Source organism: Cavia porcellus, unplaced genomic scaffold (assembly GCF_034190915.1).
Source record: "Cavia porcellus strain 051 isolate PalLab524CR breed Dunkin Hartley unplaced genomic scaffold, mCavPor4.1 scaffold_27, whole genome shotgun sequence".
NCBI lineage: Eukaryota > Metazoa > Chordata > Mammalia > Rodentia > Caviidae > Cavia > Cavia porcellus.
Genome location: NW_026947510.1, coordinates 32,302,963 through 32,413,413, shown reverse-complemented (window position 1 = coordinate 32,413,413; position 110,451 = coordinate 32,302,963). Strand labels below are relative to the sequence as shown.

General features: G+C 34.3%; 1 protein-coding gene and 1 long non-coding RNA gene across 2 annotated transcripts; one reads left to right on the top strand and one right to left on the bottom strand.

Annotated features, from left to right (window-relative positions):
* The first annotated feature begins 2,770 nt into the window (after positions 1-2,770).
* Positions 2,771-12,214, top strand: LOC134473536 (uncharacterized). The gene is made up of 3 exons (XR_010043832.1): positions 2,771-2,919; positions 6,312-11,054; positions 11,710-12,214. It is a non-coding gene; the product is annotated as an uncharacterized LOC134473536 (long non-coding RNA).
* A 25,439-nt stretch (positions 12,215-37,653) lies between these two features.
* On the bottom strand, positions 37,654-102,789 carry LOC100728525 (ovostatin). Its single transcript, XM_063238137.1, has 35 exons — positions 102,640-102,789; positions 101,858-102,041; positions 101,533-101,689; positions 87,984-88,036; positions 80,534-80,554; positions 79,745-79,913; positions 79,003-79,087; positions 76,588-76,702; positions 75,511-75,625; positions 74,048-74,157; positions 73,009-73,167; positions 71,923-72,153; positions 68,611-68,671; positions 67,935-68,080; positions 67,453-67,602; positions 66,647-66,817; positions 65,801-65,897; positions 63,091-63,202; positions 61,979-62,207; positions 60,283-60,409; positions 59,805-59,923; positions 58,866-58,917; positions 57,622-57,705; positions 54,712-54,888; positions 54,431-54,512; positions 52,428-52,584; positions 49,854-49,928; positions 49,350-49,515; positions 48,947-49,152; positions 47,310-47,525; positions 45,109-45,233; positions 44,430-44,520; positions 41,231-41,299; positions 40,922-41,024; positions 37,654-39,414 (listed from the first exon to the last, which is right to left on the bottom strand). The coding sequence occupies exons 1-35, from the start codon at positions 102,705-102,707 to the stop codon at positions 39,353-39,355; spliced, it is 4,344 nt and encodes a 1,447-aa protein (XP_063094207.1). The 5' UTR covers positions 102,708-102,789; the 3' UTR covers positions 37,654-39,352.
* Positions 102,790-110,451: the final 7,662 nt, after the last annotated feature.

Genomic DNA, 110,451 nt, shown 5'->3' with positions numbered 1-110,451 from the left:
ATTTTACTATTTTGATCTTGTGTGCTTTATATTCTCAACCAGCCCACAAATAGATGGAGAATAAGGAAGATTTGTGCATTTCTCTAATATCACACACATCTCTTAGCTTAGAGAAATATAAATTGTTCATTTAATTTTCTGGTTTTGAAGAGAATATTTTTTGAAGTAACATGATATATATATATATATGGCTTGGATATTAGTATGCTCTTAGTTTGAGGTTATAGAAAAGCCTTTTGCTTGAGATTTAAAAAAACTATCATTTTTACTGTTAGTTTCATAGGAATAAAACCAGACACTATCTTTCCATCAACAGTCACCATGCTGAGATAGTTTCCTGTGTAACTGCAGTGTCAAAGAATGAAGGAGCTAGGACTTAATGTATGATCGAGAGGTAGGTTCACTCCTTCATGTTTTACCATAAGCCTGTCACCAATGAAGTTTTCCCTCACATTGTTATGTACAAAATTTGTGTTCTTTGGTCATATATGATATTGAAGGGAGAAACCTGAATGTCCATCAGATGGACAGCTTGCCAAACTCAAAGATCTTTAGCCTCATTCCAAAAATCTGAAATCAGAATTTTTAGGAGAGGATTTTGGTAAATATGCATTTTAAACATATTTACAGTTTTTGAGGACTCCACATGTATTACCATCTATACTACTCATTTATTTAGTATGTGCTGCTTTCATAATTTTAGTTAACTAGAATGATTCATGTTTCCCCAAAGAAGCCTAAAAATATGTCAGAGATCAGATACACTCTTTGAATGTATACTTTGGATCACTGGTGATTGACACCTGGGTAACTATTCTGAAATACAATCTGTTTTATAATATTGCTGTCATTAGTTTTATGCAGCAATACCATTTGCTGCTTTAATGTCTCCCAAAAGCTCATGTTTTACAAACTTTGCCTCCAGCTGGTGCTGCTGTTGAGAGGTGCTGAAAAACTCTAGGAAATGTGGTGTAGTAGGCAGAAGTAGTTCACTGGCAGAAATAGACTTCATCTTGTGTATTTTGGTACAGTGATGAAAACAGTGCAAAGTATAAGTAGGAACTGGTGAGACTATTTGAATGGTTCACATTTTTATTTGACAGACTTAATACCAATCTTTAATTTGAAATGCTTTTAAAGTATTACTGAAAATTTGATTAAAAAGACTTAGTGGAAGGGGCTGGGGATTTAGCTCAGCGGCATAAGCGCTTGCCTCGTCATGTATATATCAATTTTCAATTTTGTTCATCTAATATAGTTTCCTAATATACTATTAAATACTGATAGTTTTGTACGATCTTTGATTCAAGAATTAGGTGATTCAACTAGAAAGCTCTACTTGATAGTGTAGACTTCGGATCCATTACAAGTTTTAGGCAGAATCTGAACATTCAACAAAAAATGGAGAGTCCTCTTTCTTTGGAAGAATGTTATACTTCATGGATGTCTGTGGATCACTAGAGACATCAGTTTTTCCTCTTTCTGGGACTTTTTCATTTTGTTTTAGTTATTTAGTGTCTCCAAACTTTTCCTTTAACCAGTGAAAAAAACCACTTCCAATTTAACCAAAGCACAAAAGGGTGACTCTAATGCATCTCCAGAATCTCACCTCTGGACACACACGTGTCTTCCTAGTAACTATTATGGCATATTTTTTAGTCACCTCTGGCAAAGATATCTCCTATAATAAAAGGAAATTGTTGTGTACTTGAAAATTTGTGCAAAATATCTGTGAATCTTGAATGGTCACTAGTGCAGCTTTCCCAGTTCTGGTGGGTAAGACTGGAAGGAAAGAGGGGAAAACTGCTTCTTAAAAGTCAATTTTCCATAGTTAGGATTTCCTTTAAAAGTCTGTGTTAGCCACCATGGAGGCAGAAACATAACTTGTTTTTTCCCAAAAAGTAGCTTTGATTATATCTTTTCAGCATTGTAATGACTAAGACAAAAATGAATGCACATTTATATTACATGGAGTTGAAAATGACAAGGGAGATAAGCAAAGTCTTCTCTTTCACAAATGCCTAAAACACAGTAACTCATATTTCTTTGCTGAGCTTTGTTCAGTTCTTTGGGACTAAGGTAGAGAATACTGCTGGAGGAGGAATCATACAGCATCCTTGCTAACCTCTCAAACATTGTATTAGTTGATTTGGTGGAAGGGCAAAGTGGTAGAGATCCCTTTTTGTGACATTTCTTGAAATGTGGAATGTAAATTGGAATATAATATCTGTTGATCTTAGGAGGTTGTATGGCTCTCACTGGCAAAAATTTAGAGAAAAATACATTGAAATTGATAATATTCTTCATTTATTATGGTTTTTGCTATATATCTTTTCACTCAAAAATATAGACATCCAAAGATATAGACATATTAAATAAAATATATAGTTTTATTTTACCAGATTAGAATAAAATCCATAACTTATGACATAGCCTGATATGTCCAATATAACATATGCAATTCTAGAGAATGAATTAATGTGAGTTGCTCTGATATCACAGTATATGACCCAACTGAAGAATTGCAGATAAAACTGATTGATTTTAGCAGTAGTAAAATACTCATATGTTTGTGGAATCAGTTTTAGTTAAAGGGGATTTTTTTTTTTGTTCTTTGCTGTCACCTTCTTTCACAGGCACTTTATTAAGTGTGTTTAGTGTTCCTCAACTTCTATTTTGGTTTCCTGCCAGGGCAAAAAGCATAAACCAACTAAGCCTTGGAGTGGACATGGCTCCCAGAGGTCACCTTCTTTTCTGTGTTTCAGGCTGACTCCAAGCAGAAGAAGGCATTGCGAACAATAGGGTACTGTAAAGGCAAAAGAGTGGTGGTATTCAATCCGGGTGAACAGAGTACACTCTGAGATGGATCCTGCCAGACAGAAGTCATGAGTGGTATTCAGCCTGCCAGGTGGAAACAAGGTACCTATCATATTTAAATGGAAAAATATTGCTTGACCTCTTAATTTAATAATTAAATTCTAACAAATAAAACAAGGAAACCTGTGTTTTGAGGATTAGTTGTGCTACACAATCCAAGGACAAGCATAAATCTCCCCTAAATGGATTTACCAAAGAGCTCATTGATTTGAAAATGCCTCAGTATTGAGCAAAGGAAACTTGAGACTTGGTTTGATGCCATTCCAAGGAAACAGGTCGGTGGTCATTTTCATGGTAAAGAATGGGACTTTCAGTGGCTAAGAGTGGGTTCTCTGGATGGGCCATGGTAACACTGGCAGAGAAGGTCACTGCATGTACTCCTTCCTGTATATATGACAGTGTGTGAGTGAAACACGTTGATTTGACTTAATTTTGATTAGTGGCTACTCCAAGTTTTAGAACATTCTCTTCTGTTGATCATTTGAAACTCTCCTCAGTACCTGTCTCTGTCAGGCAAAATAATGTCATCGTTCAAAGCATACCATCTCTAGCACTTCAATCTGAAAATTAGCCAGAACAGCAAATAAGCTAAAAAAAACCACCCAGTTCATGTGCCCTGAATAAACAACGCCTAAGTGTAGTGACTTTGGGGCCCAGATCAGGTAAGAATATTAGGGGGTAGGTCATTTGCAAACTGCAGAGGGAGAAAACTAGGCCTCACCAGGAAGCAATTCCTACCTGGGAACCATATTATTTTCATTGTTTTGTTTGCTTGTGTTAAATTTCATGGCATGAGCAGCTATTTAAAAGATAGGAAGACATATTATGGCAGCAACTTTGGATTTGTTATTGGCTTGTTTTGAAATCTTTGATTGCATTCATTGTTTTGTTTTTATTATTTCTATGCTATTCTGTTCTGTTTGATTTTTACTATGTCTGAAGGTATCTTTAGTTATTTTGAAGGTATCTTTAGTTATTTTGAAGAAGGTTTTATGGAAACTATTGTTGATTTTGTAAGTTTTTTTAAAATTTTATTTAAAAGGAAAAGAAAAACACAAAACAAAACAAAGTGGTGTAAGGGTACAAGTAATACAGGACTACAAAATAAAAAAACAGAAATCACCAGTTAATAGATTACGTATTATCATCTTAAAGATAGTTGCTCAAATCACAGTATCAAAGCATACAAAGTGGACATTCAAACAGTGAGACTGCAAACAGTTGTGTTCAATGATCCAACCAAAAACATTAATATGGTCAGCTATTTAACACCCCTAAACACACTTGCTGTTGTATCCTTTAGAGCTCTTTTTTTCCCTCTCTCTTTTACAACAAAATTTACACATTTTGGGTTTTATTACTCCTTAGTTCTTATTACTTTTATGGGGGGGAGAGAATAAAGTCAAATATGGCAAAACAAAGCTGTCATTCAAAACCAAGAATAGACATAGCACATGATGTAAAACAGAGTACAAGGGTATCAACAATGGTTATCAACAATATCTCTTGTTTCCTTAAAAAGAATTGTCTATCTCATTAGATATTATAAAGTTGAACAAAACAGTAGAGAACAAGACCAATAAAACTTAAGCATTGTAAACATTACAGGACTTCCAAAGGAGACAATAGTCAAACCAGAATGGGCATCTTAGTGAATCTTTGCCTTCAAAGTAGTTGCCTATACCCTCAAACTTGATACTATCATACAGAATGGAACAGAATCTAATCAGTCAAAACAAGATCATGGGAGTATTGCAGGACTTCAAAACAAGTTAATAGCAAATCAAAAACAGTTACCATTATATATCCCGCTAATTTTTAAAATTTTCCCCTAATTAAAAAACATAAGAAATAACTAAATAATTTTTTAATGAATAAGGGAGAGATTGAGATAAAACAGGACAACAATATAACAATACAGGTCAAAGCATGACTGTTTCAGCAACCTAGTGCTTCACCACCAAATAACCCGACTTACTAGTAGTTACCATAGTGTCTGTCTTTTTCCTTGAAATATTTGAATAAAACTTCATATACTATAGCTTCAAATATTTCCATATCAAGAAGCCCAGAATAAAGCCTTTCCAATTAATAAGTGAAAACTTTATAAGGCTTCAAGGCCACATAATGGGGAATCATGATTACCACATATTTTTATATATTTGAGTCATTTCTTACATTAGGGAAACTATTCGGTATTCACACATGCGAGATTGATTTATTTCACTTATGCGTATGGTCTCAAGCTGAGCCCATTTATTGATAAATATCTCAATGTGATACTTCTTTATAGCTGAATAATACTCCATTGTATAGAAATACCACAACTTTTTTATCCATTCCTCAGTTGATGGACACTTGGGTTGTTTCCAAGATCTGGCGATTACAAATTGTGCTGCTATAAACATAGGTGCACATATATCACCGTGGTATGATGCTTTCAGTTCTTCTGGGAATATGCCTAGAAGTGGAATAGCTGGAATAAATGGGACTTACAATCCCAGCTTTTTGAGAAATCTCCAGACTGACCTCCACAAAGGCTGCACCAGTCTACACTCCCACAAAGAGTGTAGGAGAGTTCCTTTTTCCCCACAGCCTCTCCAGCATTTGTTGTTGTTGGTTTTCTTGATCCTGGCCATTCTTTCAGGAGTGAGATGGAATGTCTGTGTGGTTTTAATTTGCATTTCTCTAATGACCAATGATGATGAACATTTTTTCATGTATTTATTTGCCATTTGCATTTCTTCATCTGAGAAGTGCGTATTCATCTCAGATGCCCATTTTTGGATTGGATCTTTGAATTTTGGAGGTCTGACTTTTTTTAATTCTTTATATGTTTTAGACAAGAGTCCCTTGTCTGAGAGAGAGTTCACTAAAATCTTTTCCCAGTTTGTGGGTTTTCTTTTCACTATGCTGGAGATTTCTTTTGACATGCAGAAACTTTTTAATAAGAAGTGGTCCCAGTTATTGATTCTGGGAAGTATTTCCTGTGTGGTTTGAGTCCTGTTCATGAATTCTCTACCTACCCCTATGTCTTCAAGTTTTCTACCCAATTTGTCTTCCAATAGATTTTGTCTTTCTGTTTTAATATTCAGATCTTTGATTCATTTATATTTTAATTTAGTACAGGGTGATAGGCATGGGTCTAGTTTTAGTTTTTGGCATATGGAGAGGCAGTTTTTCCCAACACCATTTATTAAGGAGACTGTCATTCTTCCAGTGAACCTGTTTGGCTCCTTTATCAAAGATAAGGTGGTTGAGTGTGTTTGTAGTTGTGGTTGTTTCTTCTAATCTATTCCACTGATCTTTTGCTCTGTTTTGATTCCAATCCCAGGTTGATTTTACTACGGTTGCTTTGTAGTATAACTTCAAGTCAGGGATTGTGTTGCCTCCTGCCTTGTCTTTGTTGCTTAGAACTGTCTTTGCTATTCTAGGTCTCTTCTCGCTCCAGATGCATTTTAGGAGTGATTTCTCTAGATCAATGAGGTATGTTGATGATATTTTTATTGGGATTGCATTGAATCTGTATAACAGTTTTGGGAGAATGGCCATTTTCACAATGTTTGTTCTTCTTATCCATGAGCAAGGGATGTCTTTCTATTTTCTGGATCATCTTCAATTTCTTTTTTCAGTGTATTACAATTTTCCCTGTATAGTTCTTTCACTGCTTTCATAAGAGTAGGTCCTAAATATTTCATTTTTTTGGTTGCTAGTGTGAAGGGTTTGGCTTATCTTATTTCTCTCTGTGTGACTTTGTTGTTAGTGTATAAGAATGCTATTTATTTTGAGTATTGATTTTGTATTCAGCTACATTACTGATTTTATTTATTATATCTAAGAGTCTTTCAATGGAGTTTAGAGAGTCTTCTATGTAGAGTACCATGTCATCTGCAAATAACAATAATGTAACTTCTTCTTTTACGATCTTTACTCCTTTTTTTCTCTCTTGTGTCTAATTCCTATGGCTAGTATTTCGAGTACTACATTAAATAGGATTGAGGATACAGGATATCCTTGTCTTGTGCCTGATTTTAAAGTAAAGGCCTTCAATTTTTAGCCATTAATATGATACTGACTGTTGGTTTGTCATAGATGGCTTTTATTATATTGAGTTTGAGACCATCTATTGCAATTTTCTGTAAAGTTCTTATCGTGAATGAATAGTGGACTTTATCTAAAATTTTTTCTGCATCTATAGAAATGATCATGTGATTCTTACGTTTGGCTTTATTGGTATGGTGGATTACATTTATTGATTTACATATGTTAAACCATCCCTGCATGCCTGGGATGAATCCCACTTGGTCATGGTGTAAAATCTTCTTGATGATTTGCTGCATCCTATTTGCCAATATTTTATTGATGATTTTTGCATCTGTGTTCATTAGGGATATTGGTCTATAGTTCTCTTTTTTAGTTGGGTCTTTCTCAGATTTTGTTAGCAAAGTAATCTTTGCTTCCAGGAATGACTTAGGAAGGACTGCTTCCCTTTCAATTTCATGGAAGAGTTTGAATAATGTCAGCATTAGGACTTCTTTATATTTCTGTAGAATTCTGCAGTGAATCCGTCTGGGTCTGGGCTCTCTTTTGTAGGTAAGTACTTAATTAAATTTTCAATTTAATTAATAGAAATTGGGTTATTCAGCAGTTTTACATCCTCTTGACCTACCTTTGGTACTTCCTAAGTTTCTAGGAATCTGTCTATTTCTTGTGTGTTATCAAACCTTTGAGAGTAGAAGTTTTCAAAATAGCTGTTGACGATCTTCTGTATTTCTATAGAGTCTGAAGTGAGTTCACCTTTTTTCATTTCTTATTGCATAAATTTGAGCTTTTTCACCTTTTTAAAATAAGGTTGACTAGGGGCTTATCAATTTTATTTATTCTTTAAAAAAACCAACTCTTTGATTCATTGACTCTTTGGATTGGATTTTTAGTCTCTATTGCATTGATTTCTGCTCTGATTTTTATAATTTCTTTTCTTCTTTTGGCTTTGGGCTTGACTTGCTCTTCTTTTTCTAGCTGTTGAAGTGTAACATGAGGTTATTTACTTGTGTTCATTCTGTTTTCCTGATGTGGGAACTTAGTGCAATAAATTTTTCTCTGAGGACGGCTTTTATTGTATCCCACAGTTTCCAGTAAGTTGTATCTGTATTTTCATTTTCTTGTAGATATTGTTTAATTTCTTCTTTAATTTCCCCTGTTGACTCACTGATTACTCAAGAGTGTGTTATTCAGTTTCCATGTGTTTGTGGCATTTTTGCAGTATCTTTTATTATTAATTTCTAATTTCATAGCAGTATGATCCGATAACATGCAAAGAATAATTTCAACTCTTTTGTATTTATTTAAATATGTTCTTTGAGATAATATATGGTCTGTTTTAGAGAATGACACTTGTACTGCTGAGAAGAATGTGTATTCTGATGTTGGATGGAATACCCTGTATATGTCTAACAAGTCCATTTGTTCACGTGTGTGATTCTATTTTGTTATTTCTGCACTGATTTTCTGTCTGACTGATTTGTCCCTTCATGCCAATGATGTGTTAAGGCCTCCTGTCACAATTGTGTTACTGATAATTAGATTTTTCATTTCTGTTACTACTTGTTTTATATAACTGGGTGCTCTGGAATTTGGGCATATATATTTAAGATAGTTATCTCTTCCTCTTGAAGTTTTCCCTTAATGAGTATGTAATGATCTTCTTTGTCTCTTCTGATCATTATTGGTTTAAAGTTCACATTGTCTGCAAACATAATGGCTACACCTGCTTTTTTTGGGGTTCCTGTTGTGTGAAGTATTGTTTTCCATCCTTTGATGACTTTCATCTGTGAGTATCCTTCTGGGTTAGATGGGTTTCTTGTAGTCAGCATATGGTTGAATTTTGTTTCTTGATCCATTCTGCCAGTCTGTTTCTTTTAATTGATGCATTGAGACCATTTACATTAATGATTATAACTGTTATATGTTGGTTTATTGTTGACATGTTATTTTTCTGCTGTTGCATCTTTATCTTTCTGTTCTGTTTAAATATCTGCTTTGCTTAGTGGTTTTTTCCTAAGTGTATCTAAACTGTCTTTCAATATTTTTTGCAGGGTTGGCTTGGTGATCATGAAGTTTTTTAGCTGTTCTTTGTCATGGAAGATCTTTTTTCTCTATTGATTTTGAAGGATGGTTTTTCAGGGTACATTAGTCTAGGTTGGAAATCATTTTCCTTTAGGATCTGGAATTCTTCACTCCATGCTCTTCTTGACTTGCTTGTGCTGAGAAGTCTGCTGTGATTCTGATAGGTTTTCCTTTATAAGTGATCTGTCTTTTCTCTCTGACAGCTTTTAATAATCTATTCTTGTGTTGGATTTCTGGGATGGTGATTATTATATGTCTGTGTGTAGTTTTATTTTGTTTATGACTATTTGGAGTTTTATATGCTTCACTGATCCTGATATTGGTTTCCGATCTCATGTTTGGGAAATTTTCAGCTATTCTTCTCTAAATATCCTCTTGACATCCTTTATTTCATCCTCTTCTTTTTCATTAAACCCTGTCAATCTTATGTTGTTATTCTTTGCATCATCTTGCAGTTGTTGAATATTATTTCTTGATTCTTTGTTATTTTTAGAAGATCTTTCCTTTTCCATTCACTAGCTGCAATCTTGTCTTCAAGGTCTAAAATTCTATCTTCACTTTCATTGAGGCAGTTTTACAGCTTTCAGTGGAATCTTTGATTTCCTGTATATCTCTGTGCATCTGCTCTATGTATTCTCTTTGTTCCTAATATTGCTCATCTAGGGATTCTATCTTTTTGTTTTGTTCCTCCAATTTTTTTAATGTGTTTTTTTTAGATATATTCAGCATTTCTTTAATTTCTTTTATCATTTCTTCTTTTACCTGGGATGTTATTTCTAGTTTGAATTCCTTTAAAGCTTCCTGGATTTGCTGGTTTATTTTCGTTGCTATTATGTCTGATATTTGAGGTGTATGGCATATATTTTCTTCTATATATATCGCTCCTAAGGTTTCTTTCGATGGGCTGGAGGTTTGAGATTGTAATTTGGTCTTTCATTTTGTCCTTTTCCTATATTTCTGTGTTTCAAGTGTTTCAAGTGTTATTCTAAGGCTTCCTCAGGGTCTATCGGAAATCCTCTTCTATGCTCTCAGCTCCTGGGACTCTGGCATCCAGTTCCCCCAGGCCGCCTGGCCTCTGGAACTGGTGGCACTTACCTGCTTGCTTAAAACTCCACAGTCCTCCAAGCACACAGGGAGGTGGATGCAGGTGCCCCAGACCCACCTAGCTGTTCCCATGTACCTGGAAGCTGTGAGGGTCTCAAACAAGCTGGGCCCCAGGGAAAGTGGGTGTCCACCTGCTTGCTTAGAACTCCAGTTCAAGAGTTTTAAAGCTGCAAAATGACCTTTGAGAAACATAATTTCTCCCTTGACATGAGTTAAATGCAGGATATTTTGTCTTTGATTTGTTGCTATTTTAAAGTGAGAATTACAGGGACTTTGGATAAGGGTATAGTGCTTCTTTACACGTGGGAGGTCATTGAATAATGTATTTTGGGTAGCAGGAAGTTTATGAAGACCATTTCCAAAGTTTCCCATAATAACCTCAGTCTCCTGGAATTCATGCCTTTAACTGCCTCCTCTCCACCCATGAATATGCATAACCTTTATCACTAACACGATATTGTGGAAATGATAATATATTCACAAGTAATCTAGAAACATAAATAGACTTATTTGAGGGTATATGATTTCCCTTATGTTTTCAGGCATTAATTTTAGAGTAAGCTTATTTATCCCAGTCACCAAAAATGATTTGATTTAGATAGGAGTCATACTTGTGGAAACTTACTAATTCATTCTCTTTTTAAAAGCATGATTATTTCAAAAGCGAGAAATTGTAACAAAATAAACTATTAGAAAGCATCATTCGCTAATTGAGATTTAGATTTGGGTCCATAGAAAAAAGCAATGTGTCATGGGAGGAATAATACTTGCAGGCAGTTTCAGAATTGGATTTCACATATGCCACTTACCTCTGGGTAACCTTACACATGTCTCCTGACTACTCTAAATCCTTGTTTTGTCTTTTGGGATGAGACATTGTTTACTCTCTGACATATTGGGGAATGTGTATGAGACAGATTGAGAAACACTCAAGAACTAGACAACTGGTGAGTATTTTTATTGTTATATTTTAGTGTCAATAGAGGCTTCTTATTCAATGTTCCCTGCATGGCCCTCGCTGTCCCCCAAGGCTGAGGAGAACTCACTGGGACTTCAGAGAGCTCAACCTTGGGTCTTAACTCTTGAGAAAACACCTAGGAAAGAGATAGGCAGGTCAAATGGAAGTTCTATGCTTGATTTTCAAAGAATCATCATACTGTTTTCTATAGCAATTGTGCTAGTTTACATTCCCATCAGTAATGTAGAAGAACTCCATTTCCCCCATAATTCACCGGCATTTGTTGTTTTTGGTGATCTTGATGACAGTTATTCTTACTAAAATAAGATATAATTCAGTGTTGTTTTGATTTGCATTCCTGTAATGGTTAAAGATGAACATTTTTTCATGTACTTTTCAATCATTTATGGTTTTTTTGAGAAGTATCTTGATTTAATTTACTCATTTTTGATTGGGTGATTGGACTTTAAGGGGTCTAATATTTTTGAGTTCTTTATATATTCTAGATATCAGGCCTCAGGCAGAATAGTAGCTGGTCAAATTTTTTCCCATTCTGCAGTTTGCTTCTTTACTCTGTTGATTGTTTCATTTGCTGTGCAGAATCTTTTTCAATTAATATAATCCCCTTTACTGATTCTTTACAGTTATTCTTATGCTACTGGAGTTCGAGAAGTCCTTCCTATGCCTATGTCTTCAAGTACAAAGACTTGTTTTCATGTTTTCTTCTCAGAGATTTATAATTGTAGCCCTTGAATTTATTTTATGTTAGCTTTAATTATATAATGTGAGTCACAGGTCCGACTTAAGTATTTTGAATGTAGATACTAGTTGTACCAAATCTATATACTTGAAGGGAATATTATTTCATCTCCTGAATGTTCTCAGTATCCTTGCCAAAGACCAACTGACAGGCATATTTACTTATGGAATTTTAATTTTTAACTTTATTATTTATTTTAAAAGTTCTATGTGTATGAGGTATAGTGTGATAATTTGATACAAATGTATGATGTCTAATGATCAAATCAGGATGGATTATGAATTTTCATTTCTAGTCCATTAACCTATATATTGATCTGTGCTTATGACACGGTCTTGACTGCTATGATTTTATAGTAAGTTTTTAAATAAAAATGTGCAAGTTTCTAACTTTGTCTTTTTTCTTTTCAATATTATTTTAGATATTCTGAATTCCTATCATGTCCAATGAATTTTAGAATTGTTTTGCCCATTTCTGCAAGACATGTAGGTGAAATTTTGATGAGGACTGCATTCAATCTGTAGATGAATTGGGGGAGTAATGTCATTTTGATAATTTGTTTCCAACTTATGAACATGAAGAATTTTGGGGTTCTCAGTCTGCTTTTTTTCCTGACATCACCCTTGTCTGTGTCATTGGCTTATTATTTTTAAAATCTTATAAAATATTTACTGCTAAATATTTTATTAACATGCAACTTTGAATTTTATTTTTTTCTGGTAAATAATACATTTGGATCTTTCACAATGGTTAGGAAGATTTTGTAGCCAGGTGTAGCAGCATACTCTTATAAACCCAACACTCTGGGAGGTTGAGGCAGGAGTATCTCAAGCTTGAGCCTTTCTTGCGCAAGTTAGAAAGATGCTGTCTCAAAATAATATATAAAAGAGTGGTTGATGTAGCCCACTGTAAAGGCCCTAGATTCAATCCTGCTAACACAAAATGAAAAACAAAAGGGGAGGGGGAATTATTGTATTAGCTTTCTGTTCTTTTTTTTTAAGCTTTCTGTTTTTATCTGAAGTAACTGATACAGGCTTGTTATGAGGGAAACAGATTGATTTGATGCACAGTCTTGGAAGCTCAAGGACATGGAAGCTCAATGGCTCAGTTCTGGATGAGGCGTCATTTTGTGTGTGTGTGTCACATCACAGAGGATGGTATGGAAGAAGTTTGGAATTATGTTTCAACATAAGGAGCCTGAGAGCCGGACGTTTCTAGGCTCAGGCTTTTGTAGCAACTCTGATCTACTAAGGGGTCACATAAGAGCTTCTTTAACCCCTTCCCAAGGGCAGCTACCCTTAACTGACCTAAGAACCTTGACACAATCCCCACTTCTTATGAGTCCCACTTCCTCCAAGTATTGCCACCCTGGAGACCGAACTTTCAGCACATGAAGCTTTGGACATCAATCCATATCCAAACCTTAGCACTTACATTCTGTGGCCATGTGTGCTGACAGCAGTTATTCAACATCGTTCTGGAATGCATTTTTCTGCTTTGTAATGACTTTTCTATCAGTTATTCTTTTATATTAATTTAAAAATATTTCCTTGTCATCTTGATTGACTAGGTATAACCAAATATTATTTTCCAGGCATGAATGTTTTAGTCTATGTATTGAGTAATTTAATTTATGTTGTAACAAACAGGGAAGTGCAGCTATTTCTTTGGAATCCTGATTTTGATTCTTTCGCATTCACATGCAGACATGAAATTGTTTGTTTGAATCTCTAATGTTCACATTAACTCAAGTGGGCAGTGATAATTCTTTTGCCTTCTCAAGATGTGAACTTAAATTGAAAAAATAAATTATATTGATGTATTGAATTACCATATTGTGCCCCATAAATTTATACAAATATGTCAATTAAAAAACAGAGAAACAAAAATAATGAGCTTGATTATTGTTAGGATACACCAATAATATCTCAAAATGATAACGATAACACTAAAACAAACCATAAAATAGGAAAACAAAAGTTGCTATACAGATTCTAATAAATAGGAGGGTGTACCATACATAAATCCCATTGAAGAGGATGTATCATACAAAGCTACTTCATAAGGGTTTCATCATTGTGCTACTGATAGCAAGAAAATATGGACAAGGTGGAAATTAGTGAATCTCCAGAGATTTCTCAAATATTTGCATTACTAACATTTATCTACACAATACTTAATCTACCTATATCTCCTAATTTCATCAGTATCCTCATGTAGCTCTTATATTAATTAAATAAAAATATAATGGAAAATATCCAGTGTAATTTTTGATCAGCTTTGACATTGAATTGATACACAAAGAAGTATGCATTTCAATATGTATCATTTGATTAGCTTGGATAAGAGGAAACATTCATGACACCATGTTATCTTCTTGATAAGAGTTAATCATGTGACCTTAATAGTTATTTAAGGCTCATAAAGAAGCCTACTTAGCTAACTACAGTAATTTTCCCTATGCACCCAGGGAACTAATCCAAACGGAATGAAATTACCATCCCCTTTTTCTTATCAACAATAATATTTGACGGGAAACTATTAAAAATTATCAGAACCTCAAAAATAAGGTTACGACGATGATGGCACAGTCTTTCAATGCTATTTGAGACAAGAAACATTGAGAGATTAGACAAAGGAGAAATAATGGTGGAGCAGTGAGTGCCAGCAATGCAGCTTCTCCAGGTCAAAGTGGCTACAGTCTGGACAACAGCAGTTTGGAGAGAAACTCAAGTGGGTGGACAGCACATGGGAACCAGGAGGGAACGGGCAGAGGAGAAGAAACAGCATTAAGTGCCAGAGGAGAAATAGCTGCTCACAGCTGCTAGCCAAAAACATCCTGGGAAGTGGGCAGTGGCTGTGAAGTAGCAGGTAGCAAGGTAATGAAATCGACAGATTGTCTGCTCAGAGAGAAGGGGAGACCTGACCTGGACAATCTTATGCAGTTGGAGGCAGCAGTGCGAACATGGGTCATTGTTTTCCCTAACACCCTCCCGCCCTGCTCCAGCCTCCTGCTGCATCCATCTGTTGGTGAATTAGAAATGTAGAAATCATGTCCAGTCGGGAGGATTGCCCACACTTGGACAGCTGACTAGGGGAACTCCGCTGAGAGATAAGGGCTGGTATGACCCAGACTCCCACCAGCAGCAGCCAAAAGCCAATTTTAGCCTTAGCTACAAAGGACTGGAAGCTCACAGTAGCAACTTGTTCTCACCACTAACAGACCTCTGTACCCAGATCGGTTCTGGGTGTGGCCTGCTCTTGGTCATCCAGCATGAACAAAGATTCACCTGGCCTGGAGCTTTGCGCCTTAACAAAAAATGGGAGAAAGCCACAAATAGAAAGCAATTGAATTTTTTAAACTGTTCTTTATTTAACTGTATTATTTTCTCAGTTTTTATTCTTATTGACTTTAAAACTTAAAAACAATTTTTCTTTGGTGTTTATTCTTTAAAAAATCAATTAAATTTATTGGTTCCTTTTAAATAAATAATGATCATATTCATCATAGGAAATCTGTACTTGTACACGGTATAACTTGGATTCTTTTTTCCCCATTCCTCAATCCTTCCTTCAAACCCTCTTCCCCTATGTATTTACAAAAACTTTGTTTGCATTTTTCCTTCTTTTTTTTTATCATGTTTTTTTCTTTTCCCTTCGTTGTTTTCAAGGTACCCGTAGAACAATTGTTATAGAATATCAAACAATTATAATAAAAGGAGATGTTCATTAAGGCATATCCTCATTAAATCCACAGATATCTAGCAAAAAACAAAAGAAGAAAAACCTACAGAATTTTAAAGGCCTCTACAGAAAAACAAAATAAAACAAAACAAAAAACATATCTAAGCTTGACCAATTAGAAACACAGTAGACTTCGCAACACAATTCCTAAAGCTCAGAAAAACCTTAAGTATTTCAAGCCCTAAGAGCAAATAACTTTCAACCCCGATTAACTTTCCCAGCAAACTTATTGTTCAAAATGGATGGAGAAAAAAGTATTTCCATGAAAAAGACCAGCTCAGAGGATATAGGAGTGCTAAACCAGTTCTAGAGAAAATACTTGAGAATAGGAACATAGAGTGGGCTACACCTAAACATACAGGTGAAACTAGTGAGGTCAGTAGATAAACAACAAAAAAGTAAAAGTAAGACAAACAATATACCAACAAATAAAGGAGGCAACGATAATGAATAACCAACACAGGTCAGTAAAATCTCTAAATGTTAATGCCTCAACTCTCCAATCCAAAGACACTGATTGGTAGACTGAATCAAAAATTGAACCCATCAATCTGTTGCATTTAAGAAACCAGTCTAACCCAAATGATACTTATAGACTTAAAATCGAAGAGCAGAAAACAATATTTTATGCACCAGATCCTGAAAACAAGCATGAGTAGCAATTCTAATTTTAGATATGGTAAACTTTGAGTTAAAATAGATTGAAAGAGACAAAAAACAAATAAGACATACAATATACTAAAGGAACAATCCAAGAAGAGGTAAGATTGATAAACATACATGCACCTAATACTGGAGCTCTTATCTTCATAGAATAAAAACTTCGAAACTAAAAGATCAAATAAACATTAACACACTCATTCTAGAGGATTTTAAAACCTCACTTTTGCAAAGACATGAGTCAACTAAACAAAAATCTAATAAATAAATTTCAGAGCTGAATTACCCTCTTGAACTATGGATTTAATAGATATATACAAAGCATTCCATCTCCTCTACAACAGAGTAAACATTCTTCTCAGCAGCACATGGTACTTTTGCCAAAATAGATCACATGCTATTACACAAAGCCTGCTTAGGTAAATACAAAATAACTGAAATTACTCTGGACATGCCATTGGAACACTTTGCAATGAAAAGATATATCAATGACAGAAGAAAATTTGGAAAAGACTAAAACACCTGGAAAATTAAAACATATTCCTAAAGAAGAATAACTGTAAGGCTGGGGTTAGAGCTCAGTGGCATAAGTGCCTGCTTGGAAAGTGCAAATCCTGAGTTTGATTTCCAGCATATGTTTAAAAAGAGAATAATTTTGGAATAATTTCAGGAAAATAGATGCACCTGGAAGTGATAATACAGAATGAAATAAATTTGACACATAAATGAACACATAGGGTATCTTTTGAGTGAGGGAAAGTACGAATAAAAAGATTATAAAAGGTGGGTAAAAATAAAGATTATGCCATGAATAGGATTTTAAGAACTCTAATCAGTATAAACATTAGAAGCCATAACCCGTACTTAGCAAATAGTATCAACAGGTATGAAAAAGGTGATTGGGGAGTCAGAGGAAGAAAGGACAGGGGGAACAGGGGGAAGAGAATTAAAAACAAGCAAGCTGTGGTATGTGCATGTAGCCACCCGCTTAGATGGTTGTAAACTGCATGAATTACAAACATGCACTAATAAAATAAAGTAAAATAAAATGAAACAAAAGATTAGCCAAGGGAATGAGGCTAATTTGCCTTGTTTACTACAAAGTTTCCAGATTTATTAAAATAGGCTATTAAGTATAAAACTGCCATAGTTAAAAATACTCACCTATAAGTGTCAGTATGAATTATAAAATATCTTATAGAAAAAATGTTTTTAAATTTGCTCCATTTAACGAAGGCATTCTCTTATATTTTTAATCTTATCCTTTTTAATGCTTGACTTTAAGAAACAATTTAATTTCACATTCAGCCATCGTACTGTAGAGAGAGCTTTATTGGATGCAGGGCCATTCAAGTGTACTGATGACAGAAGTCTTTTATGTGATTAAAAGCTTAATGGAGTTTGAACTCATTTACTGGATGTGGCAAGATTCAACTTGTCAGCCTAATTACATAATACTTCTTGATACAGATTTTCTCAGGCAAAACTTTGTTCAACAATAACTTGAAGAAAGTTCATAATACCTTGTATTTTGTTTTAACATTATCCCCTTACTCCTGATTACTAAATTTTATAATAAATGTATCTGAGGATTTCAATAAAAAATATAAAGATAGCTTTCCTGTTGTGGCTATGTAGTTATCAGCAACTTTTTGTTTTAAAACTCATTAAGAAGAAAGGTCTACAGTGAAGCTTTCACTTTGTATTAAATAAAAATCAAACATCTCTTTGGAGTTGTACCAGAACAGATTAAAATACATGTCATTGCTTTTACCCCACATGCCTTGCAATCCAGAAATATTAATGAATCAGGGTTTTGGTTTTTATTAGGAGAAATCCAATTTAAAATCTGGATCATACAAGAAACCAGAAAATTTTTCTTTGGGAGTTATAACAAAACATTATTTTAAAAAATAAACTGTAAGAATGGAAGGAGGCTAGAAATAAAAGACTGGCTCCCACATCTCATAGATTGTTTTTTGTTGCTTGTTTTAATTGTGTGTGTATGTATTTGTGTGGTGCTGCGGATTGAAACCATGAACTTCTATTTGTTTTAAATATTGAAACAAAATTTTGTTGTTGTTAAACTGTATGGCAAAGCAGAATTTATCTTACTACATGATCTCAAAATATACTCCAAATTGTAGTTATCAAGAAACTGTGCTATTGACATAAAAATAGATAGATTTGAAAACCGGATAAAAAACTACAGAAATGTGTTCAGATATTTATAGCCAACTTATTTTCAACAAAGATGCTAAGAACACAATGGATAAAGGATAGTGCTGGAGCTATCCATATGCAGAAGAATAGAGTTAGATCTCTCTGTACCACATATAAATATCAACTCAAAACGTATTAAAGAGTTGAATGTAAAGCTTAAAACAATGAAGCTATTAAAGGAAACATAGGAAAGGGCTCCCTGACATTGGTGTGTCAAACAATCTTTGGATGATGTTACCACAAACTTAAGCAATATAGCCAGATAAATAGGATCTTGTAAAATTAATAACTTTCCATGCAGAAAAGAAACAATGGATGGAATGAAGAAATTACTTACAGAGTGTGAGAAAATATTTGCAAATTGTGTGTTTTACAAATTAATATCCAAAAATACATAAGAAATTCAAACGTCTGTTGAAAAACAATCTGACTTAAAAGCGGACAAAGGCCTGAATAGTATTTCTTAAAAATAGACACACAAATAGCCAGCGGGCAATATGAAAGAATGCTTAACATCATTATTCATTAGAGAAGTGCTAATGAAGTCACAAGCACTGTTATCAAAAGACAATACAATGGAGTGCCTGCAGAAGCCCCTTCCTTTGTCTGGAGGAGTGAATATTTCTGCAAGCAGGGAGGGATCCCAGGTTCCTGAGGCACCTCGGCCTGCGCCCAGCCGCGCCTAGCCATCGGAGTGCAGAGGAGGAGCTGCGCGGATCCAGAGTGCCTGCAGAAGCCCCTTCCTTTGTCTGGAGGAGTGAATATTTCTGCAAGCAGGGAGGGATCCCAGGTTCCCGAGGCACCTCGGCCTGTGGTGAGTGGCCAGCACAGTCTGCCCAAATCTCAGACTGTTCCGGACCCCTCAGGCTTCTGGGTGCAGTGAAGTGGAGCAGTGGGTTAGACGCCACTACAGCCGCCTCCCCATCCCGGCTACACCTGGAGGTCTGCGGAGCTCACCGGGTGGGCGGGCCTGCACTATTCCCACCCCCCCAGCCCAGCCGCGCCTAGCCATCTGCATGCAGAGGAGGAGCTGGGCGGATCCAGAGTGCCAGCAGAAGGCCCTTCCTTTGTCTGGAGGACTGTGGATATCTCTGCAAGCAAGGAGGGATCACAGGCTCCTGAGGCACTGAGGCCTGTGGTGAGTACCCTAACCCGGCTGCGATTCAAGAGCTGTGGATCTACCAAGGGGCAGGTGGGCGCACAGTGTCCCTGAGGCCCAGCTTGTCTGGAACCCCGGAGTTCTGAACAAGCAGAGGAGGGCCATCGGTTCTGCAGGCCCAATGGCCTGGGGTAGAGTGGTGCCAGAGTCTCAGTAGCTGCAAACATAGAAGCGGATTTTCAACAGATCCTGAGGAGGCTTTCAAATAACACTTGAAACACAGAAATATAGGAAAATGACAAAACGAAAGACCAAATTACAACCTCAAACCTCCAGCCCATCTCAAGAAACCCTAGGAGGAATGTATTTAGAAGAAAATATATCCCATCCTCCTCATATATCAGACACAATAGCTACTGAAGTTGACAAGCAACTCCAGGAAGCTTTAAAGAAATTCAAACTCAAAATAATATCCCAGATAAAAGAAGAAATGATAAAAGAAATGAAAGAGATTCTAAATATATCTAAAGAAAACACAGATAAAAAATTGGAGGAACTAAACAAAAACATAGAATCCCTAGATGAGCAATATAAGAAACCAACAGAATACATAATGCAGATGCACAGAGATATACAGGAAATAAAAAACTCCACTGAAAGTTGTAAAAACCACCTTAATGAAAGTGAAGATAGAATTTCAGACCTTGAAGACAGGATTGCAGCTAGTGAACAGGAAAGGAAAGATCTTTTAAAAATAACAAGGAATCAGGAAACAACAATTCAACAACTGCAAGATGATGCAAAGAAGAATAACATAAGAATGATAGGGATTAATGAAAAAGAAGGAGACAACATAAAGGATATCAAGAGGATATTTAGAGAAGCAATAGCTGAAAACTTCCCAAGCATGAGATCAGAAACTGACATCAGGATCAGTGAAGCATATAGAACTCCAAATAGTTATAACCAAAATAAAACTACACCCAGACATATAATAATCACCATCCCAGAAATCCAACACAAGAATAGATTATTAAAAGCTGTCAGAGAGAAAAGACAGATCACTTATAAAGGAAAACCTATCAGAATCACAGCAGACTTCTCATCACAAAGAATAAAATCAAGAAGAGCATGGAGTGAAGTATTCCAGATCCTAAAGCAAAATGATTTCCAACCTAGACTGATATATCCTGCAAAACTATCATTTAAAATAGATGGTGAAATACAATACTTCCATGACAAAGAACAGCTGAAGAACTTCATGAACACCAAACCAACCCTGCAAAAAATATTGAAAGACAGTTTAGATACACAAAGGAAAAAACCACTAAGCAAAGCAGATAATTAAACAGAACAGAAAGATAAAGATGCAACAGCAGAGACATAAGAATCCTACAATTAACCAACATTTCACAGTAATAACCATTAATGTAAATGGTCTCAATGCACCAACCAAAAGAAACAGACTAGCAGAATGGATCAAGAAACAAAATCCAACCATATGCTGTTTACAGGAAACCCATCTAACCCAGAAGGATACTCACAGACTGAAAGTCAAAGGATGGAAAACAATTCTTCATGCAGCAGGAATCCAAAAAAAGGCAGGAGTAGCCATTCTGTTTGCAGACAACGTGAACTTTAAACCAACAATAACTATAAAGGATAAAGAAGGTCACTACATACTCGTAAGGGGAAAACTCCAAGAGGAAGAGATAACTATCTTAAATATATACGCACCAAACTCCAGAGTGCCCAGTTATATAAAACAATTATTAACAGAAATGAAAACTCAAATTATCAGTAACACAATTGTAACAGGAGACCTTAATACGCCATTGACACCAAGGGACAGATCGACCAGACAGAAAATGAGTAAAGAAATAACAGAACTGAATCATACCTGTGAACAAATGGGTTTGATAGACATATACAGAATGTTCCACCCAACAACATCAGAATAGACATTCTTCTCAGCAGTACATGGATCATTTTCTAAAATAGACCATATATTAGCTCACAGAACATATTTATACAAGTGCAAAAGAGCTGAAATCATCCCTTGCATGTTATCGGATCACAGCGCTCTGAAATTAGAAATTAACGATAAAAGATACTGCAAAAATCCCACAAACACATGGAAACTGAATAACACACTCTTGAGTAATCAGTGGGTCACAGAAGAAATTAAAGAAGAAATCAAACAATACCTAAAAGAAAATGAAAATGCAGATACAACTTACCGGAATCTGTGGGATGCAATGAAAGCCGTCCTGAGAGGGAAATTTATTGCACTGAGTTCCCACATCAGGAAAACAGAACGAATACAAATAAATAACTTGATGCTACACCTCAAACAGCTAGAAAAAGAAGAGCAAGTCAAGCCCAAAGACAAAAGAAGAGAGGAAATTATAAAAATCAGAGCAGAAATCAATGCAATAGAGACTAAGAAAACAATCCAAAGAATCAACAAATCAAAGAGTTGGTTCTTTGAAAGAATAAATAAAATCGATAAGCCCCTAGCCAACCTTATTAAAAAAAGGGAAGAAAAAGCTCAAATTCATGCAATAAGAAATGAAAAAGGAGAAGTCACTACAGACCCAATAGAAATACAGAAGATCATCAACACCTATTTCGAAAACCTCTACTCTCAAAAGTTTGATAACACAGAAGAAATAGACAGATTCTTAGAAGCATATGAAGTGCCAAAGCTAGATCAAGAGGATGTAAAATTGTTGAATAACCCAATCTCGGTTACTGAAATTGAAAATGTAATTAAGTCCTTACCCACCAAGAAGAGCCCAGGCCCAGATGGATTCACTGCAGAATTCTACAAGAAATACAAAGAAGACCTAATGCCGACACTCCTCAAACTATTCAATGAAATTGAAAGGGAAGCAATCCTTCCTAAGTCATTCCTGGAAGCAAATATTACTCTAGTACCAAAACCTGAGAAAGACCCAACTATAAAAGAGAACTATAGACCGATCTCCCTAATGAACACAGATGCAAAAATCCTCAATAAAATATTGGCAAATAGGATCCAGCAAATCATCAAGAAGATTATACACCATGACCAAGTGGGATTCATCCCAGGAATGTAAGGATGGTTCAACATATGCAAATCAATAAATGTAATCCACCATATCAATAAAGCCAAAAATAAGAATCACATGATCATTTCTATAGATGCAGAAAAAGCCTTCGATAAGGTCCAACATTTATTCATGATAAAAACTCTACAGAAAATTGGAATAGATGGTCTTTACCTCAATATAATAAAGGCCATTTATGACAAACCAACAGCCAGCATCATACTAAATAGCCAAAAATTGAAAGCCTTTACTTTAAAATCAGGCACAAGACAAGGATGTCCTTTATCACCACTCCTATTTAATATAGTACTGGAAGTACTAGCCAGAGCAATTAGGCAAGAAAGAGAAATAAAATGGGTTAAGATAGGAAAAGAAGAAGTTAAGTTGTCATTGTTTGCAGATGACATGATACTCTACATAGAAGACCCCCTAAGCTCCATTGAAAGACTCTTAGATACAATAAATAAATTCAGTAATGTGGCTGGATACAAAATCAATACTCAGAAATCAATAGCATTCCTATACACAAACAACAAAATCACAGAGAGGGAAATAATGGAAACTGGACTATTCACATTAGCAAGCAAAAAAATGAAATATTTAGGAATTACTCTTATGAAAGAAGTGAAAGACTTATACAGTGAAAACTATAATACACTGAAAAAGGAAATTGAAGATGATCTCAGAAAATGGAAAGACATCCCTTGCTCATGGATAGGAAGAACAAACATTGTGAAGATGGCCATTCTCCCAAAACTCTTATACAGATTCAATGCAATCCCAATAGAAATACCATCAACATACCTTATAGATCTAGAGAAATCACTCCTAAATTTCATCTGGAACCAGAAGAGACCTAGAATCGCAAAAGCAATTCTAAGCAGCAAAGACAAAGCAGGAGGCATCACAATCCCTGACTTGAAATTATACTACAAAGCAACAGTAGTAAAATCAACATGGTATTGGAATCAAAACAGAGCTGAAGATCAATGGAATAGATTAGAAGATACAACCACAACTAAAACACACTCAACCACCTTATCTTTGATAAAGGAGCCAAGCAGGTTCACTGGAAGAACGACAGTCTCTTTAATAAATGGTGCTGGAAAAACTGGCTCTCCATTTGCTGAAAACTAAAGCTAGACCCATGTCTATCACCATGTACTAAATTAAAATCTAAATGGGTCAAAGATCTGAATATTAAAACAGAAACGCTAAATCTATTGGAAGACAAATTGGGTAGAAACCTTGGAGACATAGGAGTAGGTAGAGAATTCATGAACAGGACTCAAACTGCACAGGAAATACTTCCCAGAATCAATAACTGGGACCACTTCTTATTAAAAAGTTTCTGCATGTCAAAAGAAATCTCCAGCATAGTGAAAAGAAAACCCACAAACTGGGAAAAGATTTTAGTGAACTCTCTCTCAGACAAGGGACTCTTGTCTAAAACATATAAAGAATTAAAAAAACTCAGACCTCCAAAATTCAAAGATCCAATCCAAAAATGGGCATCTGAGATGAATACGCAATTCTCAGATGAAGAAATGCAAATGGCAAATAAATACATGAAAAAATGCTCATCATCATTGGTCATTAGAGAAATGCAAATTAAAACCACACTGAGATACCATCTCACTCCTGAAAGAATGGCCAGGATCAAGAAAACCAACAACAACAAATGCTGGAGAGGCTATGGGGAAAAAGGAACTCTCCTGCACTGTTGGTGGGAGTGTAGACTGGTACAGCCTTTGTGGAGGTCAGTCTGGAGGTTTCTCAAAAAGTTGGGATTGGAAATCCCATTTATTCCAGCTATTCCACTTCTAGGCATATTCCCAGAAGAACTGAAAGCATCATACCACAGTGATATATGTGCACCTATGTTTATAGCAGCACAATTTGTAATCGCCAGATCTTGGAAACAACCCAAGTGTCCATCAACTGAGGAATGGATAAAAAAGTTGAGGTATTTCTATACAATGGAGTATTATTCAGCTATAAAGAAGGATCACATTGAGATATTTATCAATAAATGGGCTCAGCTTGAGACCATACTCATAAGTGAAATAAATCAATCTCGCATGTATGAATACCGAATAGTTTCCCTAATGTAAGTAATGATTCAAATATATAAAAATATGTGATAATCATGATTCCCCATTATGTGGCCTTGAAGCCTTATAAAATTTTTATTTATTAATTAGAAAGGCTTTATTCTGGGCTTCTTGTTATGGAAATATCTGAAGCTATAGTATATGAAGTTTTATCCAAATATTTTTAGGAAAAAGACAGACACTATGGTAACTACTATTCTTTAAAAAAATTATTTAGCTATTTCTTATGTTTATTTTAATTAAGGGAAAAATTTAAAAAATTAGGATATATAATAGTAACTCTTTTCGATCTCCTATTAACTTGTTTTGAAGTCCTGTAATACTCCCACGATCTTGTTTTGACTGATTAGACTCTGTTCCATTCTGTGCGATAGTAGCAAGTCTGAGGGTATAGACAACTAATTTGAAGGCAATAAGATTCACAAAGATGCCCATTCTGGTTTGACTATTGTCTCCTTTGGAAGTCCTGTAATGTTCACAATGCCTAAGTTTTATTGGTCTTGTTCTCTACTGTTTTGTCCAACTTTATAATATCTAATGAGATAGACAATTCCTTTTAAGGAAACAAGAGACAACGTTGATAACCATTGTTAATAACCTTGTACTCTGTTCTACATCATGTGCTATGTCTAGCCTTGGTTTTGACTTACAGCTTTGTTTTGCCATATTTGACTTTATTCTCCCCCCCCCAAAAAAAGTAATAAGAACTAAGGTGTAATAAAATCCAAAATGTGTAAATTTTGTTGTAAAAAAGAGAGGGAGGGAAAAAAAAAGGAGCTCTAACGGATATAACAGCAAGTGTGTTTAGCGGTGTTAAATAGCTGACTATATTAATGTTTTTGGATCATCGAACACAGCTGTTTGCAGTCTCTCTGTTTGAATGTCTACTTTGTATTCTTTGATACTGTGATTTGAGCAACTATTTCCAAGATGATAATATGTAATCTATTAACAGGTGATTTCTTACTGTTATGTTTTTTTTTGTAGTTCTGTATTATGTGTAACCTTACGCTGCTTTGTTTTGTTTTGTGTTTTTCTCTTTTTCCTCTTAAATAAAAAAAAGACAATACAATGTTCATGGAAATATAAATTATTACAACTATTATGAAGAACAATGTAGAAGCTCCTTCAAAAATTAAAATTATAACCAATGGGTAGTTCAGAAATCTCAGTACTGGTATATATGTACAGAAAGGCAATCAGTATGTTGAAAAATATCTGTACTGGCATATTTCTTGCAGCATGATTCAAAACAGCTAAGAAATAAGCACAATCTAAGTACCCAACACCCAATAAATGAACAGAAAAAATGTGATTATACACACACACACACACAAATATATAAGGAGTTGAAATCTTATTTGTGGCAGTATATATGAATTTGGAAGATGCTGTATTATGAGAAATAAGCCAGGCAGAGAAAGATACATGCCACACTACTTCACTTATATGTGGAATCTTTTAGTTGAGTTTACAGTAGTAGTGTAGAATGATGGACCTACAGGTTGACAAGCTGAGGTGCAGCATGGTGAGGCTAGGGGAAGATTGGTCAATGATTATGAAATTACAGACATGGATGGATAGAAGGAGTAAGTTCTACTGTTGTCTTGCACAGCAGAATGACTGTGTTTAACAATATTGTACTATTCATATGCAACTAAATAAGAGAGTTTTTGAATGTTCTTACCACAAAGAAATGATTAAAGTATGAGGGCATGAATGTGTTAAATGCCCTTATTTGAATATTACAGGGTTTACCGGAATTAAAAAGCAGCATGTACCCTATTAGTATGTGCAATTATGTATCAGTTAAAAACAATGAAAAAAATTTAAATTGCAGGGAAAAATATAAAACAAAAGAAATTTATATTTGTTTTCCTTCACTTAATTCTTTGAGTCTGCTTCCTTAATTGTTCTGATTTAAAAAGCAAATAAGAAAGAATTAAGTAAAATGGGCCATGAATCCTAAAAGATACAATTTTTAAATTAACTATTGTCTTAATTGTACATATTTAGGTGCAGTGTGATCATCTGATGCAGGTATTCAATGTATAATGATCAAATCAAGGTAGTCATATAACTTTCACTGGAAGCTATAGTAGTTTCATAGGGATGTTACAACAAAGCTCTATAAACATGGTGCTTAACACTAAAGGAATTTATTCTTATAGTTCTAATGTCTGGGAATCCATGCTCAAAGTAGTGGCCAGGATTACCTTTTAAGATCTCAGCATATATGAATCCCACTCACCTGTCTTATGATAATCAGGCTTTTACTGTAGCTTCTGTAAATTCTGTACTTGAGTATCTTGTTTCATGATTAAGAACAACCCTGCATTTCACTGGTTAGCTGACGAGATAGAAGAACTGAATGAATACCAACATTAATTTAGAGGTAGCTGTATTTTCTTCTTAGAATGTTATCAAACTCTGTAATTTGATGTTTGTCTATATCAAAATCCAGGAGAAAATGGAGCATTTTGTGAACTGCATAATGTACCAAAGAGTACATAAAATAAGCACTTGATAATCTAATATAATAAATTGAACCTTGGCTAATGTTCAGGTCTCATTTGACTTTGTAGCTATTTTATTCCACCTCACCAGTGTATGTGAAAATCACAATTTGTATCCTGGATTGACTTGTTGGAATCTGCAGTACTAGAAGAGTCACAGACAGTCTTGCCTCTTCTTAGTAGATTAGAGCATGATTCGTCTTGCTTTGGTCTCTAGAGTCTTTAGCTGTTCTTCAAGCTGTTGAGCAAAAAGATAATCCAGAAATATGGAGTGAGAAAATTTTATAGTGGAGCAGTATTTATCATCAAAATGGCTTCCTTGCAGAACCCAAGCCACTATTTTGTATTTCTACAGAAATAACAGTAACAATGATAATACTAATTGAACCCTAACTATATATATATATATATATATATATATATATATATATATATATATTCTCTATATCTGTCTATCATATATCTATCAATCATCTATCTATATATCATCTATCTTTGTTTCTTCAAGCAGAATCTCATTATGTAACCCTTTCTGGATATGATCTCCTGCCTCAGCTTCCATAGGGCTGGGTTTACAGATGTGCACCATCACATCTGGCTTTATCTTCTTTATTTATATCACTTAGTTTATCTATATACTGTATCTGTGTAGTGTTTGTTTTTTGAAAACTCATCTTTTTCTACTCCTTTCCTTAGGTATGGTAACATTATATTCCCAACATTAAGATATTTCTGTAAAAGAAGTATTTCTTTATAATAAATAATGTAAGACTTGTTTACATGGGACTTTGAACAATGCTATTTTCCTGTAGAAAAAAAAACTTCAAATTTTCTATATCCTTTAAGAGGTCTGATTAGGATTTAGGATTTATTAAATGTTGATGGAAATCTCAAATTTATTGTAAGTATTTAACCACCTGCAGAGTGAAATGTGCTGTCCATGGTTGCTGGTAATATTCTATCTCAATGATGTCTAAAAAATAAAAATATATCCTTTATCTTTGTGCTCAAAGAATCTCATGATTTCTTTCAAATAATTAACTATTTTTATAGCACATTTTTTTTTGGAATTTGGCAATTCAAATTTCACTCTTGATTCTTTCTTCCCATTTTGCAGTTCTAAGCCCAGTCAGTCTCACCTGGAGGTCCACACATCCCAAGCCAGATGGCTCACTGTTGTGCTGTAGCCCCTGGAATCTCTGGCATCCCAACTTCCTGCAGAAGCAGGCAGTCAGCACTGTTTACTTGGAATTTTTCAGAGAATGTCTTCAGAGATTTGATGGTGACCAAAGCTGCTTCCTCACTTTTGGTGAAAGTCGCCACTTCATATTTAGAGGGACTGGATAACTACTGTGTCCTGAGAAAAAGTGGGTATAAAAATACGAGGAAAGCAAGGAAGCAAAATCACACTGGCTGTAAAACAAACCAACACAAAACTCTTTCAGGATTATCTAGTTATAAACACAGCTTACTAATTCAACTTCACTTCATCTCAAACATAGTTACTAATGGTGATATAGTCTAGGTGCTTTGGGGGAAACAAAAAAGTTTTGCAGTGAAGCAGTTTACAATATACATGGTGATAAGACTCAAATATATGAGATAAGCAGAAATTGCAATGATTTATAAATTTGTGTAAAAGTATTTGTTACAAAAATTCAGTGAAGAGAGAAGAGAATCTCAGTAGAGTAGGAAAAGAAGAGGGAAAAAGGAAATATGTATTCCTGGATAGCTGGGCATGATGGCATAGCCCTACAATCTCAGCACTCTGGAGGCTGAAGTAGGAAGGACACTAATGTGAAACCAGCACGGGAAATTTAGCAAGGCCCTGTCTCAAAACAAAGAAAGCTGGAGTACAGTTCAAAGTTCCCTTGGTTCGATTCTAAATATGAAAAAAAAAAAAAAAAGAGATTATCCTTGAATAATTGAAACTGTTTATACAGACAGAAGGCAAGTGCCTGGGAGCACCAGGAATATTCTAATGAACACTTTGAAATGACATGGAGCCAGTGCTGGAAGAAACAAAGAGATCTTCCTAGATTGCTACCTCCGTGTTTATGGAGAGAGAAAAGATTTTGGTTAAAATGAGATAATTTTAAGCTTTCAGTGAAAACGATTTAATTTCTTAGGAATCTAATATCATGGAAACACTGCTTTGGGAAGACTGACCCCTCTGTACTGCTAGAGGGTCCATGATGGAGAGAAGACATGAGAGACTATAAAGAAATAGAGCAGGGCTGGGGGTATAGCTCAGCAGCTCAGTGCCTGCCTGATAAGCACAAGGTCGTGAGCTCAATTCCCAGTACACAAAGCAAAACAAGAAAACAGAGCAGTAATTCAGATCTAAAAAGGAAGGTTAGAAATTTGTGATGGGGGAATGGGAAATATGTAAGTTAGAAATGCTATCTCAGTGGTTAAACTTCTAGAATATGGTATGTGTCTACCTGTGCATCTCCATATTGATTCCTCTTCCTAGCCTCTCTCCACAGACCTGAGTGGGAGAGAAGAGATGGGTCAGGCTACATAGTGAGATACATGAGGGGCACATTGGATGTCACCCCACTCTTGGCAAAAAGAGTCAGTCCAGGGGCTCATAATAGAATGTCTCAGTTTCTTGGGTGTTCCCATGACATCTCTAGTGGATTCAGTCCTCTCTGAAGAAGAAGAAAAAAATAATCTTTAGCTTGGAGATGGTTTCAAAATCTTATCCATGAATGATGAATGTAATTAGAGTTGACCTAATGAACTGGCACAGATGAAGTGAAACATTAAATCGTCATCACAAGCAAATCCTTGTCAAGAAATTAAATTAAACTTCTAAACCATCACAGACTTGTGTGTATTATATACAAGGGATTATTGAAAACACAGTGCTTATTTTTTAAAAAGTATTACAATTAGAAGACACATTGCCATAAGTCTCAAAATACTTCCGGTACTTTAAATACGTTTATCTTGTGGTTCATACCACTTCTTGAAAGTAGGAAACAATTCTGGAAGTCTTCTTTCAAGAGTGTCTTTTTGAAGTGATAAAAGAGATACAGTGAATGCTGCTGCACAGTGCCATCCAACAGAAAGTTGGTCTTGCAAAAACACAACAGTGTTACCTCGTCCAACTTATTCATTGGATTGGGCACTGTATGACTTTAGCTCTTCTCCAAAGTCAAAAAGACTGCGAAAGGTAAATGTTTTGAATTGATTCAGGGCATCAAGGCAGCCATGATAATGCAATTAAAGACATAAAAAAGGATTCCCACAATGGCTTCAGAAAGTGGCAAGAATGGTGGGAGGATTTTGAGGGGAATTAAAAGCAATGTGTCTTTTGCTGTCATTTTTAAAAAATTGAAATACATATCTTGGTTTTTGATCATACCTTGTATTTGTGTGGCCATAGCAAATGAGGGATATAAAGTCAGCAATGTATAGATTGATAGAATAATCTATTTTACTCAGAATTTAATTGTTGGATGTGTGCCAATTATTTTTATGGTCATTATAGTTGAGGCACCATGAAAGGTGTGAGCTCAGAAGAGGTAGCCTCTCTTCTTTGGACCATTATTGTTAAGAGGTTAGTTTTGCAATAGCAGCTCATGTCTTCTTTTATGATCTTACTGTCTAGTGATTCAAGCAACTCACTTTGTCTTGCATGATTTTCTCCTAGGACAAAGACATAGGTCCATAAAGCTTTGGGACAGACTAGTCTACCCTGAGTGTCTGAAATGGAGTCTCAGGCTGTTTCTAGTCAAAATAGAGCACTGTGAGCAATATGGTACCTTAAAAGAGCTGAAAGGAAATTCTAAAATCGCACACCCAAGCTTGTGAACTGTCCTCACGCTAACTGCAGGTTAAGAATCCCAGTGTGCATTTGCAATAGTAGAGGTAAGACCACAGCCCTATAATTTCCCCAAAGACCTGACCCTTTAGGTTCCAGTGAGAAATACCAAAATAAAATATCAGGAAAACCGCAATTAATTTTCAACAGGGAGTCATGGCTCTGTGATGTCTCATTTGTGAAGGAGGCATTGAGAAGGTGCTTATACATACAGTGACAGGCAGTAACATCTCTAGGAGAGCTATGGTGACAGGATCACCATACAGGTATACAGGGTCATCTCATCACCTACCCTACTTTGTAAGGACCAGAGGCAGAGTCTGAAACACTCCAACATGCATTAGCCGGAGTCTGCTCACTCTCTTCTCCTTCGGTGTGGTCACTAGAAGGTTTATTTTGTTCCATCATGTTATTGATTTCCCTCTTCTTCCACTGTAAAATTGTGAAATCTATTTCAATTCATCTTCTCACTTTTAATAATAGACTAGGGTTTGGGATTTTTATTTAACATTGTTTTCAAGTATCAATTTGTTGCTCGATTCCAGGAGGCTTAGAATTTACCACTCCTTTTGGAGGACTCAACAGAAGTCTCATTCTTTTTAAAATATGACAACCTTCAGGGACCAGAACAGGATTAGAGAAGGGTTACCTTCATTGCACTGTTTGGCAGTGATCCGGAGTGTTGAAAAAATCCATTTTTCTTTTGCTTCCTTGAGAGTCAGTTGAAAGCATCCATTATGTGTGCACTGTCTACAAATGCACACATTTGTGCTTAGCTTGAGAGAAGGACTTGAGTTCAAATGCAGTGAGCCTGTCCAACACTAGAGATACTGAAACACAAAGGCTCTCTCACTTTTGGAGCTCACTTTCCACATAGCCTCCAGACATTCATCTGTGCAACTCAGTGGAGGGAATTGTTGGGGGAACCTCATTGATGGGGAAACAATACTTGACACTTCAGTATTCTCTAGTCAGCAAATATAATGTCTCTTAAAAAAAGAGTAATCTCTCCATTTTATTGGTTTCACTAGAGTTACAATTTTCACTTCTAATAAAAAATTTTTTGGAACCTCCAAATCTCTCCACCATTGAAACTGCATTTCCTGACCGACTTCTTCAGATTTACCTCCACTGATTTCTTTCCAGCCTCCCCTTCTTCTCCCTTTTTAATGTGTAGTATGAAAGTTCTTCTGTCGTTTTATGTTGTCATTTATATTTCCATTTTTGTGGATCTTTATCTTACTACTATCTTTTTGCTACCAGAAAAGGTGAGTTTCTGGGTATTATCTTGATGGGATGAAACATGAATTTTTGTGATTCATGAAAGAGTCCAGAATATCAGAGTAGCTATTTTTAGGATCTTGAAATAACATAGATAAACACAGAAAATATGGAAATAATTATATTACCATGTGTTTCCCTGACTTCCAAAATGTTTCCCAAAGGTGCAGTATGAACCGTCTCTGTGTTTATGATTCAACTTCATTTGATACTCTGAAGAGGAAATTTTGATGGATTTATGAAATAACACATATTAGAGAATTATTTACTATTTAATTAACATTATTGAGGAATCATAGGGCAATATACTAAAATATCTTCAAATTTTCATGAAGCCATTGACTTTTCTTATTGTTGAGTGGGACATTTTATTGAAAATAAAGGCAATGCAATACTCTTAATCAAAGAGGTGTTGATTTGAGTTCACCAGAGGATATTTAGGTGGTAAGTCAGGGTTTTTCTTTTGAGGTAATTTCTTACCCCTGATAAGATAGCTGATGGCTTTGGACTTGATTTTATCTATCAGCTGTTTTGTCTCATTATGATAGTTCAGAACATAGATGTTAGGGACAAGAAACACCATGTTTCTCACTGCTATAGGGCATCTGGAGAAGATTCTGGAAGTTGTGTAAGGCAGAGCCTCATACTATCTTCTGGGAAATGAGTCAGAGGAACACAGAGCTTGTTTATGTTGGGTTAGAAAGATAGATTACTAGATAACTGAGAAGCCATGTTACCTATGAAAGGAAGGACAATAAAGGACAAAAAGCAAACACAAGAAATGAGAAGCAAAGGTGAGAAAAATAGAGGATTTAGGAACGTTCAGAAAGCAGGAGAGAAACTGAATAGTGGATGATGACACTTTTTCAAATGGATCTCATGTCTGAACTATCAGTCAGTTTAAGTTTAGAGCACATCAAAGCACAGTATGCAGCATAACATTTATTCAACCCCTTTCTCACTGAGACATAGTGGGGTCCTTAGTTTAGTGCTCTTTTCTCTCAAACCAGTATTAAGTGTCAGGGATTTCATTACTCATGGTAGGTGGAGCCTCAAGCATTAGAATCATGGAGAGGCCAGTTGTTTCCCCTGAGCTGAGAGACTCACCTCAAACTGAAAATATTGTCTTCCCAGATTTTTCAACACATTTAAAGGAAGTTTTGTGACAGCTTCAGGATATAATGTAAGAAAACAAGCACATGAAAAGGAAGGAGAAATGTGTGGAATGTTCTGTTTTTGTTATGAATATTTTTCTTTACATGATCTTGATTCAGTGTTTCATTTTTGTTGAAATATATATATATGCATATATGTATGTATTCAAGTTTTTCATAAAGCTGTGAATTATCTCTCAATAAAGTTTCTGTTCATCATAATTTGTGCTCTGTTTCTATAGTGCTGATTTCCTACAAGAGGTTGTGACCATCTTTCTGGGTCAGCCTGACTCTCCTCTCTCTGCATCCAGTCATCTCGCTGTTATTCACGAAGATAGGGAACAGTGGATGCTGGAACGAGCATGTGAGAAAATATAGTTTGTTTGACAAGATAGATTGGTAAACCATTTTACTGAAACTTAATTCCTTACCAACCAAACATTATTCTGTTTTTGGGGGGGTTGGTTTAAGAGTTGAAGGTAGAAAGAGTAAAATTCATTTATTCTAAGAAATTGGCCAGATCTGTAGCTCAGTGGTAGAGCACTTGCCTAGCATGGAAGAGGCTCTGAGTTTTACTTATAGCATCCTCTGACAGAAGTAAGGAAACAAAGAAATCAATAAATGATATAAGAAAATTGCCCTGCAGTAGGGAGCCTTCCTAGTGATTATATTATAATATATATTTGATCATATGAGTAATTTATTTAGTGATAAAGACATTGATTATGAAAAAAACTAGAGATTCTGAAGCTTTGTTTTATAAACTTTTGTTCTACAAGCAATCCTCTTCTGGTAATGAAGAGGATTTACTCTCAAGTATTTACTCTCAAGTATTTGGAGATTAAATTAAGACATTTTCAGTTATTATTCAGCTTATTTTGTTGTTCATAATTATTAACTTTTCACTATATAGAATACTTTTAGGAAAAAGTTAATAAACTTTCTGGGTCTCCAGAGGATCCAAGTTTATTAAATATTGAGCAGAGGTTTAATAAGAACTTAATAATTTTCCCTAATTAAGGAGTGCCTCTCTTCTCAAGGATAAATTGAAGTTTGATTTTTTTTTCATTCAACAGGGACAAACATTTTGGGACCCTAAGAGTTAAGAACCAGTGTAAGGATATCACAAATCCTTTTGCCTTCCAAACAGAATACTGAAATAACATTTACTAACATGGGAATTAGAAAGATTTTCTTCCCCATGTAAAGATGGAAAACTTCATGTTAAAGCAACCTGCAGGTATAAGGTAGTAGTATATGGCTCTTTCACAGCAAGACATTCAAAAGTGCCACAGGAGGAGAGACCGTCTCTGCATTTGTACCACCTTTGTCTGATTTCATTAAAAGACAAAAACAGGAAACATAGTTGAATTGAGAAATGAAAACTGCCACCTGAAAGAAAAAAAAACAAATCTTAGGAACTTATCAAAACTTTTATAGTCAGTACCACATTGACGAACTTACAAATTCTTCTTTAAACTTAAATTCTAGAATTGAAATTCATCTAGTTTGAGCCAAACAGTTATCATTTGGGCTATCCTCTCAATGGAGTTATGCTTAACATTCTTTGATACTATATAAAGAATCTTTAGGTGAAGGCAACTAGTAGGATTTAGAATCTCTAGGGAAAAGCTTGTTATCCTGGGATGCTAAATATGACTGTTATATAAATGGACTTCAGGGACTAGAAATTTTATACACTTACATGTAAGTAAATATGAATCTTTATCACTGTAGAGTTCCAAGATTTCATTAGCAGGAGTATATGACCAAAAACTTGATTTAATTACCTGATTTGCATTGTTTGTATGCATTTAATTTGCTTTGTTTTTAAAAGCTAATCACTTTTAAAAAGGGGGGGATTGAGATAAAAGAGGACATAACAACACAACAATACAGGTCAGAACAGAAAAATTTAAGCAACATAGTGTTTCATCACAAGATAAGCCGACTTAATAGTAGTTAGCATAGTGTCTCTTTCCTTGAAATATTTGAGTATAACTTTGTATACTATAGCATCAAACATATCAAGACAGTGCAAAACCATTCAAGATGATGAAAGTATTACAAGGTATTTAGAACCAGGTAGCAGAAAATGAACGATGATTTCTATACTATCTCTTTGCCTATAAAATTTTTTGTTTATACTATCACATATACTAAAATCCAATAAGATACAACATGATAAAATCAATGGAGACAGAAGAACAACATTTTAAAAAAATTATTTATTATTATTATTTTTTAAGGGAAAATTTTTTAAAAATTAGCAGGATATATTATAGTAACCTTTTTGATCTTATTAACTCGATTTGAAGCCCTGTATTGCTCTCATCATCTTGTTTTGACTGATTTTACTCTGTTCTGTTCTGTTTGATAGTATCAAGTTTGAGGGTATATGCAACTACTTTGAAGGCAATAAGATTCATTATGATGCCCATTCTGGTTTGACTATTATCTTCCTTTGAAGTTCAGTAATGTCTCCAACATTTAGGATTTATTGGTTTTGTTTTGTACTATTTTATTCAATTTTATTATACCTGATGATATAGGCAATCCTTTTTAAGGTAGCAAGAGGCATTATGGTAACCATTGTTGATAATCTTGTATTCTGTTTTTACATCATGTGCTATGTCCATCCTTTGTTTTGACTGACTGCTTTATTTTGTCACATTTGGTTCTATTCTTTCCAAAAAAACGTAATAAGAACTTTGGGAGTAATAAAACCCAAAAATGTGTAAATGCTATTGTAAAAAGGTGAGGGAAAGAAAGTGCTCTAAAGGACACAACTGCAAGTGTGTTTAGGTGTGTAAGATAGATGACCATATTACTAAGTTTTTGTTGGATCATTGAACACAACTGTTTGCTGTCTCGCTCTACTTTGTATGCTTAATTTTGTAACTTGATGAACTATTTCTAAGATGACAATATGTGATATATTAATTAGTGATTTGTTACTGTTTATTTTTTGAAAATCTCTATTACTTGTACCCTTTTAGTTTTGTTTTTTTTTTCTTTAAATAAAAAATGAAAACAAAGCTATTCACTTTCATGGAAATCTTTCTGTAGTTTCAGAAACTCTATCCAAGGTAGATCAATATTTACCTCCAGAAAACAGTGAAAAAATAGATCATCAGAACACTGTTATCAAGATCGTTTAATTCTTTTATGGCAAACAAGAATTACTGAGACACCAACAGAGAAACTCTCATTGGAAGATGTCAGTGACTCTCTATTAAAGGCACACTTTAGATAGAGGAAACACTTCCCAAAAACTGTCAGTCCCTTGAACTACCTTCTCACTTGACAGATGTGCTAGCTGTAGAAAATTATACAGAAAACAAAACTACTTAAGAGGATCCTGCCAGTGAGAGGATGAAGCATGGGTTCACTGATGTACTGATTTACTACTTTTGTCATAAGCCCAATGTTGGGTTCAGAGTGACATTATAATGGGGAAAAACCATAGGCTGTTGGACCACAAGACAAAAACTCTGACATTTGAAAATTAAAGAGGGGAAGTTTATTTTGGTTCATGGCTTAAGAGGGTTTAGTATATGGCTGGCAGGCTACAAGGGAGAAATGACATGGTAGAAGGGCATGGTACAACAAGAGGCTCACCCCATGGCAGTCAGGAAGGAGAGAGACAGAGACAGAGAGACAGAGACAGAGACAGAGAGACAGAGACAGAAACAGAAAAGAAAGAGAAGAAAGAAGAGGAAGAGTAGGAGGAGGAAGAGAAGAAGGACAGAGGAGAGGAGAAAGAACTGGGGAAGAGAGCACACCCTTCCAGGTCATGGCCCTGTGACCCATCACTTCCAACAGGGCTCACCTCCTAAAAGCTGTTTGCAAGCTATGAACTCATGAATGAGTAAACTGACTAATGAGTGTAGCACTTACATGATCTTATCACCTTCTAAAATGTGAACATAATGAGACTTTCAGGGGACATCTTAGATCTAAACCTTAATAACCTTGAAATTCATAGAGATAAACAGAGCCTTAGTTTCACTTCTGGGGCTCAAAATTTACTAAAAAAGAAACATCATATTGAGTTACTTATAATGTCCCATGAATCAAAATTTCTCAGAATGATCAAAAATTTCATCACAATCATTTTTTTCAAAAGTTTATTTTCCAGAATCATTCACTGAACATTTTCTAAAGAGAGAATATCTCTCAAATGTGTGCTTTACAGAACACTGTCCCACTGGTAAGATTTTGTGTCTATTTATTCTCTGCTTGTTGCTTTTACCTTCCTTAACATTGACCCATTGATCTCTCTACTGTCTCTACATTTTTGCCTTTTACGGAGTGCCATGTGATTTTCTCCTCTTGATTACAAGAAGAACTGAAAGAAGTTAATATGATTAGAGAGGAAAAATGAAGAACAGTAATTTTGAGGCCTAGACAGACAGTATGTCATGCAAAATTTTGCATAAGTTAAAGCCTCCATGGCTAGTTGAAATGTAGTGGAAAACCACCAAGAGAATCAAGAAAATTAAGAAATTAAAGCTATATTCCTCCCTTAATATAGATTTTGGAGGCAATTGTGACAGGTGTTACTGATGGGTGTAAAAGATAACAGGGAGAAATAAGTGTAATAGGATTTAGAACTGCATTAAGACACGTTGAAGAATGTTGTACCTTTAGTGTACCTTTAGTGTGATTTGGGCAAGCAGTCATGGACTGAAGCTATGGGGAATTTAAGTTCATGAGTGACATTTGAAATTCTGAACTTAGTTAATTTAAGGTATTTGAGAGACAGTACATTAGTTTTCCATTGCTACTGTAACAGCCTCACACTTTGGGCCTGAAAATAACACAAATTTATTCTTTAATCTGAATACTAACATATAACTATAAACTTTTAGACACGTGTTTAAAAATAGTAGATATATATATATATATATATATGCTCAATAGAATTATACCGATGAGTGCTTGATCTAATTAAGAAACATATTTTATATCCAAGGGAATTCTTTAGATGTATTTTCAGAATTGAGCCTCCTAGTGTTAATGGAATATGGGCAGAGAGGGAGAATGGGTTTTCCCATGATGTGTTTATACCAAGAATGAAAATTTAATTTTGAAATTAAAGTTAAGATACACAGATTGTCAGGTTTTACTCAATAATAGTTATTTAAAAATTTGTTTATATTGAAATATTATGAAAGTCTTTCTTTTGTATGGTTTCTAGAAAATTTATTCAAAATGCCTATCAGAATGAAGTTATCAGTGCATTAGATGATTCCACATACAGCAAGACATTTTATTTATTCAGTGATTGATGTGATACGTTGTCTTCTCCTGAAAGCAAAAGGTAAGGTGAGGACTCTAGATCATTCATTTCAGGCAATAAGAATGGGAGATCAGGAGACTGTATAAGAAAATATAAGCTAAGTTAGGGGTTACTGGGCCTTATCCAGGAGAAAATGGGAAGCTGATTTCCAGGGGACATCATGAGAGGTATCTGAATTGTTTCTCAGAGCTCCCTGACAAGAGGCTGGAACACAGGTGCATTTGTCTAGTGGCTCTGGTCTTCATAGGTTGAACTTTGCTCTTGCATCCATTTAATCTGCACTTCCCAAGATGGCTACCGGCATTCCAGGGAGGATGGTCATGTGGACAGCATAGGGCTGGTGGTGGTGTACTGAGGGTGAATGCTGTTTATGAGAGAGCTAGAAGTTCTGAGCATTCTGGGGATTCTGAATCTTTTCTAGGTTGAAACAATGGACAGAATCTCTTAATACATCACACAGTTCCAAAGTGCCATTTTCTTTTTCATCTCATTTCCTTTATCCCAGAACTAGAAGGTTTCAGAGGACACCTGATTGCACGGTGTGGTATATTCTGCAACTGCAAATTCATCTGGAAGAGAGCAATTTGTACAAGAAACAGTCTCACAACAGTGCTGAAGAAGAAAGCTTCTTTATAATCTCTGTTTAGAAATAAGCTCCCTTATCTCTGTGATAAAATAATTTACTCACTTAACAGCCTCCACATCTATTTGTATTCTTATCACATTGCATGCATATGCATGTCACTGTTCTTGAATGTTTTAGGTACATGATGTATGTTAAAACCTGAGATTAGCATTTAATTTTCTAAAGCAGAAAATCTTTATTATTTCAACAGTTGAAGGAACAGTGAAAACAACTCAGTCATTGAGGTTTATGGAAACAAAGTTTTACTTATTGACTGAGCACCCAAAGTTTGTAAAGCATTATTTGTACATAAACACTCCTTGTTTGCTGAACTACTTATCAGTATAGCTATATGAAAATAGTTTTTTTAAAGAAAAGTCTATGAATCATTTATTGGATGTTATAATCTGGCTTGAAATTAACTTGTCATTTTCATATTTTGATTGATAACATTATTAGATCTATATTTTAATCTATTAATATGCATAATTTAATCTACAGAAATGCAAAAGAGGACTGATAAGCTTCAGTTTCAAATCAAAAGACCCAATTTAGAGTTTTTACCTTGCCATTTGTTTTGTGTTATTAGTAAGAATTTCATTTTTCCAAGCAAAGCAATAATACAATAAAAACCTTGTTAAAATCCATGACATTACATGATAAAGTAGCACAAATTCTATAATCTTTCTTACTTGAAAATACCACAGTATTTGGCAACATATGAATAAACAGGTGAGAGCTTATTACATATATAGATACATGTCCAACCTAGTCTGTTGAAGGATGAAAGATCAAAATAAGTAAACTCAGCTGGCAACTAGCCAGCCACTCTCTAAGCAAGAGTATATTGCCTGTGAGACCCTGGAGTGGGTTGTCCTAGGTCACCCAGCCAGTTGATCTATCAGTTGGCCACAGGCATAGAAGTAATTTATGCAGAATAGAGCTGAGCCACTCTGAACCAGGCAACATAAATTAGCAACTTGGCTCACCACCAAATTGCAAAGAGTAATACGTAGATGCTTTATCAGAGTATTTCCACAAATTCTCTAACAACATCTCCTATTTTCTATGAGATAGATATAATTTATGTTCTCTATCTCACACTATTGGGTAAGCAGCATGTCAACATTCATAACCATTAGCTCTGTCTTGCATGAATCTATAATTTATTCAGAAAGAGAGCCTACTTCACATTTATTCTCTAGTAATTTAAACCAACATTTTAGTGAAAAAAATAACAGGGAAAATCTTGACGTTTCTCTTAGAAACAGTAACTCTCAAGATCTATTTGCTGTAAACTCAAGAATTTTGTATTAAATGTTACGAAATGTTACCAAACATGAAAAAAGATTTCAAAAACAGGAATTATAACATTGGTAAAAAATGAAAATTGTCTTGTATCTAATTGAATTTAGAATATATCTGGCATTAAAACTAAGTGAAATTCTTACCAGTTGCATAGTAATCATAGAGCTGAATAGATGCAGGCTTGTTGTTGGATACAAGTGCTTCTTGTTCAATGGAGAATGAAAACTGGATTTTCTTTTGAGTAACCTGGGAATAAATCAATATTATGAATATTAAGTGTATTCCATTGGTTTCTCTCTATGTCAAATATTTGGAATTATTTTAACAATGATCATTCAGTACTACTCTCTTACAAGCAAATATTAGGAAAAAAATAAAGCAAAACAGAAAGAAAACTATATTGTGCTTCAGGCACATACAATATATGAACCGAATGATGACAGTAAACTTACATTTTGTAGATAGAAAAAGACGTGGGTGGCTTTAATTTCCACTCGCTGTACTTTGCCATCGTCTTGAAGCTAAAAATAAGGAGAGAAAGATGTACTGAAAATTTAGGGAGCGAGTGATAACAAATAGTTAGCTAACCAAAAATAAAAATAAAAATATTCCACTTTAATTTGGTGATTTTTTGCATGTTTGCAAATATTTGCAACATTCAACAATGAACAGTAACCTTTAAGATTCTTTTATTTGGCTTTTTTTGAGAAACCTGGCTAAATATTTGTTTCTAATTTTCAATAATTAGGATAATAAAATTCACAATATATTAATATTAAACATTATAATATTAAAATTAAACATTAATTTGTGCATATTTTTGGGGTAACTTGATTTTTTTGTCTATCTATACACTTTAAGAGATTCAATCAAGATAATTAGCAAATCTCACCAACTTTCCATTTTTTTGTGTTGAGGATGTTAAAAACCTTTCAGCAATTTAAAAAATACATTATTAATCAGGTCATTATGTTAATAACATTTATACTTTCAGTTTAGTTAAAATGAACTTTTGGTCACCATTATTCCTCTTTCCTTTGTCCTCCTTCTCTTTGGTAAACACTTTACTACTCTCTGTTCCTAGGAGATCATTTTTTTTTAGACTACACAGAAATGAAATACGGTGATATTTGTCTTTCTGTTTCTGGCTTACTTCACTAAACATAATACCCCAATAAGTTGCATCTGTGCTGTATTCAAATGACAGAATTGCCATCTTTTATAAAGCCTCATGGTATTTCAATGTGCCTATCTACACATTTTCTTTCTCCATTTATCTATGCAGTTTGCCTCTACGTTACAAGCACGGTAGTGCAGTTGTTCTGGGTATTTTTCCACATGTAGATTGCTAGGTCATATAGTAATGCTATTTTTACTTTGTACAGAAACCTCTGTACTATTTTCCAAAATGGCTGTGTACTAATTTACATTCCCACCAGCAGTTGCGGGAGCTTCCTTTTCTCCCCATCTCTGCTCACATTTATTATCCTTCACCTTTTGGATAACATTCTAATAGTGGGGAGGTGATACTTCATTGTAGTTTTAATATGCATTCCTCCAGTGAGTAGAGCTCCTGAGCATTTTTTCAGAAATATGCTGACTGCTTTTCTTTTTATTTTGTCGATTGAGGTGCAGAGAGTTTTTAGCTTGACGCAATTCTATTTATCCAGTTTTGCTTTTATTTCTTGTATGAGAAGTCACTGCCCAGCTTTCCCCTTTTGTTTCCTTCAACATGACTTGAGTCTTTTGTACATTTTGAGATGAATTTTTATTTTTTCATTTTTGGTGTGGTTTTGTAACGTATAATGATTATATATATCTGGGGAATTGTACACATGCATAAACATCCTGATCATTTTTACTTCCTCTTTCTTCGCCATTCATCTCTCCTTCCCAAATTCAAAAACTCTACCTCCCTGTTTCTTAATACTTCTCTTTTATTTTACTTTTAAACTTATATTTTAGTTCCTTACCTAAGAAAAATAATGTAATATTTATCTGCCTGTTCTTTTGTCTTTAATTTCACTTAGCATTATGATCTCAAAAGCCAGGCTTATTACTACACATCACTCAGATTTATCCTTTATGGCTGAAAACAAGGGTCTCATCTCATTTTACAGGATGTGATATCTATTTTTCTCATTACCTTTTTTTTTTCTTTTTTGCTCCAGTAGAAATTGAAGCCAGAGCCTTCATACTGAGCTATATCTCCAGCTCTTTTTATTTGGAGACAGGATCTCAAAAAATCACTAAACAGCCCAGGTTGGGCTCGAATTTGTAATCACCCCACTTCAGCCTCCCAAAGAGCTACAATATCAGGCAAGCGCTGCCATGTCCAGCTTCCAATACCACTTAGTAGAGAGACTGCTTTTTACTTATTATGAGTTCTTCAAATCCTTGTAAAAAATCAATTGATTATAAATACTTCAATGTATTTCTTTTCCACTGGTCAGTGTGTTTGTTTTTATAACAGTATCTTGTTTTTATTACAATTGATTTATAATATATTTTGAAATCAGGGAGTGCTTGTCTCTGGGTTTTTTTTTCTTAAGAATGCTTTAACTCTTCAGGGTTATTTCTTTGAAAATACAGATTTGAAATGCAATCTCTGAAATACAAATTTTAAGATTTTTTTCCCTATTTCTGTTAAGCAAGCCATTGGAACTTTGATAGTGATTACATTGACTCCATAGATTGTTTTGGGCGTATTTTAGCAGTATTATTTTTTCAAGTCCCTGAACATAGGCTATGTTTCCAGTTATTTGTGTTTTCTTCAATTTCTTTCATTAACTTTGTATAGTTTACAGTGTATAGACTTTTTAACTCGTTGGTTAAGTTTATTCTTAAGTATTTTATTGATTGATTGATTGACAGTGCTGTAAGTTGGGAGAGTTTCTAAGTTTTTCAAACTTTTAAAAATTTCTTTCTTCAGTCGGGTGTGGTGGTGCATGCCTGTAATTCTAGCACTCAAAGGCTGAGGCAGAAAGAGCACTGCAAGTTCAAACCAGCTTGGGCTACAAAGTGAGTTCAAAGCCAACTGAACTGCAGAATGAGATCCTGTCTCTATAAGACCAAAAACAACTTTATTCTTTCTTTAGATAATTTGTTGTTAATGTATAAATATATTACTGATTTTTATATGTTGATTTTATAACCTGCAATTTAATTTGCTTACCAGTTCTAATACATTTTTTGGATAGTTTTAAGGATTCTTTATATGCAAGACTATAGCATCAGTATAAAGAAAAATATTACTTATTTTCCTGTATAATGCCTTTTATTTCTTTTTCTTGTCTAATGCGCTGATTGGAACTTTCAGTATTATGTTCATAGAAGTGGTATAAATTGACATCCTTGTCCTTGAGTTTAGAAGGAAAGCTTCCAACTTCCCCACCATTGAGTAGGATGATAGCTATGGGATACTTGCTTTATTTTTTTCCTGATTAACTGTTTTAATGATATAAGAATACAAATAAATTTGAGAACCTTAAATAATATACCACAAGATACAGATGTGAATAAAATTTCCTTCCTTAAGACAGAAAACTGTGTTTTTTATTTTTATACAATTAACAGCCATTATACAAAGCAGAGAGTAACAAATTATGGCTATTCTGAATTTATTTTAATTAAGAACTTTTAAATCTTTACCTTCTGAACTGATGATCTGTCAGGAACATATCCTGAAAGCATCTTCACATCAATGATTGCCATATTGGAAGAGTCACGTTTTCCAGAATAACTTTTTTAAAGAAAAATATAAAATTTACAATTCAGGCAAATGTTAATAACTATTTAAGAAAAAAGTGTCAACAAAAATGTATTTGCATAGAAGAAAGGTTATTGTACCCTATCTTTTATAAGATATATTGTTCAGAGATTGGAATATTCTTATAATAAGCTGAAATTAGTGGTCTACCAAAATGAAGGAATACACATTTCAATCTATTTGGAAGTAGACACAGAAAGTTGAAATTGACTTATTCTTGTTTGGCAATTTTGGGTTTCAAAATTAAGATCCTATAATATGTTGATTTGTAAGTTAGAAAATTTAGAGGAAAACACCTCTTAAAGGGGAATATATAAATTTTTCTTGCAATTTCTTTTGGTCCCTCCTAGTCTATATATTTTGCAGCTGCATTTATTTTTCCATCTAGAATCATCTTACACAATCTAGGCAAATTAAACAAGATGAAATATAACTTTCTCTAGAATTTAAGCCAATCTCTTTCATAAAATGATTGAATTGTGTTTTCAATTGAGGCCTAGACAAAAGGCTATCTGAATTAGAGGCAGAGATGTAGTAAAGTCTAAAAATGAAGGTTATTACCTGGCTGAGACAATAAGGTCAAACTTTGTACGAAACAATCCTCTGCAGATGGCGTTGGCTGTATTCACAGAAAGGGAAAATCCAGATGACTTCTTAGGCAGTAGGATGTTGTACCTCAGAGTTGCCTTAAATAAATATAGAAAATGTTGATTACTACCTAAAATATTACTGTCTTTCTTACCACTCTATTAAAGTTTCAAATTAAACTATAAGTCAATTTTTGCCTCTATATTTCCTCTTTTGCATACCAGTAGCATCTCTTTTTATCAATTTTTAAGCTCAAAATATATGCTTCCTGTTAAGTGATTTAAATGTAATAATTCCTTTTATGTTTCCAGTACCCTGTCAGGTACATACTATTTTTAGCTTACATTTTAGAAAGGACAAAAATAGGGGCTGGGGATTTAGCTCAGTGGCATAAGCGCCTGCCTTGCAAGCAGGCAGTCCTGAGTTCGATCCCTGGTACCGATAAAAAAGAAAAAGACAAAACAAAACAAAACAAAACAAAAAAAAGGACAAAAATAAAGTACAGGGAGATAAAAAATGTCAAAACTTACAGAGTTCATGAATATAGGTTGTCTTTTGGTAAAGAATTGATCTGATATCAGGCTCAAGAAACTCATTTTTTTTAGTATTTGGAACTGAACTCAAAGCCTTCACACTCAAGTACATCTCTAGTCCTCTTTAAAATTAAAATTTATCTATTTATTTATTTATTGTAGTACTAGGGATTGAATACAGGATCTTCACACTGAGCTGCATCCCTAGTCATCTTTATTTTGAGGCACAGTCTCACTAAATCACTAATTTGCCTACACTGAGCTCAAACACTACCATCTACCTGGCTCAGACTCTCCAAGTTCTGGCATTACTTTAAATAATTATGAAATTATTATAATTTTGGAATGACAGTAATTAAGGTAAATGAATACAAGTAGTTTGAACAATGAAATACAAGGAAAATTGGGGTAATATATAGTATGAATTGGAAATAGGCTTGGTTAAAAATTTGATGTGACTTAATAATTGTACTTCTAGAAATATAACTTTAAGATACATCTGTCCTAATATGAGGTAAAGTATGCATAGTATTCAATACAGTTCTACTGTAATAGGGAAAGAAGACAATAACTCAAATGTGTATTCACAAGATTCTAATTAAAGATCATCTAGCATATTTACATAATGCGATAATGTCAATTAAATAAAGGCAAAAGGCTTGAAAGACTTGGAGTAATTTCCATGTGATAGTCCTTAATGAAATGGTTAATTCAGGCAAATGTCCTTATCACATGAATTGAAGGTGGACTGCTTGATCATTTTTTTCACGCCTAAATCTTGTAATCTGAACCATTACTTCTAAGATAATTAAGATATTAACTCTTCCTAATTTTCTACTATTTTGAAATTCTGTATCATTTCTAACCTTTTTATTTTTAAATTTTAAGAAGTGGAAAAAAGGAATTATAGGTGGAAATTGTTGTAGCATTAGATATTTGCACGGTTCCAATGTAATATTTTAAGCTCTTTCAGGTGGAAGGAAGAATAAGAAAGCGTCTTTTGTGAAGAAATATGCCTGCCACTGTCTTAAAACAATGATCAAATGTAGTATCACTAAGGGTTGGGCCTGGAGCTAAATGGTAACTCACTTGCCTAGCAAATGTGAGGCCCTGGATTTGAACCTCAGCATCTAAAAAGAAATTAAAAAAAAAAAAAACTAAAATAAAGCCAAATGAAAATGTAACATCATTGGTAATGATACACCTCTGAATGTAAGAGAATATAGAGCTAACCTTAGCTTACAGAAAACACACAGAAGAGGCAACACATTCAATGACATCAAAAAGAAAACAATCTGAAAAATCCAGACATTCTACAACACAACTTCCTGATACCTCAAAAAGTTTATGTAAAACGAGAAAAACATAAAACTTGGTAGATATACAAAATTAAAGGATATTTACCAAGTACAATAGACAATTGCAAAGCAAGTTTTTAAATGAATCCTGGTTTGGAAAAAAAAAGACAAAGTACACTAGGGATAATTAATTATTTTATATTACAAATCATTATCAGTTTGGGTTAGCTATGACGAAGGCTTTGTAGTTACAAGATGGAGTGTTTTGGAGATGCACAGTGACTACCTTATGATGATGCTAATTTACTTTAAAATGCAAAGGAAAGAAAAAGCCCCAATTTACCTGTACGTATACACAGCCGTTGCCACTCACTTTCACAGTGAACTGTCCTGAAGGTTCTGGCATTAAAATCTCTAGTGGTACCAGGCGATTCTCATCATTTACTAAGAAGGACCTATTAAATGATCTGTCAGAGAAAATCTGCACTGAATTGTGTCTGTTTTTAGAAAATGTGAGTGTTTGGAATAGCGTCAGAGCTTGGAGAGCAACCACGGTGTCCTAAAATGATAATGACAGAAATGATATTAGAGAGAACGTCCTAGGACTCTGAAATCCAAGTTCAATATAAATGTTAGCCATTGAAAGTTAATTTAAAATGCTATCTGTTTTTGGAATTTAAAAATTATTTTGTGAACTATACTTTGTATACTTTATCAAAAATAAATGAAGCTTTTGGGAAAATTTCCGTTTGATTCTTTAATTCAGACGGAAACATTATCAGATAGAATAAAAATATAAGAAGAGCTGAGGACATTTCTAAAAAATGTCTAGGGCTGTGGATATAGCTCAGCAGCACAAGCACCTGCCTGGCAAGTGCAAGGTCCTCAGTTCAATTCTTGATACAAATAAATAAATAAATAAAAATAAAAAAATGTCTACAGAGTCAGGCTTTGTTTTCCCAGATATTTAAAAATACAAGGCCAAACAATCTGTGGAAAAAATAAAAAGCTTAAAAAGACAAGAAAATATTTTAAATTGCATTTTCCACTAAGAGAAGCATTTTAAACAACTGGCTAAATAAATGATGTATATAACACAGATATTCCATTGACCTTTTAAAATATCAGGCTGGGTTTCAGCTTACAATAAATTTATATTCACATACATCATAAATTGATGAATAATTGAAATGTAGTTAATCCAAAAATACAGAAAATGCAGATATGTATTTGTTTATTTTTTTTGTTTAAATGCTAGTCTTAGAGTAGTATTAGAGTGAAAACCTTGAACAGCATTATTAATTGAAGCAAAAATGAAAAGAAAATAGCCTGCTGCACAGCCTCAGGATGATGAGAACTTGGATAGGGTGTTAGGTGTAGCATAGCTACAATCTTTATCCAAAAGTCTTATAAATGATCAAGAAAAAGACTTAGACTCTTAGTAGGAAATGTATGATCTGGTGATTCATCACACGGGAAGTACAAAGGATTTTAAAAAAGAAAAACATAATAAAAAGAAAAAAACCATATTCCATGTAAGTAGACCCCATGAAGATTTATTTACTACTCAGAATGAGTTACTGCTTTTATTGCATCAGATCAAAAGAGAGTATGCAAATGATTTTGAAGCCATATAGTGAAAATTATTCTCATGTTGATCATAATAATTCACTGATGCCACTTTTCTGATAGCCTTTAATTTTTCCTAGAAAATTTAGCAGGTAGATATTTAAATTTCCATTTAATAATTGAATAAAAATAAATTTTTGAATAAATACTTAGAAACTGTTAACAGGTTAAAAGAATCATATTTTCCATAATCTTAAAATATGGCAAATTAATAAATAGCAAGTTTAATAGTGATAACAAATCTACCTGGTTAGATAAACATAATGTGTACATTCAAAGGCCAATAGTGTCAATGCAAAGAAGATCCTCAACGTTTTGGCATTTAGAGATTTAAAAATATATGTAAGTTACCTTGGTGGAGGAGAAACCTCCGCGGGAATTTTGCTGCTTTGCCACCCATTGCACTATCTGCGAACTGTAGGATAGCTCTTCCGAAGTCAGCCCTGGCTTAGAAAGGAAAGCTAGCAGGATGTAACTGTTCGTTTCTATGTTTGCAGAGGAAGCCCAGTGGTTATAGAAAGAGGATGACTCTTTCACTTCCCAGTAGACTGCGCCACCTGGGGGAAAAGTAAAAGGATGTCAGTAGTGCCTTTGTCAAAGCATAAGATACATGTGTGTGGGCAAACAGGTGACACTTGAGGAAGTGTGAAACCGACAATGTGAAACAAACAAATACCAAGCGCTGATAATTGTACCACCACTAGCCATTTTACTTGTTCAACATCTCACTCCAAGAATGGAGGAGGTCACTCACCTACTTTCTTTGCCTTTTTTCTCAGCTCATTGAAGAAGAATTCTCTTTTGTCTTCATTGCCTACTAAAGTGAAAGTGTAGGTCAAGAGAGCCTGGTCATATGTGGTCAAATCTCCCTTGTGAGATGCATCCTCTAGGCATTGAAGACCCTTTTGAACTGCTACAAACTACAAAGGAAAGAAAAGTCATTTGTGCACCTCAATACATATATGAAAACACAAATGAAAGTATGCTAATCACAGGAAAGAATCAGGAATGAATCTTGTCTGTGTTGAAATGTTCAAAGTACTAATGAACACATTTACTTGATTTTTGCATTTTCATCTTTTGATACACAGAACTAAGAACAGTTCCTGCATGGTTGGATTGATTGAGAAAGGTATTGGTTTGACATCACTTTGTGATAGCTATAAATATAAAGTATAGCTCTTGCTATTATATTGATGGCAAAAGATGCTTTGGATTTATAAGAGGCAAGTTAGTGGTATCACCATGGGTTACTTACTGAGACTGGGTGACCTGCTTCAAGCAGGGCATTAACGACGTAAGCAGTGAGAGAGATTTTATTATCTTCTTCTCCCTGAATAAAGCACAGGGGTAACAAGTGAGTTTCACAGAATTCAGAGGAAGGGACATCTTTCTTTAGAAATGCAATGCACTTTGAAAACTCAGATTGGTTATTTCCTTTTTTATTTGGGGGGTGGGTACCAGGGATCAAAACCAAGGGCACACTACTACTGAGCTACAGCCAGCCTCCTTTTTATTTTTGAGATGGGGCTCCAATAAGTTGTTCAGGCTGGACTTGAACTTGTAATTCTCTTTCCTTACCCTTTGGAGGAGCTGGAACTAAAAGTGTGCATCATTATGCTTGAATTCTTTTCACACTTTTTTTGGGGGAGTGTGAAGTTTTTCATATCCTTACAAGCTACTATTCATAAAATGATAAAATAGTGAGTGAAAATGTAAGAAATTTATACAAATAGAAGCATAATGTATATAAATTATTTATAAGACTAAGAAGACATCTGGAATGAAAGGAGGCAATAGAATGTCTGGCAAAATACCCATTCCTCAACCTCACCCTCAGTTTAGACATAATATGAGAAGTGTTATGGAAAATGCATGAATAATAGTATAATAAAATAATACAGCATGAAAAAACCCCAGTATATTCATCAATGGAACAACTAGAATAGAAAGAAATCCTGGTAAGTACAAAAGCAACATAAAAAATTCTCAAAAATCAATAAATACAGACAATATTGATTGATTAACAGAGGTGTTTTAGGTAGTGAACTACTTAGAATATGGAAATAAACCATAGATAAACCACACAAAGGAATAAAATAAATTCTAGCAGGTCAATGATATTAGTTATAAATAAAATCACAGTTACCCTTAAAGTTTAATGGGCTATTACAAAAGGGAAAATGCAAACTGAAATTTAACGTGAAAAATACTTGTTTTCTGAAACAATTAATTAGTAAACAGAAACAGGCAGAGAATGGTCCTTTGTTCTGTGCTCTGTTAAGGCTTATTTCTACAATGTTTCCAGTGTTTCATATGCTTGGAGGGTGACTGGTAATGAGGAAGCTGAACTTATCATCAATGAGGTCAGTACCTGAATGTGCTTCTAGGATTGGGCACTGGTTGGTGGTGGGCCCCGTAGGGCTGTGACCTGGAAGGGTGGACTGATGTGCCAGAGTCCTCTATGATATCTGGTTGCCCTGGATTGAGCACATTTTCCTCGTTATGCCTTTCTTTTTCATTATTTTAGAATTTTAGTGCATGTGTGTTGTATATAACGTTTACATTCCTTGTGGGAAGCTGGTACATGTACACAACATATCTCAATTCCTTTTGCTCATCTCTGTGCCTTCCCTCCTTCCCCACTCTTTCCGCCTCTTGATCCCACTTGGCAAGTCCTTCTACTGTGCTATTTCTGCTTTGGAGTCCTTAACTGAAACCATGAGCCAAAATAAATTTCTCTTTCTCTAAGTATCAGGGGTTGGTATTTTGTTCCAGCAATGGGAAAATGACTAGGACATTTCCTGTATTTCTGAAGAATTTTTTCATATTTGCAGTATTATAAGTCAGATAGATACTCCCTTTGTAGAAGTAATGTAAATTGGCACAACTGTACTAAAGATCAATCTAGTGACATTATTTTAGAATCTTAAAAAATTTCACTTCTAGATATATATTCCAAGTCAATAATAACCTTGAGGCACATATTTATGCACTAAAGGAATGTTTATACAACTCTTGATTGAGTTTCTTCAACATTATTAAAAGTTCAACAAAATATCAACAAATGATGTAAACGATTTATGCTTTATCCATATGATAGACCTGCTGATATATGCTTTATCCATATATAAACCAGTCAATTTTATGCTTTTATTATTGTGATGCCATGGAGGAGTCATTAAATATAATGTTAGGCTTCAAAATAGAAGAATTAAAAACTCAGGAAAGGATAATCTCAATTATGTTCATATAGTATTAGAAAAAAAGACTGAAGGGAAATATTGTCACAACATTAAAGGTGGTTATCTCTGAGTTGTTGACACAGGATAATATTAATTTCTTACATTAAATTTCTGTTCATTTTCAATAAATAAGTACCTCTATAATAGTTATGCAGAAAAATGTTAACTTAGGAAAACTTCAGAAAGACAAATTTATTCATGAACATTTAGCTTGAAGATTTTAACAAATAAAAAATAAACAAATTAGATCCTAATAATGAAATAATATAAATAAAAGAACTTCTCTGAATGATAAGGCATTGAAATATTAGTAATTAGGTTCTCTAATTATTTTTACTTTCACTACTAGTAATTCTGCCATAGCACCCCACCCTAAACACCATAAACACTGTTAGAATCTTCTAGAGTTTAAAATCTGACTGAAGGAAAATTGTTTATTTGTTAAAATATGAATTTTCAAGATAATGATTTATACCAATAGAAATTTTAGTTTAGTAATTTCTATCAATTTCATCAAGGATACACGGGATTCATTAAATGATCTTGACAACAGAAATGAAAACCGACAGGCAGAAATCCTTCAATACCTTCAAAGCATTGTTGAAATTATTGCCAAAATTTGAAAAGCAACCATCTGATTTCTGAATACTTAGAAGCCAAATAAGGGTCTGAGACTGTACTTTGTCATCAATATAAATATAGCGTCGGGCTTGCGCAAACGACTTGTATACAAATGCTGTAAGCCTGAAAAGAACCACATACAAAGCATGTTTATAATCAGCATTGGGAGTCAAATTTTCATTAAAATTAGTGGTTTATTGCAACTGCATTTTTGAACTTCACATCCTGAAAAATTCCTTCCCCAAATTCCAGCCTAATGTATGACTGTAAATTATCCATGTCTTTCAAAAGTGAAGCATTTGGTTACATGTCTCTTCCTCCTCCCCATTCATCATCTGTGTCCCAGATGAAGAGATGCCTCCTCTGTGATGTCCCCATTTTTCTCTTTATAGCATGTAACATTTGGAAAGGCACTAGACATTAAAAACTGTTTTAACTACAAAAATTAACAGCCATGATGAAGCAGATGTGATGTTTTGACATATAATAAGTGACTTGAAAGTGATTTATCCACACACAAGTGATGCGCATGCAGAGTGGCTTTCCTTACAGATAGTACTAGGTCAGGTTCTCCTGTGTGCATGACATTCGTTTCCTGTAGTTCAAGCATTGTTTGACACAGTTTCTGGGCATTGTCACTTTGTTTTATTAGCTCCCACAGCATTATGTGCATCATTCTATTGTACCTTTTGTTACATTGTGTTCTAAAGTGCTTTCTTATCCCTCACTAATATACTACAGACTCCCTGAGATCAAGGATCATTTATTATTTCCAGGCAAAATAACATAATGAGTAAGAGATCAGATTCTGGAAAGATACTAAAATTCTGTCACATGGTTAATAGTGAGTTTGGAAAATTATTTAATAATCTCTGAGTGTATGGGCTGAACGGTGCTTCTTTCATAATACATATGCTAAAGTTTCAACCTCTAGAATGTGACCAGTTTTGGAAATGGGGCCTTAAAGTGAAGTTAAAATGAGGTCATCTCCATAGATTCTAACCCAATGGGATTAGTATTCTTACAAAAAAGGAAATTTGGACACTCAGGAAACAGACCATGTGAAACAGGAAAAAGGTGGCCACCTCCCAGCTGAGAAGAGAGGCCTCACAAGTCAGTCCCGCCAAGGTTTTGATTTCAAATTTCTACATTCCAGAATACATGGAGAGTAAATTTCTGTTGTTTCAGCTACCAAATCTGTGTAGCCCTAGAAAATTAATAGTGTTTCTGCTTCTTCATTTGTAATGTGAATATTATCCTGTTATCTGCTCTACTGGATTGTCAGGAGAACTAATCACATTTGATTACAAAAGAAATAGTAGTTATTATTGTAATGAGAGCATATCAGTTTGTGCCTCAAGGATTTATTGTTCCCGGGACACAGTAGTGAGATAATATATGTTTGAATAATTAATCCTACAAGGAATAAATTTTATAACTTGCTTCTCAAAGTCATCATTTTTTAGGTTTAAAATAACAGCACAACTTATACTTATATTTTGTTTAGGTGTTTTTTTCACTTTTACAGCAAATATCTATCAACTGCCCTATGCATTTTTCTGATTTCATTAGAGCCTGCGTGTCTATACAGTTAATGTCTGTGTGAAATTATGTTAGCAGAAGGAATGTTGAATCTTTGCTGGTGAGTTGGGATGATATTAATGTTTCCACTGGGATAATTTGTTTATACAACAAAATAGTTTCACATCCCTTAACTGGAAATGCTCAGTTACTGTCTTTTGCTTAGTGATTTTCTTATTTAAAACATGCATTTTGTGTTAAGTAAAAGATAAAAATTCTATAAATTCTTGAACCTATATCCTATTAAAAGAATGTGTTGTGTGTGTGTTGGCTTGAATATAAATAATTTGGAGATGGTCTATGCTTTCTATAAAACTCCCAGAAATCTACATTAAAGAATATATTTAGAAATATTTAAGTATTAAAATAAATGATAAAAAATACAGACCATGTATTTTTCTGCTCATCGTTATATCCAAAAGTACTATATGATCCATCATGATTCTTATAAGACATCTGCTTCTGATATCCTAGAATAAGGAAAGAGATACTATCTTTTTTAATCTAAAACTTACTGTTAAGAACAAAAATTCAATTACCTGCATATCTGTGTTTATTATAAAGAAGATAAATGAATGTATACCTGTAGAAAGATATGTTCATGCATTAAGAAGCAAAACAGCTAAGATTCAGATATTAAACTGAGAATATTTTAAATTTATTCTTTACCTGCAGTCAAGTACCCAATAGCTTTGGATTTTATCTCTTCTGTCAGTTGTTGAGTCTGATTCAGATAGTCCAAAATGTAAATATTGGAAGTGAATAAGGCCATATTTTGCTCTGCACAACCAAAAGGCATTTGTAGGAAATTCTGTAAGTTTTGCATGGTAGAACCAAGAATGTCTCCTGCAAAGACAATCAAATTAATTTGAATTTCATACAAACTGAGAAGGTAAACATAAGCTTGTGCTCATGACTTCTGTCGCATGATGTTCAAGAAAACTCTTTTTATATTATTGAGCTCTTTTGTATTTGCTAGATACTCATCATAAAATGTGGAGATACATTATCCAGTGCAGCACAGCCAAGAGCAGAAGGGCTAAATGTTTGTGGGAATCAAAAGTTCTGAGAGCTTTCGTGATGAAGCAGAAACTCCATGCCAAATATCAATCAAAAGGGGCAGAATTTGGATCTAAATGAACATTTGTGAAATGTTTACCATGTATCAGATATCCTGAGCAATTTACCCATACTAAATTCAGTACTAAGGACAACAATATAAATAAATACTACTCCTGTGATCTATAGGAAACTGAGACAAACAGAGATTAAAGATTTTTTCCAACATCATCCAAACGATATGCAGTAGAATCAGGTCCAGGTAATATGGTTTCAGAGATCCTGGACTTCCCTACTTCCTACACATTTTCTTCCAATAACTAACACTTATATAGCCTTATCATTTATCTAGTGGGATATTAGCATCTAAATTTAATTTGCATAATAATCTGTGAAGTATATTACTAGGTTTACAAAAAAGATTAGGAATGAGGCACAAATGTTGAACAATTTATTCACAGCGATACAGCATAAATTAAATCTGGAACTTAAATCTATGTACGCTTTTGGGAGAATCATTTTCTTATCTGCTCTGCTTAGTCACTGCCAAGAACTTGTATAGTTTGAAGATCAAAGTCATCCCAAGTATCTTTTCTGACTAGAAGGGTATAAAGCTATAAATTAGTAAAAGGAAGAAACCAATAACAGTCACAATATGTGGAAACTAAATAAACATTCCTGAGCAACAAATGGGTCAAAGAAGAGATCAAAAGAGAAATAAAAAATATCGTGAGACAGACAATAGTAGAAACAAAGCATCCCAAAATTTACGGGATATAACAAAGCAGTAAAAGTGCTAATCTTATTAAAAGAAAAGTTCAAATAAACTACCTAACATGTCACCAGAAGAAACCAAAACAGAACAAAGACCCCAAATTTAAAAGGAAAGAAATTGTCACAGCAGAAATAAATGACACTAACATTTTCTAAAAATTTCAGTCTTTGAAAATATAACCCAAATTGACAAACTCTTACTTAGAATAAGAAAAAAAGTCAAAAAAGAAATTCAGACATGAAAGAGGAGCCACTGTAGTGGACACCATACAAGTATAAAGAATCATGTGACAGTTCTACCAACTGTAGGCTAACATCTGGAAGAAACGAATAATTTAATATGACAAAATCATGAAAAAATAGAAATATGAACCACAATAAACAGTCAAAAATTTCACAACAAGGAAGAACTGAAGGCCACATTGCTTCACAGTGAATTCAATAAAATGTTTAGGGAATATTTAAAATCAATGCTTCTTAAAGAGTTTTAAAAAGCTAAAGAGGAGGGTAAAGATCGAAATTCACTCTATGAGACTAGTGTCACCCTTGAACCAAAGTCAGACAGTAGTGTATATGATAAAACTAGTCCAATAACCCTGATGAACATCAGTGCAAAAGTCCTCACGAAAGTAAGCAAAAGTGAATTCACTCATACAGTAAGTGAATGGAAATCAAAGTATTTGCAAATTAGATCACAAAAATAAAAATGATTTAGGATGATTTTCATGGATATGATGGTTCATATTTACCATGAATTGGTAAGATATCATTGTGCTTCAAGTGGAAACTCAACTAAGCCCAGGTGTTGCTTGGTTTTGATCTTGGAGGATGCTCTATTTTACTTTTCCTATCACTAGCACTTTTGTGGTGTGTATTTTACCCACCACAACAATACAGAATTTAACCACAATGCTGCACTGAGTACAATCCCTTCCACTGCATTCTTCAGATCTCCAATTTAAATCTTACCCCCGGGAAGTACATAGGTGATGAGGAGAGTGTGGAGACTAAACATGTCAGGATTTGTGAAAAATGATGGAAATAAATCATGGAAGTAAATATTTTTGAAATTGTGAGTGAGTCAGAGAGAGAGAGAGTAGTTTTCTGGTTTTCAAAAATGAGACAATTACAGGTACACACAACTTTAAATTTTTACATATAATTTATGTTTTATGTATTGAAGTGTTCAATAGTTATTTTTTATTACCTAGAAATTTTTCTAGTTGTTTGCACTTTGCTAAGGCTCTAGTGTCTTAGGTCTCGCAAGTTAAACAGTGAGGAGTTTTGCATAGCTTTGGTCATTGGCCTGCAAAGACCATTAAACTTGTGTGGAGTGCTGCTTACTCTTACCGAGTTCTGCAACTCCAATTGAAAGGAGTTTGACATCACTGTTTACTGGTTAAGTATGTGAGATGCCCTAAAAATCACTGGATTATGAGAAAATACCAGAACTTTACCTGGGTGATCATATAAGAGAAACCAGGCAAAAAGTCAATGCCTGCACTAAATTTTATGAAAATGATCTTTAGAAAAGGGAAGGGTCAGAAAGTGAGTGTCTTGGAAGCTCTGACACTTGAGTTGTTCCTATAGTTGGGTGTCTACCTCAGTGAACAAGTTCTGAGGGCAGACATGGAACCCAAAGAAATGACAAACTAACAAGCAGAACCATGGCAGAAATGGACACACCTTTTCCTTTACCTCCAAGCCCATGTCTGACTCCCTCACGTGAGAGTACTGTAGACTTACCAAGAACAGTCCAATAGGCTCTGAGGGAATCTTTCACCAGATTTTCTGGTAAAGTGAGCACTACTGGTTGAGATACCGTGGATTCTAGGAAACAGAAAAATTAATTAATTCACAATTCTAATCTTAAAATGAGAGTTTTGATGTCAGTGATAATTTATCTTTTTGATTACTAAATAACTTAGTTCCTCCTTATTGATTATTCAAAACTGTAAAATAATCATGAAAAAGGTCAAAATAATTTCTTGAAGTATAACTAATCAGATTTAATTAAAAAATTTTTCATGGGAAATTATATTATATCATATGATAAAACCTTAATTTTGGAAAGTACATTACAATTTATTATATACTTTCACACATATTATTTAATTAGATATTTACAAAATAACGTATATGTACAGACCAGGTGTGTTCCCTGGCCCCTTAGAAAAGGAGGTTCAGGCCAAAAAATGGGAGATTTGGAATGTCACACAATTCAAAATAATAAATCACAGAGTCTGAACATAGGTTTTATGAATCCAGAATCAGTGTGCTTCCTACACTGGTGTTAAAGTCCTCCCTTACCAGAGCGTGCTCCTTAATGTGATAAAATACTGGAAAATAAGTGGAGATGTCTGAATTCTCTAATTTCAGGAGTCTTTTATATTTCTAACATTCAAACAAAGAAACAAATAGCTGCCATCATAAAATAATTAGATAATAACAGCATTCTATTTTGTTTTGTATAATTTGTAAGGTAATCTAGGAGTTGCATTTTGGGGAAAAATTTTTAGGCAATGGTTATGAGTCATAGCTCTGGACAAATGGTGAACCACTCAGGATAGGGTAACTCAAAAAAGACTTGCCGTTATTTGGCTCAAAGATGGGGGTGGGAGGAGAAGGTTTACAATTAACGCATATTAAGTAGTGATGATTCTACTTTGGTGGTGGTCTTTTGACAGAATACTTTTAATAATTGTGATTATTTTAATGACCAAATCAAAGCTTGGATAGGAAGAATGTAAGAGTTGGGGTTGAGCTAAACAAAAATCAAGGAGCTAGGATTTCTGAATTGGGGAGTAGAGAAAATGGAAAACCTAAATGTTTACATTTACGTTGGTGTGTAGGATGGTTAGCTTTTATTATTTGTAAGTAACTTAACCTTTTTCAGTAGCCATATTTCTGAGAAGAAAGCATAATGTAATTAAATTTCCAAACAAAGACAACGCTTCCATGTTAGTAAGACTGTACGGTTGTCTACTTACCATTGGTGCAAATAAACAATCCCTGTGTTGTCTCCTTTTTAATACCTTCGGGCTAATTGTTGGGAGAAGAACAGAGGGCAGTTGTAATCAATCTTACATCAAGTAAATTCAGAATTTTTATATTAATAACAATATTTAAATAGAACAAATAATCATCCAAAATTATTATAGATAATGAGTATATGAATTTTAAGGTACAAGATAATGCTGAACAGTGATTTTATGTTCTGTCAGTTAAATATCATTAAAATTGCAAGCAAGGACTAACTAAAAAGTCTAAAGCTTCAAAATCTTATCATTCTATTTCAAGAATGTTATGCACTTTATTTTAAAGGTTCTTTCCATAGTGTGGACTAAATATCTGTCCCTGGCCTAATTTTCTAAATATTTAATCAAAGTAATATATTGTATTTTTTGAATAAGTGGATCACTCCTATTTCTCTGAACCTTGAAAGTGATACTTAATACTTCTTTACAAAGTTTTTGAAGGACAGATTTTTTTCTCCATGTCTTTAATTTTTTAAAATTAATATGTATTAATCATACACAGTAATAGAATTCATGTGTTATTTCTATGTACACATACACCATGCACTACTTAAGTCTGCCATTCCTATCACACTTCTCAATCCCTAATAACTGTTATTCTATTTTCAAGTCTACTTTTTGTAGCTTCTAATAGAAGAGAGAACTTGTGGTACTTGTCTTTTTGTCTCTTGTTTATTTTGCACATAATAATGCCCTCAGTTCTATCCATTTTGTTGCCAGTGAAAGGATTGCATTCTTTATGATTGAATGAAAATCCATTGTATATTTTATGCTGCCTTTTCTCCGTTCATTTTTCTGACAATGGGCAATCAGGTTGACTCTATATTTTAGCTGTTGTGAATAGTGTTGGAATAAATATAAATTTAGATAAATGTTACTTTGAGGTCCTACCTCTACCAACAATGGTTTGATCAATGTATCCTTCCAGCCAATGTCCTGATCAAGGGATGATCCTTTCCCATAGTCACTGTTCTGAAGGGTTTTCGTTGTAATAGTGATGTTGATCACACCTGAAATGGCAAAAATATAAATGGTAAAATTATTAGAATAGAGATTCGAGCATGCGGTGATCATTTTTTACTCAAGTTGAGGTAAACTACTAAAATAATCAAAACACTTTAACGCTGTTAAAGTGTTAAAAATATGAATTCTTAACTTATTGCAGAACTTGATTCCAACTTCCCAACCCTGGACCCAGGTAGATTCATTTTGGGTTGTAAGAGAGAAAAAGCCAGGTAATTGGAATAGGAAAGTAGGTAAGTACTAGTACCAAGAAGTGGGTAAATTGGCTATGGCATGGAAACAGTAGAATAATCTCTTAGACAATGTACAAATGAATGTAAAAACACGCAGTAACCACAAATCTTACCCAGCTTATGTGGGGTAACCAGCCAGCTCAAAGATTTTTTCTCATTGCTCCTTGTATAATCATTTTCCTTATTAGCTGAGAGAAATTTGGCTTCATAAAGATTAGATGCTTTCAGTTCAGTATTAATCTGAGAGAAGGAGAGAAGAAGAGAGAAACAAGAAGAGAGAAGGAAGATTTAAACCTTTGCATGCATAAATGTAGGACACCCACATATTTGAGAAGCTAGAATAAATTTCCTAGCTTTCACATTTTATGCTGTGGGAAGGATGGTTTTCAAATCATGAAGAACTATCAACATCCTTTTAATTAATTATAATAATCTGACCTATTTTGAAAAGTCAGTCAATAGTTTATTGACATAATCAACAATAGATTTCTTTTGAAATTTATAGCAAAATAAGCAAGTATTATGAACAATCTGGGTGGATATATATAATATGTTCTTATAAGCTATAGCTTCCTTTTTCTTATTTATAAATTGAAACCAGCATCATCTACAGTTTATGGTAACTGCGTATGTATAGCAAGTAACATACAAGATGTCTAGAACAGTTCATCCTAACTCATTCACAAATAAAAAACTTTACTAACAAATAAGTAACACAAACTTCCTTGATTATTAAACATGGTGTTATTTTTTCTAAAAATGTATATTTTCTCACTGCTGCACCCTGAAAAGCTCAATAGATTTTCATTTTTTAAATGTTCAGTTTTAGTTTTTCTGGTGCTGGAGATTAAACTATGAGCCTTCTGCATGCAGGTAAATGTTCTAGCACTGAGGTATATCTTGGCCTTATTAAACAGGGTCACTGAAAGTAAAAATACGTTGATTGTGTACATTACTTGTCATGTTGGATATGTCATGCTGCACCTACCATTTATTGATGTTGCATTAACTGGATGTCAAAAGAAGGTTAGTTTTGGGATTATACCGTTGGAAATTTATATAAAGATAAAGCTAGTACATTGTATCAAGGACCATATTTTTAGTATAGATAGTGTTGAAACTTGTTTATATAAAATTATATAGAAAAAACCAAATACAATGCCTATTTATAGTACATTGTACAAGATTCACTGTTATACCATTTAATTCTCATAAGCACTGAACCAAATATATAATGGTAACATTTTACACACTAACAAACTGAGGCTGAGAGAGGGTGGTAAACTAGACAGTGAAAAAACTAATAGGTGAACTCAAACTTAAACTTCTGGGATTTTTATGCTATAAAATTGATAGATATTGCCTAGCTGTCTAAAGTCAACCACTAAGAGGTATACATATTCAGTACATCCTCAGGTAATTCAAAGGAGAAAGGTAAATAATTAAAATATCTGCTTAACATGTAGTACAATTATTTCATCAGTCCTTTTGCTTTAGAAAGTCTTACATATAAAATTCTTGGTTATGTTGGATAACTGAAGGTGAAAAATATCTCTTCATCCAGACATTCCCACTCATTCTCCTCTCACACACCTGGAAAAAGTTAACTTAAATACTAGGGCTTGTCTTAAATTCTTTTATGGTCAGCCAGCCATCAAGATAGAATGATACATATTTCCCAGTTGCACTGAATGGTTCATACAGCCAGCAATATGTTTAAAAAATTAGGGAAGACAAGTTCAACTGAAATTTAAAAATAGTTTACACAGGAAATAAAACGGCAATTTCTAAGAAGATTTGAGTTAGTACCTGGACACTTCTGTTCAGATAGTTGAACACACTGGCTTTCAGAATAAATGATTCTCCTTGAACCACTGAATAGGGTAAGGCGATTTCCACAAAGAAGGGCTGAAAGGCTGTCAGGGTGACAGTCGGGGAGATGCCAAATCCAGTGTTGTCATTCATGCAGAAGCCATTGGCCTTCCACTGTGTAATGGTATCAGGAACAGTAAGACTCAGGTTGGCGACTCCTGTGGCACTACACAAGGAAATTCAGGCTACATTGAAGGCAGATTTTTACCCGTACGATGTATAATTAGAGCATTCTATTGACTTTGCATTCTTTCCTTTGTTCAACACTATTAAACTAAGTGTATTTATTTAAAGCACATTTATTAAACTTTACTGATAGTTTTAGAAATATGAGTCCCATAAATAGTTTTCAAGTTTAAAATGTACACCTTAGCCTCATATTTGAATTTTAACACTTATTTAGAAACTCGTTTTTCTCAACCTCCATTTTTCCTTCCCCATTTTCATGATTTCTTCTTCCTCTATTTCCCTTTTGACATTTTATTTCTTCTCTCTCCTCTTCTCCTTTATATCCATACATATTTGATGAGTATTATACAGCAGAAAATAAAATTTCAGACTGTTTCGTACTGTCCCATTCAAGTTTTTTTTTAACAAAATTAAATTTTAATAAATATAAGTGACAAAAATTAGAACAATTGGGGGAAATTCATATTATTGAAATGGCTGAGTATATAAGTGTCATAGGTGTACATGCTTCACAGTTTTACATGTAACCAATCAGCATGATGCTGTTTTTCATTGAAAGTTTTTATATGCATATGGATAGATAACTAAGTAGATAGATAAATAAATAAAGTTTCGGTTAAAAAAGTAACAGAGTGAGAAATGGAAATAAGAAAGACATAAAAGGAGAATATAAAAGGGAAAAGGAAATGTAGTAGAAACCTATTAAAGACTGCAGAATTTTTTTTACATAGCTTCTTAATTTTCAATATTTGGGGCCCATTTACTTTGAGAGACTGATACATGCTATGAATATTTTCTATCAGGGAAATAGAAAACATAAATGAAAAATAATGACAAAAGCAATAATAATAATGACTCACTCAGTTGTGATAAGATTCCAAACCCAAGTTTCAGGAAATAATTTCCTCACAGTTTCTTGATAAAGTCCAGCAGCACCAACATCTGAACCTGCTAGTAATTTTGAAGATTCAGCTAACAGAGAAAATGTTAGACATGCTGAGTAAAAAGACAATAAATATTTGAAGTATTATACGTGCTAATAAGCCTGATTAGATCATTCATTCTAGAATGTATTCATGTACTGAAACTCTATAAAAATGCAATTACTTTTGCTAATTAAAAAGAAAATAAAAATTAAAATTGATCTGGAGAAAGGGAAAATAATTAGCTATTATATATTCATGAGGTCAAAAAAGTTTCTTATTAAGTGAAGTTAGGTTTTAAGGATAACATTTAATAATAGAAGCAGTTATCATTTACTGAATTATTGATATAAGTCTCAGTAGTACATTTTTTAAAGAGAAAAAATAAAAACAGCAATACAATAGAATTTCAGAACAGGCTAATAAGAGGGTAACAATAATTAATACATTGTGCATTGTTATCTCATACTATTATTCAGAGTACAAGATATAGGCATGAAATATTGCCCAAACAATATTAGCACAAACCTTTGTTTTCAATGAACTAAGAGAAACTATCTGAATAACTATCTTTTTTTGTGTATATGCATATACTTTTTCCTTTTCCCTTCCTTCATTTATCCCATCTATGAATGTCTCAACTTTTCCTTCATTATGGCTGAGTACTACTCTACTGTATAAATAAACTATATATTTAAAAAATCCATTTCTTGGTTTTTGGGCATTTGAGCATTTGGGTTGTTTCCAAGATTCAGCTGTTACAAATTGTGCTTTAGCGTCTTTCAAGAATAATACTGCTCAGGAATTTAGAGTTCTTTCTTGAGATAATGTATTCAGTAGGAGATTTTATGGATGCCTTTAAATGGCAACAGCTGGAGAGTCTTAAGATTTTTATTCTGAAGTTTGGCTGTAAGTCTGGAGACACATCTAGGCTGATTTCACAATTCCAGTCCATTTCATGTGCATGTGTTATTACAGTGGTCTGTTTCTGGTATCAGTCACAAAAGAGTTGTGCAGTTTTAGCACTTATGCATCCATCAAATTGGGTCAGGCTCCTGGGCGGCCCACCACAAGCCAGCAACTAGCTAGAGTTGTCATTTGCTTTCTTTGGAAATACGCCTGTATATATACTTAGTTGCCTTCATTTCTTTTTGCTATTTTTAACTCATATTACATTTAAGCAAACATAAAATAACATGCATGAAGCATACTACAGAAATATTTAAATGTGAGCTATCCATTTTTCCTGGTGAACTGCTCCTTTTATTCACTAGCATTATAATGATTTTGCATACATCTTAGATATGTCCACATACTTGACAAATACAAAATTTTGTTTAATGTGTCTATTTTACATGCATGCAAACAATATTACAGGTACTGTTTCTTTTACACCTTAAAATTTGTTCTTAAAATTTACTTATATTCTTAATGCTGCAAAATGTTCCATAGTATTTATTCACTGCACAATATTTAGTCTGTCTTTTTAATAATGACCACCTGAGTTGTCAGGTGACGACAATGTGCTTGACATCCCATAACACGCATGCCCTCTTACAGACTCTTGTCTTGATGCACTTCAAGTTTAGTTGCTGGGGTAGAAGACAGATGCCTTTCTAGACCACACACAATGGGTGTGCCATATTATGATCTCTCTAATGCCTACGATGTGCCTCTATTTTGTTACTTTTGGATAATTATAATTATTTCATTTTTTGTTCATTTCTTTTTGCTATTAGTAAGTTCATCAGTTTCTTCAGAGTTTTCAGTTTTTATTTGATTTTTGGTGAAGCTAAATATCTCTTCCTGTAGCTTTTACCTATTTGCTTCATTTCATGGCAATATTTTTGCCAATCTTGAAATTCTTCCAGATCATTCAAGTTTCTGATTAAAAGTCACCTCTTCATAGGGATTTTTTTCCCCTGAAAATTCTATTTTAAATAGAGTTCACATAGTCTACATTTACCTTGTTTTATTTTATTTATAGTGGTCCTGAGAGTGATGGTACAACATAATAAAGTAATATGTACCTGTGGCCAGAAGGCCTGATAATAATCCCTTCCCTGTTATTTACTGTCTATTGTACCTTGTATTCTTTATTTCTTTCATTGGTAAATTAGAGATAATAGTTTTATAACCTTTTAAAGCTGTGATGAATAAATTGGTTGACATTTGAAAATTCTCAGGACATTACCAGCACCTAGCAAACATTCAGGAAATATTAACTACCAGAATACTTGTTATTATCTAAAAAGATGCTATTTATATATCGTTGGCACCCCAAATTCGACATCAGCTCCACATACATAAAGATTTGCCTTCCTTATTCTTTTTATTCTTATGGTGACAGTTTCATATGTATCAGAGCTAGGAAAATAACAGAAGGGTAGGGGAAAAAGGGCACCTCAGAGCAAGATTAGGCCAAGTAAAAAGGGGGAAAAATAAAAATACACCCTACAGTGCGAAGAGGGACCATAGCCATTGCCTGCTTTATTCTTATTATGTTTCTAACATTTGATGTGACAGGTACACTGAATGAATTAAAAAACAAGATAAAATAGGGCAACATCCTCCCCTCTTTCTCTAATTGGTTTATATGAGTTATGAGATTATAAATGATCAGCTGCCCTTGACATACAAGACTCACTTGTTGAAATATCTCCATAGATTATCCGACGTTTTGAATTCTGGCACAGCACTGGTTTCCGAAGATGAGAGTTGGTAAAAACCTTTAATCCCATTGCCTTTCAAGATAAAATAGGTTTCAGATTACACAGCAGCAGTGACTAACAGTGTGGACCAGTTCTGTGTAAACTTTTAACTTTGTTCCTATTTTTATGTCCCTATCCAGACCTAAAGGTCACACATGTAGAGGTATTTTATGACCATTTTCTAAAGTCTATGTTTTCAATTTCCTGTGTTTCTTTTACCTAAGGATTTTTAAAAAAAATTTCAGGACTTTTTTTCTGGTTGTTGAAAAACTTTAAACCAGAGAGGAAAAAAAGAACTCCAGCTCGTATCACTCTCTGCTATCTGGTCACTACATTGAATTTGGCATTTTTGCTAGACTATGGATAATACCTCACTTGTAAACACTTCAAAAATGTACACACTTTAATATATTAGAATTTAAATTCAGGGGTAGACATGGGAGTAGAATGTTTGGGCACTTATATACCAGGTAGTATAAAGTGCATACAACACTGTCAGTGAAACAAATTCTCTCAAGTACATAATTAATTCTTTAAAATATTATTATAATTATGCAATATTATTTTATTACTAAGATTATTATAAACTTTATATTAATTTTTCTAACATAATAGTTTCTGAGTTACTAGTTCTCAGATATTAATAGTAATTATAATTTAGTGTTTTGAACAAACATTCTTGGATTACAAACTCACATGATGATAATTTCCTTAATGTTTTAATTTCAACTTGTTAATATATTTTCACACATAGTTACCATTTTAGGAACTAGTTATCTTACCTTCACAAGGTCATAAGCATCATTTCCGAAGTCAGCCCATGTAGGCGTATAATAAATTCCTTTATAAAGGATTTGTTCATTTCCTAGACAAGGCTCTTTACGGCCATCTTCTAAGTCAAGTCCTTTGAAATAATAGCCATATAGTTGCTTGTAATATAGTTGATTATACACCTAAATGATAGAAAGGAATCAAGCTTTTTTTTTGAAGAAAGCAATTTCTTCTTTTTCTCACAAGCAGTATACAAATAGATACATACTGAGAAACAATAGCATCTCAGAGCTGCAAAGACTCTGAAATATTGTTTAACTAGTTAAACAATTGATGGATTAGTTTTGAAACTAGCTGTTACACAAGATAGTGGATTTTAATGTTCAGTATTAAAATTGACATTCTTTGATGACTCTTTTAAAGACATTATTTGCAAAATATATTAAATCTTGCGCCTAAGATTATTTATTTGTCAAAAGAGGGATTGTATTAATTCTATATGTTTAATATGAGATTAAAGTTAAACAATGTATTCGGTATCAGAACATTTAGGAAAGCATTGTTGAGTGGTAAACATTCAGCTAATGTATTTTTAAAGGGGTAAAAATAAAATGTAAAACATTTTTAAAAAGTAGTAATGGTTACTGTTAGCACAAAGGAAGTTGTGCAACCAGTAACTAACTAGAGGTTATTTCTCATGATTTCTAGCCTATTTTTCTTCCCTAAATTCTGGCCAATTTGCTTATTCCTTAGCTTATTTAAGGTCTTCATAGATATCTACAGTTGGCGGTAAATCAAGGTAATGTTCATCACTCACACTCTGCGCAGACAGCTGACCGTAATCCCTCAGCAGCAACACACTTTGATCTAAAGCTAGAAGAGCACAGAGAGAGTTTGAAGCAGCGGAGACTTGCAGACTGACGCTGGATCCCGGGGAACTTCTTTCTTTAGAAAAATTTAAGTTAACCTGAAAATGAAATTAAACAAAGGCGTGAAGAGATTGCAAATCATATGGGAAAATGATCCTTTGGTTTACTCTGAAAAGGCTTCGGTGTGAATAATTGTTTTACTTGCATGCATAACTTAAAATGACAGGAAAGACATCCACAGTGTGTGCAACAATTCTTTTTTTTTTTTTTAGTGATTTAACATGTTGACGTTCCCATTCTAGCTTTCCTTTATTTCCCATTTTGCAACACAGAAAAATAGAAGTGTAAGCCCAACACATTTCTAAATTCTCTTTAGTTTACCAATAAGTTGAACGAGTCTGAAAAACGATTCTTTTTCTTTTTTTCTCACTTTATTTTTGAAGCACTTCTCAATCTGGAATCTGGTGGTGTCTGCGATCATTTCTCCTTCAGGATGCAAGCCATACACCAACATAACTGCAGAGGGCGCCAACGCCATGCTAACCTCTACCGGAACGGAAAATACGCCCTTCATAGCTGTGAAAGAAAAGGCCAAGGAGAGAAAGTGCCTTGGTGAGACTGTTAATTCTCATTTTGCAGAGACCCTCCACTGGGTTCTAGCTACCTCCATCTCCTGCCAGTGAGTCCCCTAAATTTAATAGCTTATCTAAGAAGAGTTCATAACCTGCTCTGTAAATGGTAAAAGAAAGGAAATGTTGGACACTGACCAAGCTTTGAAGTTTTTGTTCAGTTTTATTTCTTCTTGTTTGAAAGCAAAACTATATGTCTTTCTTAAAAAAGAAATGAAGGACAAATGAGTCTGTCTTGTAATAGTGTTATGAATATAATTAGCACTATAAATACTGTTAAGTGACTTTCCTTTTTGATTTGGAATTGTACCTACTATTCATATGCCTTTATATATATTTTTAGGATAGTTTGGGGTTGCAAACAGGCCTAAAATGCACAGGATGTGATTTTTAAAGAAAAGTATTAAAAACATCAAATGTACTTCAATTAAAGCATTGTGGTTACATTAAATCGTGTGCTAAAGTCAGAGGTCTCACCATCAGCCTTGATCTCAATTTTCTGTTGTCCATGAAGAATGATTACACCTTTTGAAATCACCTAGAAAATTAAAGATATTATGATAAAGTTTAGGGAATAGATACAAAACCTCGTTTAACTATAAACTTATGTGGTTTATCTGTTTTCAGTCTGAAAATACAATACAAATCTTTGCCCTTGTGCTCAGGATACTTGTAAATGAGCACATGACCCTAGTAATTATATTAATTTGCTGTTAAGCAAGTTAATGGTCTATATTGCATTTCAACTGTATGTGAAAAACATGCTTTTTATTTATATTTTTAAGCATTGAATACATCTAAATTTATGTACGTTAAAGAAACAAATTTATACAGAAGCCTTCCAGGGAGAGTTCTTGAAGAGTTTTCTGAGAGATGTGTTTAATCTGTAAAGTATAGGAAAGACCTGCTCATCCATCTAGATCCAAAATTTGAAAAAAATTGCTTCTCTCATTTCATCTTTGTCAGCAACTTGTGCAAATGTACTCGAGCATATTTGGATTGTGATCTCCAATGGACAGGCAGGAGACTTGAAATTTATTAAACAAGTTATTATAGTTTGTTGTAGTTTTTAAATTGTAGATTTAAGTTAAAATTTTAGAATATTATTAGAAAAGATACTGAGATTTGGAGAGCTATAAAACTTCCATAAACTCATGCAATCTGAAATTGGTAGAGCAAATAATTTTACTTTAGTGTTTCTTAAATCTCTAAAATTACTTAGCTCTCTGGGAAGCCAACCTTGGATAATTAATTCAGTGAAAGAAAACAAAAAACTAAAAACAGAACCTGTACTACTTGCCAAATATTGTATTTGGTACTAGAATATTACAAAGAGACATAAAGCTCATCATAAATGAGGTTTCCAGGCCCTGTGGGAGGACTTTTAGTCCTTAACTCACTGACTTCTCAAAATAAGACAGCTCTCATCACAGATGAAATAAACAGAAGCACTGATAATCACCCCAGGCCATACAGTTATGCTGACCCTTAAAATCTTAATTCAACTCATTAGGCTTCCACTGTTTACACCACAGTACTGTAATGAACGCCACCTCTGGGATGTGTAACATGCCAGGCAAATGCACACAATAACAGACAACAAAACAGTCCAAAGGTGATGGAGGGTTGCGAATAACAAGGAGACAAGTGACTTCCACAACCACATACAAAAGGATATAAGCACAGAATCTGTTAAGTGGTATAAGGAAAAATAAAGTTCATTATGGAAAACAAGTGTAGAACTACCAGAGATAAAAAAGTTTCATTTCTAATTAGAGAGGGATGATGAGTCAAAATCTACTAGGAAAACAGGGTGCAGCATTGGGAGAGCCACGGGAACAAACTGGAGAAGATTTTAAGAGTCTGCACAACTTGTGAAAGAAGGTCTTTCAAGTCCACAGTAGAGAAAGCTGCAAAGCAGAATGATGAGGAATGAGGTTGGCCAGCCGAGCAGTTCTGCTAGAACAAGCAGAAACACCCAAAGGACACCCAGGGTTTGGAGGCAGCCAACAGCTTTGTTTCACACAGGTGGCCTTGGCCTGGCTGCCTCCCAACAACAAAGAAAGCCAGGCCTCCCAGCTCATGCTCTAGGGTTTTTGTAGGCTTTCACTGGCAGGGAGTACAGAATCAGAACATGGAGATTTTTGATAGAGCAGGACAGGTCCCTGTGACTTTGGGGAGCAGGTAAGTCCAATGGGAAACAGAAACACATAGTGCCCAAGATGCCTGAGTGGATGAAGAACCAGGAAGTGAACTGTGGGCATCAGCAAGTACATGTGAGGAGGCCATATTAAAGGGGGCGGGTTGGAAAAATAAAAATGGAATACAAAGGGCTTTCCTACTTTAGTTCCAGAGCAGGCAGAGAAAAGGTTAGTGTTAATTTATGTTTTTTATATTTAGCAAATTATCAAATATATTTCCATTAGGGGATTAAAATCATCTTGTTTTTGAAAAATATCACTCTAAGTTTCTAGATTTAAGAAGGAAGGAAAGAAAGAGAAGTAAAGAAGGAAAATCGTTTCTTTAATTATGTTAAGCATATGTAACCCTGAGCCATCCTTTAAAACAAAAACCACGGGAGGTAAATGTAAAGGCCTCATCGGAGTGGAGAAACATCAGAAAGTTCCAAGTGGGAAGCAGATCCACTCTCCCCACCACCCTGCGGAATGGCTGGACTCTGGAGTGGGAGAATTAGGAACTTGGATAGCAAGATGAGCAAGGGTGGGGCGATGTGAAAGGAGGAGGCGAAAGCAGATGTTGGCGTGTCTTTAAAAGGACTGAGAAGTTCAGCTTTTCATTCAAGTCTGTTTTATACTCCTCACATACTCGCATGCTCGTATTATTGTTGAAATGCTGCAGAATTTCTGTACTGCTTTGTACAGTCACTCCTCCGGGCCCCTCTGTGGTTTTTAAACTGTAGTGCATCAGAGTCAGCAGGAGAACTTGTTCAGTTTCTGATTCTCTAGGCTGAAGATGGGGCTGGGGAATTTGTAGTTGTCATTATTTCTAAGTGATACTAGCACTCCTAGCCTGGGATCACACTCTGAGAAGTATTATTTCCATACTGTGATGAGAATTAATCTCTTATTCTTCTGGATCAACTTAGTGGCCTTATATGTTTCATATGTCGCACTTATGTCATTATAATTTATGTTTTGTAACCAGTTATAATCAGTTATACACCATTATTATACTTCCTAATACAGTATCAAGGGTATGGAGATCATTCAATAATTGTTTTTGACTGAGTTAAACTGTTTCATTAATTTTATACCATCAACATCCATCTTGATGAAGGACTGTGCATTCATTTAGGTAATGTAAACTAATAATTTATCCTAATAATTGATTATAATGAAAACTGATATTTGTCTTTCACTTGCTAGGAATTCAGCAAAGGGCTTTATGTATGTTATGTCATCTATTATTTTTAACAACTCTATAATGAGACAGAATCTTCCCCAAATTTTTTAGGTTAACTAGAGCTTAATGGATTTCAAAAAGTAACATACAGCAGGTAAATTTCAGAATGATGATTTTGTCTGAGCTATGTACCAATGGAAGTTGGTCATGAGAATGATGAAGTTATTATGGGTTGTGGCAAGGTGGTCCTCCTTGTAATCTTTTTTTTTGTTGTTTTTGATAGAAACTTCAGTTTTATAATTTTCTCTTCTGTACATACTCTGAAGTTTTTTGGTGATATTTCGATATATGCATTTACATCAAATTCAAAGAAACTTGAAAGCCAGGAAACACTTTTGGGTGTGGAAGGATGTTTTCACTTCTTACCACATAATTGAAGCTCACTGTATAGGTTTTATCTTCCAGGTCTTTTGTGTTGACAAGATAGTGCACTGTCACTTGCTTCTGCTGGTTGCATCTCAGCTCTTCTCTCTCTGGGACAATCTTTAGGAAGCTGTTAGTCCTGGAGTAAAATCTGTGTATAAAATACTCTGGTGTAGGGTATTCAGGCAACACCCATCCATGAGCCTTGCAGTTTTTGTTATCCTTGTACGTTGCCTAGACAGAGGATGAAATTTGCAATTATATTTAGAGAAAAGGAAAGAATATATAAAAAAAAATTTGATAAGGTCATCTTATAGTGCTGTTCCCCCTCTGCAGGAAAGTTTCAAGACCATTCTTGTTGAATTCTAACCCAGTTCATCATACCCACTCTCTAGTTATACTTTTGGAAGACTTTTGCATGATTTTGTATTAATAATTCATTTAAATATTAGCTCAATAATATAGTAAATATTTTTCTATACTCTGTACTAAAATTATAATTTTACTGGTATGTATATGAGTATTACTCTCTTGTCAATTGTGAATTCAGAGGCGATTTTATAGTGATAATAAGGGTTTCTGGTGAAACATGAAAAAGATTTTGTGAAATGGAAGAGGGTTATTATTCTAAACATGGTGATTCACCATTAACAATACACAAGTCTGAGGAAATCAGAAATATTTTAGAATCTCTGATACTTAATAGTTCTGGATAGTAGGTTAGTTCAGTATTGAATGTACTCAGAGAAGTTCTTTAAATCATTTTATGGAAGTAGATTACAAGGTTTCTCAAGTGTTTCCATCTATGGAAACGCAATTGTCTTTCTAGCTTCACAGTGAGAATGAAGTGTTGCTGACCTTCAGCTGTTTCTCCTTCATATACTTCAATAAATGTATCCTTTCTACAGAATGTATAACACGGTCCCTTATTCATTTTAATAACTATGTAACTGCCTCACAGCATTCTAGGTTCACAATAACATGCATATTTTCATTTCTGTCCCATACAAAAAATTTAGCACATATTTAAACCTTCACTTGCTAATACCTTTCCTTTGATTTTTCTCTACTTGCCTTGGGACAACTTACTTTCAAGGTGATGTTTGGGTACGTGATCTTAGATGTGTCAAAGGAGAAATGAGCAATGCCGTGTGTATCTGTGGTGTAGTTGCCCACAATTTTGTCTCCTAAGTGCAACTGGATAACTTCATTTGGAATGGGAGAGTCATCAGGACGAAGCAACTTAATCTGCATAAGAGGAAGAAAATAAGTTTCTCAAGTATTTAGTAAATTTAAAAATCCATTTTTGATGGAATCTGCCATGCTCCATTGTGAACGCTTCTCTCTGGCTGAAGGCATTTCCTGAGTAGTTTCAGCTTCTCCTCCTGAGTATGTATCATATATGATGGCTATATTGATGACACTAAATACTATTTGTTCTACCTATAAAGATCTTTGAAAACTTGGTCCATATATACTACATATTTTATAATAAACTACAAAAATCTTTCAAATCAAATGATTTACTACTTCATTTGGCTTCTTTTTTCCTTTTATGTATTTTAGTGAATGACTCGGTTGAGTAACTAATGGTTATTCAGTTACTGAAAACAAACAGCCTGGTAATCCTAGAGGTCTTCTTTTCCTAGAGTTCTTAATCACTGATAAAATATTTTTATCTTTTTAACATAATTGCCTCAAATTTATCATATTCATTTTTGTTATTGCTTTATACGAATTTCTCATAATGTTTTTATCATTATGTAGTTGCCTTCCCACCTTGTCTCTTTAATGTTGTTTCAGTCTTTATATTGACATAGAACCAAATTTTCCAAAACACAAAAATTATTTTGCTTCTTAACATGTCTGTTAAGCCATTGTTATTTGCCAAAATGTGTACCATTGTCTTATCAGTACAAGCAATGCTGGCTGCTTTGGGAGTGGTGGAGGATCCATCTGGAGACATCGACTTCCCAGCCACTGACACAGTCTGTCTCTGTCTTTTTATTTTTCTTTCCGTACTCTTAAGACAGACAATTGGGTCTCTTAGAATAATTTCCTACAGTGCTCAGCACAGAGCTGACATCATGAAGGAACATATAAAGGAATTAATTACTGCTTCTCTTACTTGGCCTGAATAAGGGAGTCCTTGCTTGTAGAATGTATCCATATTCTCAAAATTCATTTTCACCATTGATGTATCTATGAATATGTTCCTGTTTTTTGTCATCTGGACACCTGCAGTAAATTCAGTGTTATTAGGAAAATATTATCAAACAGTAACCAGAATCACAGAACAAAAAAGCCACGAAAGTCCCCCTTTCTGTCAGTTGTTTCTTTTTCCTTAGCAGTTTTGAACACATAGGTACTTCTTCAGATATCTTTTTATAAGGAAAATGATTAAAGATGAAAAACATCAAAATAACTGGTTAGTCTCAACTGCTGTTCACAGATTAGTCAGTTCAGTTATCACTTCAGAATTATTAATTTCCCATTATTTTTAAAGAATTATTCAAAAAATTTGTCTCTGCTTAAAATATGCATTTTGATCTATTCACTATAAGAAAAGTAATCATTAGAAATTAGTATTATTTGTATCATTAGAAATGTAACATTTTAAAGCAAATAATTTGAATTATTAAACATTCCAAAGAAAGATAAATGTAATATTTTAGACTATTTTCAAGTTTTTTAACTTTTACATTGTCATTTATATTAATATAGTTTGGATTATGTATGTAGATAAATATATACACTAATTTGCTACTTGTATATATAAATATATGTAATTTTATAATACATTTTTAACATTGAGTTTCAGACTCTTCTATAATTTTGTTTTTAATGGATGTTATTACGTGAAGTATTCTTTTATTTTTTGCTTTGTTTAATGTGATAAATTTAATTATCCACTAAATGCTTACAAAATACTTTAATTTGCTTTGGATGTCACAACAGATGTAACAAAAACTTTGAATATTGATAAAAGTATATTGCTATTTAATATCTCATGAAGAGAAATTTTGTTGAAATGTCACATGCCTGAGTTAAAGTCTATCTTGATAGAAGACAGTGGTCAGAGTAGAAAAAGTACATTTCAAGAAATAGAACTTGTAATTCTCTACTTAGGGAAGAGAGACAATAGGTCAGAGATAATTAATCATCAGAAATACATTTCTGGTGATGAGATAAAGATATTTCATTAGCTTTCAGGGGCCTGGTAAAATATTCTTCCAAGACTATACTCTATTTCCCTTGTTAAGATTCTGTGTATCCCATGAAATTTTATAAATAATATTTATATTTTCAGTTATATTTATTTGTGGAATGATTAGAGAAAGAGAATATATAAGTATCTAAAACACCCATTGCATACCAATAACTAGTACTCTGACTTCTCATTTAATCACATTGAATTTAATATTTATCTATTCATCAATAGGCATTTAATAAACTTTAAAGAAACACTAAGATTTTGGATTGGAGAAAGTGATATCCTACCCAAGGAATAATTAACATTGTGAAATTGGTCCCTAGGTGACAGTTTGAATGACAGGGTAGCTAGTGGGGTATGTACTTAGAGAGGGTCACCTGTTCCACTTTCTGTGACAAGAGTTTGCACTTCCAGGTAACTATGGTACCCTTCCCGATTGAATTCAAAAGCATCTGTGTTAATCAGCTGGGTCATGCAGCCATCTTTCTCCAGCTGAAATGTTAATAGCAATGAAAGAGAAGTTAAATTTTAAAAAGACTACACAAAACAATAATTTTAGAGAAAATGTATAACCTTTGAGATGCAATGTTAAGGACTGTTTTATCTAAATTTGAATTTTGTAAAATAATCCATTATTTGAATTTTTAAAAATAATTCATTATGCTTCGATAATTTAAAATTTCAATTCACATATTTACCACAAATTTTGAATTTTTCATAAATATTAACTCATAATGCTAAATTTAAAAAGAATCTTCATTGTACATTACCCTATCAGTTCACAGGATAAATACATCAATTTCCAATCACATTTATTCACATGATATGTGCAATTTTGTTAGTTTCAACCATATTTATTTTTCAGATATGTAAAAAGCTTAACATAATATCTAATACTAACTACTCCATAAGTACTAGAAAATAGTACTATTATTAGCTATTATTATAGTAGTTATTGTTATTTTTGCTTATTGTTCAAATATAATTTTACATTTTAAGAACTACAAAACTCATATTTTTTGTTACTCAAAAGTCTTCTCTATAAAGACTGAAGATGCAGCCTCCTGGTAAAGCATTTGCTAACACACGCAGGAGGCCTATGTGTGACACTCCCCTCCCCACAAGCAGTCGAGTCTTCTTTGGAGAAAATAGAACTGTATTTCTGTGTTTGTGTGTGAATAAGTAGTATTATATTATTTACGATGTGGAATGGCAGCTGGCAGTTTATCTATTAGTTTGATTTTAATTGGTGTGATTGTAACTAAAGTATTCCAGGTCTTAGATTGGTATTTTTGTATCTATTTTCTGATTTTGGTTCTCAAACCTTGTAAATAAATATTTTTCAGGAAGTTATTTCTTTTACACGTTTAGAAAAATCCTTTTTATTAGTAGTTAAACTGAAGATCTGAGGTGAATACATTCTTACTTACGATTTTGCAGATAATACTTCTTACCTCAACAGTAAAATTTTTACAGATTGAATTGAAATGTCTACAATCACCATAGAAAGTAGATTCTCTGCACACTCTGAGGAGAACGTTGCCCTCTACAGGTTTGCCATAGGTATATCTAATAGCAGAATATGACAACAGTACAATTAGAAAGATCAGTGTCATTACTAGTCCTTCTAAACTTTTTTGGAAGATTTTTTTTTAAAAAGCTATTATTGTATCAACGCTTAAATAGCCTTATTTTCTGGAGGAAGTTTAAACAATAGTACCTACTAATATAAGCTGAAGGCTCTAAGCCAAGGTAGGTTTTCTTTAAAAAGACTGAAATAAACTATACGCATAATTCATAAATCTAAGTCATTAAGACACAATGTATAATTGCTCCTTGGTCTTTTGGTTACATCATATACAAAATACAATATAAAAAAAAGTAATTAGTAATAAAGGAAAGAAATAGTCATTGACTTGTTTATTAGGGTAATTTTTTTAAGATTTTCTGTTATTTCAAACTATGTGGTAATAAGCTTTTTAAAAATGAATTTTATCTGCGTGGAGTATGAAGATGGGGCATGATTTTTACTTTTAATACATAAATTATATTTATTTGTAATTATATGGAATTACATAAACATATTCATTCTGTTAACAATCCTAATAATAGGTAGAAAAGGCAATGGACAAAATTGCATATAAAATATTGCATATAGTATATTTCACTAAATTGCATATAGTATATGCAATTTCACAAAATTGCATATAGTATATTTCACTAGACTTTGACAATAATTTTTAAATTCTATTTTTCAAATTACTTTTCTCTTCAGTTTCATTCATTTTTTAGCCAGCTGTTCTACACATTTTTACTTTAGCAATCAATATGCTGAATCCTTACGTCTGATTATTTTTGAACCTATGCCAGTAACTCATCAAAATATGCATTTACTTTCAATTTGAATTCTGGATGCTCTTCGACTGTTTTCTCAGGTATAAATTCCTTAAGTGGCTTAATACTTTGATTTCAAATTGTTAGACTCTTCAAAAATTCACAGATTTTTGTTTATGGTTTATGTCTTCTAACTGGCTTGTCTCAGACTGTCTTTGTTTATTTCAAAAAATCACCAGCAAAAATAACACAGGATTTGATCCACAACCAAAACCAACTGGGTAATGTAGAGATATCTGCTCTCCAGGGATTACATTTCTCAAAAGATGCTCCCATCTATGCAAGCAATTTCCTGCCTCTGTAACCCAGGTACAATGAGACTGTTCTGTCCTTTGCCTCCTGCTACTTAGACTCTGGAGGTGAAACCCAAGATAGGGCCTTCAAAATTCAACCGTGCTTCTTCTTCCCTTTCACACCATTAAAAACTTCTAGCCTAAAGCAAACGCCAGAAGAAACTTTCTATATAATTAGAAATGACCAGTGCACTTTAAAAATCTTCATCATCCAAAATGAGAAGAAAAGTGTACATTAGATTTGATCTGTATCCAGGGGAAGAATTCATTGTCACTTCAGGTGTGAGGAGCTAAAGGTTTATGTCAGCGCTCCATTTCCCTTTGCTAGTCACACAGGCTCTGCTTGGGCTGCTTAACTTGGCCAAAGGTAGGAAGAAGACAGCAGGAGCTGCCTGTCTGTTCCTCCTGCTGTCCATCACTGCAGCACCTTGCACTTGCCCAGAAATCTTGTCAGCCCTTGATGTCCTCTTAATTCACCCGAATTATCTGGAGCCAGTTCTAGCTCTTATACAAGTTCTGTGTGATGCATTTTGAGCTATCACTTTCTTCTTTGGTTGTATATTATAAGAAAACTGTATCAAGAATTCAGAGTAAGCATGTGAAATCACCCAATGGGAATATTCTATGTGTATGTTCTGAAACTCAGGAGCTACTTGTTGCATGTATCATGGCTAGTGCAGATGAAGGGCTGGATTGTTAAATTTCTTGTATTTTAATTAGTTGAACTGTAAGTGGCCACCTATGGGCAGTCAGTGACTTTTGCACTAGATGATATAAAAGTGTTCTCTTATGATGTAAGGCAATGTTCAACAGTCAAACTGTTACCTAAAACCATGGTTGATAACATGTATTCTAATGACTACTGATGAACGGTAAGAATTCATAAAATCAGCAATATAAGTTTATAGATTCCTTTTCTCTTGCCTTCTATACAGTTCCATCTTGCTTCTTTTAAACTCTTTATTCTGTGGTAATATAAATCTATGGATACATCTTTTTTAGTTGTTTGTTGAGACATTGTCTCACTCTCTAATTCAGGCTGGCCTTGAACTCTTTATATAACCTAGGTTGGACTTGAACACATGAAAATCTGCCTGCTTCAGCCTCCCAAGTGCTACAATTACATTTGTGTCATCATTCCTGGCTGGATACGTCATCTTACTGTGTATTATTTAAACTTACAAGGCACAGACATTAACTTTGAATTCAGAGTCCACAACTAAGACAGTTTCTGGTGCATCCACAGTCACTTGAAATTTGGGTAGTACTGTTAATAAAAGAGAAGTAGTATCTTATTAATATAAATACATTCATATGAAGCAATTATTTTCCCCTTACAGATCATGCAAATTTGCTAATATTTTCTGTTACATAAAATCAGCATACTAAAATGGAAAGGAAATGGATTTTGGAATTGGACAGAAACATAAAGATTTGACTTCTCAGGTACTGATCATGGAAAGTGTGCTTCAAACTCTTCATTGTAAAATGGGATCAATGATAGCACAACTGGACTTAAAAGGGAATTTTATGGAATAATATCAGTAGAGCACTTCCTCATTAACCAATGTTCCATTCTTTTTACTAAAAGTGCTTTGAACCACAAATATGGCATAAAAACAGTTTGAACACACAACAAGTGAGGAAACTTGTTTATCACTTAAACTTGATTCCAGACATCACAAAAGAAAGACAAAATAGATACATTAGGTTAAAAGAGAATTGTGTGATGATTGTAGACTGTTAACTGGAGTATAAAAGTAAGAATAAATGAAGAATCACAATATAATAGCAGAAGGAAAAGAAAGAGGCAAGGAAAAGACATACATTTACTACTATGTCATTGAGTAAACTGTTTCTTAGAAAATGGATAGTTTCTAAAGTCTTTTTATCTGCAGATAAAATTTTCATAGCCAGGATTTACCATATTCTTCCACTGAGAAGGAGCGATATTCTTTCTTTTCAGGGGTCACCTCCACAATTATTGTGTACCATCCCAGGATGGGCTCTGGAATTAACCGGAAGGAGAGTTGCAGGATACCATTCTTAGATTTCTTATTCACCCACTGTTGTATCTGATTATTATGTGGATCCTGAGGATGAACGAAATATATTTTGTTGCATGCTTGATTTTTCTTTGCTCATCATGAAATTTCAGCAAATAGCTGAAGATTCTAACCTAATGATTCAAAACATGAGTATGTCTTCGGATTCCTATTGGAGAATTAATACTTGGGTTTGTATCATACAGTAGAGATGTTTTTCCCAATCATTTCATATGTTGCTTTCTCATTTCTTAAGAGTGCACTATAAATTTTTTATCCTCAGTTCATAAAATAGTAAAAACACATTCATAGACATTCAATAAGTAAGTTTTAGTGGTTTTTTTTTTTTGTGTGTGTGTGTGGAACCAGGGTTTGAACTCACGACCTTCATTTGCCAAGTAGGTGCTTATGCCTGAGCTAAATCCCCAGCCCCAATAAGTAAATTTTAAATTAAATGAAACCATCCATGCATACTATCAGTATTAGTTGGTGAATGTTAATATAATCAAAGGAGAAAAATACATTTATTTCTTGAGGATGGGTATGTGAACTAAATAATCCTGTAAAAAGTTAAGTAGATCGTCTTTCTCTGTAGACTGTCTTCAGATTTGAGTTTTAGGGCATGCTAAAAACAGAAAAAAAAAAACTTCAAACAGCAGTTATCTTACCGTAAGGGTGATCACTGGATACTGAAATAAAAATAAAATAAAAAGAATGTTAATATATGAATGTAAATGTTAATTGTAAGTCTATTATTGCACAAAGAGACATGTGTTGATAACTTTGAGTAAGTAAACATATTAATTTCTGGCCAAAAGTGTAAATATCTGTTGCCAGTTTTTCTGTCCAGCTCTCACAATTTTCATTTAGTTCTTTTGCATAACATATACTGTCCAGTCTCAGTAATCAAACTTGACCTTCAATCTTGCCCAACAAAGCAAAACATTCTTTAAGATTACTATTAACACCCTCACTGACAAATTCTATGGTCAATCTTCATTCCGACAGCTGCAATATTTTACCCTTGTGACTGGGCTGTTCCTTCATAATACTTCAAACCTTTGATTTCTGGGATATGCATTAATTCATTTTTCTTAGTTTTTTACCATGCCTTATACTCAGCCTTTTCCATAGAATTCAAGTAAGTAGGCAGGCCTTTGCCCTAAGTCTCGTGCTGAGGCTTCTGTCTTTCCTCTCCCTGTCACCTCAATTTGTGCAGCCTCTCAGTTCTGTCATGCACATGATTTGCTTACCATTTCCTAATACACCGTCATAGGACTTTCAAACCGCAAATCAGGATGGAATACATGGTCTAGGAATCTCATGTGAACAGTCTGATAATTTTTAAAATGGTGATCTGGGGTCCTTTGTCCACCCTACAGGTTACTAAGTGCTCCTTTCTATGAGGTGAAATGCCAGCACACTGACAAAATTATATGGCTGCAGGATGCCAATGTGAGTGAGCAGAGGAAGAGTAGTGTCAGAGGCTTTCAGCGAGAACACATTGAAGCCACAAGTACACTGTAGTAGTAGAGAAGGTTCTTGCACCTTTACTTAGACTATTTATTGAAAAGGATATACATGTAGACCAAATCTAATAAGTGGATCATTGGGAGGGGGAAATGGAGGCCGTATGGCTGATCTATATCTCTCCAGCCCCTGGCCCTGCAGGAAGCAGCCATATTGAGAGCATTCCAAAACACAACACAGCAAACAAAAAACAGGAGGATGGAAGGTAAAAGTGTATGAAAACCGAAGACTGAATTCTTGGGTCTAATTCACTATATATCAGCCCCTTTGACCCAGTAACTCTAACCCAAATGATGGGGAATGCTGATTCCTGGTGACACTCACACCTGTGCTCACCAAGGCAAAGAAGCCCCCGCTTGATCAGAGAGGATCATCAGCAAACAAAGACTGAGACTCTTGCATGTACTCCTGCTTGAATGAAATGCTGATTCTTGTGGTCTCTCCACAACAGCCTCTGCTGTCTCCTGCAGATTCCTTGTCAATCCTCACCAAGGGCAAGGAGTGCCCCTCGTACACACTAGGTTGGGAGTGGATATAAGGTCAGGGACTGTGACTTCCAGCAAGAGTGCACTTATATCCCAGGAATCTGAAGTCTCCTGCCTGAGAGTGAATAGAACACCCAATGAATTCCGCCAAAAACTCTTAGAATGAAAAACCAGCTTCCGCAAAGTAGTAGGATACAAAATCAACACAAAAATCAGTAGCATTCTTGTACACCAATAATAAAATCAATAGAGAAATCAGAGAAACAGTATCATGCACAGCAGCATCAAGAAAAATTAAGTATGTAGGAATTAACCTCACCAACGAAGTGAAAGACCTCTACAGAGAAAACTACAGCACTATGAAATAAAGAGGTTGAAGAGGATGTCAGAAAATGGAAAGATGTTCCTTGCTCTTGAATAGAAAAACAAATACTGTTTAAGTAGCCATATACCTAAAACTGTTGTACAATTTCATTGAAATCCCACGAAGATACAGATCTAGAGAAAACAAACCTCAAATTCATAAAGAACCAGAAAAGATCCAGAATAGCAAAAAGCCATCTTGGAAGAGAAGAGCAAAGCAGGAGCCATCATATATCTGATTTTGAATTACACTACAAAGCAACAGTGATAAAAATGGTATGGCCCTGGAACAAAAACAGACATGTAGATCAGTAGAAAAGAAAGGAGGATACAGAAACATTTTCAGACATATTTAGTTATACAATCTTCAATAAAGAGGCAAAAACCATACTTTTGAGTAAAGATAGCCTATTCAACAAATGTTGCTGTGTAAAACAGCTACTTGTAGATGACTGAAGTGTAGTCTATACCTTTCACCATGTATTAATTTAAAACCAAGACACTGAAAACCTAAACGTTAAAACAGAAACATCAAACCTACTGGAAGATAAAATAGGTAAAACACTTGAATTCATAGGTGTGGGCAAGGACTTTCTTAACAGAACTCTAATTGCCCAAGAAATAACAAGCATCAACATACAAGGTTACATTAAATTAAAAACTTCTGGACAGCAAAAGAATCAATTAGTAGAGTGAAGAGACAAACCACAGAATGGAAAAATATTTGCCAGATGTTCATTAGAGGACTAACATCTAGAGTATGTAAAGAAATAAAAACTAGATCTCCCAAAACAAAAGATTCAATCAGGAAATGGGCGAGTGGAAAGGACAGATACTTCTTAGAAGAAAAAGTGCAGATGGCCAACAAACATGAAAAAAGTTTCAACGTTTCTGGTTACTGGAGAAATGAAAATTTAAACAATGTTAATATTTCATCTCTTACCAGAAACAATGGCAATCATCACAAAATAAAAAAAAATAACAAATACTGTTATGAATCTAGTGAAAAGAGAATCCTCCTATATCATTGGTGGGAATGTATACTAGAACAACCATTATAGCACTCAGAATGGGGATTTCTCAAAGAAATATATTAGAACTTCCATTTGACCCAGCTATTCCCCTGGTATCTATCTTGCTAAAAGAGTTAGGGCATCATGTTACAGCAATGCACGTATATTGATATTTACAGCAGCACAATTTATAATAACTAGATCCTAGAAGCAGACTGTGAGCTGACCAACAGATGAACAGGTAAAGCAGATGTGCTACTGATACATAATACACCATATAGTATCTCTCATTTGAGCAAGGTAAAGTATAAAGAGCAAAACAGAAGGGCAACAAGGGAACAGGTCTCTTGCACATGGGGAGGGATCGAGGAAACTGAGGGAGAGAGGAGAGAGCCAGGGGGAGAAGACGTGACAAGATGTAACACAAGGTCAGGTACCAAAGACCTACAATAAAAAAAATTATCATAAATGTGAGCTAAGAATGATAACAACAATAAAATGAAAATAGGGAAAGTGATTTAGAGACAAATGAAGGGAGGTGAGTGGGAAGAGGAAGGAAACTAAAAGAAGAAACAAGATAAAGGCACCTTTTCCTCAAGATGAACGTAAATTTCATGTTGCCAACATCTACTATAAAACAAAATAAAAATACATAGAAAGACTTAAGAACAGGATTCTTACCAAAACCCTTGTGTGAAATTCTTCAAATTAGAAAAATCATACAATTAGTCAAGGCCTTTCTCTGTAGTTATAAATTCATGAAATGGTATGTCCTTGATGAAATATTGACAAGGCATAGAGAGAAGCTCTTATTTTGATTATTTTTTGAGACAGGAATTTGCTATACAGTTCAGGCTGGCCCTGAACTCAACAATTATCTTCCTGCCTCACCTCCCTAGTTCTGGGACTACAGCATGTACCACCACACCCAAATCCTGCTGTATTATTAACCTGAGCATTAAAACAGAGTTTCTCATGGGAGTCCCTCACAGGATGAAAACAAAAGTATTCTCTGTAGGCACCATGACCGGTGGACCATTTGGATTAAATTCTAATTAAAATTGAAGTTAGAATTCGATCCCTTTTATTATCTCTTTGTGATATTTCCAAGATGGCTTTCGTTGTGTTCAACAAGTTGGATTTTTATTGTTTAATTTGTCTAAATTGTACTGAACTTGGGCTGCTTCAAGTGACTAGTATAACATAATTTAGTAAAGTTACTATTATTTTAAGCTGCTTACTTTTTCTGAAACAAGGAATGAAATATAGCTTAATTTGCTCTGGTAACTAATGATTCTGCTTTGAATTTTGCTTAATCAGTCTAAATCTAAGGAAATCATATCTTGATGTGCCTTTCTGTGTTTGGACTCGCTTGAGCCAAGGCCAGCATCTATGAAAAACTGCCCAGTTCTTGTGATATGTTAAAGGAAATATCTGGAATTTCCAATGCAAATGAAACTGTCTGGAAAAAGAAAATGTTTGCATATGTTACAAAGCACTGACTTTAGGGAAGAGAAAGATGCAAACAATAAACAAGTTATAGAAAATGACAGAAAGGAAAGATGTAAGATTTGGGCTGAAGAAATTGCTCATATGTTCTGAGTTTTGGTACATTTGATGAAGAAGAGTCCTGTCACTTCTATATTTTGATTATGTCATCAAATTTGCTATGAATTCTTGATCTCCCAGAAGGCCAGTCTATCCCGAATTATTTAAATAAATAATTGGAGAGTTGTTGAAATAGGGGCAAACTTTAGAACTATTGGCCTAGAAATTGATATCCATATCTTAACTGGGGCCACCACAGAGAATATGATACTAATTTTCATCTCTGCACAAGTGAATGCTGTTTGCTATGTCATAGAACCACCCTCAAAATATTTGCTGCAGTGATATTCTTTTCTGTAACCCATTTGTGACAGTTCATTAATTCTCAATCAGAGTCATTACCATAATCATATTTGGACTTCTTGAAAATCAAAAACAATCAGAAATGGTGGAGGAGCCTAAAAATCAATTATAATTACATTGTAACCTTCTAGATTCAAGAAGCCCTGTGTGTTCCCATGGTCCTTTTGTTCAGAATAATTATTAGACTAGGGGTGTAGTGCAGGGGTAGAGCGTGTACTTCTGTATTGAGTGCTTGCCGCTTTGCTTAGAGAAGATTAATTCTTAAATGAACTCCCACATAGAACCAAAAAGAACAGGAACTGCAAGTTACTTCACAGAGGTAATTTAGGATTTAAATGAGTAAAAGAACTTTTGGCACTCAAATTAGACATCTAAAAGCTAAAGCTGAGCATATAGTCAATAAAATTAGTGTGTGAAGAGGTGTTAAGAGGAAGAGCATTACAGGAGAAGATGCCTTGCGTTTGTAGGATGAGGGTGATTTGAAGGAAGGAAGGAAGGAACTCTGAAAGCTCAGTGAACTTTAATGAAATTGCTCAGTCAGTAGATTGACATGAGAGATCATAATGGGAATTGCTAGTTCTAACATGTTTGCTTCTAAAATACATGAATAATAAGTCAGGTATCCTGCTGCAGACATTGTTGACTCTCCTTAGCCACAGTTCACTGTCTTTTGAGCATTTTCCTATTACCACTTTTTAAAAACTGGATTTCTGCCTCTTGCCTAAATTGTTTTAGATGATCAGCATCATCTAATTGCTACTCCCCTGACTGCAGATCAGCAACAATGAAGGAACTCCTCGACATTTCCCTGAGGAACAGTGATTTTCTATAAGAATCAACAACACTTTTCTTCTTTTAGTAGCTCTGTGTAAATAAGAATTAAAATGTGTTATGTACATGGATCAACTCCCACAATAGATATAATTATTACATACTGCAAACATGCACTGATGAAAATTAAAAGAACAAATTAAGAGGATCTAGATCACCACTTTCCTCACTGTCCTCCTTGTTCTGTACACAGAGTGCTCCATTCTGAGTAACTCTAACTCAAATGCCTTCATGATGGGATGTGAAGCCCCCTTTCTAGCTTTTCACCACATTCCTTGCAATAGACACTTCAGCAAAGCTAAGTCTTTACATTTCAGTTTCTTAAATCCCCTTATTCTCTACCCATGTATTTTTGCTATCATTTTCCTCTCCTCATAGGAATCTCTTCCTTTCCCTAAATTGAGCATCAGATCATCTTTATTTTCTGAGTCTCTTAGTTTCATCTGTCCATGGTAACTGTAGCAGACATGGCCAATGTAACACACTCACGTTGCTTTGACTGGTTCTTGACACCTGGTCTCATTTTCCTGTGTTCTGCCCTAAATAACTTTTATCAGCAAACTTCCTGTGAGGCAGGTCCTAGGGCCTCTTGACAAGTTCCAGGTCAGGAGAGAAGGTTTACTTGTACCTTGAAGGCTAACTGTAAACAAAGCTGCCTAGCATTTGAATATGAAAATCCAGTTTCTTTTCTAAAATTGGAGCAAACTCTGTATTGTAAGTTTTGTTCTGCAGCTCCCGACCCATTGGGGTGACTACTTAACTTGACTCATGTTTGACTTTTTCTTGCATCTGTTCTATTTATTCCCTTTCCCCCTCACTTGCTGGTTCCTTCTGCAGCATTTTCTTAAGAATTCACTTTTTCATATTTTTTTTTTGCCTCTGAATCTCATTCTGGGGAAGTCAACCTGAGACAATGTATCTGTTTTGCATAATGCTTTCATTCAATCTTTATTAGCTCATTTATGTTATTATAAAATATTCACTCTGTATAATAGTTTCTCATTCACTCAATACACAATTATGAGTTTACTATCTTCCATGTTCTGTTCTTTTAGATGTCAAAGACATAGTGATATATCCTACATATATATATATATATATATATATATATATATATATATATGTTTGTTTTGAGGCAGATTCTTGCTGTGTAAGTACATGTTGGCCTCAAACTCATGGAAATGCTCCTGCCTCAGTCTCACTTATGCTGGTTTTATAGACATTTGTCACCACACATGGCTCTGCATGTACTTAAGATTGAACCCCATTTCTGCCTTGAGCCACCTCCCCAATTCCTTGCTTTTTTAATTTTAAAGAGGGTAAAATTAAACACAACAAAATAACAAAACAGAATATAAGAAAGCAATGTAACAGACATAAATTTCAAAGCAAGAAAATCAGAGATCTTCACTATCTATCATATTGTCTCTTGTTTTCTTCCAAATAGTTGTCCATGTCTTCACATACACAGAATTCACATGAAACAACATAGTATAGAACTGATCTGAACAAGATGAGGAAGGCATTTTAGGTCTTCAAGATCAGGAAATAGGGAAGTCAACAATGGCTATCATTGCATCTCTCATTCTCTTCAAAATTTGATATCACTTTTATTTTGCTAATTTATTTTATTTCCCGACTACCTCTCTTCTAACAATCATTTTTAGAGCAGGAAGGGTATCTTTTCTGACTTTCAATCAGTTACTCTAGTACAATGCTTTATAATGGTAGAGGTATGGTAAATTGAAGACTAGTGATTGGAACATACAAGTAATTGGAAAATATGTTTTACTTTCTTGACCACATAGAAAGAAAGAGAAGAAAGAAACAAAATTTTGAGTCTAAGTGAGGAACACAAGGGATTCTAGACTAACAGGAACATAGCCCAGAATTTAGACTAGCCTGTCTCATTTTCACAGGCTAATTGTGTGCTTTAAGTAACAAAGTAGTGCATGAAAATAAATATATGTCCAGCTGTGACTTACCACTTCCTCAACAGGCTTCAAATCATCATCCATAGACACAACTCGAAACAACACTGGAGAAAGAAATAGACATGATGTAAAGATGTATTTTTATCTTTTGTGTCATAACAACTTTCTTACTAACTGTATTAACCTAGACTAGTCAGAAATCAGTTTGTTGCAATTGGTGACAGTAATTGCAGGCATATCTGATATAATCCATAGATGCAGTGGTTACTGTGATTAGGCTGCTGAAAAAATATTCATTGAAAGAACTTCTTGTGATAGTTTTACTTTATTTATACTTTCTCTTCCTATCAATCATCATAAAATGTGTCCAAGGCAACTAATCACTTCTTTAAAGTAGGAACAGCAGGAGATGTGGAGTAGATAAATTGGCTCCTAAAATAATTCATAGAAATTTTGTGTGCATTTCATTTAATGCATCTTTTTTTTTTTTTGCTCAAGCAAATTGACTACTTCCTAATCTTTCACTGTCAGCATCTGCAGTCATCTATATGTTCACTCTCATTATTTTCTAGCTATATCCTTACCTGTGTGTCAGTTCTCAGCCAGGTGGCTTTGGCCTAGTCCACGTAACTGTCAGAAAAATTAATTCCCTTGTAAGGATATTTGCCTGTGTCCCTATTTTTCTCAGAGAATTCTCTCCATGTCATTTGTGCTCTGAGACTCTTTCCCTCTGAGTCTCTCTAGTGATGACTGTGTTTATCCTGCATGACTCAAATAAGTGAAATAAGCAACTTCCTGACATCGTAACTGTCATCAATATTTTCTTTGCATTTTCATTGAAATCAGTTTTGGTTTAGATGTCATGAGCTCCCAAAATATTATGTAAATAGTTGTCCTAATTATATTATACATAGAATTTTACTGGGATAATAGTGTTCTTTTCCACAAGTTAAAGATGTCATGAGTCACTATCACATGCTGTATGTTTTAGTTTTCCTTTAAAAGAGAATAAAAATTCTTAAATTTGTCACAACACCATAACTATTACACTTTAGAGGAAAACAAGCCATTCAATGGTGGTAATACCATCTATGTGCATATGTTACCATTCTTTTATGTGTACTTTTTAGAGTCCTTTAGTGTTCAATTTTGTTGATCTTACTATTCTAGACTATTGATTCTCTTAGCTTCCATTTATTTATTCACACCTTAATTTAAAAACATCTTTATTGATAATCCATTTTCTCATTCTACTTATATGTGTGTGCATGTGCAATGTCAAATAGTAAAAATAAAATAGAAGCATGTTCTCAGAATATTTCAAGAGAGTAATACGGTTGGTTGAGAAATCCTGATCTCAGCAAATCTCATGGTTTTCAAGATATTGTTTGTTAATTATACCCAAGATTCATGTCTCCAACCCTTTCATCCTACATAAGAATTCACCTAAGTTGACAAGTCTAAGTGTTTAAAAACAGCTCACACTTGTGAACTCTTGGTTTGCTCCATCAAGCTTACTTTTGTCCTACTAATTGTCATTTTATTAGTTCATTTTTATCATTACAGGTAATCAAGCCAGAGACAGTGGACTCTTAATCTTTCCCCTTTCTATACCTTAAAAACACTTTACTAACTCTTTTTCCAAAGTAACTTTCCCCATCCTATGCTGTACAAACTCACTTTATTCACATCTCTGCTTAATTATCTTGAAACATTTTTTCCCTCTGGTCCTAATCTACCCACTCCTCTAGTTCTGTCATTTCTCATTTACCCCAATTTATCAACCTCTTTTATTTGACTGCCTACTGGATCTATGCCATTGCGGTTGCCTTGATCTGGTTAATCCTATGATCAGCAGATGGAGGATTAAACTTGATCTTGTTTTTTCTCTGATGAAAATTTCCCATTCCACAAGGCAGTATCTTCATAACTCAGCAACTAACATGTACTTTCTGGAAATTCCTGGCCTGCCCGTGCCTGTAGTCTCCTACCCAGCTGCTCCTGGCTGTGCCACCTAACCCAGCATAGTGTATCTCTGCCCAGCCATTCTGCTGTTTCATCTTAACCTTTCCATAGCTGTGGAAAGGTTTCTATTGCTGTGAAAATTTCAGCCTTTTCTCTTCCATATGAGGGGACAGTTTTCTTTATTACCTTACCACTGAATGTCTGGAAGCCCCTACTTTAATTTGCCAAAACACAAGTGAAATCCGTTTTTTTGAATATTTTGTATTTTTATTAAGTCAATTACTATTTTACTCTGAATGTACTTCCCTATATCTCTACCAGCATAATTTTTGCTACCCACTTTTCTACTATACAACAGCTAACAACACACTTACAGATAGTTTTTTCAGACTTCTTAATCTGTTTCTTGCTTAGGGAGTTTTTACTGCGTATCACCTTTATATTGCTATGGTAGATCAGAGTACCTAGCACATGGCAAGTTTGTTGCTTGAACTGATTTTTTTCAGCCATGTTAAAACTGGAGCATTCCTTTTTTTTTTCTTTTAAGCCACAACATCCTCTGTTGCTTATTTGTAGGGAGATTTTAATGGGTTAAGAATCAATATTTCTTATAATGGTAACTGATATTTTAATTTTATCTTCCATAGTTTAATGTGTAATAACACATGCTTGATAATAAATTAAGAAATATCCCCATACATAAATAAGTTAAAAAATAGATCCTAAAAGTGTGTCTTGTCTGTGTAGTCTCCATGTAGCATCTTCTTAAGTATACTTTACCTGTTTTCAAAATTGATATGTATTAAAACATTTGTTTTACAATTTTGTCAGCCCCAGGATATATTTATTATATTTATAATATTAGATCATGTACAGGAAGGCTTATCAACAGAACTCTCTTTATTATATGATATGTATTCTCAAAATTTTCAATCTAAAATTTAGTTTTTTATGAGTTACTAAATTAAAAAATGGCATGTATTTCTTGGTGCTATTCAAAGGCTTTTTTGCCCACTTAGTTATAAATTAAATAATTGTTTAATATGCAGCCTTTTTGTTTTTAAACTTGCTAAAACTATGACCATTTGGTCAGCTTAAAAATTTAAGGAGATATATTCATTAGCTATCATTATATACACAGCAATTTTCAAAATAAATTTTCTCGTATTCTTTCAAAATCATATATTTATTTTAGATGCTAGGATTATGAGTGATTTCTTTATTTCCAAGATTAATTTTAAACCTATTGTTTATGCTTAACACAGACATCTTTGAGGACAAATGTGCAGTCCACAACTCTCTTGTCTGGACCAGTTTTGCCAACCCCTCATTCCCTCACAAAGGGGATGAATTTGTAACAACCCACTGGCTCTGTGTGTTCTTGTATCCTGGTCGGGGCACCTGGATACTTGATCCAAACTGGGCAAAGTCATGTAATTTAAGAGCACATAACTCACATATGCTTCTAGTAAACTAATTTTCATACTTACACTAAATTATCAAATAGGAAAATAATTTATTTCTTCATAGGACAGTGGTGGTTGTCAGTGTAAAAAATAAATTCATTAGTTTCTTTCCTAGACAATAGGAGCTTTCATATTTTCTGTGGGCTAGAAAATAAATTAAAGTAATTTGTCCTTTCTTCTATTTCAGGAGCTTAAAACATCTTTCAGATTCTTGGTAATCATTTTTCCTCTAGCCCGATAGCTTCATAAATTTATATATGTGCATAAACTTTAAGAAACAAACTTAAAATTAGTTGTAATGTTCAATGGCAATGTTTTATTTTTCGAAGTCTTTTTTCTTGCAGAGTAAATGCTTTAAACAAATATAATAAAGCTTTTACTGGAGAATTTCAGTGAACAAGAAGTTTGTGTTGATTATTTTCAGGTAGAACCTTGCAATCTGAAATCATACTAAATGAAACCTAATTCAGATTTCTTAAGCACTACTACAAGATCATTGCCCACAAGACAGCAAACGAGTTGACAGCCCTAACCTTCTTTCTGCTAAGTTACATTGTACAGCTTTACTTTGCTATCAAGCAAATTTGGGCAAAAGTGCTCATAACACTCAGAAAGAGCCAGTTAAATAAGTATCTAACTTTCAGCCATGCAAGTCATTCTAATTAAAGACTTCTTCAATGGCAGTAAAATACTTTCATGTATGATTTGCTTCCTATAAAGCTAGAAAACACAATGTTAGAAAGTGTATCTAGATAATCTGCAAGTCTTTTCTTGAAAGTTTCAAATGATTTAATTAGAGTAACTTGTCAACAGCTTCTTGTAAAATTTTTAGCCTGCGCTGATGTCATCTAACCTGTCATTTCTCAGAATGTGAGAAAGAAGCGGTGCACAGGTGTGAAGATGGTGTCAATAGGAAGCTGCCACAAAGCAAGTATGTGCTGTGGTTTTAGCATGACATAGTATCACAGCATGTTTTTATAAAGAAGAGGACAAGACAGAAAGAAGAAGAAGGAGAATGATAATGACAAAGGAGGATGAGGAGGAGAGAGCGAGAGGAGGAGAAAGGAGGAAGGGAAGAAGGAGTGGTACTGAGTTAGGTGCAGTGGTGCAATCCTGCAGTCTGAGGCTTCTGGAAATTTCAGGCAGAAGAACTGCTCCTGATTTGGGAAATTTAGCAAGACCCTGTCTCAAAAATAAGAAATAAAAAGATCTGAGCATGCAGCTCAATGTGAAGTCCCTGAGTCGAAAGACGAGTGCATCCATCTCTCTAAATGCACAATGTTAGGTAAAGTATGAATTATTGCAAATTGCATCTCAGACAAAAACTATCAGTTTTCTTAAGAAATGAACATTCCTCAACAATGTGTTCCATCATTAAATTTCTGCACTATATTGTTTCCCTTTGTTCACATAGGCCTTTTACTAGAAAGTGAATGGGATAAGAAAAAGAAAGAAATGTTGTTTTAAATTAAGAATTTATATTTCTGATGCCCTAGGACAGTGGTGAAGGGGAGAGGACCATGAATTCGGGCACCTTTCTTTCTCTCTTGCCCTAGGACACTGTAACGTCATGCTTCTCCATTGTCCTGGTAAGGCAGAGCCTGTGCAAGAAGTGTAAGTTCTTGCTCCTTCCTTCCTCTGTCGCACTGGGAAGGTGGGGCCAGTGAGAGGAGTATGTTTGTGCTCATCCATTGCCCTAGGACAGAGAAACTATTGAGAAAACTGGAAGTTTGTGCTCCCTACTTCATTCATGACCCTAGGATGGGAGAGCTGGTGGGCAGAATGTAGGTTTGTTCTCCTTCCTTCCTCCGTTGGCACTGGGATGGCAATCCCCATGAGAAAAGTGTAAGTTTGTGCTTCTTTCTTTCTTTCTTTCTTTCTCCATTTCCCCATGAAGATGGCGCCAGTGAGAAAAGACATCTGGAAGAAGAGGCACCTCCTAGGAAAGCTTCTACGTCAGTGAAAAGGCTATCTAACATTAGAAATCTAAAAGCATGAACATTAGAAATCTAAAAGTGTGAATACAGAAAACAAAATAAAATATAAAATGGAAAATGACAAGATGAAGAAACAAAATGAAATCCCAAACTCCTAGCCCACCCAGGACAAGTCCAGAACACAAAGAGATAGAAAAATCTAAAGCCAATAAATGAAACTTTCTGAAATGATAGCAGTAGAAAAGAATAAAGTAATGGAAGGAGCCATAGAAGAAATAATCTCTGATGTAAAAGGAAATGACTATTAAAATAAAATACATTAAAGCAGACATAGTTACGCAAACAGAGAAGCTAAGGAAAATGATGGAAATCATGAATGCCAAACATAGACACGTAACGAAATCAATGAAACAGATCCAAACAGTAATGCAGGAAGTTATAAACTCTATTGAAAGTATATGCAGCAGACTGACTGAACATGAGGCTAGGATATCAGATATAGAAGACAGGAAAATGACTAACAACCAGGAAAAGAAAAGTATCTTTTAAAATCATAAGACACCATGAAAAATCAATTCAACAGCTATAGAATGTAGCAAAGTAGAACAATATAAAGTTGCTTGGGATCAGAGAAAAAACAAGAAGCAGCACAAAAACCATTAAAAACATCTTCACAGAAACATTTCTCAAACATGGATAAAGAATTTCACATATAAATAAATGAAGCATATAGAACTCCAAATAGCCATGGTCAAAATAAATCTGCAACAAGGCATATCATAATGAAGATTAAAAAAATTCAGCACAAGGACAAAATATTAAAAGCAGCTAGAGAAAAGACACATATAATCTATTAAGGAAAGCCCCTAAGAATCAGAGCAAACTTCTCAAGGCAATCACTCAAATCAAGAAAGGCTTTGCGTGAAGTATTTCAAACCCTAAAGGAAAACAATCTTCAACCAAGATGGATGCACCTTGCAAAACTGTCTTTCAAAATTGATGGAAAAATAAGATGCTTCTATGACAAAGAACAAGTGAAGAAATTTATGACCACCAAACCAGCTCTACAAAATACTTTGAAAGATATATTAGAAAGAGATAACTAAGGCCACAAACACAGAAACACCAATAGAAAGAAGCCACCAGGTAGAGTAAGCAATTAAACAGAGCAGAAAGATAGGGAACAAAAAACAGGGAAACAACATGAAAAAGAAAAGTCAATGATTATTAGTTACAACTATCAATGTAAATGGTCTCAAGTCACCAATCAAAAGAAATAAGTTGGCAGAGTGGATCAAGAAGCAAGACACTACAATACGCTGCATTCCAGAAGCACATTTAACTTAAGAAATTCATAAACTGAAAGACAAAGGATACCACAGTAAAAACCAAGGATAGCTCTTCTATTTGTAGACAATACAAACTTTAAGCTAAAACTGATTGAAAGAGACAAAGAAGATCACTGTGTATTTGTTAAGGGAAAATTCTAAGAAAAAGTGGTAACAGTCACAAATATTTAAGCAACAAACACAGGTCCATCCAACTTCATAAAACAAATATTAACAGACATGAAAAACCAAATTAACACTAACACAATTGTACCTGAGGATCTTAGTACCCCTCTCTCACAAATGGACAGATCAATTAGGTGAAAAAATCAACACAGAAAGGTTAGATATACCAAGCTTATGAGCAAATGAAGTTGATAGACGTCTACAGCGTGCTCCAACACAAAACATCAGAATACGCATTCTTCTCAGCTGCATGAGGAATATTATTCAAAATATATTAGGTGACAATATACATTTAAGTGAATGTAGAGGAACTGAAATGATCCCACACATAATTTCTGACCATAGTACAATGAAACTGGATATCAGTGACAAAGGAAATCACAGAAGTATGTTAGCACATGGAAATTAAACAATACCCTTCTGAACAACCAATGGGTCACAGAGGAAATTAAAGAGAAAATAAAACCATCTATACAATTAAACAATAATGGTGATCCAGCCTACCAAAACTTATAAGAGGCAATGAAAGCAGTTCTATGAGAGAAATTTATAGTGATGAACTCATATATCAGGCAAACAGAGTCAGCTCAAATCAATAATCTAATGTTTAACTCAAAAAACTTCTAGAAAAAGAACAGTTAAACTCAAAGCTCATATGAGGAGGGAAATTATAAAGAGCGTAAATCAATGCAATAGAGACTAAGAAAACAATACCAAAATGAATCTAAAAGTTGGTTCTTTAAAAGAATAAATAAAATTAACAAGCCATTATCCAATGTCATCAAGAAGAGAGAAAGAAAAATACAGATTCAAGCAATTAGGAATGAAAAGGGTAAAATCACAACGAATCCTAAAGAAATCCAGGGAATTACCAATACCTATTATTCTATATTCCTATAATCCTATATTCTAATAAGATGAAAAACAGAGAAGAAATGGACAGATTCCTAGAGACAACTGAATTGTCAAGAAGATATAAAAATTCTAATAATCTAAGTAATCAGCCAATAAAATTGAAAATGTAATTAAAAATTTACCAACAAAGAAAAGCCCAGGCTCTGAAGGATTCACTGTTGTATTTTACAAGAAATTTAGAGAAGAATTAATGTCACTAATGCTGAAACCTTTAAAGAAATTGAAAGGGAAGCAGTACTTCCAAAATCATCCCTGGAAGCAAGTATTACCCTGATTCCAAAACCGGAGAAGAATCCAATCAAGAAAGAAAGCTAAAGTCAATTTCCCTAATGAACACTGATGCAAAAATTCTTAGTAAGACGCTGGCAAACAAAATGCAGCAAATCTTCAAGATGATTGTACACCACGACCAAGTAGGATTCATCCCAGGGATGCAGGAATGGTTCAACATACACAAATCAATAAATGTAATGCACCACATTAATATTAACAGAATCAAAGACAAAAGTCACATGATCATCTTAATAGATGTAGAAAAAGAATTTGACACAGTTCAATAGTCATTCATAGTAAAAATCCTAAAGAAAATTGGAACAGATGCTATTTTTTTAATCTTATAAAAGCCATCTATGAAAATCCAATAGGTAGTATCATATTAAATGGTCAAACAGTGGAAACTTTAATTCTCCAATTTAAAATAAATTATTTCCCAAGGGAAAATAGCTTGATTGGATTTGTTTTCTCTTTGAGTTGGGTATTTTTACATTCACTGGTTTTCTTTATAAAACTATTTAGATTTTCCCTCTTTGTTAAATTACAGTATATTTTCTAGATTGAAAAGTAGAATATTATAATATTACTAACAGGTTTATGTTACACATAATTCCAAAGGTTTCAAAGAGCCTTGATACAAAATCACTTTATATTCTGGAGAAGTTTATAATAAAGTTTTATTAGTAATAAAAAGTGAAAACTTTTACTGTGAAATCAGGAACAAGACAAAGATGTCCCTTATCACTATTCCTATTCAATGTAGTTCTGGAAACATTAGCCTGAGCAGATTATTAGAGCCAGAGCAATTAGAAAAGAGAAAAAAAAAAGATAAAAAGGAATAAGTTAAATTATTATTTGCAGATGACATGGTACTCTACATAGAAGACTTCAAAAACTCCATTAAAAAACTTGAGGATTGAATATTCAAATTCAGTAGTGCAGTGGGCTATAAAGTCAACACTCAAAAATCAGTAGCATTTCTCTACACAAGCAACAAACACACGGAGAAACGTTAGAGAAAGCACACCCTTCATGATAGCATCTGAATAAATGAAATACTTAGAAATCAATCTAACAAAGGATGAAAAAGATCTGTACAGTGGAAATTACTGTACTCTTAAAACAAGAGATAGAGAATATCAGAAAACGGAAATATATCCTTTACTCTTAGATAGAAAGGACCAACCTTGTGAAAATGACCATACTCCCAAAACTGCTATGTAGATTTAATGAGATTCTAATCAAAATACCAGCCAGCATATCTTACGGATCTAGAGAAAACATTCTTAAAATTCATTTAGAACCAGAAAAGATATAGAATAGCAAAAGCAATTCTGGGCAATAAAGTCAAGTTAGGGGCTTTATAATCCCAGAGCTCACATTGTACTATAAAGCTACTGTGATAAAATCAAGATGGCATTGGAAACAAAAATAAAAACAGAAAAACAGGTCTGAGGATTAGTAAAGAACAGAACAGGAGACACAAATGCAACATCCAACACACTCAGCTACCTTATCTTTGATAAAGGAGTCAAACATTTTCTTTGGAAGAAAGATAGTCTCTCCAGTAAACACAGCCGGAAAAACCGGTTTTCCACATGCCTAAGTCTAAAAGTAGACCCATAGCTATCACCAGGCACTAAAATATACTCAAATAGGAACAAAGATTTGAATACTAAAACAAAAAGAATAAATTTACTGGAGGAGAAAATGGACAGAAATCTCAAAGACATAGGCGTAGGAAGAAACTTCACAAACAAAACCCACACTGCAAGGGAAATCATATCAACAATCAACAAATGGAATTCACTTTATTAAAGGCTTATACATAGCAAAAGAAATAATCAAAGGATTGAAAAGACAACTACTATAATGGGAAAAAATTATAGCCTTTTGTCCCACAGACAAAGGACTTATATCTAGAACACATAAAGAAATGAAAAAAATCAGACTCCCAAATTCAAAGGCCCAGTGCAGAAATGGGCATCTGAGATGAATACACAGTTCTCAGGTAAAGAAACACAAATGAAAAATAAATACATGAAATAATGTTCAACATCATTAGTCATTTGAGAGATGCAAATTAAAACACCACAGACTCCACTTCACCCTAGAAAGAAGGGATAACATCAAAAAATCAACCAATAAGTGCTGGAGGGACTGTAGGGAAATTGGAATTGTAGACTGTTGGTGGGAATGTAGACACTCTTGGTGGGGATTGTAGACTGGTGCAACAACTGTGAAGATCAGTGTGGAGATTCCTGAAAAAACTAGGACTAGTAGTTCTATTTGAACTAGCTATTCTCCTTCTGGGTATCTTCCCAGAAGAATTAAAAACATCATACCAGAGCAATATATGTGCATCCATGTATATAGCAGCACAATTTATAATAGTGAAATCTTTGAGACAAGTCACATGCTTATCAGTTGAGGAATGGATAAAAAAGATGCTGGATTTAAAAAATGCAGTGGGATACTACTCAGTCATAAAAAGAATAAAGTGGAGACTTTTATGGATAAATAGATGCAACTTGAGACCATACTCATAAGTGAAATAAATCAAATCCATATGTGTAAACATCATATTGTCTCACTAGTATGAGAATCTGAATGAATAATAAGATCCAAAGTGTACAACAGATATTATGAATTGGGAAGAAACTGTTTAAAAGAAAAGATAAATTGTGATGAGGGAAAGGAGAAAGGAAGAAAGGGAAAAAGAAAAAAAATATGTATATACAAGCTAGTTAAGATAGTTACATAGCTAGTTTCTCTTAGTTCATGGAAAAGATAGCTTTGTGCTAATATTGTTTCAGCAAGATATCATGCCTATACGTTGTACTCTGAATTACTACTAGGAAAGCAACAATATGCATTGTATCAACTATTATAATTGCCCTACCACTGTTTTGAAACTCAGTTTCACTGTTACGTTTATCTTTTTCTCTTTAAAATTAAATAATAATAAAAAAGAATTTATATTTCTATGCCCTTTGTAGTAAATAGCATCATCCTTCCAACCTCTGTCATCTCAAGGTCTTCTTCAGAAGAATTCTAGGAATTCCTTGGGAATTTGCTTGTGTTTGCCACATATAATCCTCTTCCTGAGCACACAGATACATTCATCATGTTGGTTTAACAATTCCAGACTTGTGAAACCAAGGGATACTTGTGTCTTTTTCTCATGATTCAGTTCTCTGTGGTGCCCCAGTACTGATCTGAACAACCTGTTTGTCACTACCCTGAAGTAAAGGAAAGAGGAAATGATAGAGAGAGTCAAAGAAGGGCATGGAAGTGTCTCTATGGCACAGTTTCTGCTGCTCCATCAAGTATTTCTCACTACCTTTGTTTGGCATTCTTCGAAATAACAGTAGTGCTGATGATTTTCATCATCTAGAGCTCACTCAAACCTGCCTCACTGGTCAAGTTCTTCCCAATGAGTTGGTGCCCAAAGCATCTTCCCTTATATTAGAGCTTTTCAAAGTGTGCCTACTTATGACAATTATTTTTAAAGACAGATTTTAAAGTTACCCTTCCCATAGAGTAATATAAAATTTAACAAGCTTTTCAAGTAGTTTTACCCACTGAAACTTGAGAACCATTGAAATTTCTCTGGTCTTTGTGATAGTGGAGAGAAAAAATTAGACATAAATAGTTATTATGTTGGAAGTGTCTTCATCTATTTAAAAATATATTCAGGTTTATGTTTTATGAATGTACCAGAGAGGCATTTAGGGGTGACGAAGCATGTTCGGGGGACAATAAAATGGTATTACAGTTGGCTGACCATTTTTATCTGTAGCTCCTACATTCTCAGGTTCAGCTAACAGTGAACAAACGTTTTCACAAATGAAAAAATTGAGTCAGTACTGAAGAAATATAGACTTTTTTTGTTATTCCTTGAGCAAGACAGTAAACTAATTGCATAACATTTGCAGAATATTAGGTTTATAAGTAGTATAAAATGATTTAAAGTGTATGGACAATTTGCATAGGTCTTTGCAAACAGTACCATTTCATGCAAGGGACTAGAACATGAACACATTTGGTGTCAGCAGGAGTCCTGAAACCAATCTCCCGTAGATACAGAGGGCAGTTTTATTTTTCCTGATATGCTTTTGGTTTTCAGTGTTGGGAATAGAATTCAGTGCTTCCTGTGTGCTAGCCAGATGCTACTCTTGATTTATACCTTCAGCCCTTTTAAAATACACTTAAGAAAACTAGACTATTTTGAAGAAGATATGTAACTATTAAAATATTTTGTGATTAAGTTAAGAAATGTGTTTCTAAACTGATTGAGAAAAATTTAAGAGAATATTTCATTAAATCAAGAAATATATTTCTAAACTTGCATGAGAATAGTTTAATAACATGATTCATTGAACTTCAAAAATGTATGAATGCAAGAGATTTTTCTAAGATGTATATAAAAATATATATGTCACCATATACTATTTTGCACATAAATTTAAGTCTCAATTTATTAGTGTGGCTATCTTTATATTTCAGATAGTTCTAGGAATATGCAAATAAAGCTAAAGATTGATTGAAAAAATCGGTCATGTCCCATGTCAAAAGAATCATATTTTTTGTTTTGTCCATTTTAGTTTTCAAAAAAAAAGCCTATCTTAATAGTAGGAACATAGAAAGCCATTTGATTTATTTTGTTTAAAACTTTCCTCTTTGTTTTCATGTGCATTCCTGTCCAAACACATGGCACTTCTCATCAGAAGTATTGCAAAGAGCTACTGATGGTGACAGAAACATCCTTTGTACTTAAACAATACACACAGATTACTCAGAACAATCTTCAGACTGTTGTGCTATGACCTAATTCCCAGATCTGTAATGACTCTTCATAAATTACTTAATTGCATGAATGCCCTCTCTGCCCCAGCATGCAGGAATTTTCTTTAATTCTTTTATTCATCACATTTTCCTTCTTTCCGTGTGATTCTCCACCCCAAAAAGTTCACTTCACATTTTAAGATATTATTTTTAATCAATTCTGCCTCTATGCCTTTTCATATTCCATTTACCTCGCACAAGATCTTTCTTTTGACTGTTATAATTTATACTCACTACTCTTTCCAAATGTAGGAGGTGAGAACAGGCATTTCAACTCAATTAAAAATCACATACTGTTTATTCTGTCACTGGAACATTCTCTAGCCATTAGCTATATCTCTTGACATACTATTCACCTACTCTGATGTTGTTTTATATCTAATTTAAAGATTAGCTACTAAATTTGCATAAACTAAAATTTCATGATTCCCCAGGTTAATATCGGTATCATTCAACTATTAAGGAGCTCTTTAAAAATACATTTTTTGAGGCTTTCTACATAGTTCAGGAAATAAAACCTCTAGGATTCATATAATATAGACTTTTACTTTGTATTTTTAAAGCAAGGTTTCCAATATGTTTTAATATAACAAAATACTGTGATTCTAATGTAGTAAGTAGAGGCTACTTAAATATCCAATAAGTGATCTTAGTTGAGAATAAAAACTGTAGGTAGACATACCATCCTGTGCAGGCTTGTAGATGGGTTTATCTGTCTGTACAAAGACCACATTCTCCTTGGGCCTGATGGCCACAGATCTTCTCTCTTCCAAGTGGACAGTTGCTCCTTTAGCAGAGAATGTGATGAAAGCAAGTGGGTCTGATCTGGCTCGAGGAACCTGGGATGTCACAAGATATTTTATGAAACTGATGCTTTCTTAAGAAATCATCAGTCTCATAACATCATACAAATTATCAAAATGGCTCTTTGTTAACAGTCAGTTAAGTGGTTGGCTTTCATGTACCTGCAATATGCCTTTTAACAGTAAGCAGAATAAAATATTTACCTCAAAACTGGTGCATTTGAAGAAATTTTCTCCTGTAACATTCTCTTCAAATATTTTGGTTACGATCTCTCCGTAGTTGAGGAAGACAGTCAAAACAACAGATTCAGTCAGATTGGAAAGCTGGGCACAAGCTGTAGTCAAAGAGCTTTCTTGTAGAACACTGGGGACCAGCAGAACATATTGCCTGCAGAATTTAAGCAAAAACATTAAAACTGAAGTTGTTAAAGACATGATTAGCTTATTATCAACTGTTTTGTTAGTCAAAGAGTTTTAGAATTTAAGAAAAGTGAATTATTTCCTGATGTTAGAAATATATATAAAGACAAATCTTAGGACTTGAATTGCACAAAGCAGAAGATGCTGCCTTATGAAATGAACTTTGTAGCTCCAACATAAAGTATGCCATTTACAAAGAAGCATCTTTATAGAATGCTTTTGCCCCTGAACTAGTTAACATGCACCTTCGATTTCATATTTGCGTACTATTCGTCCGTGTTCATTCTTCAGTAGATGCCGCATGCATTTTTCCGGAACATAAGTACACAGCACTGTTCTAAACTCTTAATCAGCGTCTCTTCTAGGCAGAGATAATGTTGCCATCCAAATTTGAACTATGTTGCACAAATTAAGACATTCTGGATTACATTGTGCAGTGACAATATTTTTAAACTCATTTAAATATTATTTAAAATCACTACAGTAAAAGAGCAATAAGTTTTAAGTTTTAATAGCAAGTTCTATTTTATTCTAGCTGTAGTAATGCAACCTATGAAATCACTTACTCTTTTGGAGACTGAGAAAGAGACAGATGAAAAAGAAAACAAGCAAGAAGTGATTGCATCCACTTCATGGTCCAAATAGATGAGCAAGTCAGCTGATAGACTCTGCTTACAGAATCTATGTGGATAAGTCAGTGTGCAGAGACTCCAGACATTCTTCCTTTCGAGAGAAGCCAACAGTGGAACTATATATCCTTGTGGGTGATTTTGCAACCACTTCCTGAATAATTCATAAAGTGCCACACACATAACCTAATTGGATGTATCCTTTGTATTTTAGTTGCCTCCCAGTCCTCCTGCCTATTATCTGTTCATAGGTGTGTCACTGAGTCATCATCTCATTTACAAAAAATTTTGAGTCAGTACTTCCTGGATTTAATAGATGACATGCATGAGTGAATCTTTCAAGCACAAACTAAACTTCAATAAATTCAATTATTACCAATGAATTAGTGTTTTACTAAGCCATTATTTTGTAGTTTAGAATTAAGTCTGTGTTGAAAATACAGTATACATTTCTGATTGATAGGTAATAGTTTCAAAGAGTTATTATAATGAAATCATTTAAAATAATAGAAAAAGATTGAAAAAATGCAAATATCATGTATATTTTTATTAACTATTGATGTTGTGTTTTCTGTATATTATACATAATTTTACATGCCAAATAATTACTTTTAATTCTAAATCAAGAGGAAATAACTTCTCAGAATTTTAGTATAATGGTAAAAATAACTAATAAAATTTTATTATCAATGTATCTAATGTTATGATTTTGAATATGAAATCTTTTTGTTCCAAAAAATTTATAAATGTAGCAAAATGCCAAATAAATAGCACTTATTAATGTATTTGGCAAGATAAGTTGTCATATTAAAGATACAGTTACCTTGTTACCTTACTGTAGTCGTGGAAATTCACCTTTGGAGGGCTAGGGGTGTGGTTCAGTAGTAAAGTTCTTTCCTTGATACACAAGGCCCAGGGCTCAATTTCTAGCACCACCAAAGCAAAAAAATTAAATTCACCTTTGGAAATATAATGTAAGCTGATACCCAGTGATCCTTGGAAAGTTTCAACAAAATGTTCTTAGTCATTTTTGTCTTTTGTTGCTTCAGTCTCCATTTTTTTGATTAAAATGTAAACATTTCCTCATAAACAGACACCAGGAAAGTAGTGGAACGAACACCTTGTTGTACAAGCTGTAGATGACTTTTGGGGGCTAACCCTCAACTTTTACAGTTAGGGAAAATTCTAAAGATTTATCTGAGGTTAGGTAAGCCTCACCAATGGCTAGATATCTATAATGTAAAACTATCTTGGCAAGGAGGTCTGTTGAAATGTTATTTCCATTTTCTTTTCTTTCCCTTACCAAAATTCTTACAAAGCATTCTGAGTTCATCTTAATTTTGACTAATAAATAATTCTTGGAGAGACAATCTCATGATGGTGATAATTTTCTTAGATGTTAAAAGGAGTCTGCTGTTATGCTGGGCTTTTAATATTAGCCTTTTACTAAAAATGCAGAGAATTTATTTTACAATAACATAAACCAAATCTTTTTTTTTTATTTCTGAAAAGAAAATTACTTATATCGTGTTGTCTTTAAAAACTCTTTTATGGTCCACTGTTACCTATAAGATAAGTTCCAAACTCTTTAGCAAGTTTCTTCTTAAGAAATTTATGTTTTTCAACCACCAGTTCAGACAGTGTTATCGTCTGTGAAAACACTGCACTTTCTAATGCCTTTCATACTCTTTCATCTCTTTCTGTACACCTATGTGTCTAGAATCACTCTGTTACTTCTGTGCAGGAAGAAGTCAAGTGTATGTCTTGTCCTCATTCTTTAGGATGCAGTTAAAAATTTCATAACTTCCAGGATAGAGTCGGATGTGGCTGCGCTGTTTCTATTGCCGTTACCTTATCTCTGTTAGATATCATGCTAGTGCTTACTTTTATATCTGCCACTGCTCTCAGAAACACAGCTTGAGAGTTTTACTTGTCTGTTTTCCAGTGGCTGAAATGTTAACAGATCTTTGAAGTAAGCAGTCTCCACTCCCAGACTTTTTAAGCAAATCCATTTATTGGCATATTCTCTTTCAACCTAGGAGGAGGATAAAACAGTGTTCTGGTTTTTTGATGCAGAAACACAAATTTTTTCTGCTAGATTTTTTCTGTTAATTCTAGATAATTAGAAAGAAAGCAATCAGCATCTGATATTAAGGGTATCGCCAAGTTGTGAAGTGTTTGTTTGTATTTACGTCTTCCTATATTTATATTTAACCCTTTCAAGAAGACACTGTGGCACTGCAGATTTCTTCACCTTGAAAGGTTTTGACTAAATCAGGAGAAAATTGACCCCATTCATTTAGCTAAGACCACGGACTTCATGCTTTTAATCTATGATTTCTTCTTGACATTCTAGATGGTAAAATATCACAATTCTGAGAATTATTTACATTATTCTTTCTGAAAAATTGACATTAACACCTGCTCTATTACTGATTCCTTCCTATGTAGCTATAAAACCCTCTTTAAAGTGTGACTCTTAAGTGGTTACATAGTATTGGAAGAATATAGTCAGGCATATGCTTTACATATAAAACATCTTTATTAATCAAAATGCAGAATAGAAATCATACCCATATTGGGGGGGAATCTGGAGATCAAGTGTTTGTTAAGTCTTATTAGTCAATTATAATTAGGCATTGTAAATCTAACATAACAGGAAAATTACTGTAAAAAGATTTAAAAGTTGATATAAAAACTGAACTTTACTAAGAAGGGGGCCTTAAGAACATTTCTCTAAGATGTATTGAATTTATATTTATGTGTACAAATATGATATATTTGATTTGGTGTACAGAATCATAATTATTATGTAAATATCCCTCTGGAAAATAAATGTTCTTGAGCACTAAGTTTACCACATTGATTGGCCCTATGAACATTCTTTAGATTGCTAGTTAGCACTTTTTTAAAAACTCTTTTTTAAAATCTGAGGGCTCAAGTTCAGAATTATGGTTTGCTTTCTCTTTGTATAGACTTGTAATAATTACTGAATGATTCTCTTAATGTTATTCATACTTGCCTCTTTTTATAACTATTTTACCTGACTGAAAATATGATTTTTTAATTTTTTTTACACATCCTTTTGGATTTCCAGAGTAAATTTTGCATGTTAGACATTACCTAGATAGAGATGGTTGTGGATATATATATATATGTATATATATATATATATATATATATATATATATATATTTCTAATACATCATCTAAATTTGATGAAAGTCATAATTGTTTAAGTATAAAACAGTAAAAACACAGACATATATATATATATATATATATATACACATGAACATAGATATACACAAGTTTTTAGAATCAATCCAACGAATAAGAATGCAATTTGCCTAGAAAATTTACAGTGGCTTTTCTCATTCCTAGACCATTGAATGGGGGAAACTTGTTCTGTGAGGAAAAAACTTACCGTAATCAAGAAAGGGATGATAACATCAATGAAAGTAAGTGTGGCGAAAATAAGGGTGTGGGTTGTGTGCCTGGAAAACTGATCAAATCTGTTTGAAGATGTGGGAAATTATCTTCTTTCTATTCACACAGCATTCCAATATCCATTTCCTTACCCTTAAAGCAGAGATATATTTTAACAAGCTTATAAAAATACTTGCTGAAATGAGGCCAGTTTTTAAGAGTTTCTGCCAAAAAGAGTTTCAAACAAAATCTAAATCAATACTGCTAATTCAAAGATTATTACTCTAGTCAAGAATGCATTTGGGGTGCCTTGTATTGGATCTCTTCTTTTAAGAGCAGCAGTTTTACTTATGAAATAAAAATGAGCTCAGTAACTGTCAAAATACGACATTCTTCCAAGCAGTTCTGTGAATATTTTTATTGCAATAATGCTATTACTGTAATGCATATAGTATACTTTACTTCTACTGGATATTCATATTTTTAAATAAGAAAATATTTTATCCAGACACCTCTGCTTGTAATCCAACACAGGTGTAGTATAGTAAACACTGTATACACTTAAGAAGTAAGTAAATAAAGTCAGTGGGTGGTGCACACCTGTAATCTCAGGACTCCAGAAGATCAATATGAGTTCCAGACCAGCCTGGATGACACTGTGAGGCTTTGTCTCCAAAACAAACAAAACAAAACAAAGCAATAAATGGGTAATATATTCTTATAAGAATATATTATAATAAAGAGTAAATTATGCTCCCAATACTAGTGAAAGTAAATATTTTATTCCAAAGTTTAGTTTGAAATATAGATTCTCTTTTGGCCAACATCCTTCCCACCTTTCTAACTTCCCTTTCTTGAAAGTATGGCTCTTGAGATAGCACTCATTCTTTTTATCATTAAGAAAATACACAACTGGAAAGGGCCCTAACTATTTTGCAAGTTGTGGCTGCCATTACGGCATGATACTCAGTGTTTCTTCTTACCAAGAGGCAAAACAGCTTAAGGGAAATTTGCCAAGAATTTCTCATGAGTCATGCAACACCTGGAAACTTGTCCTTTCCCCTGTAGAACCTGTTCCTGACAAGCCCAGTGTCTGGACTTCAGTGGGCAGGGTGCATGCTCTGAAGGTAACCACTGTGTCTCTTTACCCTGAAGGCCACTTAGTGCCTGAAGACCCACAGATGCTTGAACCCCCGGGACTGTGTCCGGGGTAGCCAGCTCTCAATGTTCTCTCTGGGGTTACCAGTTGTGAACACAATAAAGGCTCTGTAAACTTCTGAGTTTGGCATTAAGCTGTTCTAACAAATTACAAACATTGCCAAAAACTTTTTTCCAGATGGAGTCTTGCTCCCAGCATACAGCTGGGAGTGAATGCTTTGAGTTGGGAGAGGTCTGTAGGGCTGCAGCCAGTCTGCATGAAAAACATCACACTTGTTTTTTTGTAGGTATCAGAAAAGTACAGTTATTCACATCAGCCTTCGAATATTAGCATAGTAAGAATTTGCATGCGTGTGTGGTATTTTCCTTGCAAAACAGTTACAGAAAAGGGGAAAGTCCCTGGAGCTTCGCAATCAGTGCTATGATACTGCTGGTTTTACCACTAACCATATGAGTAACTATGGATAAACTACTTAATTTCCTGGGATTTCTTTTTTGTCTATTAATGTGAACATAATGACTGCAGTACCTAACAAGTTTCTAATTGAAATTAAAGTAGCCTATTTAAAATGTAAAATGAATAGCATCGTAACTAACACATAACAAACATTTGGATAAGTCCCTGTGGGTACTAAACCTCTATCTCTGTCTGTCTCTCTCTGTCCCTTTCTCCTCCCCTCTTCCCTCAAAGCTCTAGTTGTAAAGAGCAGTTATATGAAAAATGGGAAATTCATGTTAGCCAACTCTTTATACTGGCCCTTCTTAAAATTAGTTCTCTGGGAAAGATACCAAAACATGAAAGATGCTGAATGATACTAATATTGAAAAAAGGGGAAAGAATGTAAAGAAGCACCCTGCCATTTGTAAGCTGCAGAACACTGAACTAAAAGAGACTTTAAAAATTAACATCTGACTATTGGGATTGATTCAGCAGCTCACTACATGCCACTGAGTTTTGTAAATTCTTTCGGACTCTGCTTCTTTGCATAATCAGTATGGCTACCATCTGTCTGGTGGGTTCTTCTCTCAACTCAGAAAAAATTACAAGTTAGAGAGTCAAAAAGGAACTGAGAAGAAGTATTTACTGTAGTAGTGTAGAGTTAAAGCAGAAAGCATTTGTTGTGCAGTAAAAGCAAACAGCTTCTGGGTAAATGAGCCTGAAGGACTACCTGAACAGGTCATCAAAGGGACTCTTTGTCTAGTGATTTTTATGAACAAAAAATGACTACAATTCAGCCAACGTGAGATCAACCTATGGAGGTTATAAACAGGAAAGTCTGACTCACAAGTGGGCTTCTAGGAGCTGTAGCAGGTGTACTTTTATTAGCACCATTAACGGAAACATTTAGCAGCACAAAGATATTCTTCAGAGAAATATGAGTATTTTATTTCTGGGCAAGAATATCTTGCCAATCCAGTGAGGACTTCATTTGCTGAGCCTCCAGTGCCCTGGCCTCAGCCCTCCTGCCCTTCACTGAGCCATCCTCCTCCTGTGTGGGTTGGCCTTTCCCTGGCAGCCTGGAGCTCTCTTGACCAGGGCCTTCCCAGGAAGCCTCTTCCCTCAAGGACCAATGTAACTTTGAGGAATCTTCCTTCTCTCCCACAGAACCCTGCTCATCCTTACCATTTTATATTTTACAAAAAAACCCTGAATGTTTAGATGACTGTGGGATATCTCTTGTTAAGTTAGGAAAATGATATCCAAACTACAGAAAATAGAAGAAGTCCTGGTTCATTTTTCCCAAGTGTCTTGCTATCTCCCTGCTTCAAGTAATACTTGCCTTTTGGTTATAATAAAGATTGCTTCCTCCTAACAATACCTGATTCTGGAAGGAAGCTGTTTCAGCTCTCATTTTCCCTTTCTCCTATTTTTTTTTTTTTTTTTTTTTTTTTGGTGTGAGGATCACACTCACGACCTCGCACTTGCCAGGAAGGTGCTTTTGCTGCTGAGATATATCACCCGATCCGTTCTCCTCTCTTTTGTGACCCAGAAGCAACACTGTTGCAGAAGCCATGCCAGCAGTTTCTCCTGTGCAGCTCCTTCGGGTTTATATGCCCACCGCTAGACCAAGGTAGGAGCTGCTGATGCATGCTTTTCCTGCTTCTTTCTTGGCACAGGCACTCATGACCTCAGTTAGGAGTGTTGGTGGCTGTTCATGCTCAGATGAATTCAGTCTTGAGTTTCCCTTAGCCTCAAGAGATGTTTCACCACGGTTTCTTTTCTTTCCTCATTGAGCAATACTGTGTGATCCATTGGCATAAAGACGGGCCTTCTTGTCTTAAATTAGGATAAATACCAACATTATCCCAACTCCCCAGTGAATGTACTGAGACCTGTCTGGAGTGTGCCTTGTAGTTCAGCTCCCCTTTCTGTATCCTGCTTCCTTCATCCCTCATGGCTATTGACTTCAAGAGTTTTCTCCAACAAACTTTTAGAGACAAGTAGGAATCTTGGAGGCTCAAATTATGGAATTTAACCTTTTTGATGATGTAATGGCTTAGGAAAATTACTGTCTATCCATAGCATCTGAGGTCTGAGCAGAACACAGGTTGTTTAAATTTAAAAAAGTGGGAAGTCTGTTTGGTGAGCAGTCATAATGACAGACAAGTTCAGTTTTAAAGAACTTTTATTTTGACTACTGCATTACATTAGAGGGATGGGAGATGAGGAAGGACGATCTGAAGTTTGTTGCTTGACTAGCAATGTAGGTTTTGCCTTTCAGTCATATATAGAACCAGAACCCTTTTTCCTACTTACCCTGTTTCAATACTGGTCCAAGCCAACATCATCTTTGTCTGCATTACGAAAGCACATTCTACCAGCTCTCCTCACTTCTACTGTTGCACTTTGATAGCCTATTTCTGACACAGCAGTCAGTAATTTGAAAATACTAGGTCAGCTTCCTCTCAAATCCAAAACCCTGAAGTGATTTCAGTTTTGCTCAGAGGGAAAGCTGAGGTCCTAACGTTGGCCTTCCATCCCTGTCTGCCCTGGCTCTCCATTATGGTGTCTGTCTCCTCACCTCCTATTACTGTGCGTTCTTCTATCTCTCTCTGTTCCAGCCACAGTGACTTTAGCTGCTGTGAAAATGAGGACACAATTCCACTTAGGGGACATTGTTTTTTTAAAAGATGATTGCTAGCTGATTCCATAGACAGGAA

Excerpts from the sequence above, each read along its gene's own strand:
- LOC100728525 (XM_063238137.1), bottom strand. The coding sequence starts at position 102,707 with ATGAAGTGGATGCAATCACTTCTTGCTTGTTTTCTTTTTCATCTGTCT. Across the intron at positions 65,898-66,646 it reads ATGCTTATGACCTTGTGAAG|GCAATGGGATTAAAGGTTTT; the intron begins GTAAGATAACTA and ends TTATCTTGAAAG. Across the intron at positions 62,208-63,090 it reads TGGAATCTTATCACAACTGA|TGCCACAGGAGTCGCCAACC; the intron begins GTGAGTCATTAT and ends TTCCTTGTGTAG.